At 47.7% G+C, this 118,731-nt stretch overlaps 5 protein-coding genes across 5 annotated transcripts; 1 reads left to right on the top strand and 4 right to left on the bottom strand.

Annotated features, from left to right (window-relative positions):
- Positions 1-332: 332 nt before the first annotated feature.
- MYBPH (myosin binding protein H) lies at positions 333-8,103 on the bottom strand. Its single transcript, XM_079108153.1, has 11 exons — positions 7,809-8,103; positions 7,582-7,716; positions 6,761-6,928; positions 4,296-4,384; positions 3,728-3,923; positions 3,419-3,558; positions 2,695-2,854; positions 1,685-1,821; positions 1,375-1,561; positions 1,076-1,126; positions 333-609 (listed from the first exon to the last, which is right to left on the bottom strand). Exons 1-10 carry the CDS (start codon positions 8,020-8,022, stop codon positions 1,110-1,112), a joined length of 1,443 nt encoding a protein of 480 aa, XP_078964279.1. The 5' UTR covers positions 8,023-8,103; the 3' UTR covers positions 333-609; positions 1,076-1,109.
- Positions 8,104-11,449: 3,346 nt separating this feature from the next.
- Positions 11,450-18,856, bottom strand: CHI3L1 (chitinase 3 like 1). The gene is made up of 10 exons (XM_079108154.1): positions 18,719-18,856; positions 18,439-18,468; positions 17,216-17,417; positions 16,454-16,510; positions 15,577-15,727; positions 14,669-14,790; positions 13,458-13,581; positions 12,740-12,922; positions 12,300-12,416; positions 11,450-12,094 (listed from the first exon to the last, which is right to left on the bottom strand). Exons 1-10 carry the CDS (start codon positions 18,741-18,743, stop codon positions 11,954-11,956), a joined length of 1,152 nt encoding a protein of 383 aa, XP_078964280.1. The 5' UTR covers positions 18,744-18,856; the 3' UTR covers positions 11,450-11,953.
- Positions 18,857-27,018: 8,162 nt separating this feature from the next.
- LOC306641527 (ferritin light chain-like) lies at positions 27,019-27,897 on the top strand. Its single transcript, XM_079106645.1, has one exon. It carries the CDS (start codon positions 27,225-27,227, stop codon positions 27,750-27,752), a length of 528 nt encoding a protein of 175 aa, XP_078962771.1. The 5' UTR covers positions 27,019-27,224; the 3' UTR covers positions 27,753-27,897.
- Positions 27,898-42,909: 15,012 nt separating this feature from the next.
- Positions 42,910-61,146, bottom strand: CHIT1 (chitinase 1; the record flags this gene model as incomplete). Its single annotated transcript, XM_079107296.1, is given in 18 exon segments — positions 42,910-45,062; positions 45,066-45,073; positions 52,934-52,975; positions 52,978-53,056; positions 54,260-54,367; positions 54,796-54,809; positions 54,812-54,850; positions 54,853-54,979; positions 57,325-57,357; positions 57,361-57,433; positions 58,149-58,234; positions 58,238-58,273; positions 58,491-58,615; positions 58,618-58,635; positions 58,638-58,654; positions 60,143-60,316; positions 60,722-60,870; positions 61,120-61,146. Coding segments are annotated over 18 exon segments (1,389 nt in total). The 3' UTR covers positions 42,910-44,828.
- Positions 45,856-47,290, bottom strand: LOC306642018 (sodium/potassium-transporting ATPase subunit beta-3-like). Its single transcript, XM_079107378.1, is given in 2 exon segments — positions 45,856-47,101; positions 47,103-47,290. Coding segments are annotated over 2 exon segments (837 nt in total). The 5' UTR covers positions 47,177-47,290; the 3' UTR covers positions 45,856-46,338.
- Positions 61,147-118,731: the final 57,585 nt, after the last annotated feature.

Raw genomic sequence — 118,731 nt, 5'->3', positions numbered from 1 at the left:
CACCCACCCCCACCACTGTCAGGGGGCAACAAGACAGACTTAGTGGTAAAGGCACAACAATGGGGGATGGGGAGACGCTGGGAGAGGGGCTGTGGGGGCTGTGGGGCGTCGGAGCAAGCAGGGTTCCAGAGAAGGTGTGTCTGTTGCTATAGTGACTTACTTGGGGTAGCAAGCCCTGAATCAGAAAGCAAGATCTGGACCATTCACATGTCCAGAAAATGCCATGTGACATTTTGAGACCCTTGCTGCTGGCTCCTCCTTCACAGTGGTGGATCCCCCCGCTCATGGGGACACAGTGCCTCTCCCTTCGGGATGACGCTCACTGCCACAGAGGCCACAAACCGCAACATCACACGCCTTTATTTGAGTGCTTTTTACTCAGGGCACAACTCTGCAGGGCACTCCAATCTCCGTTCCTTCCGGGCCCCCTGGTGCCCAGATTGCCTGACCTGGGGCCTGCCAGGCTCTCTCCTGAGTGTCCAGCCTCTGGGGACAGGAGGTTGTCAGGTAGGGGCAGTTCCATCAGTTGTTGCTATGGCAATGCAGGTCTTGAGTATCTGACGAGCTAGAATTTGGGCCTGGGGGCTGGACCCCTCAGGCCTGCAGGACCTGGCAGAGAACAGGCTTCTGAGCCGCCACGGTAGGAAGCAGAGGTCAGCTGCAGAGCTGCAGATGGGAGTGTGGGAGCAGCACCTCTTCCCTTCCGAGGCCACGCTCCCTCCTGCCCCAGGGCCAAACTCTGCCCATCACAGTTCTAGATAGTTCCTCACTTATCCAGAGCTTTAGAGCCGACGGGGGCTGTGGTCCCCACTTTTACGTTGAGGAAACAGACCCAAAGAGAATGCCCCTGCTTGTCCCTTGGAGCCAGGGTTAGACCCCTATTCAACCACCTACCACATCACCCCTTGCAGGCCGCACAGCATCGTGGGGCCCTGCAATGCCATTTCACGTCCCTGGGCATGCATGATAGTTGCCTGTGACTGCAGAGTCATTCCCAGAGCTGGCGTCTGCCTTCCCTTCCCACCCCCAGCCCCCGGACCCCAGAGATAGCAGAGGGAGTAGGTCCAGTCGTTACCTGTCTCCTCATACCAGTCTCCTCCCATTGCTCTTCAGTGTGTGGCTGAGGCTGGAAGAGATCCTGCAGGTTAGAGCTTAGGGGAGGAGAGGAGGGACCTGAGAGGTTCAAGGTCACATGCTCCTCCCCATTGGGCCATCTTCCCCCTTGGAAGTTCATTCAGAAGGCCTGATATGGATCCTTACTACCCGCTTCTCTCCTTTAATTTTCAGTGCTCAGTGGCATCCAGTCCAGCTCCAAAAAGGGAACGTCTCCTTTTGTCCCATCCATGGCATGGTCCCCAGAGAGTGCACTCTCACCTTTGACCTCCAGCCGGCAATCCACAGATGCCTCCCCCAGCACGTTGATGGCCTTGCAGGTGTAGACCCCGGAATCAAAGGGGCTGGGTTTCCGGATCTCCAGGGTGCAAACCCCTTGCTCAGAGAGGGCACGGTATTTGGGATCGCCCCGGAGGTCCATTTTGTTTTTCATCCAGATGATCTTGGGCTGGGTGGCACAATCAGAGGAGAGCAGGTAAGGATGTTCTCAAAGGGCCATTCTCGGGCCCATGGAAAGATGCTTGGATCTCCCAGCACCGCACTCCCCTCCTACCAGCCCAGGACCCCTCACCTTGGGCGATGCCCTGACGCTGCAGAACAGCTGAGTGCTGTAGCCGGGGGTAGAGGTGTGGTCAGCCAGGGGCTGGGTGAACGAGGGGGCTTCCGAGAAGTCTCGCTCAATAAACCCTTTAGGTTTGGCAGCAATATCTGAGTTCGAGGGAGAATTCGAGGTTACAGATGTGGAGAAGAACACATCGGTTGACTTCGTTCAGGATTTTTGAGAAGCAAGGCCTGGCCAATTTGTGGGAGCTTAAGGGAGGAATGTCAAAGAAGCTGAGGAAAGACAAGAGAGAGTCGGGTGGGCTGGGGTGGTGAGCAGAGAGAAGAGCAGGCAGCAAAACAGCGCAGGTGAGCCGATTTCAGCAGAAGGTAGAGGCCAGCGACACGGCCACCATGCTTCATTTCTCTCTGTCTTTGGAGACCTGACTGGCTTTCCTTTTTTAAACAGAAATTTTTTCCTAATTTTGTGCAGATCAGGCTGGTGTTAACAAGACTGGGCCTTCCAGAGCCCACACACACTCTGGGTGGGGACAGGCCTTGGACATAGAGCGCGATAGGGAAAAGGACCTGGAGTTTAGCTTTTGACCCGAAAGGGTCAGGCGCCTGGTGGGTATGGTAAATGTTCTAGCTCTCTCATCCCTCTGGGAGATGTTCCCTTTAGGACGTGAGTTCACTGCTTTTACAAACTTGCAGGAGTCTATAGATCACACACCTGTTGACCTTCGGGGTAGGTCCCTTGGGGCACTGCGCGTGAGACCTAATGACTGCTGCGAAGTTGGCAGCCACACTCATCTTTAGACAAGTCCACAGCCTGCCAAGGGGCGCTGCTCATTGCAGGGGTTTGCTTTATTGCCATTTGGTTGTGCACATTCACACAGCGGTAGAGTGGAAGGAGGGCAGAGAATGTTCCAGGGAACAGGCACCCAGGAGAAGTCCAGAGGGAGGGATGCAGGGACATGGAGGAAGAGGTAGAGACAGGGAAAGAGTCCTGGCCTGGTTTCTGGCTTGGGCCAAACCTACCTTCCTTCTGAATGTGGGCGAGCTCCTTGGTGGAGGTGGCTGAGTCGCTGAGGCCACACAGGTTTTCTGAGAAGACCCGGAAGTAGTACGAGTTGCCCACGATGAGGTGGGAGATGGTGCAGGTGGTTGGGTGGTAGCGCTCCAGCACTGTGAACCATTGCTGTGGGGACCCGGCCCCATCACTCACCTCTCACCCTTGTCCTCGCCCTCCCTGCTGACCCTGAAGCTCCCTCCCCAGGAGGGTTCATTCTATGTCCCCAACCCTGGGAGGTTAAACCACCCAGCTTTGGGCCTGAAGGACTTTGAAGTGGGAGAAGGGGTACCTGGGTCACTCAAGTGAGCTCTCTGGGACCTTAGAAAATTCTAGAGCCTTTCTACTCAAGGTGTGACTGGCAGATGTGCAACCTCAGCATCACCTGGGGACTTCAGGATTCAGTCCCAGCCAGGATCTACTGAATCAGAGTCTGCATCTTAGCAAGGTTCCTAGGGAACTGACATGCATGGTAAGATTCCAGAAACACAGCTCCAGAGTTTGAAAGGCCTCAGACAGCCCAGGCCATCCCTCCTTGCAGTCTTCAGGAGCAAGAATCTTGCCAAAGGTCACATAGGGAGTCAGTTAGCAGTCACTGCACTGGAACTGAACCCAAGACTCTTGGTGGGATGGGCCTTCACAAACCCCTTAGCCACTTCCTCCTTGGCCCCGCTCTGCCCCAGCAGGCCTCACCCCTGTCTTTTTGTCTGCCTTCTGCACCGTGTAGCCCAGGAGCTCTGTGTTGCCTGTGTCCTGGGGTGGTGTCCACTCAAGGGCAGCGTTGCAACCCCAGACGTCCAGTAACCTGATGCTGCTGGGGGGCCCAGGCTTCTCTGCAGGACCACAGTGGAAGGGAAGTGAGTGTGAGACTGGGCCTTCCATGAAGTCTCCAAACCCAAGATTTGACTCCTGCCATGCTCCTTTAGCCTGCCCCCACCAGCCGGCAACTCTGTCGGAGTTCTGTGTCCCTGAGGACCAGTCCTGTCTCCCCTGGCTCCTTACCGATCACCAGGATGTCGATGGCTGCCTTGGCCTCCAGGCCTTCCAGCCTCACAGTGAGCTCATAGCGGCCTGAGTCAGAGCGCTGGGCTGAGCGGATGAAGAGGATGGAGTCCTGGTCCCCACTGCGAATGTTTACCCGCTTGCTGTCCAAGGCGTGGCCATTGTGTATCCATGAGGCCTGAGGCTTGGGCTTCCCCTGACGGGAGAGGGCCCTCAGGGTGAGGGCAGGTTGGTGCTGGCAGCCCCACCCCTCCAACTCTGGAGCTGTGCCTGGGAGACCAGCCCTGTGGCCCTTCTCAGGAGGGGCAGTAGGGGCTGGAGCCATAGGTGCTGCCCCAGTCATGTCCTCCAGTGTCCCGCCTGCACTGGGGACCCACCTGCCAGTCCACAGGCTGGAGGAGCACAACTGAGTCATGTGTGTGATCAAGGAAGGACAAGGCCTTCTTGGTGGATCCCAGGCAGACCCCTAGGGAGACCCTGACTTTCTTGGGCTTCCCTGAGCTGCCTCAGACCTGGCTGGGAGTCTGGTTTCCACCCAGACTCTCTCTCTAGGTAGAGGCACACTCACCTGGAAGGGGATTTGAAGGTTGACCGACTCTCCCACCTGGCGGATGTAAGTCTGACGAAGATGGCGGGGGACACGGATCTTGGGGGGCTCTACATGAAAGCAAGGGTCTAGACTTAGCATAATAGTGGGATAGCTGGATGGGGGCTTCTGAGGCAGGGGTAGGGGACAGCTAGCTCTGGCCAGGTGCCTGACTGCCCTGGGTAAAGCTCTTACTTGTGAGGTTGTGGGGCTCGAATCCCTTAAGGCCCTTGGGGAGCTGAAAGCCGGGAAGTTCCAGGGAGGTCAGGGCCCCGGTGGTGTGAACTGGTAAGCATCCCCGGAACTCTCTTGGCGCCTTGACCCTGCCAGGCTGGGATTTGCCCTGCAGCCCAAGCACGCTCAAGCTCCAGATGGGCCCTGCTGGCTCTCTGGCTCCCCCTGGAGGGCAGCGGGCGCTGCACCTGTCCGACTGTTCTCCCAGGGCGTGAGGCAGTCTTCCTGCTCACCCTGCGCCCCACCCAGCCTGGGACTTTCAGAGAAGCCCTCCTGAAACTTCCTTATGCTCAGTCCTTGGCCTCCTAACCCCACCTGGAGGACTAGGGTCTTCCTTGCCTAAATGAGGCCAGAGAAGGTACACTCCCTTCTCTCTCTATCGCCCCTCCCAATCTTTTAATCTCGTGGTTGGAAAAGTCCTTCCTGAAGTCCTACCTCAGCCCCCTGCTATGGTTGGAAACCACCTTCCTAACCTTCATCTAATCAGGTGCAACCACTGGAGTCACTGGACATTCCAAGGGAAGCTGACACAGTTGCCATCCTTGTCCCTGGGGGTGGGGTTGGGGAGGGTGTGTGTGTGCTGGGGCTGGGACAGAGGCCCCTCAGCAGCAAACAGGTGGCAGCAGTTGGTCGGTGGCACGAAGGGTGGCAGAGGAGGAGGAGACAGCGAGAAGGAACACTGTGTCTCCAAGGATTAGCTGAGCGGGCATTTGGCTTGGGAGCATCAGTCTGGAATGCTCCAGGGGCAGCTGCAGGGGGTCAGGAATGCTTGGCAGCTCCAGGTGGCCAAGGAGGGACAGCTGAGCAGCTGAGGATTCTGGACAGGGTCCCCACCCCATCCTGCTCTCACATAAGAAGCCTGGCTGTCCCCCACTTGTCTGTGGCCTTCTCCTCCTTTTCTCTCCAGGAAATTCCCCCCTTTCCCGCCAGAGGAATTTTAATGGAGAAGTAGGGCTGAGTCTGGCTGGCTCCTTCAACACCAGGCCTCAGAGGCCTCTGAGTCTGAATTCCCTGGGGCCCCGGGGGGAAGGCCGGGACTCCCCAAGCAGGAGGACTTCCTGGCACCTAGAGTCAACACAGCTATCCTGCAGCTGCCACTTGGGGCCAAGTCTCACCCAGACTCAAAGGCTGGGAATGTCCTGAGGTTTTGAAAACTACCAGAGAAGTTGCCCTGTAGGCTGGTGGGGTATGAATGGTCTCCTGTGAGCGTCAGAGTCTGGGACCACCATTGAATAGCTGGGTGACCTCTAGAGAGTCCTTAAGTCCCTTGGGATCTGCTTGGCTGGGATGCATGAACTGAGACAGCCTGTGGTTCTGAGCTCCCATGTCTCTCAGGTCTCAGGGCTGAATATTTCTTTGAATCCAAACTTGACCCCTCCTGTGGCCCTGATGCCCTTTCCTTCTGAATGCTTCTAGAATGGGGGAGTTCTGCTGCCAGCCTTCACCAGGAACCATTGTCCCCCTGGTGGAAGAACAAGAGAGAAGATAGAGAAGGCCTTAGGCCACCTGTTTGCCTGTGTCTCTCTTCACCCTGGGGCCCTACACTGTCTCCAGGGACCTGAGATCAGACCAAATGACTCATTGCCATTAAGAGACTGAAACCTGATCAGTTCTGGGAGGGCACTGAGGGTAGGACTGAGGTTAATGCACCCTGCAAATAGAAATATTAGCAATGGGGACAGCAGCTGGTCTCCAGGTCCCCAGCGAGGCACTGCCCTTTGGGGATGGAGAAGCTCTCAGAGGTCTTTTGCAGAGTCCCTTCCCTGTCCCATTAGGGCTCTGGGAGAACAGGGGCAGCAAGCTTTCTCTCTGTTCTGGAAACTTTGGGAGAGATCTGGAACCCAGGCCACAGGTAATGGGCAATAAAGGCCATGGCCACTGGAGGGCTTAAGATTGACTAGAAGGAAAACAGATGGCCTCTTAGCACCAGGTCTCGAGACAGCTGACCCAGAGACCTGAGCTTTCCTTTCTGGACATCAGGAAGCCTCTCCCCAAAGCTTTGGGGTGGGACTACTCAGGGAAATGACTTCTTTGATGCCCCCAGAGGCTCCTGGAAGATAAGGAGCCTGAAACTTTCTCAGGTCAAGATGGCAGGAGCACATGGCTTGCGCACTGAGTGTGGGTGGGGATGTGGCTTTGTGGATCTCACTGCCCGTGAGATCCCCCCATTCTCTCTATTAGAGGGGGTCTGGGGAGCAAGAGGCGAGGTTTACCAATGATCTCTTGGATGTGGACAGGCTGGTCCAGCACAGCAGGGGGACCAGCCCCCGCGGAGCTCACTGCGGCCACACGCAGGAAGAACTTGTCTCCTAGAGCCAGGTTCCGCAAGGTCTGCTGGGTCACCATCAAGGGCCGGGCATTCACAGGTACCCACTCTGAGGCTGGGGGAATGGAGAGCGTGTGAGGTCCTGGCGACACGGTCAAGGCCACCCTTCTCAATGGGGCAGCCCTTCTCAACGGTGAGCTGGGGACGTTGACCTCCCTCTCCTGGCCTCGTTTCCCTGTTGCTCCCCTTTCCTGAATTCTTCATGTCCAGTGGCATCAAAGACATGGAGTGTTAGACCACTGGAATGGTGGCCATAGATGGGGTTGCTGAAGCCCAGTGAGGGTTAGACACATTTACAAAGTCACACAGCAAGGTAGGGGCAGAGGCAGAGGCCAGGATGAAGGCGACCGCTGTGGAGAGGAATGGAGGCAGCAGGAATGGCTCCCCATCCTGGCTCTCCTCGCAGCCCCTTCCTCTGCCGCCCTCCTCCGCGTTCCCTCTGCTCTCTCCTCGGGCACTGCCCTCTCTGCCTGGCACCTCCCTCCTCACCAGAGCAGTTCTGTTATCCAGCGGCTCCCTAGAGCTGGAAGGAAAGGCTCCTGGGGCCCCTGGACGTCCCCTGCCTTCGGAGGGCCCCACTGAAGCTAGAAGGGGGGCGGGGCTAAGGAAACTACTGCTTGTCCTCCTCCCTCGCAGACCGGGACTGGACTTGTCCCTGCTGCCCGCCTGGCCACTGGCCTTGGGCCACTTGCTGGGCTGAGCACTTACCTCCCTCTCTGCAGATCTCCACCACGTAGCCCTGGAGCCCCAGCCTCCCCAGCCTCTCGGGGGGCTCCCAGCTCACAGTCACGGAGCTGCTGCTCACGTCCTCCACGGTCAGCAGCAGTGGCGCGCTGGGGACATCTGGGGAGAAGCCAGGATGAGGTGAAGAGGCTCACGGCCGTGAGGCCCCAGGTGTGCCTGCCGCCCTCCTCCACCTGCCCGCCTCTGATCACCTTCGCTCGGGGGTGCAGGCTTGGCAGCCGTGGGAGCTATGGGAGCAGGTGCCTGGGAGGCAGGGTCCTGCGGCTCCGGTGGCTCCTGAGCCTGTTCTTCTTCCTTGGATTCCGGTGCTGCCACTTCTCCGGAAGGCTCTGTGATGGGCACGCAGGCAGACTCAGACGCCGTCTCCTCTGGACCAGTGGCCTCCGAGGCCGCCTTTCCTGTCATGGCTTGGCTAGGCGGGGGTGAGGCTGGAGTGTGCAGGAGTCAGCAGCGAAGGGTCTGGGCCTGCAGGGTGTCTGGGACACCTACGCCCAGGCTTATATAGTCAGGGGCTGGCCCACCCCCAGCCAATGATTCCCAGCTGTGGGGTCAGGTCAGGCAGGGGGATGGGGGGTGGGGTGGGGAGGTGCCCAGGCCAGGAATAGCTCTGGGGGAGGAACCACAGGGCCCCTTGAGGAGTGCACTACCTTGCCATCACCCTGTTTGGACCTCACAGCCAGGGTGCCAGTGCCTGGCTAGGGGCAAGCACAGATAGGTGAGCTGGGACATCGTTAGGACCAGTTGGGGCAATGGGAGACAGCTGCTGTTTGGAGAAGGAAGCCTGGTGAGCTCTGGGAGTCTGGCCTCCATGAGGCCACTTGGCCCTGGGTCTCTTTAGACTGGGGGCCAGGGCCCAGACAAGCTTGCTCCAGCCTCCCTGGTGAGCACTCACTCCCAGCTTTGCCCCTGGGGTCCCTTGTGCTATGTGAGATGAGGGCCCTAGAGAGGCAGAGAGTTGAGATGCCCAAGGTGAGGCTGGCTGGGCCTCCAGAAAGAAGGTCCTTCAGCCCTGGGCCTCCAGGAAGTAGGACTGTCTCTGTCCATTTTCTACTGCTCCACAGAACATCACAGAGGGGTAGATTATAAACAATAGATGCCTATCTGCTCCCAGTTCTGCAGGCAGGGGAGTCCAAGAGCTTGGCACCCACATTTGGCGAGGGGCTTTGTGTTGTGTCCAGACACGGCAGAGAGAGGAAATGGGGCCGAACCCATTCTTTTTATCAGTGACCCATTTTGAGATCACTCACCTGCTTCCTGATGATGACATTGGTCCATTCATGAGGGCAGTGCCCCCGTGGCCTGATCTCCCCACCTCTTAATAAAGACCCCTCCACCTATAATATGACAGGGCAATTGAATCTCCTCGTGAGTTTGGAGGAGACTTTCAAACCACAGTGGGGACTAAGCTGCTGGGTCCCTGTCTCTGCTGGGAGGTTGGTAAGGATCCAGTTTCCCTCCCTGCGCAGGGCCTCAGTTTCCCATCACCAAGATGGGAGTGGGAAGAGGTTGTGTGCAGACTCGAGGGGACCTGCTGGAGGGGACACTGAAACTTCCAGGCTTGTCAGAACGGGACGTGGGCATGAGCCTGCCCAGTATGGGAAATGAAGCAGGTATGGCCAAATTCTTGGTCACTGATTCAATAAAATGTTGGTAATGATTTAAAATCCAGAAAATGGCACGTGTGGGAGGAGGGCTATAAAAACTTCCATTGCAGCTGGTGGTATAGTTTGGAGTAGCAACTTTGGAAAAAGTGAGACAGTGCCGGTGATATGGACAACGCATCTACTTAGTGACCTCGCTGTTCCACCCCTGGAAACGCCACCCGAGAGCCTAGGAGGCCGGGATGCGAATGTTCACAGCAATGTGATCTTGTAATAGTCACAATCTTGGGGGAACAGCAGTCCTTCAGCGGGGTAGATAAACCACTGGAGAGCATTCATGCAGTTAAAAAGCAAAATATGGAATCAAATGAGCAAACTTCAGCCTCAAATACCACAGCTGGTCTCACAGACCGAATGGTGAGCAAAAGGAGTCAGGTGACAGAAACGGTCTCATCTCATGTGCCACAGGCCACCAAGCCACTTCTTCAAGGTACACTCATAGTGGTGAGCCATGAAAGAGAGCAGGACAAGGTAACATGGAAGTCCAGGTAGTGATGACCTCTGGGCAGAGGGTTGGATGTAATTGTGGAGGTCGTGGGATGCCATCAAGATTTTGTTTCCTGCTCTTGCTGGTGGTCACATGAGTTTTCAATATGTAGTAACTCTTTGAATTAAATTACGTTGTATGCACTCTCTGGTATGTATGATGTAGCCCACAATTTTAAAATAAGCAAGCGTGTCATTTATTTAGGGTCCTCATCAACATGCAGACTGTACCTCTTCCTCAGGACAGAGGGGCATGAGAGTGTGGCCGCCTCGCAACCCTGCCTGTCCTTGCAGGGAGTGGCAGTGGAGAGCTCAGGGTGCCTTATGTCCAGCCCTGCCTGGGTGCCCATGTCATCTGCCAGGTGACTCAGTGTCCTGTTGGGCAGGGAGCAGGCTCTGGAGACTCGATCTCCATCCTTGGCCTCTGACTGTGCAGCTATAAGTGAATGTGACTAACCCTACAGGACCCTGAGTCAGCCCTGGAGAGCCTGTCCCAAGCTGGGGGAAGGGTGGCCCTAGGGCCGGGGGATGGCTGCTCAGAAAGACCCTCAGCCCTGGGGGTTCAAAGACCCTTGTGTGCTAGGCAGGCAGTGGCAGGGTTTAGGAAACACTTGGCCACTGGCCAGCCCTGAAATGCTAGGTACCCACTAAGGCTCTGGCCAAGTTCTTTGCCTTTAGCAGAGCTGTGACCTTGGAATCAGCTGCATCTGCCCTGCTCTAGCTGGTTCAGATTTCAGGACAGCAGATAGGTATTTTCTTCCCTACACCTGAAATCAGAGTCACAGACCATCGGGCCAACTCATGATTACCCCAAGTCACAGATAATCCAGATATTAAGAAATCCACCAATAAATTCTCTTTAGTTTTAGAGGATGTAGCTGGACTCTCTTTGGATAACGTCATTCCAGGGTCCTGGAAATTCACAGAAGGCTGGTGAGAGCATCTCCCCCTCATAAAGGATGGAAAACTGACTGTTTTTCTGGGTATCCTATTCCATCAGCCTCAGGCCAGCTAGGCAGGGGTGCTTTGATCTCTGCATGGTCAAGGGATGAGTGTGCATGGAGGGACTGCAAGGACGGTGGGCTAGGGACAAGATGATCATTGGGACAGACATGGCTCTCAGCACAGCAATGGGATGGGCTGCCCCTGAGTTACTGAACTGCAGGTGACTGGGGATGTCAGAGGCTAGAAGGCCATCCCTCAAGAGCCTTGTAGAGGCTCCAGCCCTGGGAGGCAGGGAAGGTGCATGAGAACATGTACGTATTTCCTTGTGGTGCTGAGGCTCTAGGGTTGAGGGCTCTCTAACCCAATCCTGTGCAGCTCCCACCACCTTCCTGAGGGCCAGAAGAGATGAAATGCTGGGATTAAAAGGATTCCTTCCCAGTGTCTGCTAGTCTTCAGGAAACAAGTGGCTTCTTTCAACAAGCAACTTAATTTGGAAGTCTGAATGGCAATGACTTTACTATCTGGAAGGCTATCGGCCATACTTGGGTGAAGTCCAAAGCAGGAAAATCTAAGGATGCTACCTCCCATTGGAGTTCCCTGCATCTTGGTGGAGGACATGGTGGCCTCACCTCGGCAAACTCAGGGCTCCCAAGCCACAGAGAGAGGAATCCAGTAAAGATGGGGGTAGGTAAGCACAATGGTCCAGGGTGCCACCAAGACGAACCAAAGCAAGTGCAATACACTGTTAAGCTCTTGTACTTTACTGAGCAGCTGTGGAATTAGGAAAGGGAAGTGGCATAGGAGACATGATTATGTTCCTAAATGAAGGTTTCAACTTGGGCTTTGCAGAGGGTATAATTAGTATGGCAACTGGGTCTCGTAGGATGTTTGGCTGCTAGGTGGTAGAGCTGGCCAAAATGGTGTCCTTGATAAGGAGGGTTGGGGGTAAACAAGTTGAAGAAATTCCCCTGTGCCAGACTTGGGGTCAGTGAGCATTTGTATTCACCAATGGGTATGTACTGACACTGTGTCTTATACTGTGCTAGTCCCCAGACCCTCACTGACCTCACGCCCCACCTGAGCTCCCTGTCCACCAGGACTGAGCATGCATTTCAGTGGTGTTGCCCGCAGCGGGAGACTGAGGCTCAGATGCGAGACTAGAGTGAAGGCGAGCAGGTTCCTGGCCAGCTGGAACCAGAGGGTGTGGGGTGTCCTTGGAGCCCACTGTGTGCAGAAGGACAGGGCTAAGCTGCCGCGAGTGCATCCTTGATGGCATTGATGAGAGGGAAGCGCAGGTTCTGGCCACAGAAGGAGCCCCGGAAGTCATCCAGATCTAGGGCCCACACCATGGCACCTGCCAGTTGCCTGTTTTTCAGGTACTGCACCTGGGGAGGGAGGTCCAGAGGGGGAAGGGCTGGGTCCTCCAGGGCAGGCTGTATAGGGAGGAAATGCTATTCCCAGGGGAGGGATGGCAGCCCCCTAGACCCCCACCCCACACAGCCCAGACCTTAGGGCAGGAGACTGAATCTGGCTGCTTAGAGCAGGTTTCCCTCTCCTGCTTTGTCCTGAGGTGTGACCTGCTGAACCTACCTTGTTTCTGACGCTCTCCTGGTCATCGTATCCCACCCACTGGTTGCCCTTGGTGGCGTAGGGAACCAGCTGGCCCAGTATCCTATGGACTGAGGCTCCGCGGAGGAATTCACAGATCTGAGCAGAGAATGGGACATAGATAGAACAGGGAGGCTTTGCAAGACACCAGGAGAAGTCACTCCCCAAGTCTCTCTCAGTCCCTTGATTCACCTTGCAGCCTCACTCTCAGTGGGTTTGCAAGTTGTAGGCTTCATGCAAATTTACGTAAAACAGATGCAAGTGTTCCAGAGTTCAGCTGCCTTTAAGGGCTATAAGGGATTCCGATTGCTTCCTCCATCTTTTTATTCTTGGTTGAAACCAAGAGTGCCTACCACCCAGGCCCTTCCCCACGGCTGTTGATGGTATTGGGACAATCTTGGCTTCTCCCCCAACTCTATTACCTCATAGTAGGCGAGGAACCCTTTCTCATTGGTGAATCGGCCTGGTATTCCTGGCCCTGAGATTGGGGCTCCAACACCCGTTTCAGAAGAGGACAGAGTGAAGCTCCTTCCGAAGATGGGGATGCTCATCACCAGCTTGTTGGCTGGGGCCCCCCGCTTCAGCATGTACCCCACAGCGTAGTCCTAAGTGGGGATAGAGCCAGGACAGTAGGAGCAGTTAGCTGGGCTGGCAGCGCAGGGATGGGAAAGGGTTACAATTAGCACTGCCACTGTGACAGGTGAGGTTGGGTTACACTATGCGCCTGGGATTCCCCATTCCTCTGGGAACGGATCACATCAGTTTAAAACGAATTTCAAAGTTTCATTATTGAAAAGCTCCCCTTACACATAGAAGGGATTATTATTATTTGACAGATGCAGAAATCAGGTGCCTGACTCAGACTGCACAGCTAGCAAATGACAGGTTGAAGCTAGACAGTCACCTCCTGGCTTCTGGCCTCTCTGTTCTGCCCCTGACTTCACTCAGTCTACCCCCCAGGCCATGTCTCCAGAGCCATGGAGAATGAAGACTTAGGGCCTCAGTTTTCTGTAAAATGGGTCTCATAACACCTGTCTTGCAGATTTGTACTTAAGAGCAGAGGGGTTGGTGGGTGTGAGCCCTAGCAGGTGGCAGGAGTTTGTGATCCCCCTCCCACACTCCCTCCTTCTGGGTGCCCACAGTGTTGCTGAATCTGTAAGAACTGGCATCCTCCCGGCCTCGAAACAGAGGGCTGTGATGTCCTGTAGTCCCACTCCAGGCTCCATGGAAATCGTAGGTCATGGTGCTAATGAAATCCAGGTGTCTGAAAGGCAGGGATGTAGGAAGAGGTGGGAAATTAGGAAAGCTCTCGGCCTCACATCCAAAGCCCCAGCAGGAGGTGAACTGGCGAAGCAGGCAGTTGACAGATAGGCCATTAACCCAAAGCCCAGAAGTTCCCTGGACTGCTTCCTGGCTGCTGGCCCACCTCCCCTGGGCCATGCCAAGGTGTGAGCTCAGGGTCCCAGGAGAGCACTCAGGGCCAGAACAGGCCTCTCTGTTGCACCCCAGCTCATGTCTGGCCTCTATCTCAACCCAGCCTCTGCACTCCTGCCAAACTCACATGGGTGAAGCAGGGAAAGAGCCCAGAGGGGAAAGAACAGGGACAAAGGATGGCGTCACCCAAGGAACACTGGAGGGAAGAGGAAGTTCCCCACAGGCATACTGACGAGGGAACTATAAGTGCATGGCGTGAATATGAACTTCAGAAATTTGGGGCAAATTTGAAAGCCACTTCTTTCCCACCAAGTGATCACTTTAGACACCAAGTCTACACTCTAAGATTCTAAGGGAGATTCTAAAGTCATTTGAGAGTCACTTTTCCTTCCTACTAGGTTTCCCACTATCCTGCCTGTGCTCTGGGGAGAGACTGTGCATGACCAATAGCTTCCTGTGGAGACAGGGTGGAGGGGTAGGAACAGGAACGGGCTGCCTGTGTGTGCAGGCACAGGAGTACCATGAGACTCCGAGCATTCTAGAAATGAAGGGTATTACTGCGGCAGGGCCTCCTCCCGCCAGGCCTACTACTCTGCTCTGCTGGCCACAGAGAAAATACTCTATAATGTTGGTGGGTATAGATTTTTCTACTTCCCTTTCTCACATACATCCAGAGAACTCTCTCAACTTCTCAGCAACACTCCAAGTGAACAAAGAAGATCAGAACTTATGCTTCATTTGACAGACGTAGACACTGAAGCACAGGGTGGGAAAGTGACTAGCTCAAGTTCACATATCCAAGTTTTGGAAGCACTGGATCTAATAGCCTGGTCTCCTGGATCTTCAAGGAATTCTATGGTGGAGAAAGGGGTGGTGTCGGCAGAGGCCTCTGGGAGTTGTCTGGGTAGGAGACTCACTGGGATATCCGGGCGATGTCATAGCCGCTGTCAATGTCAACCTTCCCTGCGGACACTGCTGCGCTGAGCAGGAGTCGCTCTGCTCCAGCCTGGGCTTCCTTTGCAAATTCAGCCTTCATCTCCTGCGTGGGGGACAGGTGGGTGAGTGAAAGGGACCCAGGCAGCAGAATAGAATAGACTTGTAGAGGAAGGCCAAGGTCTCTCAGCACCTCACAGATCATCCCCATCTGCTGGGACCACCAGTCTGCCCAGGGCTCAGTGGCAATGATAGAGGCCCGGCATGGTCTGATTCACAGGGACACTCATCTTTTTTCTAAAAGGATGCTTTGGACCAATCTCATCCTCAAACCCCATGCACACCCATTTACACCCAATTCCTGCCTGTCCTGGGGGGACCATCAGAACAGTAGGTGATGTGGTTGGAAGACATTTGCCTTTCAGTCTGTGCTTTGTTCTAGCCAGTATATGAGATCGTAAGACATTTATACTGAAAGCGTGGACAATGTGTTTAGACTGTCACTCTGCCCCTGGGAACCGAGATGCTGGGCTACCCCAGATGGAGCCAAGTGCCTGGCAGTAGTGTATGCTGCGTAGTGGTGGCATCAGTTTGGGACTGAACCATGGACAATTGGATGCTCCATATTCACTGACAGTGGCAGTGAGAGGTGGGTTCCCTGCTAAGTCATGGCCTTCTGCCTTTTAGGACCCCACTTCCACCTCCCACTGGGGTCACAAAGTGTCTTCCTTGTTATTAAGAGTTCCAGGACTCAGACCTTGGAACCTGCTGCCAGGAGGCTGAAGTCCCTCTGCCTGTCCTCGGGAGGTCCTCTGCTGCAGACAGTTCCTAACCCCCTCCACTCCCTGGCACCTGCGTCCCCTGCTACCTCCCTGCCCGATCTGACCAGTACCTGGATGAGGGTGGCATGAAGCTGCTTATTTCTTCGACCAGGGGCGAGCCAAGCTAAGTCCAGCCCATCAAAGCCATGGGCCCGTAGAAATGGCGGCACCGACTTGATGAAAGTTCTCAGCCTCTGGGTGTTAGAGGCTATTCTGGAAAATCTAGGACCAAAATCAACCCCATGTGCCCAGGCCTTCTAGTGGGGTTTCTGGGACCTGGGGAGCGGGGAGCAGGGAGCCTGAACTGATGCAGCTCTAGGAGGGCCTGGTTGGGATGCTGTGCTCCTCCAACTTTAGAAAGGGCACACTTCTTGGAGCCAGGCACCCCTGGATTCCAAGCCACCTACTAGCCAGCCTCTTCAAACAGGGTGCAAACCAAGTCTGAGTTTGCTCCTCTGCAAAATGGGATCATGATAATACCTCCTAGTGCTGTCGTGAGAATTCCATGTGATCGTGGTAGGAAAGGGTACCTGACCCAGTAGGTGCTGAGTGGGAGCTGTGATGAGCCCCCACCCCCGGTCACACTCACCGGCTCCAAGGCATCCTCCCAGTCTCCCACCCGCTACACTTTCCCATTAGTTTCCATCCCACTCCTTCCCGCCCTCGTGGCAATAGCCCCAGAAGTTCTTTGCTTTCAGGTCAGAGAGGTAGTAAAAAAGAGGATGGGTGGGGAGCCAGGAGATCCATCGTGAACCTGCTGTGTGACTCCTGATAAGTCCTCTCTCTCTCTGGGCTCTGGTTTCTTGGCTGTACATGAGACTGGTCCCTAACAACCCTTTAGGCCTCTCTGCCTAACCAGCCCGGAGCCACTGTACCCCAGAGAGTGGGTGGAAAGAACCAGGCCTCCCTACTCCCCTCCTTTCCTCCTGCTCCAGGAGTAGGTCCTACCTTTCAGAGCCAAAGTTCCACCCTCCAATAGACAGAAGAGTCTTCAGGTTGGGGTTCCTGTGGGGCAAGGAGGGGGGGAAAGCAGGGGTGGAATAAAATCATGGTGACACTAAGGGTCCCTGTGTCTGGGCAGCTGTAGAGGAGCTCTAGTTTTGAAGAGGCTGGATCGGGTCTCTGCTCTGATGACCTCCTGCCCCTGAGACTCAATATTCTCTTTTTGTTTTAGTACTGGGGATTAAACCCCAGGGTCACTTAACCACTGAGCACATCCTGGCCCTTTTTTGTATTTTATAAGAGACAGGGTCTCACTGAGTTGCTTAGGGCCTCGCTAAATGACTGAGGTTGACTTTGAACTTGTGATCCTCCTGCCTCAGCCTCCCAAGTTGCTGAGATTACAGGCTAGAGGTCATAGACTTGGTGGCCATTACTCTGAAATATGCTGTCCCTTCCTGCTGCCCCTGGTGGGGAAGTCAGAGAATGGCAAAGTAAGGTCACAGCATTTTCCGTGCTCCCTGGAGAGGCATCCCTAGGGGACGGAGAAGACCCCTTTCCCAGGGGAGCTGCAGCCTGCCCATCGTCACCCAAACATTGCCCAATACCCGCCTTCATACTTCCCATTGAAGCCGAGGCCCCTGGCTCTCCACCCAGAGGTGGTCCTGGGGGCCCTCACCCATTCTCTTGAGCAGAGCAGCCCTACCCTGGAACCAGCCCAGCTACCCCCCACCCCATCTTCCTCCTGTCCTGGCCAACCTGTGACCCGACCTGTTTTTGAGTGCATTCAACATGCCATAGAGTGTCACATCGTTCCATTCATAGATGTCAATCTCATTGTTGCTTATGTTGGCAAAGCTGTAGATGACGTGGGTGCAGAGGGAGTGGTCAATGGCATCTGGGAAGCAGCTCCCGTCACCTTTCCGGTACTGGGACCAGTTCGTGTAGTAGCAGACCAGTTTGTAGGCAGAGCCTGAAGGAGAAATCTAGGGTGGGACCTGGGCCAGGATTCAGCCAGAGACCCTCCAGCTGAGTCCAGAGCTGAGCACCAATGGGGCTGAGGATGGGGGGGGGGGGGGGGGATGGGCCAGAATCCTGAGCAAACTGAAAATTCTTAAGTAAAGGGAGCTGGCTTGGGCCCCTGCCTCTGGGGAGTTCCCTGTGTGATAAAAATGAGGCCTGTTCTGAAGATACTTGGAACCGGTCCAGTGCAGCACAAGATCACACTGCAGGTGGAAACCTGCCCTGTGCAGGTAAAGGTGAAATGGGCCTCCCATGCAGTGCAGGCCCGGGCTTCCTGGAAGCAGTGGCTTTGAGGGAGGGCAGGGACCTGGCCCAAGACAGCCGGTGTCAGAAGATGTCCCGGCCTTCAGCCTCTGGCCCTGCTACGAGGTCTTTGACCCAAAAGGGGCCCTGCCCGCCTCTCCTCTGTGCTCAGGTGGAAGTGTCCCTAACTGTAAGCCACCCAGAATGGCGGTCCCCAAGCTGTGGCACAATATCACAACAGACAGGAAGTTCTTCCTTTCCTCTCATTCTAATTCTCCCTGCAGCAAATGATGTCCTTTCTGGCCACTTGGTTACAGAGGGCAGTGGGCATCACTTGTCCACGTGGTGACTGGGCCCCTGACAGTGGTTCCCTCTGTCTCCTAGTCAGTGAACCTGAGATTTTTAAAGTTTGTTGTTTTGAAAAAATTAAAATCTATTAAAGAAGGGCTGGGGAGATAGCTCAGTCGGTAGAGTGCTTGCCTTGCAAGCACAAGGCCCTGGGTTCAATCCCCAGCACAGCAAAAAAAAAAAAAAAAAAATCTATTAAAGAGTGAATAGTATGATGCGCATCTGTAGCCCCTTCCCCTTGGTTTAACTAATGCAAATATTTCCAAGCCATTGGGGTCACTGAAGAAACTGGAAGTGTTCCCTGTACCAAGACCTCCTTCTCAAGGGTGCTACACCCTCACCAAACTCGAGGACTCAAGGCAGGGGTGGGGGGTACTTACAGCACTGGAGCAGCACCAGGACCGCAAAACCTGAAGGGAAGTTCAGGGTCAGACTCCCTGCAAGTGCATCTGACCTCCTCGTGCCCCTCCCCGGACAATCGGCACCCTAACACCAGCCTCCACCCTCCCTCTCCTGGCTCCACTTTGTGCCTGCGGTTCTCCACCACCCCAAAGATAGGAGGCTGGGACCATGTGCAATGGCTCTGTGGGGTGTCTGGGCCCACCCGCCTGAAAACCCACGATCCCCACTTGATCCAATCCGCTTGGCCGGCCCAGAGACCTGTCTGAGCCACCCTCAGGCCCATCCTGGCTGCAGCAGAGCGGGCAGCGGTGGCCTCTTCCCAGTGCCCAGCAGCTCCTGGTGCTCAGCTGTCTAGAGGGAGCCTCTTTCCCAGGACCCACGCTTCCTACTTATACCGTCCCACTCCACTCCCCACACCCCAGACCATCCCCTTTACAGGAACTCAGCCTGTGCCAACGAAGGAACCACAAGGCCTGTGAGTGGGGGTGGGGAGCCTACGGGCCACCAGAGGAGGATTGAGAAACTGTGGACTTTTGGAAACTTTGCACCAGGTCTTCACGAGGCACCTGCCAGCAGAAGTGCCACCATGATGATGGGGGGTTCCCAGGGCGTGACTCAGACGCATTTCCAAAATCTTCTTCCTGTTATCCCACCACACCCACGTCTCTCCAGCAGTTTCCCGGCTCTTCTGGCAGCTTCTCCTCTGTGTCTCCAGTCCTCAGTCCAGGCCGTTGGCCAGGTTGAAACAGGGCACAATTGAGTTATGTAAGCCGCAGCAGCGGAACAAGGCGAACAAGGCCGCTATTATCACCCGGCCTGACCTCCCCTCCCACAGACCTGCGGTCTCCTGGCTGTTCCCACAGCTGGCCTGAGCCTCGGCAAAGGCCAGAAAGTCTCGAAGGTGGGTGGCGGGGGGTCCTACGTCTCTTCCTTTTAGCAATCTATATGCTGTTTATTGAGTGGGGAAACTGGGAGAGGAGAGGGAAATTCCTGACAATACTCTCAGCCCTGCCCGATGCTGCTTTTCCCTTTCTGAAATCAGCAGTGATGGCTGATCAAGGACCTTTGTAAGCCTGGGGCTGCGGGGACGTACTGTGGAGCAAACACAGGGGTAAATAGGATGTTCCTCAGGAGCAGCGGCCCAGAGAATCCAGAAAATCAATCACCTCCACTCCTCTCTCAGTGATGCTTTTGAAATTCCAGCCCAGTGAGGTGGCCCTTCTCTATATCCGTTGGTGACTTCCAATCGCTTTCAGCAAAAGAACAAGTGTAGCTCAGTGGTGGGCCGCTTGTGAACATGCCTGAGGGGCTGATTTCCATGCCCGAGCCACCCCCAACAAAACAGAACAGAACCATAAAACACACGGCTTAATGAGGCTCTGCACGGTTTGGCCCGTTTTTGGCCAAAGATCCAAGACAACTGCATTTGCTGCAGGCTATAAATTAGTTAATAGGCAGCAAGCGAAGAAAAGTTCAGAACCCTGAGTCACAATGGGTCTGAGGGCTTCCCAACCAAGTTCCCTTATGTTTACAATACCTTCAGGTAATAGTCAAATGCTATCCACTCCTCCGTTGCAGCATCCCCTGGAGAGGTCTCCCCCCGCCCCACTCCCTTTCTCTTCCTCTGAAACTCCAATGGTCCCTCCCCTTTGTTGTAAGATGAGCCCCTTAGTAGCAACTTGTTGGCATCAGTACTTTGTGAGTACTAAAGGGCCACCACCTTTTCCTTTAAGGTGACTGGCTTCTTTTGTACCGATGATTGACAGCATTGACAGACAATGAGAACTTTTCCCTGTTCTTTTGGGAGCACTGAGAGGAGGACTTCCTTGCAGGAAGTAGTGTGTGCAGGCAGACATTTCCGCCACAGAGGACAGGAAGTGAAAAGAGCACCTTCTGTCATTACTCTCTGCTTGTGTTAAAAATCATCTCATAGGTTCTGTTGGTCATGCCTGGTTGTTCTGTGAGCCTTTGAACTCAGTTTATGAATTCCACCTTCTCCACAAAAGTGGCAGTGTCACAGCTTAGAGTCCAGACACTGCTCAGCTTGCCTCGGCAGGACTGGCCAAAGGTCCCATAGTTTTCCACCTCCTACCTCATCTCAAGCCAAGCTCCCTCGTCCCTACACTCCTCCAAGCGTGGCTTCTTCCCGCGCCTTATGCTTTTTCTTCACTCTCCACCACAGGGCCTTTGTGTATACCATCAACTTGCCTGTTTTTAGGTTTCTTACAAAGTAATAAGATAGGCAGCCACAGTTTCATGAATGCTGGCAGACTTTACTCCGGGGACAAAGGACTTCTATGCTGAGCAAGCAGCCTGGACCTCATGTTTGTCCACTTCCCCTCGGCCAAGACCCACGGGAGTGATGCTGGAGCAGCTGGGTGGATGCTGTGCATTCAGCGGGTTACATCACAGCCCAGGAACCCATAGCTGAAGGAACTCAGATCTACAGTGAGCAATAAGCCTGCCTTACCTTGACTTTGGAAAGAGATATTATCTTGATTATTCTGGACAGTAATAATAAATAATAAAGTCCAGAGGGAGACACTATTTCCACCTCCAAGGCTGTTTGCTAGGCAGACATCATTGAAAATAGCCTGGCCCGGGCAGATGGTGTTTGCTGCTGGGCACACCTGCACTAACGCAAGCAGCCCCTGGAGATGCCTCAAGCACCTGCCCTTCTCCAGCCAGTTTATCCTCCTCCTCCTTCAGACTGCAGTGCGGCAGGCTCCTCATTCCAGGAAAGGCTGACTCAGGGGGGAGGGCGGACTCCACAGGGGCTGTCAGAGTGCTGCATGCCTCTCTCACTAACACCCAACCCGGCTCTAACTTTCTAACTGTACTCCCCCCCCCCCCCCCCCCCCGTGTGTGTATGGCAGGAGGAATAGGAAAATACTTGGGCAGGAAGAGGCTGTCGTGGGAGAATTCAAGAGAGGTTGAGTCACAGAGTGTGGGGCACGGTGCTTGATGCAGGATCAGGAAGGAGCTCCTGGGTGGATGCTGCCACCCCTCACAGGACACATTCCTAGGACCCCTGCCGTGGCTTCTCAGGCATAATCGTTTTGAGAATCTCTTCCTCTTGCATGGGGTGACATTGCAAACAGAGGTGGAGTTAATGCCCCACCAAATACCTGAGCAGAAGGTTCTCTTTTTTGCCGGCAGGTCTTTTCCTCCAGGTGGTGAGCTGCAGTCAGACAGGAGATGAGATTCCTTTCTAAATCCTCAGCTCTGTGTTGGTGGCCGCACACAGTAGATGCTGTCACAAACTCAGAGGCAAAAATATTTGGATGAGAAAACAATTTCTTAGGAAAGGTGAAGGGGAGTCAGACTTACAAAGACCGGCTGATCAAACCCAGAACAGCAAATATTTACAGGGGAAAAAATGTTGAACAAGGTGACTTTGCTCATGGTGGAAATCTGCAACCTTCCCACATGTTCCTCAGTCACCCAGCATGGCAAAAAGCAGGGATATAACTGTTCTTGCCAACAGCTCCAGATTTATGAGAAATGGTCAAGGCTTGTAGTTTTGGAGTCCAGAGCCCACCTGACAGCCTAACCCATTATTCTGGGGTTTTCTCCAGATTCAGGTTGTCCCCACCTCCTCCCTGCAGTGGTCCTCAGTCATGAATGGAAGAGATCAAAGTGCCAGGATTTGCCTCCACCGATTTCTGTTCTCTGTGAGCAAGTTCTTGAGTCATAGATTGGACCATGTTGGTTGCCTAACAATTTTCTGACTCAGTTCTATCAAGTTGATATTTTAGTTTATTTGACCAATATTTATTTCAATTGGTATAAATGCATTGTCCACTAACATGTAAATATTTTCTTTTTCTATGGTTAGTAAAACCAAAATCAAATACTTATTAAAGCTTTATAGTAAACTTCTGTCTGGATGTTTTGTAAAGCCCCTATGGTTGGGAATTATTATTATTCTGATTGCTTTGCAGTGCTGGATATTGAACTCAGTGGTACTCTACCACTGAGCTACATTCCCTAGCCCTTTTACAATTTTTTTAATTTTGAGAAAGGGTCTTGAAAAATTTCCCAGGCTGGCCTCCAACTTGGGATTCTCCTGCCTCAGCCTCCAGGGTAGCTTGGATTATGGTTATGCACCTCTGCTATAGCTGGAAATTACTTTTATGTGTGAAGTAATCATGGGAAGTCCTTATCAGTAACTTTTTATCTAAGATCTCCCTGATCATTAATATTCCTGGCCTGCCAAGAAATGCAATGATCTGCAACCTGTAAGACTGGAATTTTATACGTCATAAAGATACACCAGTGTTTTTTTCAAATTTCATAAGTGTCCTTTTGACATGTAAAGTGTGGTCTTCCTTTTTAAACAGTGAGCTATCGTGTGACAGACTCTTTGCTTAACCAAACCATAGCCAGGCTTCTGAACCTCCTCCCTTCTGCGCATTTCCATGTAAAATCCAGTTTTAGCAGACAGCCCTTCCAAGTCAGTTAGCAAGAGCCCTCCTGCCCCCATCCTCAATACCTAACCAGGGTCCTCCTTCTCCATGATCCCACAGGTGACATCTGATCACCCTGACGAATCTATCCCAAGAATCCTGCAAGGTTGGTTTAAATCAGAATCCCCCTCCCCGCATTGTGTCCTCTCAGTCATTTCCATCCACAGACCCCCACCCTGCTCCTTGGCTCATGTTCTATCCAGAGCAGAGTCCATTCTGTCTCCCCAGCTGCGACCCGTTGCCATGGTCCCTGTACCATGGGGATGGTCCTGAATAATGTCTGCCTACTCGTGCTTTAGTAAGTGTCATTGGATATTTTTTTTTCTTTAACATATATTTAATTAAATGGATTTTTTGGCACAGTCAATATCCAATTCTACTCTGGTAGTAAAAGGGACAGGTTCTTTATAAATAATCTACATGAGCATAATCATTGATTCCATCTAGAGGTGGATAAATTATACCAGTTTATGTAGTTACGTTTAGTTACATTTTCCCTTTCAAATTTATGAAACTGTAGGTACATTTGAGCACAAAAAAATAAAGGAAATTGTGAAGTCACTTTCCTTTTATCCTTGGTTATCATTGTTTTGTAGATAAGGTCAATCGATATATGTTATTATAATCTGCACAGTTGTTCTTCAATTATCCTGATGACATGTTAACTTATAATCTATATTAAGACCTCATGGATTTTTTTTTTTATTTTTGAAATTTGAAAGTTCAATTGAGACAAAGTGACATTGAAAGCATTCTGATGTGCTATAAGAATAAAATAAACACTGGATTTAAAGAAATACAATAAAAAAAGGTAAAGTATCTGATTAGTATTTTTTAGTTGAAATATTAATCACGTAGACATATTGGGTTAAATGAAATATTGTTAAAAGTTTTAAAAACTTCATTCCAGTTTGTGCAGATATGTTAATTGAAATAAGATATGAATCACAATGATATCCATTAATCACAATGATATCCATTTATTTCAATCATTTAGTCCTAAGTTGTTAATTTTTGTTTTGTTAATCTTGGGTAAGGTATTCTACTTCTACAAAGTTGTGCACTTTTTGATCAATTTCCTGTTGAACTCGGTCCTTGTAGCAGGAAAGCAGTCACAGATAATAGTGATACAAAGAAGATGATTGTATTCCAATTAAACTTTATTTTAAAAACCCAACATCCAGTTGGATTTGTCCTGAGAACCATAGTTTGCTGATTTTTGTTCTAGAATCCAGACCACAACTACTCTAGAGATTCTGATTCAATCTCTAAGTCTAAGATCCATGGTCAGCTTACACAGGCGAACCTGTACCTGGGGGTGCAGGTCTTGGGATACTACAATCAAGACACCAGGTTCAGCTCTTTGTTGCTGTTCTTTTGTTATTTATTCCAGAAGACTGCATTCCTAATCTTTAGCTTGGAGTAGATGCAAGGAAAAAAGAAATGCCATCTCTGTATAATAAGATTAAATGGTTCTAGTTAATCAACAAGAATGGAAGAGAGAGGAGTCTTTTACTGAGATATGATTTGCAGTCAATTTGTGCTAGATAAGGAGGACATTAATAAATCTCCAGGGCCTTCATTGTCTCCCATAAAGTAAGAATCCAACCAACTGCTATTTAAGCCTAGAGACAAAATTTTAAATGAGTTAACATCTTTTTGAAAATTATTGTGTCAGTCTTTGCACATGAACGTAAAAACGTTTCTTTTCAAAGTGAAATGTGAGTATGATTGTTTTCAATAGAACCATTGAAATATTTAAATTAATACATTTTACTTATAAATACTTAGTAAAGCTGAGGGTTTCTTCTTGGTAAATAGGATGGCATTTATCATTATGTTGAGTTAGTCAATCGTTTGAAGAATGTCAAATATAACAAGTTATTTTTAAAACATCTCTCCTTTTATAAGGTAAAAGAATAAATCTCTGTGTTACCCACGGCCATCTCAACAATCTCTCACAGCTGGGGGTGTGGCTCAGTGGTAGAGACTTGCACGTCATGCATGAGGCCCTGACTTGACCCCCAGCACTACAACATAAAATAAAACAAAATGTCTGTAGTTTGCTGTACAAGGCATCTTAAAAGTCCTACTAAAAATAAAAAAAAAAAAAAATTTAAAAAGGAAAGAAAAGTGCCCTAAGCGTACAACTGTGAGGAATGAGTACAATTATAGAGAAAACACAGTGACAGACTCCAGGGAGAAGGACAAGGTCTTTCTTTTACTTTGATATTTAGTATTCAGGAGGCTGAAAGCACTCAGTCTGTAGTAATGGATAACAGCCCTGAAAACTGTGAAATGATTTTAGCATTAAGCCTTATAATAACAAAAATCTCAAAAGAAAAATAGATTTCATTGGAAATACAAAATTGCTATAGGGTAACATCATTATCATGCCTTCCTGTTCCAGCCTCCCGCTAATCTCTATTCTACTTCTCTCTCTCTGGATTTGACTATTCTCGACTGTTCATAAGTGGAACCACATATCTTTCCTCCTGTGATTGCTTAATTTCACTTAGCATAAATTCCTCAGATTTCTTCCATACTGCGGCACGAGTCTGAATTCCCTTTGTCTTTAAGGTCGAATAATATTCTGTTTTTATGTACATACAGAAAAAAAAAGTCCTACTGTTCTGAATATGGGACCTAAATTTGGGCAAGGTAAAATTTGAGATGTAAGATAATATAAAGTATGCACATACATAAGTATTAAAAGGTAAGAAAAAAGAAATAGTTATAAATAATATTTTGAACACAGCAATAAACAGCAATAATTAATGAAAAAAATTAACTTTTTCTAAAACAGTAATTTTTATTAAAATATGAAAATATGCCAAAACAGAATGCAGTAACAAATCATATTAAAATGTCTTTTAAAATCTAATAGAATACACTCCTGTACCAAATGACCTTTTTTTCTAAATGTGGTATTATCATTTAAGTATGTATGTAAATGTAAAAAAATTCTAGAACATATTTTTCCATTTTCATTCTTTAATTCTGTTGACTCCATTATTTTTCTTGCTAAAACTATAATTTGGGGTTGGGGGAGGTTAAGCATTTTGACTACAGATTTAATTAATGAACTTGGTGACTAGGTTACATGATAAGAGGAAATTGTGATTGCTAAACATCTTCAGAGTTTTGGCCAGGAGTGGAGGTGACTCTCAGAGACTTGGGAGGCTGAAGTAGGAGGATCACAAGTTCAAGTCTAGTCTCAGCATCTTAAGCAGACCCTCTGTCAAAATAAAAAAATGTGGGGCTGGGGTTGTGGCTCAGTGGTGGAGCACTTGCCTCACTAGATTCGATCCTTAGCACCACATAAAAATAAATAAATAAAATAAAGGTATGAAAAAATGTTTTAAAAGGGCTGGGGTGTAGCTCAGTGGTACAATGCCCCCTGGATTCAATCCCCGTTGCTTCAAAACAAACAAACAAATATCCCAACTAATATGGAACCGAATAAAAAGAAATATTTATATATTTCTAACTGAGATGACTCTTTGGAAAAATTAAACTGATTTAATAATTTTGTTTTTAAAACAAGTCTATGCCTTCTTGATTTTAGCACCTTCTGAGGTAAGCACCATGTTCACCATGTTTATACAACTCTTTATTTTCTCATGAAAAGCCCAATTATTTTGAATTACCTAAATTTCACATACATTTTTGCTGGTCAGATAAACTTAACACTAATTTATTTGAAATTTTAAAATTGCAAAATAAAGTATGGCTAAATTAATGATCATAATCAATATATTATAAAAGGAGATAATTTTTTAGTAATGCTAAAGATCACATGGACTTAATGTGTCAACTAAAATTGTAATTTCTAAGACACACACTATGGGGCATGCTCATACCCAGCTACTTGGGAGACTGAGGCAGGAGGATTGCCAGCCTCTGATACTCAGACCCCATCTCTAAATGAAAAAATTTTAAAAAGGGCTGAGAATGTAGCTCAGTGATAGAGTCCCTCTAGGTTCAATCCCCATTGCTTAAAAAAAAAAAAAGTAATTTTCAGATTCTCAGTTAACTTTAAGAATTTAAAATAATATTTGTTTGGGTAAATAATAATGTTTGGGAACCATCGTGCTTGGAGGTCCTGCGGATCTGTCTCTTGCTTCAACAGTGTTTGGACGGAACAGACCCGGGGACTCCCTCTTCTTCTACTTCCAATCGCCTTCCAATCTGATCTCCATTTACAATCTCCGGGACCACCTTCTCGCCCACCTCCTGCTTCCGGGACCAGCTAACTCCGTTTTTTGTGGTTAGCTCCTTATTGACGACCAACCATGGCCTCCCAGATTTGTCAGAATTATTCTACCGAGGTGGAGGCTGCCGTCAACCGCCTTGTCAATTTACATCTGCAGGCCTCCTACACCTACCTCTCTCTGGGCTACTATTTTGACCGTGACGATGTGGCTCTGGAGGGCGTGGGCCACTTCTTCTGCGAGTTGGCCAAGGAAAAGCGCGAGGCCTCCCAGCGTCTCCTGAAGATGCAAAACCAACGCGGCGGCCGTGCCCTCTTCCAGGATGTGCAGAAACCTTCTCAAGATGAGTGGGGCAACACCCAGGGTGCCATGGAAGCTGCCTTGGCCCTGGAGAAGAACCTGAACCAAGCCATTTTGGATCTTCATGCCTTGGGCTCTACCCGCACAGACCCACATCTCTGTGACTTTCTGGAGAACCACTTCCTTGATGAGGAGGTGAAGCTGATCAAGAAGATAGGAGACCACTTGACTAATCTCCACCGTCTGGCAGGCCCCCAGGCTGGCCTGGGTGAGTATCTCTTGGAAAGACTCACCCTCAAGCATGACTAGAAGACCTGGAGCAGTGTGGCCTTAGATGGGGCTCCTTTGCATATCCTGGCATCAGAGCTTTGACCTGAGCCTCTCTCTCTCTCTAACCCCTAGGCAGCTTTGTAACCACCATGGAGCCCCTCCTAAACCTTGGACCAAATGAAAATAAAGCTTTTTCCAGAAAAAAAAAAAAATAATAATAATAATAACAATAATAATAATGTTTGGATACTTAAGCAACATAACTTTAAAATACCTCTGTTATTAGTTCATAAAATATAGCAGAGGGACCAGTAATAGGCTAAATAGCTTATACGGAAACCTTTGAATCCTTTGAAAAATGTTTGTGTCTATACTTAATTTTTTAAGAAAGGTGGGGGCAGTATGCAAGATATTGATGTTTTTTGTTTATGAAGGGAGAATGGATTAAATTTATCTCAAACTAAATATGTTCTTGGTAAGCCAAAACCTAAAATAAAATAATAAAAGACAAATTTGAAGTTATACCATAAGTTCAAATGGTCTAAAGAGAAGTAATCTTTATTTTCTTGGGTTTAAAATAGCTGCAAATAGTGAGTTTGAAAGGAGCAATGGTCTGCTTCCTGGTGCCATGTCCTGAGCCCCTTTCCTCTGCCACACCTTTCCCCTTGATGTTCTGTCTCACATCGGGCCCCAAGGAATGGAGTCAACCATCTGTAGACTGAGACCTCTGAAACTGTGAGTCGCCAAATAAACTTTTCCTCCTCTGAAAAAAGTAAAATAAAATAAAAGAAAGAAAGAAATGAGCAATGACATATGTCAAATTATTTTAATAAAGTTGGCTTGACATTAATAAATTTGTTCATTAGTATTATAGTCTTTATAATCATTAGTATTAAATTCTTCATATCATTTGCACAAATGATATACACCAAGAGTCAAAATTGAGTTCTGGTTGTTTATTGAACTAATTTAACCTCTTCTCAATTAACATAAGACCCTTTTTATCATCCACATACACGATTCCCTTCAGAAGTGGATAAATTATATCAATTGGTTTGATCCAAGTTATTTCCTGTTTGGAGAAGAGGTAGTTTTCTTCTTATACCTTTGGAGGAATTCTGATGAAGCAACGGAGTCTAAGGTAGAAATGGGCACCACCTGCATCTGTTCAGAAGGTTGACCCAGGCCTGGGCTCTAGCTCAGTGGTACAGCACTTGCCTTGCATGTTCAAGGACCTGGGTTTGATCCCCAGCACTGTGCACCCCCTGCCAAAAGAAAATCTTAATACTTGATTAGTTAAGGCATATATAATTAAAACCCCATTAGGTCTTTTGAAGAGAAGTATCTTGAAAATCTGAGCAATTTGGAGATTTTTCTTTTTAATTTAGCAAGAAAATCTCTTAACATCCTTAAAGCTTCCTATAACAATGTCTCCTTTTTAACCTTATATTTAAAAAATTCCAAAGGGAAATTACAGCTTGAATCATTTGATTTTAAGGAAATTAAATAAAAGCTGATTTGTCTCCTTTCATCTTTGGTATAGGAATTTCATCTTTGTAGCTCTCAACAGCTATTGGGACCACAAGGACTTTAAAAATGAGAACTTTGGGGTGAGGAAGGAAGCTCTGAACTGAGAATAAAAGGAAACTTCTAGAGGCACCCACACGAAACACGTAAGGCGGAAATTCTATGCATTGTCACAAAGACACCAAAAAGCTTTCGATCCTGTATTCTCAGATGCCAGGAAATATCAGAATTCTCAGAAAAACACATTCACCCAGGAAGACTACTCAGGGAATCAGATTGCAGAAACCTGGCTGTAGCCCCTGACAGAAATCACTTAATGCCTGGCTGTTGCCTCAAACCCAGATTCCGCTCTTGGCCGCGTGCCATCACCAGAAACACACTTGAAAAGCATCAGACTGAGCTCTGCCACTGTGCAGGAAGCTCCTCAGGGAGCAAGGGGAGGGTGAGCAGGGATTCCCGGGGCCCAGGTACAGACAGGTACACTGTAGCCTCCACGTGTCTGTTGACTCCGTTGGTAGGTGCCCAGGTGGCCCATAGCTAAGAAACAAGCTGTCACAGGAGGACCAGGGACCAGTGCATTCAGAAAGGGGAAGAGAGCACTCACTTACAAAGTGTGAAAGCAAGGGAGTTAGTCGGCTTTCAAATGGAACTAGTTCCAAGTACAAAACACAAGTATTTAAAGGGAAAAATCCAAAATGGACTCCATCATCATGTTTACATTAGTAACGCCTCTTCATGGTGGAAAACAGCAACTTGTTCACATGGTCCTCACATCCACAACATATCCTCAGACTTCAGCATAGCAAAACTTGGGTCAAACTGCTTTCATTAAGGAATCACATTTCTGGGAAGTGTGATTAAAATAAAGAAAGAAGAAATAAAGAAGAAATGAAATAAGAAGTCAAGGCTTCTTATTTTGGGCACCAGAACCAGTCAGGGGTGGCTTTTCAGGTATACGACATCATCAACATGTATTTTGCAGGCACCTTGTGCTGCATCCTGTAATGGAAACATTGGTTTTCTCTCTATCTTGAGGACCAACAAACTTAACTCAGAAAGAACCAAGAATTGCCCAAAGTCATGCAGATTTCATGTGATAGAGCAAGACTGAAGCCAGACTTAGTTCTTTCCACACTGAAAGAGGGGGTTGCTTAAGAAAGGCTACCCTGGTGGGAAAAATAGAGAAGAAGGAGAAAGCCAGAAAGACTATAATGTAGAGAAATTCACGAGACCCAGTCAGACAATGGAACGTAAGAGTTGAAATCAGTACTGTCCCAGATAACCATTAGCGATCTTGCCAAGAAAGGAAGTCAGGAGCTAACTATAGACCAAGGACCATGACTGTAGGAACTCGGTCAGTCTGTGGACTCTGCTCTTCTTGTCGATTATTTCCCATTCTTCCTACTGTTTCTTCTCGATGCCTAGTGTTTAAACTCCAAAACTGAAAAGGACAGCCAGGAAGTGGGCAGCCAGTCTCTGTCCAGTTCTGCCTCTAGTTTTGGAGGAGAAAGAAATGCCACAATATGGTGTTGGTGTGGGTAGTTTTAAGAAAATTTAAAAATAAGGGAGGAGGTGGGCAAATTCCTGGTGCTATAGAAGAAGAAGAAAAAACATTCTCAGAGTTGCCTGGGACCAAGGGCTGCCGCACCGATTCCTTCAGGAAAGAGTTACTGAGACCCCATTAGGTGCCAGAGGCTGGGCTAAGCTGGGTCTGGTGAGAAGAGGGTGGGAAGACCCGTTTTAGTTCAAATGGTCAGGGGGCCTCTCCAAGGAGATATATCCTTACGCTGAAGTCTGAGGGACGAGGGGGTCTTAGGTAAGCCAAGAAGGGGGAATGGTGTGGGTAGAGAATACCATGCACAAGGTCCCAGGGTAGGCCAAGCAATGTGGCTGGAGTCAGGCAGAGAGAGGGAAGAGGTGGGTGGGGAGAGCGGCAGGGATTTTTAAAAAAACATTTTTCGTTGTACATGGACATGATACTTTTATTTTATTTATTTTTATGCGGTGCTGAGGATCGAAACCAGTGCCTCACCCATACTAGACAAACGCTCCACCACTGAGCTACAACCCCAGCCCCACGGAGGGGTCTTATTCTATATGTGATTGGACACCCCTGAACATTAAAGCATGGGTCCAGGATAGGATGCACGTTTTGGGAAGTCACTCTTGCAGTTTTGTGGAGAACAGACATGGAGGGAGACAGGTGAAAGAGACCACACAGTATGAAATAGCTACTTTGTATTTTTATTTGTTTGAGATGGGGTCTTGCTATGTTGCCTCCATTGGCCTCAAATTCATGGGCTCAAAGGAACCTCTTGCCTCAACCTCCTGAGTAACTGGAATTACAGGCACGAGCCACCATGCCCAGCTAGGAGTAGCCCTTCATGAGGTCCAGACAGAAGACAAGGTGGCCAGCACCAGGCCAATGGGATGGAAGTGAAGAGCAGGGGGAAGATTCTAGACATTCACCAGAGGGAAAGTCATCCAACTTACTGATGAGCTGGATATAAAGGGGTGAGGGAAGAGGAGGTATAAGGAACCACCTTGGGGTCCTACCTCTAGCAAGGGGGACAGGTTTGGAAAACTTCCCAGAGCCAAGCACTTGCAGTAGGGGTAGGTTTTATTGTCCAGGGTCTGTTTCGGGCATATTCAAAGTCAGCTGCTTGGGCTTCAGCTGAGTAGATAGCAGGCAGGCCTGGACATCAATGCCTCTGGAGCTCAAAGGGAAGTTGGAGGCAGGAGGTAGATAAATGTAGGACTCGTTAGCATAAAGGTACTATTTAAAGCGGTGGAAACCATGAGCTCATTGAGGAAGGAGGGGCCCAAGTCTGAGGCATTCTGACGTTTGGAGATAAGGTGGAGGAGACTGAGGTGATGTGACTGTGTTTCATTCGACACCGTGTTTACAGACTCCACAGGCTCCATCCCCGTGCTGAGCATCTGGGCACGCTGGGGAGTGGGGCAGTGTCTTGCCCTCAAGGGTTCACCATCCATGCAGGGAGGCAGTGGTATGAGTCCATAACAATACCACATGGTAAAGTATTTTATAGAGATGGACTCGGGAGAAGGATCTCCAAGAAATGTCTGTGGTCCCTGATCCTGGAAACTGGGGATATGAGCCCATATGGGAGGGGCATGGGTGGAAAGATGGAAAGCAATGGTGCAGAGCTGGGAACAATTCCAGATGTGGCACCCTCCCTCAAGACCCCCTGGAGGCCCCTGGAACCAACGTTCACCTTCCCTTCCCCTCCCCCAGCAAGTATCCGCCTCCAGTGTCCCCACAGCCTGGTCTTCTTCCCCCGGAACTCCCACTGTCTGGCCATCCTGCTCATCCTTCTTTCCCTCCCCATCCCCAGACACCAGGCCCACCCCTTCCCAGTCAGGCTAGCCTCCTTAGGAGAACTGTTTACTAAAACTAGGATTAATGTGACAGAAAAATGACCACAGCCTGGGGCTTTGCCCTCCATCAAGGCGGGATGTTTTCTCAAAAACCGTTGCTTCATTTCCTGCTGTTGAGAAATCAGGCATGTTCCTGCTTAGATTTCACACCACTTGAAGTAAAGAGAGAAATCTGCTCCCACTGAGCTTCTCAGAGAGAAACACGGTTAACCCCCTCATACCCGCAGGAGAGGCCTCCACTAGCCAGACGGCTGCACCTGCTGCCCGAGTCATGGCACCCCGTTGGCTCACTCTTTCCTGAGGTCCAGTGTGGTCCATAAAGCTGCCTGAGCCTCTGCATCCTTGCCTTGGCTTTGTCCCTCCTTGGCCAGTCTGGATGTGCCCTGGAGGTCCTGGCTCTGCGTCTCCTGTCTATGGAGACTACAGGGAGGCCTGACCCTCATTCAAGGCCCTGGCTCTGTGCTGACACCCTAATGCTTGACGCCTACCGTCACCAACCAGACAGCCTTTCTCCTTCCTTTGGAATGTTTGGCTTGTTTCTTTTTTGTTACTTATGGCTCATTTCACCTAGAATTAGAATATCTTGCTGGCATACCTCTTCCCCCCCGCTTCTAGATTCTATCAACTGCAGAAGATCAAGCCTGGAATCTGGGATAAAATCTCACTTATCTCCCTCCACAGCCTCAGCAGCCAAGAACTTGGACATGCTCGTGGCAGGAATGAATTTTGATTTGAGCTGATATGAGAAATGCAACCGAGGACTCGATTTATTGGTTCTCTGTGAAAATACCCCTCCGACAGCTAAGAGCAGAGTCTATAAAGGGTGAGAGAGCAGTTTGTTCATTCATTCACTCAATGAACATGTTTTAGGTGTCCATTGTGTTCCAGAAATGGTGTTAGAAGCTGGAGATAAAGTAATAAACAAGGCATGAAGTTCTGCGTGCTGGAGATTCTTTTCCAGTACAGGGAAAGATCATCAGGGACGAGGAACACACAGCAGAGCCGTGAAGGCCATGATGGAAATGTCAGAGTGATGTGGGGGAGTCCTGGGAGGTGGCTGAAAGGGTGCTCTGGAGAAGAGACCCCAAGGATGCGCTGCTGGGCCAGGGGGAGATCTGGGCGGGAGCAGTTCAGAAGGTAACAGCTCCCACAAAGCTGGAGGTTGGGGAGAAGAGACAGGCCGGGTTGAACAGGTCCCTCCAACAGAAGGGAGAAAAGAGTGGCCGCGGCGTGGAGAACCAGGGGCGTGAGCAAGAGTGGCAGACGGTTGGGTTGGCAGCTAGTGGTGGGGAAGCCAAGCAGAGGCGGCCCATGCGAAGGGCAGAGGCTCTGACCTGAGTGAGGACTTGAATCCTGATTCTCATTGTCAGTGGTGTGTGAACTTGAGTGACCTTTCTGGGTCTTACTCGCCTCATCTGTAAAATACCTACTCTTTGTGAAGATTGAATGATATAATAATGTAAGTAAGCACCTATCCAGGCTGACAAAATGATTGGCACCCTGTAAAACCAGCATCGCCTGGGCAGGGATGACCAGGAACACGGAACCCAGAGAGCGACGAGCTAGCGGTTGGCCTAAAGGAACCTTCTGTTCTCTCCTCTCCTTCCTCCCTCCTTTCCACCACCCTGCTCTTCGCCTTTTTCTTGTCTCTCTTTCTCCCACCAAGATTTGTCACTTTCTCTTTCCTTCATATTCTTTCAGGTCAGGTCATCTGGACTGCCCCAGATTTAGAAGATAGATTTTAAAATACTGTATTGCTCCTGTTGGTTTCGTATGGTTTGTGTCTTGCTTTTAAAATCAGGTGTCTTTCGTGCCTTCATACACCTCTCCTAATTAAAAAGGAAGAACAGCAGCATCTACACCAAAATAAGTAATTTTATACAATGATCTGATCTTGGATGATCTGGTTTTTCCACTGAAGTCACTGTCCCTTAATAGAAAATGGTTCCCACAACTGGATTAAAGGATTAGAAAGAGATTGTCTCGAGGCATTTGGGGCCTGCTGTGCTGGGAGAAGAACTCTCCACCAGCCAGCCAAGGAGGGGAGGTCTGGATGCTGTCCATAGGCCAATGAGTCACTCCAGGGATGCTGTGGACACAGCTCCACTGCTGTCTGGCTTTGGTTCTGTGGTTGCCATTGCAGAGGTAGCACGAGATGGACTGGAGGGAAGGGAGGGCTTGCTGAGGAGGCTCAGCTGATGGAGACAGAGGACTAGCATAACCTGTAAGGACAGGCATTGAGTGCAAGGTCAGACGTGTATCCATCCCCATGCCCCACGCACACACTGCCACAGGCCCTTTGCCTAAGCAAGAGAGGACAAGGTTCCTGTGTGCGTGCACGTGTGGGGTGGGTGGGGGCAGCACCACATGGAGGAGGGAGCTGTAGAGCAAATAGATCCCCCGCATTCAGCTCAAGATTCATGCTGAAAGGGGCCTTTGGTCTGGGAGAGCAGGATGAGGGGCGACATTTGGGACTGAATAGAGGATCAGCCCTCCCTTGCTTTCTTTGTTTCCTGATCAGGAACACACAATGGTTGACAGTGGCTGGCTGTGGCCAGTAGGCTACGTAGGCCAACCTGCCCATTGTACAGTGGGACCCTGAGGACTCCAGATGAGAAGTGTCTTGCCCAGGATCACGCAGGGAGGCAGGGAGGGCTAAAGGCTGAGTGGACTTTCCTCCATACTGAGTCACCTTGGAGTCTGGTAGGCTGGTATTCTTATTCTGACTTTGGGGTCCCAGGTGTCCAGCATAAAGTCCTTCTCTGGCTCACATTAGGGAGTCAAATCCCCTCCTGCTCAACATCTGCCTTTCAGTGAGGTAGGTGGAGCAGAGGAGGCCTGGGTGGTGCACCAGAAGGCAGTGCAGGCTTTCGCCACGATGCAGACAAGCCGCACGTGGTACACCAGAAAGCCAGCTTCAAACATGAAGTGGGTGGAGAGTTCCACCCTAGGGATGCCCAAATAAGGTGATATGAATGACCGCTACAGTGTGTGGATCCCAAGTGAGATGCCAGGAAGGAACTCAGATGAAAACAAGACCACTAGCTTGTGGGTCTGGACTTGTAGGGATGGGCTAGCTGCTTGGCGGCCCGGCTGCTCTGCTCCAGAGGAAGGTCGAGGACAAGTAATGATAGGCAGGAGAGATGGGAACTGGGTCCTCATGCCCTTTTCTTCTAGATACTTCTTCTCATGCAGCTGCTTTACTGTCCCTCACTGGAGTGTGGTCTCCAAGGGATGGAGGGACTTGGTAGGGTGGGGGATTAGAAGACTGGGAGGGTAGCTTCTGCTAAGCCTGGGCTTCTGGCTGCCCAGCCTTGTCAGTTTATTATTGGCCTGGGTGACAGCTGGGAATGGCAAGGACACCCTGGAGAAGGGAGTGGAGTGAGATTGGGGCCATCCTAAGCTCCTAAGATCTCCCAAAATGCCATCTGGTGGGGCCAAGGAGGGCAGGGAATGACAGAAATGTTTCTGTGTGCTCCCTCCCTTTCCGCCCTGATAAACCTGGCAAGGCCTGAAAGGAAGGACCAGTGGGCCTCTGAAGGAACCTCTCTCTCCTTCAGACGTGTGTGGAAAACATTTGTTGCCCAAATGCCTAGACATGGGGAATGGGCTTTACTTACAGCAGAGAAAGCTAAGCCAGCCTAAAGAGGGATTTTTTTTAGCCGTAAGTCCACCCTGGACCAGGTGGTGGCTTGCCCTGAAAAGGCATGACAGGGAAGAAGCAGTAGCTGGGGACCCTCGAGCCACATTCCACTCCAAGTAAACTATGCTTCATGATCCTTTCTGAGGTGACTCTGTCTAAAATGCTTTGCCACCTGCTATATGACATTGCTCCTTCAGCCATGGTCCCTTCTGGTTCACCCAAACTGAGTGACACTAAGTTCTAGAGCCAAGAGATACATGTGTCTTTCCCATTTGAGAAGAATCTTACAATGTAAGGAAAGTGACGGTCTGAGGCTGTGGCCTCGTGGTGTGGGGGTAGAGCTCAGGACAGGAAAGAAAGAGGAAGGAGTGTAGGGAGCTGGTTTATTGAGCCTGGATCCCCTGGAGATCTCTGAGGAAATGTGTGGATCCCTCCAGTGGGAGGAGGTGAGGATGAACCATGTTCCCAGAAGGCTTTGCCAGGGGACCTTAACAATTGGGTTCCATTGCAGCCACCTGCGGGGAAGCTGCAGGTTTGTGTTGTCTGACTCAATCTTCTTCAGTGACTCTTGGGAGTAGGGGACAGATAGAAGAGATAACCAGCAACCTCCTCAGTTTTATCTCAAGGAGGGCTCCTACTCAAGGAACACAGAGGTACTGAGTTTGGAGTAAAATGAGAGGAACAAGAGGATCTTTTGCCTAGAAAGGGACAAAGAGATTCAACTCCCAACCTACTCAGGGAAAAACAGAAAATGCAATGGTCCTGTAGCCACCAAAGACGTTGAATCAGTGACAAGTCAGCCTCATAAAAAGCATCCAGCCAAGATGGCTTTACTGATGACCCTTGCTACCAAATGTTCAAGGAACAGATAAGTCCTTTTGACACAACTCTCAGAAAATGGAATGAGCCAAACTCCCCAGCTCATTTTATGAGGCTAGCAGAACCTTGATACCCCAGATCAGTTTATCATCAGCCTGGGCAACAGCTGGGGTGCCAGCAGGTTATCTAGCCCAACCGAGAGTGTGGCAAGGACATTCTAGAGTGTAAGAAAGAAAACATAAGCTGCTTCTTGCTCATTAATAAACAAATGCAAAAGTGGGAAAGAAACTATTAACCTAATCTGGCAATGTACAAAAATGGCAATATGTCATGATCAAGTTGGATGAATTCTAGGAGTGTAAGATGCATTTAATTAGGGAACTGGATTAATATAATTTACCTTATTAATAAAATAAAGGCAAAAATCTGTGAGTAAAACCACTTGATGAAATTCACGTCCATTCTTATGAAAACTCTAAGCAAACTAGGAATAGAAGAAAACTTCTTTAATTTCATAAAACCCACAATAAATAGCATAGTTAATGCTGAAATGTTGAAAGCATTATCTTTCAGGTCAAGAACAAGACAAAGATGCATGTATCACTGCTTATATTTGCCACTGTACTAGAGTTCTTAGTGGAGTTGGCAAGGAAAATAAACGAAAGCTTGAAGGTTTGGAATGCAAGAAGAAACAAAACTTATTTGTGCAGGTGATATGGTTGTCTACACAGAATACTTGTCAGGATTTGCAGAATAATTATCAACATTTATAATAGAGTTGGAAAAATAGCTGGATTCAACATCAATAGACAAAAGTCAGTGACATTACAATACAACAGCAACAGTAAGTTAGAAATTTTAGCTTTTACAAGGGTTAAAAAAATTTGCAGTAGTAATCAAAAATAAAAATAGACTTAGACGTTAGTCTAATAAAAGATGCATGAGATATTTAAGAATAAATTAAACAATTTTATTAAAATCTGTTTAAGAAGACAAGTAAATAAAGAAATATGTCATGATTTTACATAGGGTGACACAATATTGTAAAGATGTTGATTCTCCCCCAAAGTGACCCATAGATTTAACAATAGATTCAATGCAATTCTAATCAAAACCTGACCAGAAGTTTTGTTTTCTTTTATTCCCTTCTTCTTTGCACGTGTGTGTGTGTGGGGCGGGGGAAGAGTGTAACGTGTGTACATGCATGTGCATGAACCCAGGGCCTCGTGCATGCTAGGCAAGTGCTCTACCACTGAGCTATATCCCCAGCCCTGGATAGAATTTTTAGTAAAAATTGACAATATGATTCTAATATAAATATGGAAAAGTAAGAGCTAAGATTAGCCAAGACATCCCTGAAACTAAGAAGATAGTGAAAGGACTTGCCCTACTAGACATTAAGATTTACTGTAAAATTTTAGTAATTAAGACAGTGAGTTACTGGACTAGTGAAAGAAAAGTAGACCAATGGAATAGAAAGATACTCATGCATATATAGAAACTTGATTTCGGTGGTGGCATTGCAGGTTAGTATGAAAAGAATAGATTGTTCACTAAATAGTGCTGGGATAACTGTTTATCCATTTGCAAAAAAGTAAATAAAATTGGATCCTAACCTCCAGCATTACTCAAATGCCAGTTTTAGAAGGATTAAAGAGGTAAAGGGAAAAACAAACCATAAATCATTTAGAACACAATATAGGAAAATGTCGTTTGACCTAAGACTAGAGAAAGATTTCTTTTTTGTTTTATTTTGTTTTTGTCTTTGGTACTGGGGATTGAACCTAGGGGCATTTTACCACTGAGCTACAACCCCAGCCCTTTTTTATTTTTGATTTTGTGACAGAGTCTTGCTAGATTGCTCAAGGCCTTGCTAAGTTGCTGAGGCTGACTTTGAACTTGCTATCCTCCTGCCTCAGCCTCCCAAGTCACTGGGATTACAGGGGTGTGCCACTACAGGAGCTGAGAAAGATTTCTTAAGACACAGAAGGTACAAATCATAAAGGGTAAGATTGGTAAATTTGATTGCATTAGAAGATATTAAAAGAGAACACAGAGTCAAGCTCAAATTAGAAGATACAACCATACTGTGACCATCAAAGGATTTGTGCTGGGAATTTGTAAAGAATTCTACAAGCCAGTAAGAAGGAGAAAAGCAACCATTATAAAAATGGCAAGAGATACGATGAAATAGTCACAAAAAGACAAACACACATAGCATATAGGCATAGGAAAAGATGCTGAAGCCAATGAGAATTAGGAAATGTAAGTTTAAACCATAATCAGATATGGTTTTACCCCTTAGTTTGGATAAGATATGGGTTGTGTTTGTGTGTGTGTGTGTGTGCGCGCGTGCGCGTGCACACACGCATGCCTGTGCAGAGCTGGGAATTGAACACAGGGATGCTTTACCACTGAGCTAAATCCCCAACCCTTTTTATTTTGGGACAGGGTCTTGCTAAGTGACCCAGGCTGTTTTCGAACTTGATATCCTCCTGCCTCAGCCTCTGGAACTGCTGGGGTTACAGGCACGTGCCGTCATGCCTGACTGGGTGAGGTATGATATAGTGATGGGGAGAAAACTTACCCAACCACTTAAGGAAAACTCATCTCCTGTACCTGGTAAAGCTGAACATGCCCACACCCCACTTCCCATTAATTCCACTCCTGGGCAAATTCTTCCCAGAAGACTCCTGCACCAGGAGACTCGCTCAGGAGAGTTCAGAGCAGCATTTCCCGCATTAGCCCCAAACTGGAAACAACACAAATGTTTGCCGACAGTGAAACGTGCCCAGGGTGGCCTGCTTGGGTGATGGAACACTGTCCCCAGTGAGAATGAGTTACAGCTCCTCGCAGCACAGAACCGGGCCACAGAAGATACCACAGTGTAACCCCATTTATGTAGCTGTCAAAACAGGCCAAACTAAACCATGGCGTGTGTGGAAATGCACACAAAATTGGAAAAACTAAACAAAGAGAACAACGGAACGAAAACCAAAATCCAGCTGGAGGGACCGGGAAGGGATCAGGGAGGGGCACATCAGTGGCTCCCAAGGTGCTGGTAGTGTTCTGTGTCCTACCTGGGTAAGGGGCTAATGGCATCCGTGCCTATTATATATTTTGAACACACTTTTTTATGTGGTATATTTATAATCGGAGTTAAATAAAAAACAATAAGGAGTTATAGCTCTAATAGGGTGTGATCCATTTGGAAGTTGGGAGGGACACCCTGGCAGCTTGCATGTGGCCAGTCGAGCTGGGTCCCTCATCTGACAGGTCATGGGGGTCAGGGGCAGATTTGGCTGGGGTTCCAGCAGGCACATCAGATTCAGGGAGAGGACCTCAGAGACCTCTTCTTTATAGGAGTGAGCGTGTCATCACTCTGAGAGAATAGCTAGCCAGTCATGGGGCATGCCACCAAAGTGTAAATAACCCCACATTCCTTTTAAATGGTATTTCTGAGTCAAGCACATCCTAACAATTCCAGCAGCATTTGTGCCTGTCTTCAAAGGTCATGCTAGATCGCATTTGTATGTCCAGTGTTGTGGGTGGTGGGGGAAAGTCTCGGTAAATACTGGTATTTGCTTGAGGCAGAGTCTCAAGCTTCATAAAGGGGATTGTCCTGCAGGAAAGGAAACCCACACCAGCTAGAGGCAGAAGGGCACCCTGTCTGTAGAGAATCTGAAAATAGTCGTGCTCTTTATTACCCTCATGAGCCTGCAGCTCCAGGTGTAAGTGAGGAAGTCCCCTCCCCCTCCCCCGGGGCCACCTCCCGACGCTTGGCTGTGCCAGGACTGGAGTGCCCCGCCAGCAGCTGCAAAGGCGACAAGGCAGGATTCATCTCCGAATCCCACTTTGCTCAGCATAACTCCTGGCTCGTGGCAAAAGCTCGGGAAATGCTTACTGTTTGAAGCATTATTCAATTTCATGGCCAAACTATGAGATTAGATGTTATAGAGGACTAGACCTGTAGCAGAAAAGAGGGTGCAAGGGCAGATTAATGGAGACCATGGGGGCCTGGCAGGTCCTGGCTCCACTGCGGGCTTGGTGTCTGCATGTTTGATCTCACAGGATTGACGTCAATGACATGTTAATGTGCACACGGATGCATGGCCAGGCCCAGCAGAAACACCCAATGTACACGGTCTGAGGAGATAAACAAAATGAATACAACCTTAACTCGGGAGGAAAAGCCAGCCCTGTTCTGGAAAGGGCTCTGGGCTTGGGTCTCATCTACACCAGCAACTCAATCCTGCTTTGCCAGATATTGCCCATTTAACTGGAGGGAAATGAGATAATGATACTTACTTTGTAGGGACACAGTGAGGATTAAATTACATGGATTCATTCATTGACTACTCACTCAGCAAATATTTATTGCATGCCAAATAATGCCTAGCATGGTCTCTGGTCATGCAAGAAATGTTTATTTCCTAATGACTGGACATTAACATCAAGAGGGCAAATGATACTCAGCAGAAAGGCTTGGGAAAGTAGTAATCTTCTCACAAAATGGTACTTAAGTCTGGAAATCCTCTAACCTGGGTACAGAACCAATTTCTGCTCCTGAGGATAAAAGAAGAAAAAAATCTGAAAGTGAATGGTTCAATTTTTATTGAGCTTCAAATGTGTCATGGAAGGAAAAAACCAATTAAGATGTTGTCCTTGCCCTTAGGAGCTTGAAGTTGGGGGAAGATTCTAGCATGCACTTAGATAACTGCAGTAGCAGAGGTGAGTGAGCTGGCCCAGCGCTGCAGGTGGTGGGGAAGCAGCCATTGAGTCCGGGGCATGTGGGGTTGTGTCCTGCAGGAGGCAACCCATGTGCTGACTCTTTGAAGGTGACTAAAGGAAGTCTGGTACAGAAAGGAAGAACAGAAAAGGCAGATGCTCAAGCAGGACATGGGACCCCCTGGGACACGCCCACCACATAGGATATGGCTATGATGTATGGTGGTTTCCAAGCAGCAGCCTGGAGCAGATGAGAGTCTTGAAATGGACCATGCAGAACCCTGGGCACCAGGGCACGGCAGAGGCCAGAGCAGTCACCAAAGTTGACTCTGAAGGCAAAGTCATACTGGCCAGGAGCAGTGGCCCAGGGGCCCTGAACTCAGTTGCTATTACTAAAAGGCCACTGATCAGGTGGGAACTGAGGCAACAGATGACTTGAGGGACAGGGGACAAGCATGTTCTGGGAGACGTGCATGGGGCCATGATCAGTCACTGGACTGTAGGAGGGACTGGGGGGCATTTAGAAGAGAAGATCAAGGCAGGAACTCTGTCCCATAAGCTCAGTCAACCAGGGAAGAAGAGTCCCCAGGCTCAGCCCTGAGAACCCAAGCCCCGAACAGTGTGGGGGAGCCTTCCCTGGTGAGACGCCCCCTGAGGGTGCTTTGGAGGCCGTGTGCCACGGTTCCCCACCTCCCTCCTTTCACTCTTTACCTCTTTATTGTCAGTGTTCCCCTCAGTAGCATGGCAGTCCCAGGAAAGCCCCCGAATCTCGTCTAGCTTGTCCACCAGACACCAGGTGGACATATCACAGACACGGACTGTGCTGAGGACACTGAGCCACAGCAGGAAGACCCAAGGGCCTGGTGGGGCCCAGAGGCTGTGTTGGAGGCAGAAGGGATATAGTCCAGCACGAATGGCTTTTAGGGTGCAGTCACTGTTCCTATCCAGGAGGACTCATTCAGAAAATGAGGTGGGCCAGACTCGCAGGGTGACAGCAGCACCTGGGCGGGGGGGGGGGGGGGGGTGTCCCACGTGAGGAGCCAGCATGGCCGAGCTCCATGCTGGGACGCCAGGGGACTGCATTGGGGTGTGGGAACTTTATTCTTTGGGCTGGGGAGAAGCTGCTGGTAGTTTTTAAGCAAGGAAAGTGACAGGACTGGATCCCTAATTTAGAAAGAGTCAGCTGATTGCATGTGCAGGCTGGACTGGAGAAGGGAGGATCAGGAAGCGGAGAGTATGTGGAGAAGTCATGTCTAGGGGAAAGGTGACCTGCTGGGGACTGTGAGCTTGGGGAGGAGCAGGCACTGTGGACAATACGTCCTGAGGCTAAAACTAGAACAGATGAGCGTTAGTATGCAGGGGGACGTTGGCTAACTGGATAATTGTAAAGGCCACATTCTGCTAGACTGTACTGAAATCTTGACCTATCCAGCTCTTAGAAGGCAAAGGAAGGGCCCAGAGGGGAAGAGGGAGCACGGGCCACCCATCAGGCACACAGTACTCCTTATCCTCATGGCCATCCTGGGAGGAGGAGCAGCCCCATCTGACTGAGGGGATTTCTTTGCCTACAGCCACAGGCTTCAGCAGCCAGAAGTCTCCCCTGTGCCTCCCTGGGCTCAGGCACGTCCCCATAAAGAAACCTTCCCCTGGACTTTATTGGGAATAGCTAGAGAGCTCTTGTTGGGATGGAGATGTGGTCTGTCCCCTTCTAGTTGAGAACTGAGAGGACAGGAATGGTTGCAGAACAGGTTGCTCTGGTCTGCAGGAGAGCAGGTGTAGAGGCTCCATGGCAGGCAGGGCAGAGGAGTGGAGAAGGCCTTGTCAGGGCCATCTAGTGCTGGGTGCACTCAAGGGAAGGGCTTGGTCACCCCCCTCTCTCAGCTGTGCACATGTGCCCCACCCCAAAACCAGCTTTGGGAGAGAGAATGACAGCTGGACCATTAGGTTATGTGCAATTATTCCTCAAATAAAATGACCAAGGTACAACCCAAAGATGCAAGGGGTATTTAGGTTACTCTTTAATCAGGGATACTGTGTGCACATGCTCTTCTGGCCTGTTTTGGCCCCTTTGAGGCCTTGGTTCTGGACTCAGAACAGGTTAGAATCAGTCTTCAGTTTAAATACCTGCGCAGCGAGGATAAAAATTACTCTTGTGTCATCTAACGAAAGGGAGCAGTAGATGCGATAAGACATGCAAAGGGTCCCCCAGAGGCTTTATCTCAAAGCCAGCCCTTGGTACTGGGAGTCTGAATTCATCCTGTAATGCCAAGTGGCTGAAGCAGGGCACTTAAGCTGCGAAAAGCTCTTCTCTTCTGCCATCTAGTGTTTATCTTGGGAATAACATCTCAGTGGAGGTCAGCAGGAAAAGTGCCTTTCTCCAAAGACTTATGAACCAAAGACCAAAAGATCATTCAGCCTGGCTGAATCTACATATGTATATTTCCTGACCTTTTATTCTCATAAATTGTCATGTCTCTGTAGGATGGCCAAGCCATATTAGTTGTCTTCCCAGTTTTGAACCAAAGTGTGATTAAATTAATCTTTCCTTTTTATACTTTTTTCTCTTATTTCTGATGTAGGGGGGTGACAGAATCCAGTTAGTTTGAACCCCAGCAGCCTCTGACCTCAGCTCTGGTAACAGGGTAACAGAAGGTGGGTTCATGGAGGTGAAACCTCGCACATCCTGAATGGGCCGCCTTCCCACCGGGTTCTGACCTGTGCTTGCTTTATGCCACCCTCCCCTCTGGCTTCCCCAGAGCAGTTTTTGTGTCAACAGTTGGCTTTAAGAGCCACATCTAGGGAGAGAGGGCTGCAAACAAAAACTTTATTTTGCATGTAAAAGACACAGTCCAGGATTCTCAGGAAAAAGAAGCCAAGACGGAGACCAGGAAGCCTGGTTATGGAAAGACCCCAGGGAGGCCCTAGGAAAGGTGGGGAGGCAGGTTGTGGTGTGAACCCAGGCCCCAGCTTTGGGGTGGCACTGGAGGGTCCCTGGGGACTCATTTCCAGGTGCAGCACTCGCAGGAGGCACTGAACACCATGCCTGGGGGGCAGCTTTGCTGGAACTGCTGCCCCCCGGCACAACCATAGTAGCTGGACAGATTCTGAGGAGTGGGGTAGAGCCCGTTGGATTTGCCCTGGCAGAAGCTGTCTTTTCCAAGACTGGGACTCCGCTTAGGTTCAAAGGGATGACTCGGTGCAAGAACTCCAGGCTCTGGGGACCCTGAAGGCACCTATGGAAGACCTGGGAAGACAATGAAGCCCAGCCAAAATTCAGTTAAAAAATCTCAAACCCACAGGTGGAGCACACAGGCAGCCACTATAGGAGCCCAGCACCCCCCCCCCCCCCCACAAGCAGAGCACAGACACACCTTGGGCTGGGCACAGCTCACCAGACAACACCTGGCCTATGCATGGAATGGCAGTCAGTGACCATATACCGCTGCAAAGGCCAACCATATACTGGCAAGGGGCACTGGGAGTCCCACACAGCAGCTGAGTGCAGACTTCCCTCTTTTTTTTTTTTTTTTTTTTGCGTGTTCGCAGAGCTTTATTCTTTTTTTTTATTATTGTAAACAAATGGGATACATGTTGTTTCTCTGTTTGTACATGCAGTCAAGGCATACCATTTGTGTAATCATAAATTTACATAGGGCAATGTTGTTTGATTCATTCTGTTATTTTTTCCCTTCCCCCCTCCCCTCCCACCCCTCTTTTCCCTCTATACAGTCCTTCCTTCCTCCATTCTTACCACCCTCCTTATCCCTAACCCTAAACCTAACCCTAACCCTAACGCTAACCCCTCCCACCCCCCATTATATGCCCTCATCCGCTTATCAGCGAGATCATTCGTCCTTTAGTTTTTTGAGATTGGCTTATCTCACTTAGCCTGATATTCTCCAATTTCATCCATTTGCCTGCAAATGCCATAATTTTATCATTCTTCATGGCGGAGTAATGTTCCATTGTATATATATGCCACAGTTTCTTTTTTTTTCTTTTTTTTTTTTTAACATTTTTAGATCCACTTTTATTTTCTTTTTTTCCTTCTCACATACAGAATTTCTCCACACATTGCTTGTAGCTATAAAGTCACTTGATGTTGGCCAGGTACCATTTTATCCCTAAAAACTTTGTTGTCATTAAAATATGACAGTTAACCAGTGTTAAATCCATAAAATATTTACATAGCACAGCACATTAAGCTTTAGACACTTGGCAATTAAACCACATAAAAAGAGGGCAAGACCCCATCCTACGTGTTTGGAATCGGTGTTCACTGGTCCCTATCAGGCGACTGTACACTGGTTCAAGGGCAGCAGAGGCAACGGGCAGTTACTTCAGAGGACACTGAACACTATGATCTGGAATCACGTTACGATGTTACCCAGTGTCATGTACCACACACCTTCTCCAAGGCGGTCTCGTAATTCTAGAATGGCAGGTCCAGCTGATGCAAAATGAAGACAGACAACACAACATTTATTCTGTGGAGACATCCTACGCATACTATGCACGTGCTGTAATTTTGAACACAACTCGTCCCAAAAACTTGTCATGATCATTCTCGTTTTTTAGGTTGGGTGAACCATCAATTTTGCACTCAACTCTTACTTCATTCCTGGTATTATTAGATCCAAAGACGACCTGGACAGCAACTAATGGCTGCAGATATCCCACGTGCAGTTTTTTCCCATAATATGGAAAGTACTTTAAGTCTATAACTCCAAGATTAGGATACGTTTCTACAGTTGCTATGTTTTTATCCTTTGGAACACATTCTATCCTTGGATCTCCTTCAGGCTTTAATCCAATTATTCTGTTCATTTTTACAAGAATACAAGGTTTTCCTTTGGAATAGCCAAAATCAGGATCATCTATACCATTGCATTCCTGAAGTAAGGCAAGAGGAAACTGACATGCAGCATAAACTGGACCCTTCTGTTCAAAAAGTACTCCATCAGGACAGGCTCTGAGGTTATTCTGTTTTTCTACAGAATATGATTTTAGAAACTTCGTAAGGTCTTTAACGTACCCTTCATAGGAACTTGGATCTGATACACTAAATGTATATTCCAATGCAGTCACTGGTTTTGGAAAAACCATAAGTCCTGGACTAGGAATCTGGTCACGATATTTTGGAACCTCATCGTTCAGAGTCTGAAGCATAACCCACATAGTGAATGTGAAGAGTGCAGCCAAGAACCCATAAAAAACTAGGTAGAAGAGCAAGATCAATCCCCAGCTCTTGGCGGTGCGCCCCAGGAACTCTGGTGGTCGGGTTGTAGATGAAGAGCTTCCACTCGGCCAGGCTCTGGTTGAAGGACTTCTTCTCATTCTTCGTCATGGTGGGTGTGCGGACGGCGGGGGGAGCGGCGGCCGCGGGGGTGCAGGCGGCGAGGAGCGCGGAGGCGCATCCCGGCTCTAGCGGCGCAGCCCGGCGACGGCGGCGGCGGCGGAGGGCGGCACAGCCGAGGACAGCTCCTCCTCACCGGGAGCACTCGAGCCGACTGCGCCCCGCCGGCCGGGCGGCCGCTCGGGCCGCGGGAACCTATGCCACAGTTTCTTTATCCACTCATCAACTGAAGGGCATCTAGGTTGGTTCCACAATCTGGCTATGGTGAATTGAGCAGCTATGAACATTGATGTGGCTGTATCTCTGTAGCATGCTGATTTTAAGTCCTTTGGGTACAGGCCAAGGAGTGGGATAGCTGGGTCAAATGGTGGTTCCATTCCAAGCTTTCTGAGGAATCTCCATACTGCTTTCCAGAGTGGCTGCACTAATTTGCAGCCCCACCAGCAATGTATGAGTGTACCTTTTCCCCCACATCCTCGCCAACACCTATTGTTGCTTGTGTTCTTGATAATTGCCATTCTAATTGGAGTGAGATGGAATCTTAGGGTAGTTTTGATTTGCATTTCTCTTATTACTAGAGATGTTGAACATTTTTTCATATATCTGTTGATTGCTTGTACATCTTCTTCTGTGAAGTGTCTGTTCATTTCCTTAGCCCATTTGTTGATTGGATTATTTGTATTCTTGGTGTAGAGTTTTTTGAGTTCTTTATAGATTCTGGAAATTAGCGCTCTATCTGAAGTATGAGTGGCAAAGATATTCTCCCACTCTGTAGACTCTCTCTTCGCATTACTGACAGTTTCCTTTGCTGAGAGAAAGCTTTTTAGTTTGAATCTATCCCAGTGGTTGATTCTTGCTTTTATTTCTTGTGCTATGGGAGTCCTGTTAAGGAAGTCTGATCCTAAGCCAACAAGTTTAAGATTTGGACCTACTTTTTCTTCTATAAGATGCAGGGTCTCTGGTCTGATTCCGAGGTCCTTGATCCATTGTGAGTTGAGTTTTGAGCAGGGTGAGAGATAGGGGTTTAATTTCATTCTATTGCATATGGTTTTCCAGTTTTCCCAGCACCATTTGTGGAAGAGGCTATCTTTTCTCCATTGCATATTTTTGGCCACTTTGTCTAGTATGAGAAAATTGTATTTATTTGGGTTTGTGTCCATGTCCTCTATTCTGTACCATTGATCTACCTGTCTATTTTGGTACCAATACCATGCCGTTTTTGTTACTATTGCTTTGTAATAGAGTTGAAGATCTGGTATTGTGATACCCCCTGCTTCGCTCTTTCTACTGAGGATTGCTTTAGCTATTCTGGGTTTCTTATTCTTCCAGATGAATTTCATAATTGCTTGCTCTATTTCTGTAAGGTACATCATTGGGATTTTAATTGGAATTGCATTGAATCTGTATAGCACTTTAGGTAGTATGGCCATTTTGACAATATTAATTCTGCCTATCCAAGAATATGGGAGATCTTTCCATCTTCTAAGGTTTTCTTTAATTTCTTTCTTTAGTGTTCTGTAGTTCTCATTGTAGACGTCTTTCACCTCTTTTGTGAGATTGATTCCCAATTATTTTATTTTTTTCGATGCTATTGTGAATGGGGTAGTTTTCCTAATTTCTCTTTCTGAAGATTCATCACTTATGTATAAAAATGCATTGGATTTATGAGCATTGATCTTGTAACCTGCTACTTTACTGAATTCACTTATGAGTTCTAAAAGTTTTCTGGTGGAATTTCCAGGTTCCTCTAAATATATAATCATGTCATCAGCGAACAGGGATAGTTTGAGTTCTTCTTTTCCAATTTGTATCCCTTTAATTTCTTTGGTTTGTCTAATTGCTCTGGCTAGAGTTTCAAGGACGATGTTCAATAGAAGTGGTGAAAGAGGGCATCCCTGCCTTGTTCCAGTTTTTAGGGAGAATGCTTTCAGTTTTTCACCATTTAGAATGATATTGGCCATGGGCTTAGCGTAGATGGCCTTCACAATGTTAAGGAATGTTCCCACTACCCCAATTTTCTCTAGTGTTTTGAGCATGACGGGATGCTGTATTTTATCGAATGCTTTTTCTGCATCTATTGAAATAATCATGTGATTCTTAACTTTAAGTCTGTTGATACGGTGAATGACATTTATTGATTTCTGGATGTTGAACCAACCTTGCATCCCTGGGATAAAACCCACTTGATTGTGGTGCACTATCTTTTTAATATATTTTTGTATGCGATTTGCTAAAATTTTGTTGAGAATTTTTGCATTGATGTTCATTAAGGATATTGGTCTGAAATTTTCTTTCCTCGATGTGTCTCTGTCTGGTTTAGGTATCAGGGTGATATTGGCTTCATAGAATGAGTTTGGGAGGGTTCCCTCCTCTTCTATTTCATGGAATACTTTGAGGAGTATTGAAATGAGCTCTTCTTTAAAGGTTTTGTAGAACTCGGCTGAGAACCCATCTGGTCCCGGACTTCTCTTTATTGGTAGGCTTTTGATGACCTCTTCTATTTCATCGCTTGAAATTGATTTATTAAAGTTTTGTATGTCCTCCTCGTTCAGTTCAGGTAATACATATGTCTCTAGAAATTTGTTGATGTCTTCGAGGTTTTCCGTTTTGTTGGAGTATAGATTTTCAAAATAGCTTCTAATTATGTTTTGTATTTCACTCATGTCTGTTGTGATATTTCCTTGTTCATTCCGAATTTTAGTAACTTGAGTTTTCTCCCTCTTTCTCTTTGTTAGTGTGGCTAAGGGTTTATCAATTTTGTTTATTTTTTCAAAGAACCAACTTTTTATTTTGTTAATTTTCCCGATTGTTTCTTTTGTTTCAATTTTTTGATTTTGGCTCTGATTTTAACTATTTCCTGTCTTCTACTACTTTTGGTGTTGGTCTGCTCTTCTTTTTCTAGGGCTTTGAGCTGTAGTGTTAATTCGCTTATTTGTTGATTTCTACTTCTTTTGTTGAATGCACCCCATGAAATAAATCTTTCTCTAAGTACTGCTTTCATAGTGTCCCATAGATTTTGATATGATGTGTCTTTGTTCTCATTTACTTCTAAGAATTTTTTAATTTCCCTCCTGATGTCTTCTGTTATCCATTCATCATATAATAGTGTATTATTTAATCTCCAGGTATTGGAGAAGTTTCTGTTTTTTATTCTGTCATTTATTTTTAATTTCAATCCATTATGATCTGATAGAGTACAAGGTAATATCTCTATCTTCTTATATTTGCTAACAGTAGCTTTGTGGCATAAAATATGGTCTATTTTAGAGAAGGATCCATATGCTGCTGAGAAGAAAGTGTATTCGTTCTTTGTTGGATGGTATATTCTATATATGTCTGTTAAGTCTAAATTGTTGATTGTGTTATTGAGATCTATGGTTTCTTTATTCAATTTGTGTTTGGAAGATCCATCCAGTGGTGAGAGAGGTGTGTTAAAATCACCTAGTATTATTGTGTTGTGGTCTATTTGATTTCTGGAATTGAGAAGGATTTGTTTGACGTACACAGATGAGTCAATGTTCGGGGCATAGATATTTATTTGTTATGTCTTGGTGATTTATACTTCCCTTAAGCAGTATGTAATGTCCTTCTTTATCCCATCTGACTAGTTTTGGCTTGAAGTCCACAGTATCTGAAATGAGGTTGGATACTCCAGCTTTTTTTGCTGTGTCCATGTGCATGGTATGTTTTTTCCCATCCTTTCACCTTTAGTCTATGGGTATCTCTTTCTATAAGATGAGTCTTTTGCAGGCAGCATATTATTGGATTTTTCTTTTTAATCCAATCTGCCAGTCTGTGTCTTTTGATCAATGAGTTCAGGCCATTAACATTCAGGGTTATTATTGTGATATGATTTGTATTCCCAGTCATTTGACTCATTTTTGTTTTTTGACATGATTTGTTTTCTCCTTTATTTGGCTATTCCTTTAGGCTAGTTCCTCCCGTTGCTGATTTGCATCGTTGTTTTTCATCTCTTCCTCATGGAATATTTTGCTGAGAATGTTCTGAAATGCCGGCTTTCTTTTTGTAAATTCCTTTAGCTTTTGTTTATCATGGAAGGATCTTATTTCGTCGTCAAACCTGAAAGTAAGTTTTGCTGGGTATAAGATTCTTGGTTGGCATCCGTTTTCTTTCAGGGCTTGGTAAATGTTGTTCCAGGCCCTTCTAGTTTTTAGGGTCTGGATTGAAAAATCTGCTGATATTCTTATTGGTTTCCCCTGAATGTAATTTGATTCTTTTCTCTCACGGCCTTTAAAAGTCTGTCTTTATTTTGAATGTTAGGTAGTTTCATTATAATGTGCCTTGGTGTGGGTCTGTTGTAATTTTGTAATTTGGAGTCCTATAAGCCTCTTGTACTTGGTTTTCCATTTCATTCTTCAGATTTGGGAAATTTTCTGATATTATTTCATTGAATAGATTGTTCATTCCTTTGGTTTGTTTCTCTAAGCCTTCCTCAATCCCAATAATTCTTAAATTTGGCCTTTTCATGATATGCCATAATTCTTGTAAATTCTGTTCATGATTTCTTACCATCTTCTCTGTTTGGTCAACTTTGTTTTCAAGATTAAATATTTTGTCTTCAATGTCTGAGGTTCTGTCTTCCAGGTGTTCTATCCTATTGGTTATGCTTTCTATGGAGTTTTTAACTTGGTTTATTGTTTCCTTCATTTCAAGGATTTCTGTTTGTTTTTTGTTTTTTTTCAGTTTCTCTAACTCTTTATTGAAATGATCTCTTGCTTCCTGTATTTGCTCTTTTAACTGTTGATTGGTGCAATCATTTAATGCCTGCATTTGCTCTTTCATCTCCTCCTTCAATGCCTGCATTTGCTCTTTCATCTCCTCGTTTGCTTCCCTGATTGTTTTAATTATGTACATTCTGAACTCCCTTTCTGACATTTCTTCTGTTGTGCTGTCATTGGGTTTTATTGATATAGTATCTAGGTTTGTTTGGGACATTTTCTTCCCTTGTTTTCTCATATTGGTCAGATGTCAGTGGGACTCTGAGATATTGCAGATTTCCTCTATTGGCTTATAATGTCCCTGTAGATTTCCAGTGTATCACCTCCCAGCCTTCAGTAGCCAAAAGTCTTGGAGAAACTTGATAATGCAGTGCTTCTGAAGAAAGCTGCCCCTAGCCCGCTACTGGTTCCAGGGCTTGGAGCTGGCTCTGTGTGGAAAGGCTCTCACTGGGCGGTCTGCTCTAAGAAGCTGGCTGTGTGGGAGGAACCCACCACCGGAGTGCGCAGGGCTACCTGAGGAAGACTCTAGCTGCCTTACCCTGCTCTGATAAGCCACCCCTATCCGGGCCTGCCGCCCAGGCTGAGCTTCACCCGGTGGGGGAGACTCACCCCGTGGCTCTATTTTAGTCTGAGTCTCTCAATGCCCCCCCTTCTTGAATCCTGGGTTCTGGAGTGACTGGAGATGCAGTCACCCTCTAGTCCGCCATCTTGGATCACCCAGACTTCCCTCTTGACAAGAGAAGAGCAAGGCCCTCTGAGGGCCTGTGGAGGGAAGCCTGGTGACAAGACCCTGCCAGGCAGTGGCACAGCAAGGAAGAGAAGAGGAGGGAGAGTATGAAAAGAAAATCCTTTCAGCAGTTTCCTCGGCTCCAGGGTTGCATGAACTATGCAAAATCACCATGTTAGGGCCCCGTCATTTTTCTCAGGAGGGCCCTGCACCTGTAGTTTGAGATGCGAGGGTTTGTGATCCACTCCGAATTCCCCCTCTGGTCCCTGACCCTTTACTTACTCAGCTCCCGCCACAGTGCCTGGATGAGGGGTATGGGACCTGGTTGCGGAAGGAGCCCACGACGTCATCCAAGTCCAAGGCCCAGACCAGGGCCCCCAGTTCCTTCTGCTTCAGATAGCTGACCTGTGCTGGGGGGATGGGAGTACAGAGCCTGGCCAGGCCAGCCCCAGAGCCCAGGCTCCTCATCCGGACCGGGCCTTTGCGCCCAGGACCCTCAGCCCTATGGGCAGTGGGGGTTCTGAAGATGGCCCTGGAAGAGAGCCTGGGTACTGAGTCCTGACCCTACTGGGCATGGGCATGGCCTGGGCGGGGCTGGGGGCAGGGGTGAGGAGTGGCGAGGTGGCGGCGGGGCCTCAGTGCCTTGGTCATTTCTGGGCTGAGCGCCTGGCTGTGGTGTATTCAGCTTCCCAAAAGGTCTGCATGGAGTTTGGCTTCCCAGTCTTCCTATCTTTGCCCTCCCTGAGGTTCCTGAAGGAGCACAGGATGGCTGGCTTCTCTCAGAGAGGGCTTCCCTATCCCCTAGCCCAGCCAGGGGGCATGGTGCTCACCCCTGGAGTGCGGCTGGGGCTGGTCTGGACCCTTGCCAGCCCCATCTCACTCTCTACCGCCTTCCTTCTGCCCCCAGCCCTGCTCAGGCTCCGGCTGCAGGGCCACACCTCATTCTCAGAGTCGGTCCTCCCTGCCCTTCTCAGCCATGGCTTTGCTTGTGTGGTGTCCCGAAAGAATGCCTGCCTTGTCTATGTCAGGACTTGTCTCCCAGCACTGCCACCACATCCCTTCTGCCATCTGTGACCCACTGCACCACACTCCCCCCTGGATTCTCCCAGAGTACTCTGTCTATACTTCTGGAAGAATTTGCTGCTGTCAACCCTACAGGATGATTGATGTGGGATATGCAGACAAGCACAGTGTCCCTCTTCAGGAACTCACGATCCCATGATGAAGGCAGACTTGGAAACGAAGCTGGGTCCTATAAGTAACCAAGGTGATTTGAACATGCTCCACCTGTTGCCACTGCACTAAATAAAATCATAGGCCTCACTACGCATATATCCCCGCTCCATGTGTCTGTAGAATTTGCTTGTATTTAATAAAATATAAATCGTTTGAAGGGAGCTGATAGATAGAGGGCAATTTTTTTCACTGTGTCTTTTCTTAATCAGTAGATGGTAAAGGCACAAAATGCTATCACATAGGGATTTGTGAAAATGCTGGGACATTGACGAGGAGACTCGTCCTTTAAGAAGTTCTAGATGTTGTCATATGATATTACTGATTATTGGGTCTGCCCAGGACATCCCCGCTTCCAGCGGAGCTAGGCCTCACCTTGGCTTTGAAACTCTCCACAGCATCAAAACCCACCCACTGGTTATCTTGGGAGATGTAGGGCACCTTCTGGTCCCCGATTCTATGCTCCCTCTTCCAGGAACACACCTGTAGGCAGTGCTGGGAAGGAGGAGGGAGACCCTGGCAGTGCCTGGAGGAGCCCAGAGATTGGAGCATCCCTGTCAGAGGAATCTCTAGGCTGGGGAACACAGGAGCTTCTAGATTGAGCCACCTAGAAGCATAAATTTAATCCTTTTTTTTTTTTTTTTTTTTTTTTTTTGGCAGTGCTGGGGATTGAACTCAGGGCCTTGTGCTCACCAGGCAAGCACTCTACTGAGCTATATCTCCAGTCTGAATTTAATCTTCTAGCACTTGGACTTAGGGATAAATCAAAGATGGTGGGGAATGGGATAAAATTCACCAGGCCAGATTCTCTGTGCCTGATATCCTCACTCAAACTGTGGGAAAAGAAGCCCTCGAGTTCCCAGACATGCCCCTCCCCCACAAATACTCAGGGTAGCTCTGAATTTTCCCACCTCATAGTAAGCAGAATCCCTCCTTCCTCAGTGAAGGGGCCGGGAACACAAGGCCTGTGGCCGGGGCCTCCACTCCAGTGTCTGACAGGGAGGCCAGGGTGAAGGATCGTCCACAGGTGGACATACCAAGGATCAGTGTGTTGGCAGGGGTCCCCTTCTGCAGCCACAGCTGTACAGCAGCATCCTGGTGGTGGAGAAGAAGGGGCCAGTTAATCTTCTCTGCCTTCAGCCTGGTTCTTGTTGTCTAAGAATGTGAGTTCCCAAGAGGCCAGGAGGGCAGGGACTCCTCAGTTGGAGATTTTAGGGTCTATGGCAGTGTTCCAAACCTGACATCTTTAGATTTTGTCTCAGGCCTTTGACCCCAGTGAGAGAAGCTGCATGGCAGGCAGTCGAAGAACAAGGACTCCGGAGTCAGACCACATTCCCGTCAATATTTATTGATGGCCCACTGTGTGCCAGGCTCTGTTCTAGATGCTTGAGATACATCAGTGAATAAGGCAGGCAGAGACCCCTGCCTTACTCAGCAACTTATTTAAATATAAATAATAAAAACAGCCATTTCTAGGGGCACGGTGTGAACTAAAGGGTATAATGCATGGGCGAGGTGGAGTACGGAGCAGGACGGGGGAGCCATGATGGTCATCATTATCATTCTTGTTCTAGAAGTTCTGCCTGAGCACGAGAGAGGGGCATTGGGGCTGTTTTACTTGTCTCTGTCTCCCCAGGGCCGAGGTCAATGTCTGGCACTGGGATGCTCAAACAGATCAATGGTGTTGCAGCCTCCTCGCCCACCTCTGCACAAGACTGCCCCTCACTCACGAATTACTTGATGTCAAGCAGGTTCCCAATGGAAGCACATTGGTTAAATGATCGATGAAGATTCTTCCCTCAAGCTGAGATCACAGCCCACTTTCCCCAAGAAGCTGCCCTAGGTGACTCCAGGTCTCGTTACTCTGCACCCTCAGCACGTAGGAAATGGAACAGTTTTCACTGTATTGATTTATTTTTCATTTTTTATGGAACCGGGGATTGAACTCAGAGGTGCTTAACCGCTGAACCACATCCCCAGTCCTATTTTGTATTTTATTTAGAGACAAGGTCTCACTGATTTGCTTAGCACCTCGCTTTTGCTGATGTTGGCTTTAAACTCGAGATCCTCCTGCCTCAGCCTCCCGAGTTGCTGGGATTCCAGGCGTGCACCATCACACCTGGCTGGATTTCTTTTTGTTGGTCTACATAGTTTGTCTTTGACAGACCCTACTAATGCAGATGATAGTCTGGTGCAAGTTTGAAAACAACACCCCTCTGGCCAGAAGCAATCCCCAGACACACAGTGTGCCCCATAGAAGGAAGAAAAGGGCCCCCTTCCTGCCTGGCCCCAGGGCATGCAACCTAGAGAACACCATGCTGATGGACTTGGAGCCCACTTGCCTCTCAGCTGAATGCCTATGTGTGCCTCCTCACCATGCTGGGGGCTCCTTAGGGGAACAGCTTCCAAAACCCACACGGTTTTCCAGATGGGGTGAGGTGAGGTCAAACCTGGATACCTGAGTCATCAGCCCACAGCAAAAATAGAGCCACAGGCAAAAATGTCCAGCTCCATCTGACGAGCTGGACAGATGTCAGCTCCCAGACATCTGTGGGCTCCCCCAATTAAAAGGCACTTTAAGGCTTTGTGGTTGTGTTTGTTTTAAGAAAGAGAAATAATATGACTATTCTTAACTTTTAAGATACAAGCCTGGAGCCTGGAGCAGAGGCGCATGCCTGCTACTAGGAAAGCTGAGGCAGGAAGATTGCAAGTTTGAGGCCAAGCAATCTAGTGAGAGCCTGTCTCAGAAGAAAAATAAAAAAGGGCTGGGGTATACTCAGTGGTGGAGGGCCCTGGGTTCAATCCCCAGCCCAGGAAAAAAAGAAAAAGAAAGGAAGGAAGAAGAAAGAAAGAGAGACAGAGAGAGAGAGAAAGAGAGAAAGAAAGAAAGAAAGAAAGAAAGAAAGAAAGAAAGAAAGAAAGAAAGAAGGAAGGAAGGAAGGAAGGAAGGAAGGAAGGAAGGAAGGAAGGAAGGAAGGAAGGAAGGAAGGAAGGAAGGAAGGAAAGAAAGAAAGAAAGGAAGAAAGAGGAAAGAGAGAAGCAAGCTAGGAAGAAAGGAAGGAAGGAAGGAAGGAAGGAAGGAAGGAGAAAGAAAGAAAGAAAAAGGAAGGGAAGGAAGGGAGGGAGGGAAAGAAAACAGGATACACATTGGTTGGGGACTTGAGTTCCAAGGGGGTCTGTCAGTCACTGTGGATGTCATGAACTCCATGGGATCTGCCTACTACCCACCATGATGCTGTGCAGAGGGAGGTTTCCCCTTGGCAGTGGCAGGGAACACGAAAGCAAAACCAAAAAGCAAGCCAACAAGCCATTCTGACTTCTTGGCACCCTCCTGGGTTTTCCTATTTTTCTTTACCACTAGGCCTTGAGGTTCAATGTGCATTGCACTGGGCCTGTCCCAGAGGGAAGCCCTGCCTCATCCCTCCCCTCTGACCACTTACCACGTTGAATTTGGTTGCTGCATTGCTCTCTCCCTACCTCTTGAAGAGGGGGCTGACCCTCTCCCAAGAACCATGGAAGTCGTAAGCCATAAGGTTGATGAAATCCAAGCTCCCTCAGGAGGTGTGGGAAGAGGGGGTGAGGGTGGGGATCAGAGTGGGGACCTCTCTTCTCCCCTCACTAGCTTATGGTGGGGGGAGGGATTTGTGATCAGAGGTGGGGGTGACAGGCTCCCCTGGCTCTGTAGATAGCCATTTACTTTAACCCCTGGGGCCATTTTCATTCCAAGGTGAGGCCCCTACCTCCCCGAACCCTCACCCTCACCCTCAGGCCCTCCCTACTGCAAGTTGGAAAGCTGATACCATTTTGAGATTTTGGCTGGAACTCTAGCTCCGTGGTTTTCAAACTTTAGTGCACATTAAAGTCTGGGGAATCTCACTAAAATGCAGATGCTTGATCAGCAGACCTGGGGTGGGTCTGAGGACCCACAATTCTAACAGGCTCTCAGGTATTGTGGGGTCCAGACCCACAGTGAGGAGCCAGGATCCAGGCTGCTCATTCTTTTGGAGATGCTTAAAGCCTTCATTCTCCACTCCCCGTCCCCCAGGGGCATTTTTCCTTTATGACTGAGTTCCCAAGGAAGAAAGCCAAGATCTCAAAAGAAGGATCTGGAATGGCAGAGTAGCAGCCCAGAGAGTAAGGCCTTCCAGGATACTTTGAGTGTCCCAAAGCCATATCTTGCAGGTGAAGACCTGCTTCATTCCAGGGAAACTCAGTCCACCCCAGAAGACACAGGGTCCAAGAAGCCTATCTGCCCGAGACTCACTGAGTGATTTTGTCCGCCTCATAGTCAGTATCCACATAGCCTTGCCTGCCTGGGACAGCTGTGCTCAAAAGGAGTCGTTCCATCCCCTAAGTCGAGGCTTCCTGCTGGAAGGCCTTGGCGAAGCCCTGCAGGGATAGCTCAGAGTAAATGTGGAGGCAGCGCATGTCCCTCTGGGCCCTGTGGGTGCTCACTCCTGGGAGCTTGAAAACTGACCCGGGGCTAATCTGAGCTCTGCAAATACAGGAAGCATCTGACCCTGAAGGCAGAGCAGCACTCACGAGTTGGGGGACCACCTCTCTGCATCCCCTTGCAGGCTGGGTGACCCTTGCCCACCAGTCATACCTGCACCAGGGCCGTGAGGCGCTCCTCGTCCACAGCAGGGCTCCCCTGGCTTCCTGGGTGCTCCCAGTCAAGGTCAAGGCTGTCAAAGCCATATGTGTGCAGAAACTTGACAGCCGAGTCCACAAGGTCTGCCGATGGTTAGCTATGCCACAATTTCTATGAATCTGTGAGGTGATGGCGGAGGTGTGGGCCTGACAGGGCCAAACAGGAGACCACTGTCCCCCTCAGGAGCAAGCCGGACACCACTCAGGAGGCTGATGTTTCCGTGTCTAAAGCCAGGAGGGGTCTGGAAGGACTGCGTCAGGGGCCATGGGGAGATCTGCTGGCAGGTTATAGGCGTGATTAAGGGAAAGGGACAATAGAATTGCTTCCTACCCCACACGCTGATGTCACTAGGGCACACTGACCTTACTATATACCCTAGCGCTCATGAAGAAGCTTCCATTTCTGAGATGCAGAGGAGAGTAGAAGTGTAGCCAGGTGAGCAAAGCTCCCTGGCAGGTTAACCGATCACCTTTCTTCTAACTAGCCCACATTTGTGGAGTGTTTGGTGCTGTGACTATTACAGTCCAGAGCTCTTTGAAACCCCCAGGCTGCCCCAGGAACCCCTTCTCCACATCTTCCTTCCTCAGCAGCCCCTTAAGGAATCTGTGGACTTTTTGAGGGTCTTAAAGTTCTTTATAATTGATCCTTTTTAAATTTACTTTTATTAATTTGTCATATAACTTAATAGCAGTTTTTAGGTGGGGTCCACATGCCTGTGTGTAGGCCGGGCATGGTGGTGCACGCCTGTAATCCCAGCGGCTCGGGAGGCTGAGGCAGGAGGACCAAAAGTTCAAAGCCAGCCTCAGCAACTTAGCGAGACCCTAAACAACTTAGTGAGACCCTGTCTCTAATAAAATATTTTTAAAAAGGGACTGGGGATGTGGCTCAGTGGTTAAGCACCCCTGAATTCAATCCCCAGTACTGAGAGAGAGAGAGAGAGAGAGAGAGAGAGAGAGAGAGACCCCAGCGTGTCAATGAAATCGCTATACTAGCGTTATTTGGGGAAGATACATTATGACATTCATCTGATTCTCAAGAGGGTTCATGATCCAAAAAAAAGTCTTAGAAAGACTGTTCACAGCTTTTGTAACCAAAAATTCTGAATTTTCTAGGGAAATTCAAGCTCCAATTATTGTCTTCTAATCTTCATAGATTTTCAATAATGTCCCAGAAATGCCAATCATTTGGTACACAAGTTCCGTCTCACAGACTGTCTTTGATATCCAGAGGTGGGACAAAAATTCATCCTCAGATAAGCTAACCCATGTCAGAGCTCAGAAATATACACACTGTATGCTGTCTGGGTCAGCTGGCATCCTCTCTCCCCATTTCAGGGAGGGAAAGACTGAGGCCTAAAAAGGTCTGTGCTGTCTTAGACCTTGTGCTTCTGGCAAGACTGGATCTGTGACAATCCGCAGCCAAATGCACTCCCTCCCCATGGGGCACCAAGAACTCAGAAGGAGAGTTGGTTCCTATAGTCCAACTCCCCGCCACCCCCGTTGGCCACACTTTGGCCTGACCTGACTCCCTGACCAGTGCTCTCTCTGGCCAGTACATCAGGTCCCCTTCCAGAGTCTCTGCCACACAGGTGCCCACAGTCCACTCACTTCTGAGTGCCAAAGTTCCAGCCCCCGATGGCTAGCAGAGTCTTGAGCTTGAGATTTCGGAAAAGACAAGAGATATGTGAAAACTGGCCCCTGTCACCGCTCCAGCTTGCAGGGTTCCCTGGTAGGGATGATGGGGTGGGGACGGACAGGGTGAGGAGTGGGCTGCATGAGTCCCTGGGCACAGAGGCTGTCCTGAGCACTCCAGGGAAAGCTGTGAGTGGGGAAGAGAGGCATCGTCTGGGACTTGATGGCCTCCTATCCAACTGGGGAGACACTAGGAATTCAGGAAGTAAGTAATCAGAGGTCACAGAGAAGCCTTATAAAGTGGACCTGAACTGAAGGATGGATTAATTTGGGGCATTCCCAAGAGGCAGGAAATTCCTGGGAGAGGGAACCTGTTTCTCAATCCAAACCCCACTTGGACCCAAGCTTCAGGATTCCCTAATGCACCTCTACCTCTTCCATATAATTGCAGGAAAGTCCAGAGAGGTCATGTGATTGCCCAAAGCCACACAGCAGGCCCATGGCAGTTGATGCAGGAGGTTTCTGGCCCATCGCCCCTCTTGCCCTGTGGTTCACATCTTCTTCAGGCTGTTGAACACCTGGTAGAGAATCTTGTCATTCCACTCTAAGGAGCGGAGTTGGTGGTTGTTCTTGCCAGCAAAAGCGTAGCTAAGGCGGGTGCACAGGTTGGGGTCTATGTCCCTGGGCAAGAAGAGAGCAGCCCCCTCTCCTTACAGGGCCCGATCGTGAAGTAGTACATCAGTTTTTCAGCAGAGCCTGACCAGTTGGGGCAAAGAAAAGAAAGGACTGTCAGAAGGGACTCTGAGAACAGGACCTTCACCCAGGAGCAAGTGGGTGTATCGATCGGATACGCCCAGAGTGAGGGCCTTGGAAGAGACAGTGCCTGCCTTTGTTTGGGCAGCACCTCACAGTGAGGAAAGCATCTTCTGGCCAGTCTCAGGCCCTCGGGGCACCTGAGTGGACAGGACCATGGCCGCCATCCTCCTCTCACTGTGTGGAAGCTGAGACTCCTGAGCTTAGACCCATCCCAGTCAGCTCACTGCTAAGAGGGAAGTGACTGGCCAGGACCCAAGTCTCCTGATCCCTGACAGCCTTGAAAGTCCCCAGGGTCAGAGCAAGGCCCCAGGGCTGGGGACTAGTGACAGGCTTCTCCTCTGCCATTTATACTCTCCCCTCCAGACAGAAATGCCACAGAAGGTCTGAAATGTCACAGAGGTAGCCCCAGGCAGTCCATGTGAGGCCCTGAGGGAATTAAACATGGCACCTTGATCTGCCAAAGGAAGGGAGGCAGAATTTACCAAACACATTTTGGAATATTGCAGAGTGTTAGTTAAAATGCAAATACGTGGAGTAGCAGAGAGAAAGCCCCCGTTACAGGCAGGGTTTATTTATTTATTTTTTAATGTTTCATTAAAACCATTTGCTTATTTCCCATGGTAGAGAATCTATGTTTATAAACATCACTGTGAAGGTCCTAATGAGCTTATTTTATTCAAGAAAAGACAACTTGTCTCCCTGGCATTCCCTAGAAGGGGAAGACTTTGTAGGGGAGTCTCTGTTCCTAGTGAGGTCTAGCAGGGATGGCCACCTCGGAGGCCAGCCCTATGCTGGGTGGACTAGGACATCAGAAAGCAAGAGTGCTGCTGGGCATGGTGGCACATGTCAGCAACTCAGCAGGCTGAGGAAGGAGGATCGCAAGTTTGAGGCCAACCTTGGCATTTAATGAAATCTTGTCTCAAAATAAAAAAGGACTAGGGGTGTAGTTCAGGGGTAAAGTACCCCTGGGTTCAATCCCTGGGTAGTAAAAAAAAAAGAAAAGAAAAGAAAAAGGAAAGAGAGAGAGAGAGAGAGAGAGACAGAGAGAGAGAGAGAGAGAGAGAGAGAGAGAGAGAGAAAGAAGAAGAAGAAGAAGGAGGAGGAGGAGGAGGAGGAGGAGGAGGGAGGAGGCGAAGGAGAAGGAGAAGGATGAGAAGAAGAAGAAGAAGAAGAAGAAGAAGAGGAGGAGGAGGAGGAGGAGGGAGGAAGAAGAAGGAGGAGGAGGAAGGGGTGCCTGTCTTCATTCCTTCATCTGCCAAAGGACATCTTTTCTTTGGACTCAGGCCCCTCTGAAATGACTCTGAAGTCCTTCCTGTTCTGAGCTGCAGGATGCACGGTTGTATGGGGATCATTCTATGTCAGGGACTTGGGTGTTGAGTTTGGACAGGAGCACATTGGTCATGTTTAGACCCAGGGATTTCCCTTTGTCCCAACAAGGTCTCTCAGCTCCCCCTCCAGTCCCCCTGGGGCCTGTGAGAGGGTGGAGGAAGGGTGGGGTGCCAAGAGACTAAAAGAGAAAGCTCAGGCCTCAGCTGGACCTTGGGAGCATGAAGGTCTGACCTGACCCTGGACCCACAGATGGCCCTGGAAGCAGAGGAAGAGGAGCTTTGGGGTGGTCCCTGGCCTGACACAAGTCACCCAGAAGTAGAGTTTAGTGACAGAGGAGGGGTGTAGCTTACAGTGATCTAGAAAGAGCTTTAGAGAATTCCCCCAAACAAAAGGAAGAAGAAGGAGGGGATCAACCCGGAGAGCACATCCCTGGAGCAACTAAGAAGGAGCCAGGAGACTCGTCTACCACATCAGGCTCCAGCACGGGACATGGCATGTATGGATTTTTGCAGAAAGAGACAGTAAAGCGTAGTGGGTAAGAGCAGGGGCTCTGGAAAGCCCGCGCTGGCTTTGGTGCTGTGACTATTACAGTCCAGAGCTCTTTGAAACCCCCAGGCTGCCCCAGGAACCCCTTCTCCACATCTTCCTTTCTCAGCAGCCCCTTAAGGAATCTGTGGACTTTGTGAGGGTCTTAAAGTTCCTTATAATTGATCCTTTTAAAATTTTTGTCCCACCTCTGGATATCAAGCCTGCTAGAGTGCTCTGCACTCTATCGCTCACGTAACTTGGCTTCCTTCTGAGACGGCATCCATTGCACCTCACACACAGTGTGCCTCCTAACACATCGGTGTGGCCAAGAGTTCATACACAAACCCCGAGAGGAGCTCCAGCGAGCTCCATTCGAGCTGCTTTGCATTAATCAACCGAGTCTACACCAAGCCCTACTATTATCGTCATAGTGCAGTGAAGCCCAGAAGCAGCTTGGACTCCGACTTTTTGAGACGTCTCCAACATCCCTTCTCCCCATACTTGTTATTTCTGTGGCCCCTGCTGGTTCCCTCCTGTAAGACCAAGAGGAGAAATGTCCCCCAGCTGCATAAGAGGAGCAGTCTCAGGACAGGGTCTGAGGGCCAGCTTTCCTGGGCCACTGAAGCCCAGGGAGTGGGTGGGATGGGAAGGAGACCTGGGAGTCTGAGTTGCTAAAATGTCCCCCTCTCTTTTCTGTTTGACACAGGAGTCCCCTTCTGCCTCTCCCAAACTCCGGAGCCATCAACAGATACAGGAGCAAGTGTATCTTTCTTGCTGAACTAAGAGGCTGAGGAGGCAGAGCGGGGTCAGACCTGGGTTCCTCAGCTCCAGGGGCTCAGAGTTGGTGGGGAGCACCTAAGCCCATAACCACAGACACTGGAATCATGTTCAGGAACTGAGAACACATGGGTGGCAGCAAGGGACCTCAGGAAAGACCTGAGAGGACTGGATGCTTAAGCTGGCCCCATGAAGGGCAGGGGTTCAGTTAGTGGGTAAGGAGGCAAGAACCCTTCTGGGAAAAGGAACGGCAGAGCTGTGAGGGGGATAAAGGCTGAGCTGGAAGAACTCTCGGTGCATGTGTGTATGCGGAGGCTAGGATGGGGTGTGGCCGAATCCAGGAAGGGGGCCAAGGCCTGGCCTCAGGGAACATGCCACTCACCCCACTGGGTCGTCAGCAGAGCCATCACACCTGGAGCAACAGAGATCACATGGCCATTCTCACTCGCTGCCCCAGAAGCCAGGGGTGGAGGGTGGTAGAGATGGTCAGGGAGGGCCGAACCAGCCAAACAAAGCTTTCTCCTTTCAGAAAGGACCCGTGAGGGCACCCTGTCCATCCTTCACAAGGCCAGACATCAGGAGGCCCTTTCTGGCCAGGGGTGGTCCCAGAAGCCAGTGGAAGGCTCCCCCTCCAGAGCCGCAGTGGAGGACCACGTGGATTTGAGAAGCTCCTGGGAAACTGCTGACATGGGGGTATTTCAAAAGAAAGATTCTCTGTGGAGCAAGAAGAAAGCCTGTCCTGAGGCCGAACAGAGTCTGTGGGAAGGGCTGGGCAGGGAGACCCTGTTTCCCTGTCGGCTATGGGGCCTCTGCTCTCCAGACTCAGGACTTCCTGCTGCCTTCTCACTTCGTGCCAGCCTATGGGCCAATGGCAATAGCCACGTCCTTAGGGACCTAGGGCTGGCAGATCTTTCCAAAGAGGCTTCCTCCACCTTCCTGGTGACCTTGGATTTTCTGATGAATCTAATATAACCTGCTGACTGTGGGTGCTTCTTGGGTAAAGCCAGAAGTAGGCACCTAAGTGTAAGCTCATGGTCCACAAATGACAGAGGCAGGAGAAGGGAAGCACACCTCGGATCAGCAAGCTTTCCTTTATTCTGCAGCGAAGTCCATCGATCAGGCATGGGAGGGACCATTTTCTGGCTATGGAGCTGGCCCCGAGTTACAGAAGGAGTCTGGGTTTTATAGTTTCACTGGAGACTGCGGACGTGCAGTTTGGACAGTCAGGGGCTGGTTGTATAGTTAGAACTTTAACTTAGGAAGGTTGTCATAAGAAGGCTGAAACTCGATCCAGATCCTGAGGGATGAGTACTCAAATCTTGTCTGTTGCTTTTCTTTCTCTGGGATCCATTGTTTCCCAGAGTTTCAATATTTGCTGTGCCTCCATTTAGAACTAATTTGCCATGGGGGAAGGTCAAAGTTTAGGATCCAGCATTCAGTATTTGCCCCTTTCCTTTAGGGCCCATTGTCATTAGGAAAGGGTGCACTGGGAGAGGTTTCATGCTTGGCTAATTTCCCCCTCCCTCCTCCTGAGTCACACTGTCCCTCCATTTTTCCTGGGGAGCTGTCTTGTAGGAATATTATTTTCTATAACCCTTCACTAAGAACGTAGGTGTTCACAAAAACACTCTGGATTCCCAGGAAGGAGGAAAGTCATTTACAGCCTGTTAAGGAACGACTCCTTATACCCCAGAGACTCTTGAGCTGAAAGAGCAGCACCCACAGGAAAGGTAATCAAGGCACTACAAGCCAAGAGGCAGGGGGATGGATGGAATGACCTTCCATCCATCTGGAGTGCTCCTGCTTCCTGGCAAACGGTAGCAAGGAGTCACGGGTCAGGTGCACCTCATGTTCATCTTCATGGCTCCTGAGGTTCAGCTCACTCACCCTGTCCGTGTCCACAGACCTGCCAGGTCATGGGCCACACTGTGATGCCGGCTCAGCTGAAGTCCTCTTCAGTGCAAACCAGATTTCCAGATCTTGCTCTTATCTGACTGCTTCATCCCACGCTGGTCAGGAGTGTTGATATGGAGCAGCAGAGGGCGGAGAGAGAGGGGCTGGGGGTGGCGTGTGGAGAAGTAGAGGGTCAGGTAGCATGGATTGAGTGAACCTGGCACAATGGCCTTCAGCAATTCTTGCATTTTCTGGAACAATCACGGGATGTAAATTGAACTCTTAATGTTGCCAGACCAGGAGGTGAAGAGAGGAACGTGGGGAGTGTTTGTAACTCTCCTGCTGGCCAAGCATGACTCGGTCTTTGTAGGGGTTGACAAGGACCACGTCCAGCACCAAAACTAATGGGGCTTCAGAGAGGAGAAATGACTCATGAGCCAGGGCAGCTGGGTTCTAGAGAGTTCTCCTGCCTCTCTGCAGTCCTGTCTTGAACTCAGTTTCTCCATCTGTAAGATAACAGGGTTGCAAAGAAAGTGTACTTTTCATGTTAATGATATTTTTACTATCTATATCGTAGTAATATTTTATATCCATTGATTGAGAAAATACACAAAAATAGTGACTGAATTTAGAGAGATTTATTTTAAAAACATTTTTTTAAAAATCCTGGGGATTGAATCCAGTGGTGCTTTAACCACTGAGCCACATTCTTAACCTTTTACTTTTTTATTTTGAGACAGGGTCTGGCTGAGTCTCTGAGACTGGCCCTGAACCTGCCATCCTGCTATCACAGCTTCCCAAGTCTCTGGGATTACAAGCGGGCACCACCGTGCCCAGCTTAGAAATAGTTTTAAATGCCCAAGTTTTTTATGAAGAATCATGGGTGCCTGTACATACTTGTTTCCTAGGGATGCCAGAGCAACAGAAATTTATTTTCTCACAGTTCTGGAGGAAGAAGTCTGAACCCAAGGGGTGCCAGGGCCATGATGCCCCTGGAGGCTCCAGGGGAGAACCCTTCCTTACATCTTCCAGTGTCTGGTGGCTCTGGGCCTGCCACGGTTTGCGGTAACCTCCCTCCAACCCTGCCCCTCTCTGCTTCCTGTGGCCCTTCCCTGTGTCCATGTATGTCTTCTTTCTGTCTCTCACAAGGATGCTGTAATCCAGGGTGATCTCCTCTTGAGAACCTTCCCTTTATGAAGACCCTTACTCTAAATAAGTAATCTCACATTCTGAGATTCTGGATAGATACCTTTTATCTCATCACAGGACCTGTGTGAGTGCACATTACTTGTCCTGTCTGTAGACGGTGTCTGTTGAGTGTGTGAACCCCTGGGTCCCCAGAAAACCCTGCAACTTCTGGAGGATCTGGTCCTGGTCCTTGGGCTTTCAATGAGTGGTCCGATGGCCCAGTGGGCTTGTCTGGCGGTAACAGGCTCTAGAGCCACGTCCCTGGGTGTGAATCCCGGCTCTGCACTGACTAAGTGAGAACCCTGAGTGAGTTCCTTAATCTCCCCAGCTCCAGCCTCCTCACTGTGAAGGGCGCCCAGAGGAGTGCTGTGGCGCACTGCATGGTGACCGTCATTCCTGGTTCCGCCCAGGCTGGCGCTTCTGACCAGTCTCTGTGGGCGTCAGAGATCCATCGGATATCCTCTGAGGTCCCTGCTAGGGTGGGCCTTGGTACCCAGAGGGACGCTCTGTCTTCCCTTCCCTGCCACAGCCACGACCTTTGTTTCAGGGCTTCCTCCTGCTTCACCGGGGACCCTGAAGAGGCCTGGTCAGGGTTGCCTGCAGTGGGCAATGGTGCCTCAGTTCCTGGGCCACGGGCAGGAAGGGCTGGGTGGATCCAGGGAGTGAGGACTGGGAGCTCCTGAGCCCAAGAACAAGGGGCTGTCTGGAGAGCCTGGGAGCCTCCTTATCATGAACCAAACCAACCAACCAACCAACCAAACAAACAAAAACACCTGAGAACTGCAAGGAGATATAGACAACCCCACTATTATCACAGGAGACTTTAATATCCCTGTTAGTAATTGATAGATGCAGTAGGCAGAAAATTAGTAATAATATAACTGAATCGAACAGCATCATTCAGCAATGGGATCTAATGACAGTTATAGAACACTTTATACAACAAAAGCATAATCCTTATTCTTCTCAAGCTTATATGGACTATTCACCAAGACAGCACATTCTAGAGCATAAACACCCCTTAACATATATAGGTATAATTTTTTCTTTTTTCTTTTCTTCTTTTTTTGGTACCACGGATTGAATCCAGGGGCACTTAACCACTGAGTCATATCTCTAGCCTGTTTTATTTTTTTATTTTGAGACAGGTTCTCACTAAGTTGCTCAGGGCCTCACTAATTTGCTGAGGCTGATTTTGAGCTTGCAGTCCTCCTGCCTCAGCCTCTTGAGCTGCTGGGATTACAGGTGAACATATTTAAAAGTATAATCATCATATGAAGTATGCTCTTGGTCTACAACAGACCTAACCAGAAATCAAAAGCAGAAAGATCACTGGAAAAATCTTCAGATATTTGGAGATTAAACAACACATTTATAAATAATGTATGGGTTAGTGAGTCTCAAGAGAAGTGAAAAATACATAAAAGCTATGGATGGGAAAATGAAAAACACAACGTATCAAAATTTGTGTGATACAGTGAATACAGTTCTTAGAGGGAAATTAATAGTGTTGAATGTAATAGAAAAGAAGAAAGATCTAAAACCATATGCCTTAGGAAAGAACAACATAGGCCTAAAACAAGTAGAAGAAAATGGAGAAAAATTATGGCAGTAATCAAGAAATTAAGAAGAGGATGTCAATGGAGTACGTTCATGAAACACAAGACTTCTTTCTCTTTTTAAAAATTAGGTTTTAATTAATTGACTAATTCATTTTTGTGATGCTAGAGATCAAACCCAGGGCCTTGTGCATGCCTGGTCAGTGCTCTACCACTGAGCTAATCCCCAGCCCCAAAGCTGGTTTTTGGAAAAGAGTAATAAAATTGTTAAACATCTAGCCAGACTAACCAAGAAAAAAGTGAAGCTGTTAATTAGATCCAACTCTATGCCCATGAATTTGGTAACTTGGATTAAGTGAATCAATGTCTTGAAAGACACAAACTGCCAAAATTCACACATACAGAAATTAATACACAAGGCCTATATCTATAAAAGTAGTTGAATCAATGATTAATAACTTCCCAAAAAAGAAAACCAGGGTAGAGTTCATTGATGAATTCTATCAATTTTTTCTGGGGGCCTCCCGGAGATTAAACCCAGGGGTACTTTACCACTAAGCTACATCCCCACCCCTTTTAATTTTTTATTTTGAGACATGGTCTTGTTAAGTTGCCGAGGCTGACCTCCAATTTTCGATCCTCTTGCCTGAACCTCCCCAGTTGCTGGGATTACAAAGTGTGTTGCCATGCCCAGCTATGAATTCCACCAAATTTTTAAATAAGAAATGATACTAATTCTCTATAATTTCTTCCAGAAAATAGAAGCAGTATAGATGCTTCCTAATTCATTCTATGACATTATCATTGTCCTAATAACAGAATCATATAAAAACTTTACAAGAAAGAAAATCACAGACCAATATATCTCATGAACACAGACATAAAACTCTTAAAAATATATATACTCAAATAAAACCCAAGAGTATATAAAAATAATTACAAACAATGACAAAGTGAGATTTATAACAGGTATGCAAGACTGGCTCAACATTTAAAAATCAATTAGTATAATCCATAGTATTATTAGGCTAAAGAAGAAAAACCATCTGATCATATGACCATACAGATAACCATTTGACAGAATCTAATATGCATTCATTAAAAAACTCTCAACGAAGTAGTATTGAAGGAGCACTTCCTCAACTTCATAAAGAACGTCTACAAAAAGCCTAAAGCTGCTAGGTGAGGTGGTGCACACCTGTAATCCCAGCAGCGTGGGAGGATGAGACAGGAGGATTGCAAGTTCAAGGCCAACCTCAGCAACTTAGTGAGGCCCTAACAAGCAACTTAGTGAGACCCTGTCTCAAAATAAAAAATAAAAAGGGCTGGGGATGTGGATCTGTGGTTAAGCACCTGGGTTCAATTTCCAGTACTCCCCACCAAAAAAGAATGAAGTTAACAAAGTTAACATACAAATTGTAGAAATTAGAAACTTTTTATCTAACAAGGAAAACAAATTGGGGAAAAGCAAGATGTTCTCTCTCACCATTCCTATTCAACAGTGTACTGGAAGTCCTAGCTAATGCAATAAGAAAAGAAAAGGAAATATTTATTGAGTATTTCCTTGACTGAAAAGGAATAACTACAACTCATGATTGTCTATGTTGAAAATCCCACACAGAAATACCAATAATGAACTTCTGGAATTAATAAGCAATTATAGAAAAGTTGCAGGATACAAAATTAAAATACAAAAGTCAATTGTTGGGCTGGAGATGTGGCTCAGTGGTAGAGTGTCTGCCTGGCAATAATGTGGTCCTGGGTTGGAGCCATAGCATCACAAAAAAGAAAAAGTCAATTGTTCTCCTATATGCCAACAATGAACAATTAGAATTTGAAATTAAAAACACAAGACCAAAGTACCAACAAATTAGAGTCATCTAAGGCTACATTCTGCTTCCAAGATGCACTTTATTTTGTGCACTCACTTGGCGAAAGAAATGGAAAGACAAGAAAATGCTTCCTTTAGACTTGAGCCCTTTTATAAAGGTGCTAATTCCATCCCAAAGTTCATACCTTTTAATACTGGTGTATTGGGGATACAATTTCAACGTGAATTTTGGAGGGAACACATCCTTGGAACTGTAGCAAGAGGTAATGACATTAAAGAATATTTAACAATGTGGTTTCTTTCTGTTGCAGGTATTCTATGTTCCTCTTTTTCTCTCTTGGACTAAGCATTATTATTATTTTTTGTCTTCTTTCTATCAGTTTAGAAGTTATATAATCTTTTATAATTCTTAGAAACTGTGTGGTTTGTACTAAAGTTAACTGATATTTCTGTCCTTTTCCCAGGGTAACATGGGTAACAATGGGTAAGCATGGGTAACAATTTAATTCAGTTTAAGCTACTTTTAACAACCATGAAATTTCTCCATATTTTACATCCTAAAAAGGGTGGTTTGTCATATATACAATATTAATCAAAATTTGCCCATGAATGTAGTCTTTTTGTTGCTCTTTGTCTATCTCTAGCTTTCCATCTGGGATTATTTTCCTTCTCTCTGAAGAATATCCTTTAGTATTTTCTTTAGTGCAAGAATGCTGGTGAGACCCCTTCTCATTTTCTCTTTATCTGAAAATGTCTTCATTTTATATTCATCCTTAAAGCAAATTGCTTCCATGTCCCTGTTGAGACATTGACTGTCAGTCTATTTTTTGCTCCTTTGGATATATTCAAGATTTCAATATTTCTTCTTCCTTTTTTTGTCTTATGCTATTTTATTCTGATATACATAACAGGGAATTTCCTTTCATTTTTTTTTCAGTGCCAGGCATCTAACTCAGGGTCTTGCACACACCATGGAACTCTCTACCACTAAGCTATGTCCCCAGCTCTCATTTATCCTTTTTGAGGTTCTAATAATTCATCTAAGGATGATTCATCTAAGGATGTACTTATCTTTCCACCATTTTTGAAAATTTCTCATTCATTATCTCCTCATATCTTCTTTCCTTCCATTCTCTTTTATTTCTCTCTTGTAGTCTCCAATTAAATGTATGTTAAAATTTTTCACTTACTATGTTCTCTATTTTTTGTACCCTCTTCTATTCATCTCCGTTTCTCGCCCCTCTGTGCTCCATTGAGGACATTTTCTTCTAATCTAATTCTCTCTTTAGCTGTACCTAATCTGCTAAGTTATTTCTCTGAGTTCTTAAATTCAGTTTTCTACTGTCTAAGTTTTCCCACTTATATGTGGGTATATTTCAAGTAAGCTTTGTTTCTTTAGAGAGTTTCCAGTTCTCTGCAAAATTATCCATCTTGTCTTTTATTTCCTCAAACATAGTAAGCACAGTTATTTCAAGGTGTGTTTCTGATTACTCCGATATCCAAAGCCCTTATGGTTCTGTAGCTGCTTTTTGTTACTTCTACTGATTTGCAGTCATATAGCTTTGTCTCAAGGGCCAAGTTCAATTTTATATCTATTTTTCTGTTTTATTGAAGTAAACTTACCTCTAGTGTAATGTATTTTGTTTTTTTCAGTGCTGGGGGTCTAACCCAGAACTTCATACATGCTAAGCAAATGCTTTACCAATGCGCCACACACTCAGCCCTTAATGTATTCATCTTAAGTGTACAGTTAAATAAGCTTTTATATAGCCCACATCTCTATCAAGTTACAGAAAAATTTTATTAGTCCTTAAAGTTCCCTGGTACACTTCTCTTTTAAGCCGCAAACTCCCACACCAAAGTCACTGATTTTATTCCGTCATCATAGATTAGTTTAGTGTTTTAGAATCAGATGTAAACAGAGTCATAAAGTATCGGCCCTCTTGTGTCTGGCTTATTTCAGTCCACAGTGTTTCTGAGACTTATCCACTTTGTTTTGTGTATCAGTAGGTTTCGTTTCTTCTCATTTCAAGAAGTCATTCATTTATAAATATACCACAGTTTATTCCTTCTCCTGTTCATGGACTTGGGTTGTTTCCAGTTTGGGGTTTTTATGAATGTAAACTTGCTATGAATATTCATGTGTAAGTCCCTTCCTGGACATGTCTCCATTTTCTTTGAATAAATATATAGGTGTGAAATTACAGAGTCATTGGTGAGCTGCATATTTAATTTTATAAGAAACTGCCAATTTTCCAAAGTAGTTGTTTGTACCACTTCACACATTTAAGGGCATGTATGAGGTCTCCATTATGTCAAATGCTTGCCAAGTGCTGCTGCCAGTCTTTCTAATTTTAGAAGTTCCAGTGGGCATGTAGTGATTTGTCAATGTGGTTGGATTCTTCTTTCCCTGCTGAGTAATGATGGTGAGTGATTTTTCATGTGTTTATTGTCCACTCGCATATCATTTATAAAATGCCAGTTCAAGTCTGCCATCCACATCCTCAATGAGTTGCTAATTGAATTGTGGGCGTCTTTATATATTGTGGGTAGAGATCCACTTTCAGATGTATATGCTGGGAATGTTTTCTACCGATTTGCGGTTTTATTTATTTGTGTTCTTAGCTAGAGTCATTTTTTAATTGTGGTTAAAAAAAAAGAACACAAATTTTATCATCTTAACCATTTTACTAATTCTGTCTAGTTATATGAGCGAACTCCAGAATTTGTCCTTTTCATATTTATCTTAATTTATTATTTTTCTTTTGTATTGAGACATAATATTTGTACATCTTTATGGGATACAGTATGAAGAATCAATACATGTGTACAGCAGGTGATGGTCAAGGGTAACAAGCACTCCTGTCTCCTCCAATGCTAATTATTTCTATGTGCTGTGAACTTTCATACTCTTCCAGGTATTTTGAAATACATCTTTCCATTCCTCCTGCCCAGAGCCCTTCCTAGTCCCTAGGAACCATTATTCTATCCCATTCTTCTATGAGATTGGCTTTTTAGTTTCCACAAATAAGGGATAACATGTGTTTTTCTGTGTCTGGCTTATTTCACATAACATAATGACCTCCAGTTTCAAAGGACGGGAATTAATTCTTTCCATGGCTGGATAATATTTCATTATAGAGTTTTTTCTTCTTACAACAGTGAAACTCTATACCCACTAAACACTAATTTCTCCTCCAAGTCTCGCTGAGCTCTTGGAGACAATCACCTTTGCACTTTATGTTTCTGTGATTTTTGACTCAGATACTACATATTTCATTATTGTATGTATTTGCCCTTCTGTGACTGGCTTACTTCAGTCTACTTGAGGTGCATGCATGTTGTGCCATGTGATGGGATGTCTTTTTTAATTTTAATTTTAATTTTTTTTGGTACTATGGATTGAACCCAGGGGTGCTTAACCATTGAGCCACATCAGTCCCTTTTATCTTTTATTTTGAAACAGGGTCTCCCTAAGTTGCATAGGGCCTTGCTAAATTGCTGAGGCCGACTTTGAACTTGCGATCCTCCTTTCTCAGTCTCCCAAGTCACTGGAATTACAGGCAGGCGCCACCACACCCAGCAACAGGATTCAGGATTTCTTTTTTAAGGAATGTGTATATACCACATTTTCTTTATCCATTTGTTTGTTGCTTTCTCCTCTTGTTTTTTTATGAATAATGTGCTGATGATCATGAATGTGCAAATATCTCTTTGAGGTTTGTATTGGAGGAAATGAGATTGCTGGATAATATGGTAAGTCTACTTTTAATTTTTTGAGAAATCTCTGTACTGTTTCCCAAATCGATGCACCATTTTACATTCCCATGAACCAACTTCTCTAGGGTTTCAACTTCTCCATATCCTTGTTATTTTCTGTTAATAGTGGTTGTTCTAAGGCCATCTGTGAGGTGATATATTGCTTCCCTTTGTTTATACTCTATAGATATTTTCTTGGTTGTTAACATTGAAATTACATTAAACAAAACATCTTAATGTTAGAGCAAACTATTTTTTATGGACACAATGTGGTGGTTTCCTTTTTAAAATTTTTTTAATTGTTGATGAACCTTTTATTTATTTATTTATTTATTTATTTGTTTGTTTATATGGGGCGCTGAGAATTGAATGCAGTGCCTTACAAAGGCTAAGCAAGTGCTCTACCACTGAGCTACAGTGCCAGCCCCTGGTTTCTTGACTAAATTCCCTTGCTTTGAAATCCTCCTTGTTCACTTGTTTGCCTCTGTGTGTGTGGGGGGGGGGGTGGTGGTGAGTGTATACACACAGATACATATACATATATTTTAAAAAATTTTTTTCGAGATAGGTTGCTGAGGCTGGTCCCAAACTTGTGATCCTCTTGCCTCAGCCTCTCCTACCACTGGGCTTACAGGCATGTGCCACCACACCTGTGCGTGGCTTAAAAGCACTCTTTCATTCTCAACCATCGAATAAGCAATTTCAACTGTGGAATTCATATACTTGTTGGCTATTTGCATGTTTTCTTTTGAGAAATATCTGTTTCGGTCTACTGCCCCTTTTAAAATCAGTTTTGTTGTTCTTGTTTTATTTTTTGTTTAGTGTCACTGAGCCTTTGAGCTTCCTCATTTCTTCTGGATATTAACCCCTTGTTAAATGCATAGTTTGGAAACATTTGCTCCCATGCTGTCATTTATCTCTTCACTCTGTGGATTGTTTCCTTTGCTGTGCAGAAGCTTCGTAATCCCATTGGTCTAGTTTTGCTTTTGTTTCTTGTGTTTTGGGGTCTTTTCCAAAACATACTTGCCTGTTCCAATGTCCTGATGCATTTCCCCTATGTCCTCTTCTGGCTTCGTAATTTCAGGTCTTACATTCAATTCTCTAATACATTTTGAGTTGATAGTTGATATTGGTGAGAAATGCGGGTCTAGTTTAATTTTTCTGCATGTAGATATCCAATTTCCCCAGCACTGCTTATTGAATCAGATTACTTCCTTTTATTCTTGTATTCATTATCAAAAATTGATTGTTATTTTTATGCTTCTGCTTTTAAAATTCTTTGCCAGATGTAAAAGTGATTTATTCACTTATGTTACAATATTACCAGATTCTATACCTATGTGTTTACCCTTATCAGGGAGTTTTATATTATATATGATTTTTGTGTTGTATTTTATCATCATTTTGACTCAATTTGAAGGACTCCATTCAGCATTTCCTGTAGTCTTAAATTCCTCTTTGTCTTCGAAGCACAATTTTACTGGATATAGTGCACTCAATAGTAAACTTTTTCTGCCAGTACTTTGAATATATCATCCTAGTTCCTTTTAGCCTATAAGGTTTCTGCTGAAAAATCTGCTGATAATCTAATAGAAGTTCCCTAGTATACAATGAGTCAGTTTTCTTTTGTTTTCTTTTCCCTCCCTCCCTCCCTTCCTTCCTTCCTTCCTTCCTTCCTTCCTTCCTTCCTTCCTTCCTTTCTGGTCTGTAACTTTTGACAGTTGGATTACGTTGTATCTTGGTGTTAAGTCCCTTTATATTTATCCTAGTTAGAGTTCTTTGAGCTTCTTGAATTTGTATGTATACTTGTTGCTTTAAATTCAGAATTTTCAACCATTATTTCTTCAAATATTTTCTCAGACCCTTTCTGTCTTTGTCTATTTTTCCTCTAATACCACACTATCTTGATAATTTTTTTTTAGATTTTTTTTTGCACTGGGGATTGAACTCATGGGTACTTGACCACTGAGCTAGATCGTCAATCCTTTTTATTTTTAATTTTGAGACGGGGGTCTTGCAAAGTTGCTGAAGATATTGCTAAGTTGCTGAGGCTGGCCTTAAACTTGTGATCCTCCTGTCTCAGCCTCCTGAGTTGCTGGGATTATAGGCATGACCTTCATGCCCAACATTAATGTGGATTTATGATAAATTTTGAAATCACAGTCTTCTAATACTTTTAGAAGATATTTGTGGCTATTCTAAGCACTGCACATTTCCATACAAATTTCAGAATCAGTTGTTAAATACTGCAAAGAAATTTGATGAGATTTTGATTGGGATTGCATTAAATCTCTAGATAATTTGAGGGAATTGACATATATGGTCCCCTGCCCCCGCCCCCCCCCCACACACACTATGAATTGAACTCAGGGGCACTATGCCACTGAGTTAATTTCCCAATGCTTCTTATCATTATTTATTTATTTATTTATTTATTTTTGAGATGGGGTCTAAATTGCCAAGTCTGGCCTCGAATTTGCAATCCTCTTACCTCAGCCTCCTGAACTGCTGGAATTATAGGCATGTACCACCACTTCTGGCTACATAGTCTTCTGATTAATAAATATGTATGTCCTTTTCTTGAAATCTTTTTAAAGCAACTCTTAGCAAAGCTTTATAGTTTTCAATGTAGAGACCTTACATAAATTTTGCTGAATTTATCTATTTTGTTTTCCATGTTATCATAAGTGACATTTTTATAAGTTTCATTTTCTGGCATTTGCTATTAACATAAAAATACAGTGGTTTCTGTATATTGTCCTTGTATCTTGAGCTCTTGCTAAATTCACTTACTAAAGCTAGTGGTTCTTTTGTAAAGTTCTCCAGAATTTTCTACATACACAATCATGACATCTTCAAATAAACAGTTTTACTACTTTTTTTTCAATCTGTATGAACTTTATGTTTTTTACTTGTCTAAATATATCAAAACCAAATTATATAAAATATTGAACAGAAGTCACCGGGGCCATTCTTGCCTTCTTCCCCATGTTAGAGATAAGGCAGGGGCTGGGGTTGTGGCTCAATGGTAGAGTGCTTGCCTGGCATGTGTGAGGCACTGGGTTCGATTCTCAGCACCACATATAAATAAATGAGTAAAATAAAGATCTATCAACATCTAAAAAAATATTTTTAAAAAATGAATAAGGTATTCAATCTTCCACTAGGAAGTATGATGATAGTTATATATATATATACACACACACACACAAACACACATGTATTCTTCCTTTTTAGATTGAGAATGTTTACTTCTATGCCTAGTTAGCTAAGGTTCATTTTTTTAAAATTATAAATGAGTGATGCATTTCATCCAAAAGCCATTCTTCACCATTTTATACAATTTGCTGATTTTTATCCTTTAATCTGTTAATGTGGCGAGTTACATTTTTTTAAATGTTGAGCTAACCTTGCATTCCTAACATAAACTCCACGTGGTCATGTGTTATTGCCCTTTTGTTGGATTGACTTTGCTAATATTTTGTTGAAGATTTTTGTGTCTTTTTATGGAGGATGTTTATCTCTTAATTTCTTTTCTTGTAAGATCATTTTTTACTTTGTTATTATGGTTATGCTCATGAAATGAGATGGGGCTGGGTGCAGGGGCACACACCTGTCATGCCAGGAGGATCAAAATTTCAAGGCCAGCCTCAGCAACTTAGTGAGACCCTGCCTCAAAATAAAAATAAAAATGGGGATACAGCTCAGCAAAAAAAAAAAAAAAAAAAAAAAGAGTGTTTCCTAAACACCTAAATAGTTTCTGAAGTATTTGGCATTATTTCCTCTTCAAATATTTGACAGAATTCACTGCTGAGGCCATCTGCCATATGTGCTGGAGAGCTTTTTCTGTAGGAAGTTTTTAAATTAAACATTCAATCTCTTTAAAAAATATTAAGTTATTCAGATTTTCATATATTTTTTCTGTTTTTAGTAAGTTGTACTTTTTAAGGAAATTTTTAGTTTTACCTAAATTGTCGATTTTATTGGCATCAAGTTGTTTGTAGTCTCTCCCCAAGCTCCTTTTAATGTCTATAGGATTCGTTGGGGTGTCTGTTTTCATTCCTGTTTTTCCGCCCTCTTTTTCTTGATGGGCTTATAAGGGTTTAATCAATTTTATTAGTCTTAATGAAGACACTTCATCCGGGTGTGGTGGCACACAACTAACCCCAGCAGCTTGGGAGGCTGAGGCAGGAGGTTCACAAGTTCAAAGTCAGCCTTGGCAACTTAGCAAGGTCCTAAACAACTCAGTGAGACCCCGACTCAAAATAAAATATAAAAAAAGGCTGGGGATGTGGCTCAGTGTTTAAGCACCTCTGAGTTCAATTCCCGGTACCAAAAAAAGAAAAAAAGAAAAAAAAATACTTTCTATTTTGTGGGGTTTTTCTCTAAAATTTGTTCATTTTCTATTTCAGTGATTCAGGCTCCTGTTTAAATTATTTCCTTTCCTCTGCTTACTTACTTTACTGTGTTCTTCTTTTTATCTCTGTAACATGGAAATACAGATATCTAAAAAAAATTTTTTTTGTTCTAATTGGTTATACAAGAAAGTAGAATGCATTTCGACACATTGCACGCAAATGGAGCATAACTTCTCATTCCTTTGAACATGGTGCTGAGTCACACCAGTAGTGTGATCATACATGTATATAGGGTAATAATGTCTGTCTCAATCCACTGTCCTTCCCATCCCCCCTCCCCTCACTCCCCTCTGCACAATTCAGAGTTCCCTCATTCTTCCAGACACCACCACCCCCCACGCCACTATGGATCAGAATCTGCTTATCAGAGAAAACATTTGGCCTTCGATTTGTTGGGATTGGCTTAGGAAATACAGCTATTTGATATTTTTTTTTTCTTTTGGAACACTGTCATTTAAAATCACAATTTCCCCTCTAAAGATGGCTTTAGTTATATCCTACCTATTTTATTTCTTTTGTTATTCACTTTGAAATATCTTTTTATTGGTGTACTATAATTATATATAAAGTGGAACTCATTGTCCACTTTGAAATATCTTAAACTTTCTCTTGCCATTTATTTTTTGACATATATACCATTTAGCGTGTGTTGTTTAATCCCCAAGCTTGGAAATTTTTGAGCTCTCTTGCTAGTGATTTCTGGTTTAATACTGTCACTAAAGAAAAGAGTCTAAAACAAAATACCTGAGGTAACTAACTTATAAAGAGAAAAGGTTTATCCAGGCTGGCTCACAGTTTTGGAGGTTCCGGTCTCTGATCAGGTGGACCCCTTGCTTTTAGGCCTCTGGTGGGGGTGGGGATGGCAATGGTGGGGACCGCATGGCAGAACAAACTGCTCACCCTACGGTCAGGAGACAAAAAATAGAGAGAGGAAGGGGCCAGGGTCCCACTGCCTCCTTGGGGGGCACACCTCCAGTGACCTAAGGACCTCCCACAGGCCCCACCTCTCTCAGGTTCTACCACCTCCCGACGGGCCACCCTGGGGACCAGCCTGTAACACACGGCACTGCGGGGACGTTCCACACCCAAACTACAGTGGTGCATGAGAGATGCGCGGAGGCCCGAGTGAGCGAAATGGGCACCTTGAGGAGGTGCGCGGGTCACCTCGGGGCGTCAGCGGGTGGACTGCCAAGTTCTGAGGCGTGACTGAGCTGAGGCTGGGCTTGTGGGAGCTCTATTGTGATTCCACTCACCACTGGTTCCAAGTAGTTTGAGAGCAGGATGAGCACCTGCCCTTTGGCAGGTACCAGGGGATTCCAGAAACTTCTCTGTGCTTTACAGTCTAGCTTCCAGCTTTTGGAGCTATGGGAATATACCACTTGGTGAAGACTGGCAGCAGGCTTTTAGATCTACAGGGAGGCTTCTTTGCTCTGCAATCCGGACCTCCAGCCTTCTGGAGGTCTCTCTGTGCCCTGTAGGGCTGAGGCGGCACGCTCAGGGCATGACCGGAGGACATGTGACCGCTCAGTTCTCCTCTCTGCTCCCAGCAGAGCAGGCGGCCTGTCTGGTCCACAGGGAGGCCTCTGGGCACCCTGCTTCTTCACATCTGGGCAGCCTCTGCGTATTACTCTGTGAGGCCCAGAGTCTCTCAGAGGGTTTTCCTCAGTTAATCACCTGCCCTCAACAGGCCCTGTGTGTCACCTGAGGAGAGGGGCTCTCGGCTCCCAAGCCCTCTTCTGCCCCTTCTCTGGGGAGGCCCATGGACGTCACAGTGAGCAGCACAGACTCTCTCTGAAGCTGAGCTCCTTGAGGTGCTATGCCATCTTGCCACCCACACTGGGTTCCTCTCCCTCATCAATGGCCGCTTTCCCTCCTCCCTATCTGGAAAGCAGCTATGGGACTCATCTTAGGGGTGGCTTATGACTTTCTGGAATTTTAATTTATTTTCGTTTGTTTTGTTTTGTTCTGTTTGCAGCCTCACTTCTGCTCTCTGATGGGCTTTTTAAAGTTATGATTTTTATAGGCGTTCCAGCTAGCATATGATGTTACAACGGGAGCAATGTTCTCTTAGGATTTTCTACCTCCTAAGTGGGAGCGGTACACCCCCCAGCTGTGTGGTTTTTTTTGAATCTTGTTTAGCACATTGTACTTGCAAAACTGTTTGTAGGAATAATTGAGGCCTGGGATGGTGTCATTTTTGTTTTTTTTTTCCTGAGAAAATTATCATTTGCTTCTTCCAAGCCTAGAGAGCCCAGGAGTGCTAGCAGGCTAAAATAATCCAGTTTCAGAAATTGGAGTTTTTCTGGGTCACCCAGCTGACCTTGCTTCTGGGATGCAGCCCTCTAGGATTTAAACCCAAAGTGTGTCTGGATGCATGTGACGGTGTCATCAGACCCCCATCTTGAAGGTTCTAGATTCCACATTTTGTCACTGGCTTCAGTGGGCGGTCAGAAGTAATGCTCAGCCTCTCACAGCCTGTTCTCGATTGCTAACCTCTGCTAAGGGCAAAAGCGCACCCCTGGCCATGAGGTGAGTGGTGTGTTCTTCCCTTTAATCTCCAGGTGCGCAACTTGCCTGCTGCTGTATCAGTTTCCTTCTTGGTTTTGGCTCACAAATCTGTACAGGTTGTTAGTGTCTCTATGCTTCCAAGAGGGTGCTTTAAACTTTCGTTCCTCTCATCTTCTCCTTAGTGGGAGGGCTAGCTCAGATTACCTTGTCTGGGGCTGCACATAGAGCTCAGTGGTAAAGCACTTGCCCAGCGTGCCTGAGCTCCTGGGTTCAATCCCAGTACCACAATTAAAGAAAAAAAGAAGTTAAATCACCTGATTTACTATACCAGAAGCTGCCCTCCTTAGTTAATTCTTTGTTTTTTTCAACCTTCAAAAAAACAAAAGTGATATTTTGCTGGGCATGAAGGCGCACCCCTGTAACCCAGTGGCCCAGAGGATCACAAGTTCAAAGCCAGCCTCAGCAGCTTACCGAGACCCTGTCTCTAAATAAAAAATTAAAAGAACTGGGGATGTGGCTCAAAGGTTGAGTGCCCCTAGGTTTAATCACCAGGACTACCAGACCTCCAACGAAATGGGCAGACACTTCACAGAAGAAGATGCACAGGTGATCAACAAATATATGAAAAAGTGCTCATCATCCCTAGTAATTAGAGAAATGCAAATTAAAACCACCCTAAGATTTCATCTAACTCCAATGAGATTGGCTATTATCAAGAACACAAGCAATATTAAGTGTTGGCGTGGCTGTGGGGAAAAAGGCACATTCATACATTGCTGGTGGGGCTGCAAATTGGTGCAGCTTCTCTGGAAAGCAGTGTGGAGATTCCTTAGAAAACTTGGAATGGACCCACCATTTGACCCAGCTATCCCACTCCTTGGTTTATACCCAAAGGACTTAAAATCAGCATACTACAGAGATACGGCCACATCAATGTTCACAGCTGCTCAATTCACAATAGCTAGATTGTGGAATCGACCGAGATGCCCTTCAGTTGATGAATGGATAAAGAAACTGTGGTATATATACACAATGGAATATTACTCAGCCATAAAGAAGAATAAAATTATGGCACTTGCTGATAAATGGCTGAAGTTGGAAAATATCATGCTAAGTGAAATAGGCCAAGCCCAAAAAACCAAAGGCCCAATGTTTTTTCTGGTAAGTGGATGATACATAATGAGGCGGGGTAGCCAGGGGTGGGAAGAGAAGAATGAAGGAACTTTGGATGGTGTAGAGGAAAATGGGGCAGGAGTGGGTGGGGGAAGGAAAGATAGTAGACTGAGACAGACAGTATTACCCTAGGTATATGTATGAGTACATGAATGGCGTGAATCTACATTGTGTACAACCATAGAAATGAAAAGTTGTACCCCATTTGTGTATAATGGATCAACATGCTGTCTGTAAAAATAAAAAAGATTTTAATTAAAAAAATAAATAAATAAAAGGAAAAGCCTAAAGTTAACAAAGTTAAGTGAATAAGCCAAACTCAGAAAGTCAAGGGGTATATGCTTTCTCTCAGATATGTGAGCTAGAGGGAAAACAAAAAAACAAAACGAAACAAAAAATGAGGGAGAGAATTCCTTGAAAATTGAAGGGAGATCAGTGGAACAGAAGGAGGGCACCAGGGGCGGGGAGGAGAGAAGGAGAGGGAAGGTTCTGGGCGAAGCAGCTGACCAAATTATGTTGTGTGCATGTACAAATATGTAACCATAAAGTCCACTATTATGTACAATTATAATGCACTAAAAACTTAAACCCAGTTTATAATCATGAAATTGTTATTACGCATAATTTTAAGAGTATTTTTCATCATTTTAATTGAGTTTTATGCCATATTAATCACGATTATCTAGTGTGCATTGTTTATTGATTTAATTGTGCTTGGCTTTTTCTTTTACACTTGATTTTTTTTTTTTTTTTTTTTTTTTTTGGACGGAGTTCTTTGTTTTGAATAATGTCTCCACTGGCAGGAATATTCCCTCAAGTAAAAATTTTCAAAAGTCTCTCGCGCAAGAGCTCTCTCCGTCAGCACAGTCCACTAGCATCCTGCACAGTCAGTACTGTGGCTTTGCAGTGCCCAGTCCTCCTGCGGTGGATGCTGGGCAATGTTGCCAGGCCAGCTGGCACGACATGAAACTGTCTGTAGAGGGCACCGGAGATGGAAGGAGTCTTCCGGCTCCCTTTGTGCTTTCCTTCCTACTTGCTCCAGGGTCTCTGAAGCCAGCGGCGCACCTCTCAGCAGTTTCCAGGTCACACCCACGGGTGTCTTCCCAGCTCTTTCTGAGGGTGTCCCATCTGTTAGCCATGAGGAGTTCAGCTGCGCCCTCTTGGGTGGATTCCTGATGAAGGACAGGGCTGACCTACTTGGTTTCCAGGAAAGCCCAGGATACAGCAGCCCCCTGGGGCAGCTTCCTGTCTTGAGCCCTACGTGGCTTTGCCAGAGGTCCAGCCGCATCCTCCAAAAGCAACCTCCTGGGGAATTTTGTGGGCGACCCAGGAGGAGGCTTACAGCCCACCAGCCTGAGCCTGTGGTTCTCTGCCCCGTGTTGGCTCTGAACTGTCCAGGGACAACCCAGAGACCTTCTCTGCTACCTGTAGGGTGCAACCACACCTCCAACAAGGACTAACTCTCAGGCTAAGGGAGCCCCCCTCCCCTTTCAAGTTCATTCCTTCTTTTTTTTTTTTTTTTTTTTCCCATCATCCCTAGGAGATTCTTTAATGTTCTCATTTATTCACACTACAGATTTAATTCCAACTCTGTCACACAATCCCTGTGAGCTATGGGACACTTCTTGGCCTCTACTCCCAATGGAATCTTTATGTTATTAACACCTCGGAGTATTGCACTGGCTTCTGGAATCCACGCAGAGCAAGAATCCTGCAGAATTGCAGATTGCTGGAAGGGTACAATGTGAGATGAGATCACTGCAGAGCAACAGGACGGTCGAACCGTTTGAGAAATGCCCTCAGTGTTCCGTAAGACCTACTTCCACTTCTCCCCCATGTCAGTGGGCCCCTTGTTCCTCTGGACTGCTTGGCTAGCCTCAGGGTCCTTTCTGCCCTCTTTGGTGTCCATACTTGTTAGGTAGCAGGTACACAGAAATGGGGCGAATGTGGAGTTTAAAGGATTAATTCTATAGACTGAGGCATGGACTGTGCTAATTCTTTCTCAGCATGTCTTTCTTTGAAGCAGCCACACCAGGCCATTCTGACCCAGCTGTGGTTTAGAAAGATAACAAACAGTATGTTACAATCCTGGACAAACAAGCTTGTTATTTTCAGGGTTGTTCTTCCTTCTTGGAACTGAGGAGTACAGGTCCAAAAACTCCTCCAACAATAAGAACAGCACAATCCTGGCTGGACCCAGACGAAAGAGGACCTTGTGATCTTTATACAAACCCAAAGGCCTGAGAGTTGCCTTTAGGTAAAAACAGGTGCAGTTCAATTGCCAATCAATAGCTAAGAGGTACTGCTTGGATGAGATTCTCCAGAAATTTCTCCTCCTATCCCAACAAAATGGAACTCACAAAGAAGTGAGTTGTCACTCTTCTCTCTAGGAGGACCCACTGTCCCCCTTGAGGGTGCTTCCCCTCTTCTTTCTCTTCTAATAAACTTCGCTATACTTTTACTTAGTCTCATGCCATGCTTGAAATCCTCTTATGCAAGAACACAAGAGCAGAGAACACAGCACAATCTCTGGTACAATCTTTTTAAAAATTTTTAAGATGTTGCTAGACCTTTATTTTATTTATTTACTTGTGGTGTTGAGAATTGAACCCAGTGCCTCACACATGCTAGGCAAGTGCTCTACCACTGAGCCACAATCCCAGCCCCCTCTGGTGCAATCTTATTTGGTGATCATCTTATTTCCATTATCAATACCCTCTCTTAACCACCTTGCTGCCACCACCTTGCCCAGGCCAGGCCCTGACCACCTAGCCTCTGGGGTGGCTTCCCTAGGAAAGCTATCTCCTATTACTATCCTGGTGCCTGAGGGGCAGAAGCCTCTGACCAACTTGGCTCAGTGTTCCTCCCTCTTCTGCTCACTCCTACTGTCTGTGTCAATCTTAAGGAATTTCCCACCTCTGCTCTGTCATGTACCTGATCTTTCCTGCCAACCTAAGCTGCTTTGATGAAACCTGGCTCTGATCAGTGGAGGGAAAAAAAAAAAAAAAAAAAAAAAAAAAAAAAAACCCCACACAGTTATTTGCATGTATATGGCACCCTCTGCTGGTGAAGTAGAGGTATGTCATGACTGAAATTCAATGAGCAGCATAAGGCCGGAAACAGAAACAGAGGTATCCAAGAAACACTGCTGCAATTCTCTGCTTACCCTTTTCCCTTAGCTATCAAAGTCAATCAACTGACCAACCCACCATGTTTCGACTTCTCACTCTTGTTGAGGTGGTGGTGCTGGGGCTGGGGCCCAGGGCCGTGTGCTCACTAGGCGGGTGCTCTAACTCTGGGCCACGTTCCCAGCCCCACCTCCCACGCTTACACTGAAATCTCCCTGAGGCTTCCGTTTTGTAAACAGTCACAATCTCTAACATTTATTGGGCAATCACTGCATGCCAGGATTTGGACTAATTTCTTTGTATCGTTTAGTCTGTGGGTGTAGCTCAGTGGTGGGTCACATGCTGCGCATGTGTGCAGGTTCTTATATACATATAACATTGTGAGGGATATACTTGGGTTGGTTTCCTAAAAGCAAAGCCCAAGACAGCTGTGAGCACATGTGCTCTGTTGAAGAAGAATCCTCAGAATAAAGGTGAAGAAGCAGGACAGGATAGGGGAGGAGCCAAGCAAGGCTGAGCTCTCAGCTGCAGCCAGGCATGAGCCTGACCTCACAGGAAGCGCTGGAGCAGAGGCTTCACGGGCGTTACCCTATCTTGAGGGAGGTGGGTGGCCGATCTAACCATGTCAGGCAATCATCAGGTGAGACCCCCAAATAAGGCAGCTTCCATTCACTCTGGGGAAGTCTCTGGAGAGGGAGCAACTGAACCGTGAGCAGTCAATCCTCGTAGCAGCTGGGGGAGTCCATGGCCCAGAAGAAGGGGCTGATTGGGCATCAATAATATCGACGGCAGTACTGTTATTTCTGCTTCACAAATGTGGAACCATAATCCTCCATGCTGGCAGAGATTTTGTAGATTTCAAGTGTTCTGGGGCTCATTATCTCATTCCATGTGGCAATGACTTTAAGAGGTAGACATCATGATCCCCGTTTCATGAACAGGAGGGCAGGATCTGTCTCAGGATTGCCAGCACACATGCCGTGTGTTTGTAAATGGCATCTTCTCAGGTTAAAGTCAGTGTGGCCTCTCCTGAGACCTTGAAGCCTTTTTGACCCTGAAGCTGTGGCCTTCCTGCTTCCCTTAGGTAAGGGGACTTACCCCTCCCAGTAGAGGAGCCGTGATACTCCGTGGGCTTACGATGCTCCCCCAGGACTTCCCCTGAATGAAGGACGCTCCGGGGCACTGCCCACCTGTTCAGCAGGTTCCTCGGAGGTATCAGAGAGGAGACAGGTATTCCGTCAGAGGAGACCAGGGGTGCAGGTCAGGGAAGGAGCCCTAGGCTGCCTGAGAGCTATCACAGAGCCGGCTGTGCAGGAGTCCTGTGGCAGGGGGTGGGGTTTCCTGGATCTTAGGGGAGACTTCGCCTCCACTACCTTCTCAGGGATTTTGCTCCCAAGCTGCCTCTGGATCCAGCAAAGACTCCCAAGCCACCTGTGGAATAAATGAGTTTAAGGAGCCGAGTTGGACATGCTCCCCCTCCTCTGAAGCCAGCCATCAGAGTTTCCAGTACAGTCAAGCCCTGCACAAGACATGCCATTCATAGACAGACTGCATACACAGGCGTCCCGTAACATTGTAATGGAGCTGAAAAATTCCTATTGCCTAGTGACGTCATCACATAACACCTCATTCACACACATGATGCTGGTATAAGCAAACTTACTGCACTGCCCTTCTTATGAAAGTACATTCGTACACTTTACTCGTACGCTTTATTCAGTACATCACACTGGATGATAAAAAACGATTATGTGACAGGCACCATAGTGCACACCTGTAATCCAAGGGGTTTGGGAGGCTGAGACAGGAGGATCGTGAGTTCAAAGCCAGCCTCAGCAATGGTGAGGCACTAAGCAACTCAGTGAGACCTGTCTCTAAATAAAATAGGGCTGGGGATGTGGCTCAGTGGTTGAGTGCCCCTGAATTCATTCCCCGGTTCTCCCCACCCTTGCAAAAAACCAGTCATGTTACTGGATTATGTATTTACTATACTGTATCTTTTTTTAGTTACAAAATTTAATTGTAAGAATTAAGCACTGGTTATTAATCAAACTGGTCCATGTTGATAACTTTGAAATTTGCAGATAAACTTCAAAGGTGACTAATACTGATTTGATTTTCAAACACTGTTTAGGATCTGCATAAACTTGATTTTGGACATAGTTCAATACACAAGGCTGCTGGGCACAAGGGCTCACACCTGTAATCCCAGCAACTTGGGAGGCTGAGGCAGGAGGGCTGCAAATTCGAGGCCAGCCTCAGCCTAAACTTCACTAAGTTTAGTGAAGGCTTGAGAAACTCAGCAAGACCCTGTCTCAGAATTAAAAGCGGAGGGGGGGGGGGCTATGGATGTGGCTCAGGGGTAAAGCGCTCCTGGATTCAGTCCACCCGTGCCCCCCCCCCCAGTTTTTATATGTATATATATGTGAAAATTCATTCTATTCTCCTCTTTGGAACAGAGGTTGCAAAATTGTGACACATGATTAAAAAAAAATATCGTGTAAAAATGTTCAAAAACCAGTCACCTTAACTGGCAAAATCTGCAACTTAAGTTGAAAAGGAAACCCAAGTTGATGGCCCTGCCACTTCTTGCTTTGTGGCCTGCAGGTTTTTACTGAGGTAACAGCCTTTGCCTGGCCCTTTCTCTGCTCCCAACACAAAACCAAACAACAAAACTCAGCTCCAACAGGGACCTTCTCCATGGCTGTCTTTGACAAAGCTTCTGAATCTCAAAAGCAAAAAAATCCTGCTAAAGTAAGTGAAGATGAAAACATTAAGTGTGAAGTATACAAACCAACCTGAGAGCATGAACTGAGAAAGAAAATACTGGAAAGAATGCTGAGCGGACCCTCAAAAGAAACAAAAAATTTAAAAAGTAGAGAGGCTGGTACCCTCTCGCACTTTGTCCCCAGCAGCATCTTCCCCAGCCTGGGGCCAAGGGTGCGGCTTGGAGGAGGAGCCAGAGGAGAGGAAATAGGGAAGAGGGGCAGAGGCTTTAGCTGCCGGCCTTTCTGGCTCCAGCACTGCCGATGTCCAGTCCATCTCTGTAATGTCGGCCTCTCCTGTGTTCGGCTATTGTCCACACTGAGCTTCAAGTTTCATTGTCCATTTCCAGGCTCTGTTGTTGAGGTCTCCCAGGACATTGCCCATTGGAGTCAGGGGCTCTTCCATGTCATCTTCTCTGAAACCATGAGTCACAGGTTGAGGTCTCCACTCCTGGCTGCTCCTGTGGCTGGCTGCGGGGCTGATACTTTGTTCCCTGGCTGGCTGCTTTGCTATCACATTGCTGGGTGAGTTGAGGTCTCTGCCATCTCCCCATATGCCTTACCAGCCTCGTTGGACTCCAAGTTCTATGTCCCATGACATGAAGCAAAGGTCACAGCAACTGTAAGGTTCTGTCTCTTGTGTCTTTATTATTTGGTCCCTGTCTTCTTCTCTGTGGTTTTATGGTTCCCTTGCTCAGCCACATTGCGATGGTCTTGATTCCTGTATCCTGAGACTCAGGGGCCACACCCAGGATTCTCTTTGTACTTTCCAGAGACTGATCAGTAATGTGTTGAACCTTCAGCCAAATCCCTCTGATGACAAATTGTCCATGATGAAGCAAAGTTTATCAGGCATAGAGTTTATCAGGCATTTAAACAGCTCTGGCCATGGCAGCTTGACACCTGTGGTATACTTTTAATCATTATTTTAGAGTACACCCCTACTACTTATTAAAAAAAAAAAAAAAAAGTTTACTGTAAAACAGTGTAGCATGTTACACTGGCAGCGGCCTCACACATCTCAAGTGTCTCCTGGATGCAGCGAGAGGCTGTGGAGCAATTGGCCTGCACCTTTGAGTTTGTGAAGCACCCTCTGTGACATTCACATGTGATGCCATTGCTTAACGATGCAACTGTCACCACGGAAGTTTCTACTGCTCCTCATCACTCCACCAGAGCTCAAGAGCAGGTAGTGAAGGAGAACAGGTTCCTTCAAAGCTGATCCTGAGGAAGTCAGGGGATACCGTCACTGGGGGGCTCAGGAGCACAAACAGTTTTTATAAAAGAAGAGGGGGTACAGAGGAACCAAAGACTGGAAATATACTGATGTAGATTAGCTAGACTGTGCCAGTCAGAAATATGTCAATTTCCATTTCCTCTGTGCTTTTCAGTTTCCATTCACATGCAAAAAAGCAGTTACCATGGAGTGGGGAAGCAAAAACATTTTAACATTTGGAATATTTTGATTCCAAAGAGGATCTGTTACAGAAGCATGTAAGAAGAGCCCCTGAATCCTCACACTCTGGTGGGGAAACATGGGGGTAAGAGTTCCCTGACTCAGTTCGAATTCCCCTTCCCATCACTTCCCGGGCATCACAGTAAGAAACAGGCAGAAATGAGAGCAGCAGAAAAATCAAAACAGTGGCGGGGCTGACGTCACTGAGTGACCCTTGCCCTCGTGGGTCAGGGTAGCGCCCACCTGCCAAGCAGCACAAAAGAGGTGGAGACAAAGAACTAGAAGCGGAGAGCAGCTGCCCAAGATGTGACGTAAGGAAGTTTCCCGGCAACTGCCGAAGGACACATCCTTTTGTTGCTCATTGGAGGAACTTGGTCACATGACCATACCTGGCTGCACGGGAGGCTGGGAAATGTAGTCTCTGGTCTGGGCAGCCATGTTTCCAGCTAAAATTTTCTTGGATGATGTAGAAGTTATTGGAGAACCACTGACAGTTTCTACCTCACTGGATGTGCGGCCTTGGGCACGTCTCCTGACCTCTCTGGGCTTGGAGATAAAGCTATCTTACCATAAACAAGTCGCATTAGGGGAAGCCTCATATGCAAGGCATCCAGCCCGGAGCCTGGGACATACAGACAACTTTCCCTTTACTTCTCCCTATCTCCAGATTTTCTGGAGCATGCACTGGTAGGTCTCACACTATCAAATATGGCCACAGTTCCTGTAGCCAGGACCTGAGCACTGAGCCCTCCCAAACTCCCAGAGTCAGCCAGAAACTTCTTGCCAGAGTTTCTGAGCCAACCCCAGAGAGTAGAGTAATTAAGCCCTACGCTGACCACCCCGAAATCTGGAAACCCGCCTCACTGAGACTGCTGGCAAGTTTGCATGAGAGAAGCTCAACCCTCACGGCAGCCCCAGACTCCAGTCTTGTCCTGACTCTGGTAGCCGGACACAGAGTGTGAGGACTAATTCCAGGGAAGGCCTCGAACATTCTCCAGCTTGGGAAAGCTGAGGGCAGCAACATGGCAGAGGGCTCGCTGTGCTCCACGGAGGAGCTGGCTCTTCGTGCACATCAGTTTCGGACTCTTCTATACAAAGACGCCAGATGCAGGGAGGGTGACACTTAGCTAGATAGTCCCCATCTCCCAAGTTCAGAGTGTTGCCCAAAGCAAGTGAGCATAGTCAAATTTTTCTTTTTCTTCTTTTCCGTTTTTTTTTTTTTTAATTTTATTTGGGGGGGGCAAGGATAATGCAACTTTATTGTAGACAAATCAATTACTAGCAGAGCTATTAGTCGATCACTCATCCATTGACAACTTCATCATTTATTCAGCGCTATATTAAACAGTGAATTGGAAAATAGATCAACTAATGGCTCCAAGTCTCCTAGCAACTTAAATGAAAATCACAAAATGTTTTGAGACCCTATTTTGGAATACAAAGAACATTTGACTTCTAGTTTCCATTCTTTGTAGAACCAGAACAGGACATTCCTTTATTGACGTGCATAAAACACATCACACTTTCCATTCTGCTGATGTTATGAAGTCAATAGCAATTCTCCAGCCACTTCAGTTATGAGCATCGAGGGTATCATGTAACCTCAAGTGTCTCACAGTAGAAGGCTTCAACAGAATGGATGCTGCTAGAATAATGCTGCTTCCTTTGATGTGACGACCGAGCATCCATTTCCCTCCCCTCCAGATAATTTCCTGAGTGTGTCAGAACAGTGGAGAATGACTTTAGTTTCAAAACCAAGTTAGAGAGAAGACAGTGACCACATAATACGCATACTCCATCTTTTCTTTTTTAATCTGAAACTTGGGCAACTGTTCTCTTGTCACTGCTTTACAGTTGCTAAAAGCAGTTATTGTCCAAGGCTGGAAAAACTTAAATCTTCTCAAATGAGCATGTGATTGAATGGAGGGAGATAAACAAAAAATAAAATTAAAAAAGATGAAGTCTGATAGGAGAACGGCTGGATAAGAAAATCAAAAAAGGAACAGTAATTTAAAGCTTATTCCAGCTTTAATGCAGGTTATTCTGACTTTAAGGCAGTATCACATGAGCCCATTCTTAAGATACTCTGTTGTACTCATCCCTGTTTTAAAGATCTGTGCATTCTCTGACATTAAAGGGTCATCTGGGGTTAGATTACATAGCAGTGAACAAATAGATAAAAGAACTTTAGAGTCAGGCATGGTGGCGCATGTCTATAATCCCATTTGCCTTGGGAGGCTGAGGCAAGAGCATCGCAAGCTCAAAGCCAGCCTCAGAAACTTAGCAAGGCCCTAAGCAATTCAGTGAGACCCTGTCTCTAAATAAAATATTTTTAAAAGGGGCTGGGGATGTGGTTCAATGGTTAATCTCCCCTGGGTTCAATTCCTGCTACCAAAATAAAAGAACTTTAGAAATAGTGTTGTTATCTTAGAATAGCAAACAAATGCTGCTACGACCGTTAATATATGGATGATAAATTCTTGTTGCAAATGCAAACTTGGGTGGTTTGAAGGTGTAGACTGTAGGAAAATGACTCATCAAAGAGAACGCACTACCTTGATATGGGCCGTCATTGGGTCTCATGATTGTGGCTTGCCAGTGAAACGCTGCAGGTCCCCTCTGGACCTGCAGAACATTGTGCTGGATGTCACAGTCTGCTCTTGGTCCTGCTCTCATGGTTTTGGTGTGTGCTCAAAGGGCTGGCCAAAACTCTTGATAATGCAGAGGGGAAGATGGTCCCTTGTCCCACACTGGCTGTACCAGACACAGCAGCAGAGGGGCCTGGGTCTCCTCCCCAAGCCATCATCAGATGCCTCCCCAAGGGACTCAGGCACACGGCATCGACACAAGAAGTCCACTCTCATGGAATTACCCATAAGTCATATCTTCCTTCTTGAAAGTTCATTCAAGATTTACATTTTGCAGGTTCAGCTCAAAAGACATGCCCTCCCCCCTGCTTTTTGCCTAGTAAAATTAACACACTAGCGGAATAAACCCATGCGTGATCTTCAGTTTTTTCACCTGTCCTGGGCACAGTGCTCACGCCCCTTGGAGTGGGTGCGAAATCTCACTTCATTCCTGCACAACCTCAGGCCGTGGGAACTCTTGTCGGAGCGGATAGATTTGGAAAGGGAGGGTCAGTAAGGTTAAGCAGGTCGCCCAAGGTAACAGGCAGGAACTGGTTGAACTGGGACTTAGATCCTGGTCCACCTGGCTCCAAATCTGTCCTGCAGTCATGGTGCTGAGGTAGGCAGGTGTTTCCCTGCAGGAGGTACTGACCCTCACCCAGTGATGGAAGCCAGCTAAGGAATCTTGGCTACACGAGAGAATCAGGGAGTCATGGACCCCACGAAGAGAGCCCTCTTCCAGGTAAGGAGATCAGTTCTGGGGACTGCAGGTCCCTACCTCCAGCAGTTACAGTGAAGCCAGCCTAGGATGGTACCGAGAGGCTGGAGAGCTGATGTGACTCATAACGTGGGACCTGCCTGCACACTCCTCATCTTGCAGATAGGAGCAGGAAAGGCCCAAGTCCCTGGAAAGAAAAGGCTATGTTGCAACCTGCCGTAAGTCTAGATCTTAGGGCTCGTCACCTTAAGTTTTATTTTAAAGGCCTCTTGACCAAGGGGTGTCCAGGAGAATCATCAGATCAAGCTAGTCACGGACACCTTCTCAACCTGTTTATTCTCTAGAAGGGAGAAAGAGGCCACACCCAGCAAGACAAGCGAGTGGCTCTTGCAACCCTGGAGGTTCTGAGTGCAGAGGGAAGGATGACATAGGGACTCCTGACGAGGAGCCGCGTGCCCAGGCCTGGCCATCCCTCCCTCCCTGGCTGGTCTCTGCTGCCGACCTTCTCCCTGGGGCTGCTTCATCTCTTCCTAGAAACTCAGTGTCCCCTGCTTGAAGGCAGGGGTGTGACTTATCTAGACACTTCCCTCAGGAGTGGGTGCTCCCCAATGGGGAGCTGTCCCAAGACTCATGTTCTAGACTCAAGTTCTATAACAGGACTGCCCGCCCTCTAGGCACTTATGATACTGTTTCTCTGTGCATTTCTGACTATCTGCTGAACACGGGCGATTCCTCTAGCCTGGCCCAGGGTGCTCAGTAAATGGGCTTAGAATACAGAGAGGGTCGGATATTTGCTGTTGACGAGGGAGGATGTAGTGAAGGAGAGGTGCTGGCTGATGAGATCTCCTGCCAGGGTCTAGGAGGCCCAGTGATGTCAGCGGGTACTTCTGCCTCCTTATGGGTCCTCAGGTGAAGGAGACCAACTCCAGTGCTGCTCCCAACTTGCTGTGTGATCCTGGAAGTTTCGCTTGAACTAAGCCTCATCTTCTTATGATGGGGAGATGAGTCCTGCCTTTGTGAAAATGAGCAAAGGGGCCAGCGCAGTGGCTCACGCCTGTAATCCCAGAGGCTCTGGAGGCTGTGGCAGGAGGATCACGAGTTCAAAGCAGCCTCAGCAAAAGCAAGGCACTAAGCAACTCAGTGAGACTCTGTCTCTAAATAAAATACAAAAAGGCCTGGGGACCTGGCTCAGGGGTTGAGTGCCCCTGTGTTCAATCCCGGTACCAAAAAAAAAAAAAAAAAATGAACAAAGGTAAATCACCATGGTTCTCTGAAGTAAAAGGACAGAGAAGGCAAGTACCAACCATGTGTATTCCTCTCTGTGTCCCAGCAGGATCCAGCAGATTTTGTCCCTAGTTTGATTGCTGTCACTCTGGTGTGCTCCCAAGCACACCAGCAGGGGGAGCCAGACTCCCATTTTGGAGCCTGAGCTGCCCAGGCTGGGAGCTGGGAGCTGGGAGCTCCGTCTCAACAGGTGTTGCTCCAGGCAAGGTGTGTCGCAGCCCAGAAAAGGCCCCACTCTCCGGGGATCTGGAATAGCTGGTCATGTTTATGTAAAGCCAGTCACCATTTCTCATCGTCTGACTTCCTCTGGGTGTGTGTGTGGCTGGCGGTACGTGTGCTCAGTGACTGTGTGACTGCACCGGTGTGTGACTCTGGGCTTGTGCCCAGCAGGGGTAGGGCTTCTGCCTGCCCACTTCCTGGGCTCCAGGCAGTGGCCAGGCAGGATGGTCCCCATGCCTGGAGAGAGTGCTGCCTGTGCTGCCCATGCTCCCCTTTTGGACTCGGCCTGCAGGAGTTGCTTGTGTCCCCTGCATGGAGAAGGACCACCCCAGTGAATGACAGTGACATCCCGGAGGCAGCCCCAGCCCTGGGACCCCTGCCCTGGGCTCCAGTGCTCAGATCAGAGAGAGGCTGGGATGCAGGAAGCCCCCCTTACTTCTCCGTCCAGAGGTAAGGTCCTGGAGGTTGGACGGGACGGCGAAACAAAGCGTACAAAACAAAAAAGAGCCCGGCAAGCTCACCGTCCCTCCAGGGACGAGGGGGTCCTCAGATCAGCATTCCAGGAGAGGCCATGTGATGCGGGGGCAGCGCGGCCTCTGCCCAGAGCCCCTCACCCAGGAACACTGTGGGAGAGACAGGTCGACAGGAGGTACCCACCAGGGAATCAGACAGCCCCAGGGGGCTGGTGGTCCATCACCTGTGGCCACTGGGAACAGAGAAGAGGAAGTCAAACTGCAAAGCAGATGAGGCTGGCGGAGCCCTCCCCAGCCGCTGGCTCCTTGCTTTTCCACTGCTTGTACCCCCATTTCACAAATGTTTACTGGGGGGCCACCTAGGATCTTCCTGTCCAATTTGGGGGCACAGGCAAGGAACTTACAGAGCAGGATACCAGACAATGACCACCGAGTGACAAATCCTGAAGAAGCATCCTGAAGAAGGGGGTGGTGGCTGCAAAGGCCTCTGAGGGCCTGGAAGAGGCCATGTCACCCTGAGCCGGAAGGAACCAGAGGAGTTGTCCAGTGAGATGACAGGAGACCCCACCACGATGCCTGTTCTTGAGGGCCCCGTGGGCCAGGCAGGCACACAGAGCAGCGGTGTCATAACTCAGGGCAGACTGCAGAGCACTTTATAGCTTGCCAACTTATTTAATAAATCTTTATTCTGTGAGATAAATCAGAAAAGGAAACCCAGAGAAGTTAAGTAACTTACCCCAGGACACACAGCCAGGACTCGTGATTTTTCTTCCTCAGTTTTAGCCTCAACTGGTCTTTTAGGTAGCCCCTTCTCTTGCCCCAACTCCCCAGGGCAAATCCTGATGAAGTCAACAGGGCCTGTCTTGGTTTGACAGGTGTAGAGCTTGTTTTTGTTTATTTTAGTTCAGGTCATCCAAGTTGGTTAACATCTCGAGGCCTAGCTTACCCCACCCGGACATACAGGAGTAGGCGGGCAAACAATGCCGCTGGCTGGGATCCTTCAGAACCTGTGCAGTTCTCAGAAGGCTGGTGTCGGGATCCTTCTTGTTTCTCTTCAGTCAGTGCTGGGATTGAACGCAGGGCTTCGTCCTGCTGGGCGAGTGCTCTGCCACAGCGTTGCCCCAGCCACCCATTCCTTCTTGTGAGCCTGGCGAAGCAGAACCAGAGGAAGGGAGCCAGGTCTCCCCAAAAGACTGCTCAACCTGTCAGACTGGGCACAGAGGCGTGCGATGTGCGGGGAAACGCCAGGGAAGGCTGTAATGAGACAAAGAAATAATAGGAACTGCTATAGTTGTGTGTTATGTAGTAATAATAAGCTGCATTTGGTATTTGCCTGGACTTGTAAAACTAAAATAAAGGCGCCTGGTGACAAACTTGCTGTGTGGCAGGATGACACTTCTGAACAATGCCAATATGAACCTTTATCTATGATTTGAGTGGGGGCTCCTAGTCTAGTCGTGTTCTGGTCTTTATCAATGAAGACCCGAGCATGACTGGGCTGAAAATCACCACTTAAACCCCTGGACTTTTGGAGCGAACGGTCAGCAGCACTGTGACCAGAGGACTCCACGTCGCTCTGTCTCTTGACTGCCCTGGCTGCTGACTACTCTACCACCGATCACTGATTGACTGTTGTCACCGAGGCCAGACATGATCACTGATTGACTGTTGTCACCGAGGCCAGGCAACGGACCACCTCTCCTGCGGCAACCACTGCCACCCAGCCTCCAGCTTATCGGACACCCGAGGACATCCAAAGACATCCATGGAGCTCAGAGAGGCTACGGCTGAGAAGAATCCCCTAGGTCTTGCTGACTGACTTCCTGGCTAAGAGATATTGCATTCAGTAAGTCCATGGGGATTGGGCTCCAGGTGAACAAGGAATGAATATTCAATGTATTTGTGACTTGCTATTATTAGGAATGTTAAGATGAGTGTGCATTGCATGAATAGAATCCACTTGTTGGAACCAAACTCGATTCCTCTCTTACTCACTGCTTGAGACAGTGGGGCGGCTGGGGAGTCCACCTGGCTTGAATCTTAGCTCTCCCAGTTCCAAATAAGGGAGATGACCCTGAGGGCAGCAGGGAGGAGCAGGAGACCACATAGATACCACAACAGGGTGGGGGCAGATGCAAAATCCAGGGAGGGGCAGCCCTCATCAGTTACAGGCAACTGGACGACTTCCCTGTCCCTACAGATAGCGGGTTTACAGTGATCACCCTCCACAAGCTGACTTTCCTTGCCAGTCAGTGGCAGGTCCCCTCACAGGTATCCGACGTGCTGGGCACAATGGTGCATGCCTGGAAACCCAGTGACTCTGAGATAGGAGGACTGCAAATTCAAGGCCAGCCTCAGCAATGAGCCCCTGCTGTTCCCTAAGCCCTTTTCTTATCACAGTGTCTCTGCACAGTCAAGTGCCCAGATAGCTCATTGGGCTACAGCTTTAGTAACACTCTTGTGCCAAGGATGAGAGGATGAGAAGAGGACAACGTGGTGGAGCCATGCTTTGAGTAGACCAGAAGACATGGTGGCACCTCAACCACACACCCTCCCTTAGAGGATTTTTTAATCCAACAAGACAGACTTCCAAGTCCAGAGGGCCTGGGATGACACACTACTGTATATGACCCTGGCATATTCCTTACCCTGTGGAGCGCACCTCTTCACCTGTCAAGTGGGGCACACCACCCCAGGGGCTCTAGAGAGGGTTACCGTTGAGCCAAATTTGTCTGTTGAGGTGGGGGGGTCTCACTATGTTGCCCAGGCCAGTCTCAGACTCCTGGTCACAAGCGAAGCTCCTTGACTCAGCCTCCCTCCTGCGTAGCTGGGACTATAGGTGTACGCCACCAAGCGCAGCAAGAGAGAATCCTAGAGGAAACTTGTGGAATGTCTGAAGCCTTGCCCAACATGTGCAGGAACTCCGACATGGTAACTGCGATCCTGGCAGAGATGCTGGATTCCAAAAGCTTTACATTCAGAGATCTTGTCTATGTAACTATGGCGGGCAGGTGACAAAACTTTGAAAGTGAATGCTGTAGGAGCCCATGGTGGGCAAGGTCAGCTTCACAGGAGGGCACTGGGGGAGGTTCAAACCAGGTCCGTTGTGACCCAGCTGGCCCGTGTGTATGTATACACGTGCACATGTAATATTTTTTTATTTTTTGTCTCCTTTCACTGATCTGTCCTGAAGGGTCATGGGGCTGGACGGGACAAGAGTCATCATCTCATCCACGCGCTGCCTCTGATCAGGACGGTCCAAGAACCACTGGGTGTGGGTCAAATCTTCGAGCAATCCCCTTCCCACCCGACTGAGGGGTCAGTTCACGCTCAGCTGGGTTTTACCGTCACCACCTTTCCTCCTTTCCCGCCGCAGCGCGTCTTGCTTTGTGTCCTAAGGGGAATCTGCCAGGGCAGAGGGACAGTCTGGTCCCCACCCTGTGCCCTGCCTGCTGAGTGATGAAAGGGCTGCTGGGGCTGAGGCTGGCCGGGCGGAGGAGAGGAGGGGCAGAGGCAGCTCCGGGACTGAGCGCGGTGCGGGCTGGCGCTGGGTAGGCGGGCTAGGGCTGTGTCTATTTATAGCGGGACCCGCCCGGAGACGCGCATGCGCGGCGGAGAGCTTCGTGTTTCCGGGAAACCTTCGCCCGCCGGCTGCGTCTCACCCGGTGTCCCAGGCCGCGTCATCCCGAAGCGGGCGGAACTGCGTCCACACAAGTGGCCTGTGGAAAACCCGGATCCGAGGGCCCCGCCGCCCTCTGGGAACCTGCGGCGGTGTCTCCGCCTCGGGACGATCTGTCCGGGCGTTCGGGACGCCCTGCGCATCTCCCGGTCTCCTGCCACCCCAGTCCTCCCACACTCCTCCCTAGCCAAATCGCCCTGCTTGGCACCCGGGCTCCGCTCCACCCAGCCCCTCTGAACGCCGAGGACTGCCCGGTATCTCAGGTTGTTCCTCGTCGCATCTGTCTCCTCCAAATCACGACCCTTCAGGACGGGAACCGGGCTGGCTCTCTGCGTTCCAGCCAGGAGGTCAGCCCCCAAGCAGCGCGCAGCGGAGAGTTGAGGGGATGCCCCAGATTTCCACGGCGGAGGGCCTGAGGTGACACCTGCCGGGCCACCTGCCGGGCCACCTGCTCTCTGAGAGGTTACCAGCTGGCGGCCTCTCCAGGGTCTTCCCTGTGAGGTGGGAAATGACGATAGAACCTCTCTTATTAGATAATTATGAAATTTTCGTGCCACTGCACATAAAGGGTTGCCTAGCGTGTGTACATCCATCATTTTTTCTCAGAACCTACATTTTGTCTATCAGCAGATCCTGCAGCTCCTCCTTTAAGACATCCACTCACTTCTTATTTTCCAACTGTTTTCAGCCCAATCCTCACCACTGCCATTTTCCACTGACATAGTTTGATGGCCTCCTGCCTGGTGGGCTGCCTTCACCTTGTCCCACATCACAGCCGTCTGAGGTGATCCCTCAAGTATATGTCCCATCATGTGACTTCTTTGCCAGTATTCTCCTTGGCCTCTCCTCCTCACTCAAAGTAAGAGTACCAGTCCTTGTTATGGCTCTTTACAATCAATCAGGTCCCCCACTCCCACTCTGTCTCCTATCTTCTCACCTTGCTCTCCCAACTCCAGCTGCCCCAGTACCTTTGCACTTGCTATTTCCTTAGCCTAGAATTCCAGTCCTTCAGAATCCTCATTAGTTTCTCTCCTAGTATTCACTCAACAGTTGCCTTCTTCACAAGGCCCTTCCTGGACACCCATTTAAACTCTCAGTAACCTGTTCACTGTTAACGCCTTCTATCCCTCTTCTCTGCTTTACTCTTTCACTGTAGCCTTTATCTTCAATAAGAAATATATTTTCTGTATTTATCTTTCCCCAAAAGAAAGTGAGCCCCAAGACAGGATTTTTTTCATTATGATGATGATGATGATACTGTTTTGTGTATGTGGTGCTGGAATTGCACCAAGGCTTGTGCATGCCAGGCAGACACTACCACTGAGCCACATCCCTAGCCCGATATGAGGATTTTTCCTGTTTAGCTTACTGCTTCGTCCCGAGCAATGGAAGCATCTGGCATGAATAAGTGCTCGGTAAACACCTTGTTGAAAGAATAGATAAACCTAGGAAGTTCTGCTGGAGTCCATTTCCCTCTCCATACAAGAGCTTGGTGCCCTGAGACTGTGAGGAGCTCAGACTGCTGTGAAATCCCGGAAGAGCAGCAGCCCTCAGCTCTGGGCTGGGCTCAGGCCTCTTCTCACCAGCCCTGGGCAGTCACAGCTGACTTAGGAGGCAGAACCAAACCCTGCTTCTGCCTCAGACTGGATTTTCCCCTCCTCCCAGCCCAACCCAGCTGCTTGCAGTGGAGAATTTGCTGGGAGCTCCTTTGCTCTGGAGAGGACGGGGTGCTGGTTCTATGCCCCAGGGAGAGGGAGCAGGGAGCCCTGGGACAGGACCCCAGGCTGGAACAATGGCAACGCTGCCGCCCATAGTTGCCCTTGTCCATTTTTCTTTTTCTTTCTTTCTTTTTTTTTTTTTTTTTTTTTTTTTTTTTTTTTTTTTTTGGTACCAGGGATTAAACCCAGGGGCACTTTACCACTGAGTTACATTTCCAGCCTGTTTTATTTTTTAATTTGAGACAGGGTCTTGCTTAATTATTTAGAGCCTTCATTAAGTTGCTGAGGTTTGTGATCCTCCTGCCTCAGCCTCCCCGGCTGTTGGGATTAGACGTGTGTGCCACCACACCTGCTTGTCCAAGTTTTCTTGAGGTTCCCACAAGAAACCATCCTACTGGGACTTTGTTTCCCAAAAAATCAACACCTCAGGCTTCACAAGGTCTCAGGATTAGCCTTCAGACTTTCCTCGTCTCTGGAAGTTCAACCTTTAAAACCCACCGCAGGAGCCCGGGACCCTGGTTTTGTGAACGTTTGTCTGATGTGCTGGCCACTTGGGGTCCGTTCAACCAGACTTCTTTCTTCCCTAGGAGCGAAGTCATGATGAAGTCATCCTTACCCGTGGCCCCCCAACCTGCAGAAGTCTTGAGAGGGCTCTCCCTCTTTCCACTCTGAACTCCCCCACCTTCCTGCCCCTCTCCCATTCCAAGTCCCCAACCCATGGCTGGTAACCTCTCTGTCCTCTGGCACAGGTGGTGGACCCTCTGTTCTGCTCCCAAGCCCCTCCCGCTGTCCTAAGAACATTTTTTTCCCAGGTTCCCAGCTATGAGTGACTCATCAGCTACAGGGACATGGTGCACCTGGACAGAGCGAAGGTAGAGGAGTGGGGAATTGTGGGGAATTGTGTGTGATCCCACATGAGAAAGGAAGAAACTGAATAAGACAGCCAGTCCCTCCCTCTCTGTCACAGCTTGGAGGCTGGGTCATTAGACAAGGTCTGTAAATAACATCTGAGTGGCTTCTGCTGCCGGGACTGTGACGTTGTACTCCCCAAATAGAACTTAGCCATCTGCCTCCGGCATGCCCCAGGCCCCTGGGAGACCAGCAAGAACTGCCCCTCCTCCTAAGTACTCTAGAGCCAGGACCCAGAGTGTGGGGACCGCCAGCTCACAGATCTATGGCAGGATTGGGCCAAAGGCACCGTAAGCGCAGTCTTTGCAACATGTTAATGTCCCGGAACACTCCACGAGGTCCTTGTGTTCAACAGTTTGTAAGAGGGACAAAGAATGCTGTTCCCACAGGAAAATAGGCAGAGATTCAGATGCTCAAGGGACACCAGAGTGGGGGCAAAGGACATCTATGTTTAGGCCCACAGAAAGCTGTGCACTCACTCAGCTGGTTTTGGGGTCTCCCAGGAGGACGCTGACAACGGATGCAGTGTGCACCCTGGGAGGGCTCCCTGCAGAAGGTGGAGAGAGCCAGGTGGAGCAGAGTGTGACCAGGCCAGGAAAATGTGCAGTCAGGCTTTCTGTCCCTCAGAGTGTCCCTCCTGCCACCCTCTCCACTCCAGTCAGCCCTCCTCCCTCTCAGAGCGGAGAGGTGATGAGGAGTCTGCCATCTGCCACCTCCCCCGCAGGCCAGGTCCTTGAGCGGGGGTAATCTAAAGGACTTGGGTAACCAAGATAAGATCCTTGGTGCCATTAAACATTGACAGGCTCAGTTGCAAAGAAAGTCCTGGGTTGGTCCATGGGGGGTTGGGGAGGCCATAGCAGCTAGGCCATTAAAAATGAATGGAAACTCCTGGAAGGGGCTGCCTCCCTTAAAGTGGCAGTTCTCCTGTTAGCCAGGGGGTGTGGCCAGCAGGATTCGGAAAAGGCCCAGACCCTAGGTAATAGAAAAGTCTTAGTTATGCCCTTTACCCTCTGTTAGTTGGGCGGAAAGAACATGGGCCCTGAAATTGCATCTCAGCTTGACCCTGTAGTATAGCTTTAAGCACGTGAACCTTAGTTTGTAAAATGGGCTTAATACTTACTCAAAATACTTACCTTGCCAGAGCCAGGTGTGGTGGTGCATGCCTGTAATCCTGGTAGCTGGGGAGGCTGAGGCAGGAGGATCACAAGTTCAAGACCAGCCTCAGCAACTTACTGAGCCCCTGTCTCGGGAAAAAAAAAAAAGGCTAGGGATGTAGCTTAGTGGCAGGGTGTTTGACTAGCATGCACAAGGCCTTGGATTCAGTCCCAAGAACTGCAAACAAATGAACAAAAAAGAATGAAGTGAAATAGTACATGAAGGTTGTTTGGTCTATTAGAAATGGTTCTGACAGGTGTCACCTGCCCCTGCTCCCACTCCTCCTGGAAGCGGGTAAACTTCTTTCCACACTCAGCTCCCTCAGGGAGACTTTCTGGCCCTGTGGGATCTCTTCTGTCCCCCACACCAAAGGCTTCTAGAGACTGTCGTCTCCTTACCTGTTTGCTCGCCTCTGCCTCTCCTCCTCCACCAGGCCGCCACCCTCTAAACAGGTATCCTGGGAGCCACCGATTTTCTACAACCAGCCCAGTGTTCAGAGTTCAGTGGCTGAGAAATATTGAACTAAAGAGAATAATTAAAAAAATTTTTTTTAAAGAATGTATATGTGACAAACATATTGAAGGCGAGAAGCAAAAGATGGAAGGAATTAGGGTCACTTGTCACAGATCATTACAGGCTGTCCAAGACACAGGACCTCAGGTATGGTTAGTTCAGTACCCTATGCATAGGGACGGGGACTGAGGCTTGGCACGTTGGTGGCATTCAGAGAGTTCAGGGTGCTTAAAACCATATTCCTGGGCTGGGGATATGGCTCAGTGGTAGAGTGCAAGAAAGAAAAGGAAGGAAGGAAGGGGGGAAGGAAGGAAGGAAGAAACCGCTCCTGACTCCTGTCACCATGCAGGAGAGTGGAGGCTGGGGCTGCCAGGCTCTGTCCCTGTCCCTGGGCAGCTGCGGTGAGGTTTAGTGACTTACTCCTAATTCCACTGTCAGCACAGAACGCAGGCCCAGGACGCTCTTGTGACGTCCATGCCAGCAACCCTGCTCTCTCCGGGCACCTGGAATTCCTCGTTTGCAGACTGGATGGGCCCTTGACTCCGCACACTCTGGTTCTGGCAGGCGTGCCATGTACCCCCTGGATGCTGGAGGTCAACCGCTGAGCGGGAGTGTTTGAAGAGGGAAGAGGATGAGCTGAGTCTGTCAGGGTCAGTCCTTTTTCCGCATGGGGTTTGCCCCAAATAACCCACTGACTCAACCCCTTACTAAGTGGTGCTCTCATTACAGACCCAGCTCCTTCCCGCTGGAGTAACCTCTGGGCTCCCTCAGGGGAGCCGCCCTGGGCAAAGGTGGATGGGCTCTGGAGGGCCTGTGGGAGAGGGAGTCAGCAGGTGGCCTCTCTGATAACATCTTCTTAGCCTAAAGTTCAAAACCATCCTGGGCTGCTTAGTGGGATCCTGTTTCAAAATAAAAAAGAAAAAGGGCTGGGAATGTAGCTCAGTGGTAGAGGGGCCTGGGTTCAACTCCCAGTCCAATAATAATAATTAATTAATAATAATAATAAATCATATGGGGTCATTGTAAAAATTAAATAACACTATGAACATGAAAGTTCTGATAGATAATCCTTATCATTATGATAAGGGGAGGGACCAAATGAATAGTCAGGGATACCTTGGCCAACCAGGTTTCCGACCCTGAAAAGGTTCTCAGACCCTCCCCTACCCGTGGCCCATTGTTGCCAGGAAGTGCTGTATGCTCTTTGTAGTACATAGGAAGAAAGAGACTTCCTCGTGCTGCACTGGAGTTCAGAAGATGGATGGATGGATGGATGGATAGACATATTTACATACATATTATATTGTATATATGCTACACATGATATATATGCATGTGTGTGTGTGTATACATACATATCACACTGACCTGATTCTAAAGTGCCAGAAGCAGGGAGAGACTTTCATCTCACAGCAACAGAGAAAGACTACAGGGCCTCTCCACACTCTTACACTGCTGGTGGAGTTGAAAATTGGTGCAGCCACTCTGGAAAGCAGTATGGAGATTCCTCAGAAAACTTGGAATGGACCCACCATTTTACCCAGCTATCCCACTCCTCAGTTTATACCCAAAGGACTTAAAATCAGCATACTATAGTGATGCAGCCACATCAATGTTCATAGCAGCTCAATTCACAATAGCTAGATTGTGGAACCAACCGAGATGCCCTTCAGTTGATGAGTGGATAAAGAAACTGGTATATAATTTGGCCATAAAGAAGAATAAAATTATGGCATTTGCTGGTAAATGGATGAAGTTGGAAAATATCATGCTAAGTGAAATAGGCCAAGCCCAAAACACCAAAGACCGAATGTTTTCTTTGATAAATGGATGAAGATATATAACGAGGAGGAGGGGCTGGCGGGAGGAAGAATAGAATGAAGGAACTTTGGATGGTATAGAGGAAAATGGGGTGGGAGGGGGTGGAAGACGGAAAGATAGTAGAATGAAACCGACATCATTACCCTATGTATATGTATGATTACATGAAAGGTGTGAATCTACATCGTGTACAACCATAGAAATGAAAAGTTGTGCCCCATTTATGTACAATGAATCAAAACGCTGTCTGTAAAAATAAAAAAAATTTTAATAAAAATAAAAAAAAAAAACAACAACAACACTACAGGACCTCTCAAGTGAGATCCTTTCTTAGAATAGCAGTGTTTATTGAAACCCTGGGGTCTCATATGTATTACCTCATTATTCAACAGCAATCCATGTGATAGATAACACTGTCATTTCCGCTTTGTGGATGAGGAAAGCTGCCCCCAAAATATAAAGTAACTAGTCCAAGCTGGGATTCAAGCCCAAGCAGTGTGCCACAGCCACCTGCTCCACAGACCACCTGTCACACCATTTGGTCTCTCTTAGGAGACCACCCTGCAGAACTTTCTGGATGAGGAGGAACTTTGGTTGCAATGATCAAGCCCAAGGAAATGTCTCCAGACCTTTGGAGGGATGTTCAAGACCCCTTCTCCATCCCAGTTCCAGGTATGCTTGAAGAGCCAGGATAGACCATCCTGTGTCTTCCACGGCTTTCTGCCCCCTGGGCAACAGGGCATGTGCTGGGCCAGGGCTTCCCATTTCTGAGGTTCACTGGTCCCAACAACATGGGTGGCACACTGATGGTGGGCCGGGCCAGTGACTTTCTGGCAGGGAGCTTCTGAGTGGCTTGTCATCCATCACACCTCTGAGAGAGATGACCCAGAGGGACAACCCGGTGAGAACTGAGATCTAGATCCTTTATGACTGTCCCCCCTCCCAAGCCCCCAGTCATTCTCTAACGGGTTCCAAAGGACTTGGCTCTGCCTGGCTCTCTGGGCCCCTCCTGCAGACAGCAGCTGTTCTGTGTTGACTATTGGATCCCAGCAAATCCAAAGCGAGCATGATTCACAAGAGGAAAGAACACGCGCAAACCCTCAATAGCCGGAGAGCGATTTGTCTACATAGTCCCATGTGACAGACACAAGGTTTTGTCCCAAGAAGCCGTTTGGCTGCATGCCCCCTCCTAAACACCCGCTCCCATTCCACATACTGTGGTGAGCCGGTGCCGCTAGGGAACAGAGGCTGAGGACCAGCCCTGGGGACTGAGCTTGTCCACTCTCAGGACCTCAGGACAAGGAAGGAGGCGGGGCAGAGAGAGAAGCGCAAATCACTCAAGTGGAGGACGCAGCAACAGGTGCACTGTGAATAAGTGAGCCGAGGAGCAGGGTGGGTGGACCCAGCTGCCTGAGCAGGGTTTGCAGAAGGCAGGACCACTTGCAGAGACGGCAGCTGGTGGAGACCCTGGGACCGGGGAGTGACAGGCAAAAATGACCTGATCCCCTGATGGCACTGCTTGCAATGTGCTTTGTAACCACTTTTCACTGGGTCCTGACAGCCTCTCTGGTCGTTTTTCTTATGGGGAAAAAAGAAAGAAAAAAAAAAAAAAAAAAAAAAAGGCTCCTTTTCAGGTTTTTCTGAACAGTCAGGAACTCAGGGCTTCTGCCTCCCATTCTTTCTCTTTGAGTGTACTTTGCCTGGGGGGAGTCTTGAGAAAGCTCTCTGGGGAGGGTCAGCCCTCAGGGAGCGTACAACCTGGCTCTATTTGTTTATTTGGTACTGGGTATAGAACCAATACCAGGGGTACTTTACTACTGAACTACAATGCCAATTCTTTTATTTTTTGAGACAGGGTTAAGTTGCTCATGGCCTCACTAAATTGTTGAAGCTGGCCTCAAACTTGTAATCCTCTGGACTTGGCCTCCTGAGTTGCTAGGATTACAGGCATGAGCCACCACGCCCAACATGACCTGGTTTTCTAAGGAAGCTGCTTCCTTCCATTCTTGTTTGTGCAAAGCCCCTCAGAGACAAGTTACAGTAGTAAAAAGTGTGTGTGTGTCAGGGCCACACCGGTGAGAGCTGGTGATTGGAAGGCAGCCAGCAGCAGTGGAGGGCACTCAAATCTAAGTAGCCGATCCTCAGCTGGTCCTCCCCATGGCTCCGGCAGGCAGAGTTCACCCCCACAGGGACTTGTGGGCCCGCAGGCTGCCATGGGGCTTCCCCTTTCTGCCAGGGGATTAGGCACAGGGCCAAGGGTCACCTGCTTGCCAAGGTCTTTAATCACAAGAGTAAGAGTGAGGTAAGGCGAGCGTCTTATTTTTAAACCAATCAAGGAGAGGACGGCTATTCTTGGTCATGAGGCAGCAGAGGGGGATGTGGGTTGCTCTGGGTGGCAGAGGGAAGAGGCGGGTTTGGGTGAGCGCTCTGGCCAGGAGGAAGTGGAACTGGTTACCCAGTGACTTCTCTTCTAGGCAGAATGCCTACTTTGCTCTCAGGAAGAGTGGCAGGGCTGCCCACAGAGGCTGTGGGCTGGAGATTTCTCTCAGTCCTGGGCACCCAGAGTAAAACCAGCCAGCACACAGTGCCCTAAAGAGACCGACATGGTCTCGGGCTGTGTCCTGTGAACAGCTGGAATCCCTGAGTCTGGGGGCTCTGGGAAGGCCCCCTCCTACCTTCCTATCCTCTCTTCCCCAGAGGACAGATGCAACTTCCCCAAATTCTGATGAGGCCTCCTCCTTCTGCCCCCTCAGGTGGATGTGCTGATAGATGAAAAGAAACTTTCTTTGGGTGAGCTTCTACTATATGCCCTGCCCTGGATTTGGCACTGGGGTCCTGAGATGAGTGACTTACTTCCTGCCCTGAGGAGTTGTCCCTTGGGGCAGTCTGACTTAACCTCTTGAATGCAAGTAAAGAGAGAGCTATCAGAGTTGTGAGCAAGATGCCCAAAGCTGCGCAAGAACTAGGGGAGTCTTGGGGTGCAGGGAGTGGCTGAGAATGAGGAGGAAGAATTCGCCAAGTGGAGGACCGAGGGTGGGGGCTGTTTTCAAAGTCTTTTCACCAGTGTTTAGTCTCTTGACTCTCACAGTAAGGGACTCCAGCCAGAAAGTGTCCTCCCTGTTTCAGTGAAAGGAAACTGAGGCTCAGAAAGGCTCCGTGGCACGGGGAAGGGCAGAGCTGGGAAAAACACCTATCTTGTATTTCCATGGTTGCTGCTCTTCCTTCCAGGCCAGGCTGGGGTCAGGATGGAGGAGGAGGTGGTGGAGGTGATGAGGAACCAAAGGGACCTCAAAGACAGCTGAGAGGCACAGAGCCACCAAAGGCAAGGCCTGCACACCTGATGATTCTGGCTAATGTGCCATGTGGTGTCCTCAAACTTATAATTCTCTCGACTTGGCCTCCTGAGAGGAGAGGCCTTCCATGATTACTACAATTGCTACTAATAGTAACAACAGTCACTATTTCTTAAGTGCTCACTCTGTGCCAGGTACTAGATATTATGGAAGGAATGAATATATAGTCAGAACACTTAATAAACATGACCTCTTTTAATTCTCAAAAGAATAAATATGACTTATACTTTTTATTTCAAACAAGGACATTGAAATTCAGAGAGGTTAAAAATTTGCCCAAGACCTCACCACCAACAGCAGAGATGAAGTCCAGACTCCAAATCTCATGGTCAGGACCACTATGCAGGGACAATAACATTATCCCTTCGTTGTTGTTCTTCAATAGTTTGGCCATTTTCCGGTCCCAGAACACTGAGGAAAGAAGCTCTGCTCTCCCACCAGAGAGGAAGTCCCCACTCCTGCAGTCTTTTAAGTTCCCGGATGTAACCCCATTTCGAGCGGCCACCCAGAGTCCAAGCTTCAGGGACCATGTCCATAGCAGAGGCAAATTTGCCACGTCCTCCCCCAGTTCCTTGCCAAGGAGGCCACTCTCTCCCCACCGGCCTATGCCCCTTCTATCACTGTGCCCAGAGCTTGGGGATGGGGTGAGGTTTCCACTCAACGAATTCTCTACCAGGCAGAACCTGAGCTCAGGGGAAAAAGAGGAAGTGGGTCTTAGAGGAGGAAGTGGGGGCGGGTAAACATCCTGAGTGTGAAGGGGCGGTTTGGGAGGCCCTGGGACTTTCCCCTAAGCCGGAGCCCCTCCCTCTGTCAGTCGAATTCCCCAACCCATCCCAGGCTGTGTGCCCACCGGCGGGCAGGACTCTGACTTCCCAGCTGCATCCTATATACCTCACACCCTCTCTTCCTCATCTTGAAAGTCCTTTTACTACTTAGAGTTCCCTTTGCCTTTCCGCTCACACGCACGTCTGGGGCCCATGCACAGACGCACGCACCTGTCAGGTGAGACAGGCAGGCGAGGGCGGAGCTCCAACAGGCTTCCCCTGAGCACGGCTGGACTCAGTAACCAGGCCACCCCTGCCTCCAAGAAGGCTGCTGATGAAACGCAGATGAAACCAAGTCCTGCGCTTCTCTCAAAACAGTTTCTCTTCCTTTTCTGTTTCCTGGCCTCTACCTAGCAGGAGGACTCCCCAACACTCCTTTTTAGGCTCCTCCTTCATCCCCAGGCTAGACCTTCTTATCTGACTTGGTTGGGGACTAGGTGGAAAGGCGAATGGGTTGGTGGATAGGGGGTCCCCTTACCGCAGCACCTCCCCAGAGACTTTCTGGGGGCTCTCCGGAAGCACTGATGCCTGAGGTCTTTTTGTTTGTTTCAAGAAGGAAAAGACCAAATTTCAATGAGACATGAGATGTGTTTACACCCTCCAGAGGGCAACATCCCTCCTCGCCAAAGAAAATACCCCCCACACTATCTACTAAGGCTGTAGGTGAATTTCGCATCCTTCCCACCTCGAGGCAAAAAGCGCAGACTGAACGCGCTCAGATGCCCAGGGCCCCCCGAAACTCAGCTCCCTGTGCCCGCTTGGGACAGGATGCTCGGGCTCCAGGTCACCCGCGCCGGGTTCCGCACCCGCGTTCACGCAGAAGTGCAAAGCCCGCGGCCAGCGGCGGCCAGGCCCGGGGCTCGTGGCCCGGCAGGGGTTAACCGCGGCCGGGCGGGCGCGGCAGCGGCCTCCGCCTCCCACGGCGCAGCGTCACTTGTTTTGGAGCGGGCGCTGCTCCTCCTGCTGGCCCGGCCGCTGACGTGGACGGCGGCGCGTCACGGCCCCGGCCGCCGGGAAGCGCGGCCCTTATATGGGCACGGACTCCGGAGGGCGCGGGCGGGGCGCGGGGAGGGGACCGGCGGTCGAGAGCCCGCTGTCAGGTGGTGCCCTGGTGGGGCAAAGGTTCGGAGAGGGGACCTGGCCTCGCGTCTCTCGCCGAGAGCCAGGGAGGCCGGGTGGGCCGCCTTCCCAGACGATATCTCCGTCCGTTCGCTGGGTTGCTCATGACACGCGCAGAGCTAGGTTGAAATGCAGACGACCAGTTGGCCTTTCACCGGGCGCACAGTCCATGAACGCTCAGCGTCCCTAAAGTCCAAAGGCCAGAAGGCCGCGAGGCAAGGCCAGTGTGGGGTAGTGGAAAGGACCGCCTTGCCCGTGCTGTGTGACCTTAAACGGGCCTCCGAATCCTTTCAGGCCTCAGTTTTTTTTTTTTGTTTTTTTTGTTTTTTTTTTTTTTTTTCCCTCCATAAAATATAGTGGATACACCTCTGCCCTTGGGTAAAGCAGATGAGTAAGAACAGCTTCGTAAACTGTGTAGTGATGCTCACGCTTACAAGTGGTCACCAAGTGCTGAGAACAACCTGTCCAGGTGGTCCTTCTGAGGAAGAGGCCTAGATGCTGACATATTTCACCTCCCCAAACCTGCCTCCCTGGGGCCGCACCCAGGTACTCTGGGAATGCCCTTTGACCCTGTTGAAAATCTTAAGTTTTGTAAACAAAAGCATCTGGTGTTGACCTTCTTGTTCTCAGGGCTGTTTGTTTTGGGTCTGTGCTGGTGAGCAAGCTTGACCACCGTGTTCGTTATTACCTTCCAGTTCAACCTGCAAGGGGGACTAGGATTGCCAAAAGCCTAAGGGTGACCTTTTATTTTATGGCCCATTCCTGCAGCACCAGTCACTGCAGGACATCTCTGCCTTCTGCTGCTACTAGGATCTCCCTCCTTTCAAATCAGCTAAGGCCCACAGCTCCCAGTCCCAACCAGCTATTTCCTCCTAGACACCAGCTAACAGCTGGTGCCCTTACTTCACACCCCACCCACCCCCGCTCCACTAATTGTAAGCCATGTTTGTGCATTGCTCCCTGTTCACATTTGTCTGCTGGTGGCTTTGCATCTGTTTACTTTCTACAAATGCATCTCTGTCCTCTGGAATTTCAGATGTCCAGAGGGCAGGAACCATTTCTCTCCAAACCAGACTGAAGACACCCCACCCTCCACCTCTGAGAATAGGGACAAACTCCCTTCCTTTAATCTCTCTAGGACAAAGGGGACAAAAGGTGTTTAGATCTTGAGGTTAAGTGATTGATATATAAATGGCAGTGAGTCATAGGGCCAGCCAGACAAGGTAAATCTCTGCACCACTTGCTCCTGCTCCCATTTTTACACCCCACTCTGGCTTCAGCAAACCCCACAGATCCTGCCAGGGAAGATCTGCTGCTTGCCAAAAGTCTATGGCACCATGAACAGGCAGTACCCTCCCTTTGGAGTTAACCCCCTGGAGGTTCTCGAAGAGGAAGGCACTTGGGGGTAACCCCTCATTCCATTCTGCCAGGGGTAAACTGTCAGCTGAGGTCAGCTGCTGCTTTAGGGCTCAACCCTTCATTCTAGGATGGAAGGGAGGTTGGATGCTCTTTGAACTATTCCAGAATCCCCTGGGAGTGGAGATGGAGAAATGGAAGACATGGCTCACATCAGTGCCTCTGGCTTCAGTGTCTGTTTTGCCCAAGTCAGTTCCGTTTAGGGATCAATCTCACTGACCCATGAGTGCTCTTGCTATTGTGGCGGATACATCTGAAGTGCTCTTTTCCTTGTTTCCTTCCAAGGGCTTCATGTGAAATCACATGAGACATCACAACCTACCTTATTGAAGGTTTGGGTCTGCAGCGGGGATTAATACAGCAACAGTGCAAACAGCTTAGAAATGCAGTGTTGGGCATTTGTGTCCTGAAAACTTCCCTGGGCTCCAGTCCCCATCCCACACAGCTTGGTACCAGTCCATGTGCTGGCCAAGCTCTTACAGGTCTCATTTCCTTCCCTTCTTTTGTCTCTTCCTCTTAAGAGCAAAAATACCGAACCCTCTTGAAGTCTTCTGCATAGTAATTCAGCTCTTTCTAACCCTCACCCATACCTCCCAGCCTCCCAAAGAATTCCAGGAGATGGGCCCCAAACGTGCATGGATTAAGTTCTTAGGCAAAGCGGGAGCAGCTCCTCCTAAACCTAGCAGTCAGGCTGGAGGGAAGGGTCAGGGGTCTTCCTGGTCTTATAACTGATTCCTCTTTGCATTCAGAAGCTGGGCCAGGGAGTTGTGATCTTTTTAGGAGCTGAACCTCCCCACCACGATCACCATGCTGCTCCAAATTTGGAAGCCCAGGCTTTACAAAATCCCATGAGTGTTTGCTTCAGTACCTACCTTGCTTCCACACAGCCAGGGCCTGAGGGAAGCAGCTGAGCCACCTGGGATACCTGGCAATTTCTGACTCAGAAGGGCTCAACCCCTGACCTAATGGAGTTCTTGAGCCCAGAGCAAGGGAAGGAAATCCCGAGCTGAGGATAGAAAGAAGTTTGGAGGTGTTGCTGCTCCTTATTATCCCAGCCATTGTCTTGATTCTGCTTATTCCCGTTGTCATTAAACACTCTCATTAAAGGTTTAAGTCCCAATAAATTCCAACTGAAAATAACTTCAGCTTTAATTGCCAACTGAGAATGATTTCAGCTTCCTTGGCTCCAACAACAACAAAATAAAAATAAAAAAGAATCCTTGGAGCCATATGAGGTGGTGCCTGCCTGTAATCCCAGAGGCTTGGGAGGCTGAGGCAGAAGGGTCACAAGTTCAAATGCAGCCTCAGCAAAAGCAAGGTGCTAAGCAATTCAGAGAGACCCTATCTCTAAATAAAATACAAAATAGGGCTGGGGATGTGACTCAGTGGTTGAGTGTCCCTAAATTCAATCCCTGGTACTGAAAAAAAAAAAAAAAAAAATCCTTGGTTCCAAAATTCCAACATAGAGATACACACCATAAATCCCTTCCTGATGAATGTGTAGATGGGGGCACATTTTAATATTTCACAGTAAAAGCCCTATTCCTGCTGGGCTCAGTGTCAGCAACGCAGGAGACTGAAGCAGGAGTAGTGAAGCACCCCTGAGTTCAATTCCCAGTAAATCACCCCCCAAACTGTATAATCCCTTTTTGCCTTGGCTTCCTGGAAGCTCAGAGGCAAATTTATGGGTTTAATTTAAACAAATTAACAAATACCTGTCTTTCTCTCCTTCCTATTACGAAGTAATGTCTAATCTCTAATATAATGTAAACACACACATATAATTATCCTTTTTTGTATATGATTTAATATCTTAAGCTGCCTCTCAAATTCTTCTTGGAAGTAAACAGTAAAATCACAAGTACTAATAGTTAACCTGTGCTGACCACCACCTGTGTTGGACATCATTCTAAGTACTGTGAACACATTTAATCCTCCAACAATTCTTCAAGGTAAGAACAACTATTTGCCTCATTCAGTAGATACACACACACTAAGAGTTTTGATAACTTGCTTAAGACAGCACAGCTAGGATTTAAACCTGGCCAGTGTGGTTCCAAGGCACATCCACTGAACCATACAAGGGAGTAAATGAATTACAAGTCAGTTCAAAAGCTTCTTCTTGTATTAGGGATTGAACCCAGGGGCACTTAACCACTGAGCCACATCCCCAGCCCTTTTTCTTTTTTATTTTGAGACCCAGTCTTGCTAAATTGCTTAGGGCCTCCATAAATCGCTGAGGCTGGCCTTGAACTTGTGATCCTCCTGCCTCAACCCCAGAGAGGCTGGGATTACAGGTGTGCGCCATGGCACCCAGCTCCACCCATTCTTAATCTAGAGAGACCACCACCAACAACAGCCTGATTCTTAGTGGAAGGGATGCACAAGTTAGAATTCTTTCCCATCTTTCCCAGCCCGTCATCTTTGTCCCACACCTGTGTGTGTTAAAGTGCTGGGTATAGAACCCAGGGCCTCTTTCTGAGCTACATCCCCAGCCCCCACCCTTGTGCCTTTTTAGAGAATTTACAGACACACCTATCAACGATAGGTGCCTTATTTTCCTTCAATAATATAGGAAGGATAATCTTTTCTTTCTCTATCACTGTGTGGAGATTATTAATTCAACCATCTGCAATAAAAGTTCACTAAATACCCACTGAGTGGCGGACCCAAGGTTGGTGGCAGGCACTGAAGTACAAATATATAACCAGGTCACTGCCTTCGAGGACGCAATCTCTGGTCTATACAGTAAAGCCTAACTCTGGGATATGAGCTCATATGACTTGCAGAGTTATAAGCAAAGGTTTTGGGGCACACAGAAGAGAAAGAGGCTAACTCCAGTGGGGGACTGGGGGTGGTGAATCCAGGAAAGCTTGACATGGAGGCAATAGAGCAGCCAGGTCTTGAAGGACCAGAAAGAAGGCTCTAGGACAGGTGAAGAAGTAGACAATGAGAATTTAGGCAGAGCAAATGATGTGAAGAAAGTGCCAAGTGCAAAGCATGCGTTTAAAACAGTGGGAATGGGGCTGAGTTTAGATTATCAAGGCCTTGAAGGCTAGACTAAGAGCTGAAATTCCACCTCTCAGGGAAGCTGCCAAGTTGTGGGTTTTTTTTTTTGTTGTTGTTGCTGTTGTTGTTATTTTTGTTTTGTTTTTGTAGTGGGAACTGGCCCCCGGAGTGATTTACCACCAAGCTACCTCCCCAGCTCTTTTTATTTTTTATTTTGAGACAGGGTCTCACTAAATTACTGAGGGTCTCACTAAATTGCTTGAGGCTGGCCTCAAATTTGTGATCTTCTGCCTCAGCTTCCTGAATCACTGAGATTACAGGCTCATGACATTATGCCACACCTGCAAAGGTTTTTAATTAGGACAGAGACAGATCTGTGGTTTAGGATCTCTGACGGCAGGTATGGACTGAGGAAAGAACATGAAGGGGAACAGAGAGGCCCAGAAAATTCTAATGGCCTGTGACTTGCAGGCCGAGTAGAAGATATTTCAAAAGGATAGTTGGCAAGACTGGCCCCCTAATTAGATATGGGAGGTTGGCTCAGGATGTAGGCCTCCAGGATATCTGTCACCTAATCTGGAGACTTCTTTCTCTATGGCAGGTTATCATATATTCTACTGGGGCCCAAGAAGTTGCCAATGTAGACCATAGATAACAGATTAAGAAAGAGCCGGCCGAGTCTCCCGGCCTGACACTCTCTTGTTACAGATAAGCAAACTGAGGCTCGGGAAGGTGACTCCCAGTCTGGCCATCTCCCCTGCTCTCCAGGTTCCTTCCTCTGACCCACATGGATCAAATGTTTGGCCTCCCCTGGACCTAAGCCCATGCATGGTGCAGTAAAGAAATACCTCAGGCGGGAGCCGGGAGGCCAGAGCTGGGAAGCTGCAGTACCCTGCCACAGACTCCCTGTGTCGGCCTTTCTGGGTCCATCTTCCTCCACACTGCAGGCCCTGTCCCCGCTAGGTCTTGCACTGTCAGAGCATCTGACCCAGACAGCCCCAGGAGGCCTAGCCCTATTATGGCTCCGCCAAAGCAACATCTCTTGCTTTGTGTCTGGAGATGAAGCCAGTTCTTCCTGGGCCCCTGGGAGTGAGGACTAAGAGGTTTACAACATGTCTGTCCTCTCAGTTTGGAAAGAGGCAATAAATTCAGCTTCAGATCTGCTGCTGTCCCCAAGTCCATGTGTTCCCCTGTTGAGTTTCCGGCACTTTCGGTCACACCTTCTAGCACCGTTGGAGAAGGCCCGCTGGGGGAAGGTGTGGGAGGTCACATTCTTAGAGTGGGTAAGCTCCAGGATGACAGACTTCTAGCGGATAGTGTCCATCCTTTTGCTCCCATGATACACAGGGGAAGTCACAGAAGCAGAAACAACGAGGGAACTTTCCAGCCAACTACCGCTCTGGCCATCTGTTGGTGCCTCTCTCCCCTCCCCCAGCTCCTGCCACATTTCTAATTCATAACCTGTCCCCTCATGTGCCCTCAGCCTTCCTTCCAAGGAAACCCAGGGCATTCCTTTGCCTAGACTCTAGTGGGTTAGTGGGGCACCGCTGAGAAGCAGCCCTCAGGGGAATGCCTGCTCTGGGGAGCAGACTCCTTCCCTGCATGGGCTAGGGTAGCACCAAGCTGGCCTTCGGAGGACCCCTGGAGGCCCTGACCCCAAGACATGGAGTTCCCCCTGCAGTCTTCACAGCAGCAGCCGGCTCCTGAGTGCAGAAGTGGGCTCCTTGGTGTCTTTCCCTGCCCTCTCCAACACTCTGGGTCTGGCCTCTGAGTGGTGATGCTTTGCTGGGACCCTGAGTTCAGATTTCATCTGAGTGTCAGTCAGGGACTCGGTGACATCCCCCAGCTGCTTCCTGTACCATCAGTGTCAGGAGGCAGGTGTTCCCATGCACACGGCGTGGGTGCACTCTACTTCTCAAACTCACCCTGCCCGCCCCTCCAGCCCCTTTCTGTTCTTTCTTTCTTTCTCTCTCTCTCTCTCTCTCTTTCTTTCTTTCTTTCTTTGTACTGGGGGTTGAACCCAGGGGGCACTGAACCACTCAGCCACATTCCCAGCCCTTTTATTATTATTATTAATTTATTTTTGGAAACGGGGTCTAAGTTACTTAGGGCCTCATTAAGTTACTGAGGCTGGCTTTGAATTTGCGACCAAGTTGCTGGGATTACAGGCATGTGCCACCACGCCCACCCCTCCAGGCCCTTCTGTTGAGGCCTCTTAAAACTAGAAAAGTCCTCTGACCCACAGCACCCTAGGCACCTTCTCCACCTTCAAGCCTTAACTAAAACAGGTTGTCCCTGAAAGCACTCTCAAAGGGTGCCTGTTTTTCTGTCCCACCCCCACCCTCAGGTTTAGGTGGGAGAACTGAGTCTTTCCTATTCTGACACCTATTCTTGAACATCATTCTCTGAGGTCCATTTTGCCCTGCTGTACCACTGTCGTTGGCCCCCTCCCTGGTCATTCCTCAGTGACTGAAGATCTGTCCCCTTTGAGGCTCGCAGTCTTTCTACTGCAAACTCCTGCCATCACCTGAGGACACATCAATACCCAAGCGCGCAGCTGAGCTCATCCTAAGCCCTGGGCTCTCAGGCCCTGACCCCACATCCACAAGCAGTCTCCTGCTTTTGCATCCAGCCAGCACTCACCCCAAGTGGACCCTCTGAATGTTGAGACCAACTCCAGCAGAGTCTCAGCCAAGGGAGCCCACTTACTGAGTAAGTTGCAGGAAGCCAAGCTCACAAGACGGGCGCTGGACTGGGTGACAGACAGAGGTTCCACCCTGCCTCTCTAAGTGGCTGTGGGACTTTGGGCATCATTTCCCATCTCACGGCCTCCTTTGCCCTCTTTCTTTCCTCCTTCCTTCTCCTCTGTGCGTGTGCGTACGTGTGTGTGTGTGTGTGTGTGTGTGGTACTGTTGCCGAAAGCTTGGTCCTTGTCCCTGATACCAATCCAATAACGAGGACACAGTTTTGAGAAACAGGAAAAAGAAGGTTTATTGCTTTGCTAGCAAAGGCGAGACACAGGAGGCTCCTGTCCCAAAGGCTGAGATTCTGCCTGTAAGCAGGAACAGGGGGCTCGTAAGGAGGGATTCAAAGGCTACATTCCACGTGTTCTCTATGCGAGTTGTAATTCACTTGTTAATTTGGGAGACAGTCATTTCTGAGCTCTGCTGATGGCATCCCCAAAGTCTGGATTACTTCTTTCCTGTGGTGGGTGTGTACTCAAGGACAGATAAGTGCCTAGGATGGGGAAGAGAGGTAACCCTGTTTCCCCTGAGATTAGGGAGGGGGAGAAATTAGGGAGCAGCAGGGAGAGAGGAAGAGAACGAAACATGTCCCTTTTAAAAATAAGTTGCATAGTGAACACAATACTAAAGTTAGTTACTAAGTAAATTTAAAATATTTCCCTTTTATATAATTAGGCAGTAGGGTTTATCTTCTGCTTCGTATGATATCTTTAGTGCTTAATTGTCCTTTTTACTTTTAAAAAAGTGAGGGTAAAAATAAGTTGCAGTGGCAGAGGAGCAGAGACTATATTCAAAGTGTAAAGTAGACCACTGTTGGGGATTCAGCCCAATAGGGTTATTTCAACAGCACTGAGCTACATCCCCAACTCCTTTTTGTTTTTGTTTCTTTGTTTGTTTGTTTTTGGTAAGGGATTGAACCCAGGGGGTACTCAACCACTGAGTTACTTCTCCAGCCCTTTCTAAAAAAATTTTTTTCTTTTTAACTTTTGAGACAGGGTCTCACTAAATTGCTAAGGGCCTTGCTAAATTGCTGAGGTTGGCTTTGAACTTTCGATCCTTCTGCCTCAGCCTCTCAAGTTGCTGGGATTATAGGTGGGGGCCACACAGTGATCCTTTGAATCCCTTTTTATTTTTAAAAGTGACTTTTTTTTTTTTTTATGAGCTCCTTTTCTTTCTCTGAAATTAAAGTTTTTTTGTGTAGACTATTTCTGAACACCCACTTTCTGACAGTCCACAGTAATAATAGCTATGGTTTACTAAACATCTATGATATTTAGGCACTATGCTAGCAGGATATATATATATATATATATATGTCTATATATTAACTCTAGTCTACCCAGTAACTTGTTATCCCTATTTTAAGGACAAGAAAATTAAGGAAAAGAGAGATTAAAGATTTTCCCTAATATAAAGATAATGGGGCATTTTTTTGTTTGGTTTTGTTTGGTAATTGGGGGCTGATTCCAGAGGCCTGTACTACTGAGTCACATCACCAGTCCATTTTATTTTTTATTTTGAGACAGGGTCTTTCTAAATTTCTGAGGAGGTCCTCGAACTTGTGATCCTCCTGCCTTAGCCTCCCAAGTCTTGCTGGGATTACAGGTGTCTGTACTCTGTGGCCTGTTATTCTTTTTTTTGATAAGGGGAATTGAACCCAAAGGCACCTTACCACTGAGCTACATCCCCAGCTCTTTTTATTTTTGATTTTGAGTCAGGGTCTTACTAAATTGCTCAGGGCTCACTAAATTGCTGAGGCTGGCCTGGAATTTGCAATCCTCCTGCCTCAGCTTCCTGAGTCACTGGAATTACAGGCCTGTGCTACCTTGCTTGGCTTCTCTTATTGATTTTTTTTT

Source organism: Sciurus vulgaris (assembly GCF_902686455.1).
Source record: "Sciurus vulgaris genome assembly, chromosome: 12".
Taxonomy (NCBI): domain Eukaryota; kingdom Metazoa; phylum Chordata; class Mammalia; order Rodentia; family Sciuridae; genus Sciurus; species Sciurus vulgaris.
Note: the sequence above shows the minus strand (reverse complement) of the source record. Positions and strands in the feature narration are given on the sequence as shown.

Bases quoted from the DNA above. Each gene is read 5' to 3' on its own strand.
- MYBPH (XM_079108153.1), bottom strand. From the start codon at position 8,022: ATGACAGGAAAGGCGGCCTCGGAGGCCACTGGTCCAGAGGAGACGGCG. The intron at 7,717-7,808 runs GTGATCAGAGGC...GCTTCTCCCCAG, and splicing joins GCCTGCACCCCCGAGCGAAG to ATGTCCCCAGCGCGCCACTG. The intron at 2,855-3,418 runs GTGAGGCCTGCT...GGGTCCCCACAG, and splicing joins AGGCAGACAAAAAGACAGGG to CAATGGTTCACAGTGCTGGA.
- CHI3L1 (XM_079108154.1), bottom strand. From the start codon at position 18,743: ATGGGCCTGAGGGTGGCTCAGACAG. The intron at 18,469-18,718 runs GTCTCTGGGCCG...ACTTCCCTTCAG, and splicing joins CCTGAGGGTGGCTCAGACAG to GTTTTGCGGTCCTGGTGCTG. The intron at 15,728-16,453 runs GTAGGACCTACT...TTTTGGTCCTAG, and splicing joins TGGAACTTTGGCTCTGAAAG to ATTTTCCAGAATAGCCTCTA.
- LOC306641527 (XM_079106645.1), top strand. From the start codon at position 27,225: ATGGCCTCCCAGATTTGTCAGAATTATTCTACCGAGGTGGAGGCTGCC.